This window comes from Panthera uncia, assembly GCF_023721935.1.
Source record: "Panthera uncia isolate 11264 chromosome B3 unlocalized genomic scaffold, Puncia_PCG_1.0 HiC_scaffold_1, whole genome shotgun sequence".
Taxonomy (NCBI): domain Eukaryota; kingdom Metazoa; phylum Chordata; class Mammalia; order Carnivora; family Felidae; genus Panthera; species Panthera uncia.
In genome coordinates this window covers 104,783,571-104,927,749 of record NW_026057582.1, presented here as the reverse complement: position 1 = coordinate 104,927,749, position 144,179 = coordinate 104,783,571, and the positions used below count along the sequence as shown (strand labels likewise).

The window sequence follows — 144,179 nt, the reverse complement described above, 5'->3', positions numbered from 1 at the left end:
CTCCAGGCTCCAAGCTGTTAACTTTACAGTCCCAGGCTTGACATTCTTCTGGTCTTCCATCTTCTCTCCATCTAGTCCTGAATGGCATGGAATGCTCTACTCCCAAGCTGACAGCAAGAAGAAATCAAACCTCATGATGTCTCTCTTTGAGCCTGGCCCAGAACCTCTCCCATGGCTAGGGAAAATGGCACAGTTGGGTCCTATTTCAGGTATAACCCAGATCAGATTTTACTTACCTTGACTTTGTTTTCTGTCTACTATTCTGAATGGCTCTGACTGTGTAGTCAGAGAGCTGTGTGATCTCCCTTAGGGGTGTGCTGTGGTCTCTGATGCTGGATATGTGCATGGAGAACCCCAACAGAATTTGATGTTTGAACTTTTAACTTTATGTCAAGGAAAACCAACATTTAGGTTGCTTTAAGTAAATGTAAATACTTTCGCTGCTTAGGGTAAAAAGATACTGTCTATAAACTTTTTTTTCTCCAGTGCACTATTTTCAAACCAGGTAACCTCAGTCATTCCTAGAGAATTTAATTCCCTTCCTTCTGGAAAGTGTTTTCCCTCACCTTTCCTAACATTACATTCTCCTGGTATTTTCTTGTCCTTTTGTCTTTTTCTCTTGCCTCATGATTTTCAGAATGCTGTTTGCCTTCTTCTCTTAGCTTATTATTCTCTCTTGGTTATTTCGTCAGCCATTACAGCTTCAGCTTCCCCTAGATCCATCACTCTGGTCCTACTCGATCTCTCCCTGGAACTTGCATATTGTATTTCCAGTTCCTAGTTGGACCTGTCCACCTAGATATTCTGCCTTAGTACTAAGCTCAGCATGTTTGTTACGGAAACCAGTGTCTCTCACCCTTTCCCTCACTAAACGATTACTTCTTCTGATTTCCTTGCCCCTACCGATGGAAGCCTAAGTACTTCTAGGTACCCAGGCTCCAACTGTAGAGTCATCCTTGACTTATTTGGGCCCATTTCAATTTCAGGTACATCTACCAAGCAACCTTTCAGGGGATAAAAGAGTTAGCAGGAGTTAGTTGCTCAAAGTCTAGTGGAAAGTGGAATAATAAACATAGACTGGTACAAGATCAGAGTTGGCTTAATGATCATCTCTGCCAGAGAACTCAGGAGAATCTTCACAGAGGAGGGACACCTTAGCTGGAGTTTGAAGAAAAAGATGTACTGAGCTGATGAAGGCAAAGGGGGCATCCTGGACAAATGGAACACCTATAGAAAAACAAATCTGGAACACAAAGGATGAGGGTAGCGGTGGGAGGGCCAGATGTTAGGTTAGAGCTTGGCAATGGCTGGAATAGGGCAGGCTTCATTTGAAGTGTGAAGAGCTAAAACTATTCTGCAGGTACCGGGAAGCCACTGAAGGAGGTGCATGTGAGAACAGTGGAGATACCAGTTGGGAGACTTTGTGTTCTGGGCAGTGGAGCCTCTGGAGTTGTGCAGTTTGGCTGAAATTAAGTGAGAGCTAATGAATTTACGTTTAGAAAGATAATACTGTGGCGTGTGGATTTGGAAAGGTAAGGGCATCCTGCAGTTCGAAGTCTACTGTGACATTCCTAAAGATGAGAGCCCAGAACAGGGCAGTGGCTGGGAATAGATAGGGTGGGGATCCATGCAAAAGATATTCAGGAGGTAGAATCAACAGTCTTTAGATATGGGAATAAAGGAAATGGAAGTGTCAAGAATGATCCCAGGTTTCTGAACTAGACTGCAGGGTGAAAGGTGATACTGTTGATTGAAAGAGAGAAAAGGATGCCTGGGTGGCTCAGTTGGTTGAATATACGACTCTTAATTTCAGCTCATGTCATAGTCTCATGGTTTGTGGGCTCAAGCCTCGTGTTGGACTCTGTGTTGACAGCACGGAGCCTGCTTGGGATCCTCTCTCCCTCCCTGCCACCTCAAAATAAATAAAACTTAAAAAAAAAATGAACAGAACAGAGGAGGAAGAGTAGGTTTGGGAAGACATCTTTTGTGCATTTCGAGTTTATGCCTATGAGATTTAAGTGGAGGTGCCTAGAGACAACTCCTGGAAGAGTTCTAGAGAGGGGGCAGAGTTGGATGTATAATTTTTAGTTATAAGCATATCACTGATAGTTAAAATGGTGAAAATGAGCATAAGCTTAGGTAGTGGTTTCACACATTTGATTTTTCGTATGCATTAAAAAAAAAACAAAACTTGTTTAAAAATTGTTTCCTGGGCCCCACTTAAAGATGGGGTAGGACTGATTCAGTAGGTCTGAATTCTGGCCTAAGAACTTACAATTTTAATATAACCCAAGTGATAACAGTCCAGGTGATCCATAACCACACTTTAAGAAGCCCTACCCTCAGGAAGCTGTGTAGTTAAGGCAAAAAAGGAGCCAAGGACCAAACCCCTAGGAAGGACTAACTGGTGGGGACAGTGGAAAGGGCGCTGGCTAGTAAAGGAAAATGAGAAGGAATAGGCAGAAGGAAAAGGAGAAAACAGTGATGTCACAGAAACCAAAACAATAGTCAAGAAGAAGGTACATTGTCTCATACACATGTAAGATACATGACCTACATACTCTGTCTTATACATATGTGCATGCATACATGCACATATATGCCTAGAAAAGAGTTTGACTAAATATACACCCTAGATGCTAGACCAAGAGTCAACAAGCTTTTTCAGTGAAGGGCAAGATAATAAATATTTTAGACTTTGCAGGTCATGTGCTCTCTGTTATAACTCCTATTAACTCTGCCATTATAGCACAGTACATAAATGAATGGGAATGACATATTCCAATAAAATTTTCTTCATGGACACCAAAATTTAAACTTCATACAATTTTTGTGTGTCATGAAATATTATTTTGATTTCCCCCAGCTATTTAAAAATATAAAAACCATTTGTAACTCAAAAAGAAGGCCATAGTTGGCCAGCTCTTGATCCAGGATGCAGGGGCTGGTGTTTTAAAGCTTACACAGGGAAAGAGAATATGACTTTGCTTCCAAATAAGATAAAACTGAAAACTCTGAGTAAAGCTAGGAATGTGGAACGTCTACTCCCTTAGTGAGAGGATGACAAGAACCCATTGTTTCTACCTGCTTTTCCAGATATTATAAAAATTAAAGTCTCCTGGGGTGCCTGGATGGCTCAGTCGAGTAGCTGACTCTTGGTTTTGGCTCAGGTTCATGGGTTTGAGCCCTGCATTGGGCTCTGCACTGGGCTCTGTGCTGACAGCGCAGAGCCTGCTTGGGATTTTCTCCCTCTCTCTCTGTCTCTCTCTCTCTCTCTCTCTGCTCTTCCTCCTCCAAGTAAATAAATAAATAAACAAATAAACTTAAAAAATTAAAAGTCTCATGAGTCATGCACCATGCAGATTGACACTCCCAATTCTGAAGTGGGGATCCCCAAAACCAAGCAATGCACTAACCCGTTTCTGAAGCAATGAAACCCATGGTTGCAACCTCCAGAGTTAATATAATGGCAACACAGGGCATAAAGACTTGTGCAGAAAAACCATCCTCGCTGAAGATGAGTTCCTGATTTAAAGAAAAGCCTTTAAATTATATGAGCATTATATCTCCTTTGAATGGAGACCAACAGGAAGATTAGGATTGCCACCTTGAGAACTTAATGTGAAAGAGGCCACAGAATGTTGTAAATGACTAAATAGAGTTTTAGGAAGGAATGGAAATGAAGAGGAAAGAATCATTTGACGTCGACAGGACATTTTTTGTGGCTTTGTTAAGAGTAGCTTCAGTCGTGGTTAGACAGGAGGCAAGTTGAGGAATGAGTGAGAGATGAGGAAACGAAGATGACAAGTTTGCCACAAGAGGAGAGAAGTAAGGCAGTAATTGGAGAGCACCGGGCGCAAGAAGCCATGTGTATGTGTTAGGGTGAAGAGATTGCTCACCTCCTGGTCTCTGTAGCATTCCTGAATTTATTCTACCTTTTTGTTTGCACTGCTCTTGCCTTGGTCTGGTTTTCTTTTACCTTTCATTTAGATCAAAGGTCGGCTAACCAATGCCTGCTGGCCACACTAGCCCACTGCTTGTTTTGTAAATAAAGTTCTACTCTAAAGGTTTATTACATGGTCACATGCATTAATTGATGTTTATCGAGGACTGCTTTCCTGCTTCAGTGGCAGAGTTGAGTGGTTACAACAGAGACCATATAACCCACAGACTCTAAAATATTTACTGCCTGCCTTTTTGCAGGAAAAGTTTGTCAACCCCTGACCTAGACTTGTGACATTCTCACGCAGATACTTGTCGATGATCTAAGATGTAGCATTTAAGTTCCTTTCTAATCTAGTTTCCAATCTAGTCGTGCTTGGTTTGTTACACATGTTCTTTATTCAAATTGAACTGCTTTTTACTTTGCCCCATATTCATTTTTTTCTCCCTCAGGGTCTGTTCTCTTCAAATGAAGATAACAAGAGCTAACATTTTGTTGAATTTAACTTTGTACCAGGCACTCTGCTAGACAATGAAGTGCGTAATCTCCTTTAATTCTCGTGACAGTCTTATGAGATTAGAATTGCCATTATGACAGCAAGTAATAATTGATAATAAAACTTACCTTAGTGGGTTGTTGAGAGAATTTATTGAGAGAATGTGCATAAAGCGACTGACACACAATAGATATATAAATGGTAGATCCTGCTGTTTTTATTGTTTTCTTTTCCTTTTTTTAAAGTATAATGTACACTGTTAGTTTCAGGTGTACAATATAATGATTCAACAATTACATTACTCACTGCTCATCATGATAAGTGTACTCTTAGTTCCCTTTATCTATTTCACCCATCCTCCCACCCATCTCCTATCTGGCAACCACCAGTTCTCTGTATTTAAGAGTCTGGGCTTTTTTGTTTTGCCTTTTTCTTTGTTAATTTGTTTCTGAAATTCCACACATGAGTGAAATCATATGGTGTTTGTCTTTCTCTGACTTATTTCACTTAGCATTATACCCTCTAGGTTCATCCATGTTGTTGCAGATGGCAAGATCTTTCTTTTTTATGGCTGAATAATAGTCCCTTGTGTGTGTGTATATATATATCACGTCTTCTTTATCCATTCATCTATCAAAGGACGTGAGTTGCTTCCATATCTTGGCTATTGTAAATAATGCTGCAAAAAACACAGGGGTACATATATCTTTTCAAATTAGCGTTTTCATTCTCTTTGGGTGAATACCGTAGTGGAATTGATGGATCATATGATAATTCTGTTTTTAGTTTTTTGAGGAACCTGCATACTGTTTTCCACAGTGGCTGCACTAATTTGTATTCCCACTAGCATTGCCCAAGGGTTTCTTTTTCTCCACATCCTAGCCAGCACTTGTTATTTTGTGTGTGTGTGTTAATTTTTTTTTTTTTTTATTGTAGACATTCTGACAGGTACAGAGTCAGCATATATAGCTGACTATATATATAGCATTGTGGTTCTTATTTGCGTTTCCCTGATGATTAGTGATATTGAGCATCTTTTCATGTGCCTGTTGGGCAGTTGTATGTCTTATTTGGAAAATTGTCTGTTCAAGTCCTCTGCCCATTTTTTAATTGGATTATTTGTTTTTCTGGTATTGCATTGTATAAGTTTTTTATATATTTTTAATATTAACCCCTTATCAGATATATCATTTGCAAATACCTTCTCTCATTCAGTAGGTTGCCTTTTTGTTTTGTTGATAGTTTCCTTTTCCATGCAAAAAGCTTTTTATTTTGGTGTACTCCCAATAGCTTAGTTTTGTTTTTGTTTACCTTGCCTGAGGAGACATACCTAGAAAAATATTTCTATGGCCTATGTCAAAGAAGTTGTTTTTATTTATTTATTTATTTATTTATTTATTTATAGTCACAGCAAGGCATGCAGAACAATACCATTGTTTATGCCTTTCCCTCCTACTTCTCATTCTGTTCCTAGAAACAACCACTAACAACTTATAATTTGGGGATGGGTTTTTTTTTTTTATATTTACATTTCTAATTAATATACATATATAATTATTTCTTAACTTTTTTTTTTTTTCATTTTAAATGTCATATTTTTGACTTTTTAAGGTTCACTACTTAGCTCTCTTATCAGCACCATCCCAACCCACCCCTCCAAGAAGCACATTTTCCCTTTCTGTATCCTTCCAGTGCGGTTATAGTGTTCTTGGTTGTTCCAGTGTGGTTATAGTGTTCTTGATTGTCCTTGTTAGACAATGTGTTAATTACACCTAAGCCATGTGGTGTATACCAAGTTACATTTTGTTTTGCAATTCCTTGTTCTCTGCCCCACTTTTTTTTTTTTTCTAGCAGGCAAAATAAATGTGCAGGTGACCCTTGAATAATATGGGGGTTATAGCTTTTAACTCCTCCAAAACTTAACTATTAAGAGCCTACTAATGACTAGAAGCGTTACTGATAACAAACAGTTAACACATATTTTGTATGTGTACTATATAATGTATTCTAGAGAAAAGAAAATGTTATTAAGAAAACCCTCAGGAAGAGAAAATACACTTACAGTACTTGTATTTATGGAAGAAATTCTGTGTGTAAGTGGACCCATTTCAACCCATGTTGTTCGGAGGTCAGCTGTATCCTAACATGAAAAGGAAGGCAATAATCAGAGAGATACTCCGATCTCTGAGGTTGCTCAGAGACTTCAGGAAATAACTGGGCAAGTAGGCTTTGGGGGCAGCCAGTGGCAGATGAGAGCAGTCCTCCCTCAGGGTTCTCATGGCCTTCCTCTCTACTTAGTTTTTCTTTGCTCCTTTTTTTGTGTACTTACTGCTAATTCCTACTTTCCTACCTTCCAGCTACATTCTTCCAGTATGTATTTTTGTCAGTTTTCTTTTTTATTCCCCTTAGTATAATTTCCCTTCCTCTTGTTTCATAAAGTGAATTGGTTGTTCTCGAGGCCTGTTGGAGAGCGGTCAGCCTTCCCATCTCTCCTCTGGCTCTCCTGTTTCATGACTCCTCCTGAGAAAAGGATACATGGGAAGTAGATGTTTGAAACCTTGCCTATTTGGCAATGTTCGTATTTCATCCCTTACACTCAATTGATGGTTTTGTTGGAGTTATGGGTTTGGAATCACTTTCCCTTAGAGTTTTGAAGCATAGCTCTATTTTTCCTTTCTGGCTTCTAGTGTTGCTGTTAAGAGTCTAGTGCCATGCTGTCAGGGCTTTGATGCTCTGTTTTCTCTGCACTCCTGGAGGTGCTTCTTTGTGTCCCTTGTGTTCTGGATTTTCAGAATGATGTCCTTAGTTGTTGGTCTCCTCATTCATAGTGCTGGGCATTCAGTGGGCCCTTCCATCTAGCAATTCATGTTCTTCAGTTCTGGAAACATGAATTATGTCTTTGATTTTCCCCTCTCCGTATTCTCTCTTCTCCCTTTCTAGAACATCTGTTTATGATTTTTGTGTACAATTTTCTTCCACCCATTTTTCCATTTTTTTCTAATTCCTGTAAGTTATCTTCAGTTTTACCTTGCAACTGTCTTTTTTTTTTTTTTTTTGGTTAATTCTGCTATCATATTTCTTATTTCTGAGAGTCTCCTGTTCTTTATTCATAAATGCAGTATTTTCTGTCTGCCAAGCCAGTTATCACATAAAGTCCCCAAACAATTAGAGGCAGTACAAGATAGACTTCAATCAGGTGTTGAAATGTTTGGTACTGATACTGGGCGCTATAGTAGAAAAGGGTCTAGAGAAAGTACCGTGTGCCAGGAAAACTTGGGACAGATCATGGAGAAGGTGGGATAGGATCAGGACCTAGAGTGTAAGTTTATGCGAGGAACAGTGGTGTTCAGTGGTAGAAAACCTGTTGCTTTTGCAGCCAGGCCCAGCTGGGTCACTGTGAAACCCGTGAAGGTCCAACCTGTCTAACCCTCAGTTTCCTCATCTTTAATGGGACTGATAATATCTACCCTGTAGGGTTGCTCTAAGGAGAGAAGGTCTATATGTAAAATGTTTGACACATAGTTGGAATTTAATAAATATTCTTTATTCTGTAAGTTCCTTGAATCCAGAAAAATATCTTCTCCGGTCACATTAGCAGGTGCTTGCTACATGGTGGGTCGACCATATAGCTCATGAGTGAATAAGTGAGTAAGGGAATAAATGAATGAGGAAAGGGGAGCACCCCAGGCAGAGGAAATAACAGAAATAGTGGCAGAGAAGTTGGAAATAAACATGTTACATGGAAAAAGACTGCTGGGACCTTGGCCTGGCTAAAAAAGTGTGTGTGTGTGTGTGTGTGTGTGTGTGTGTGTGTGTGTGTATGTATATGCGTATGTATATATATGTATATATGTGTGTATATATATATATACATACACATATATATATACATACATACATACACATACATACATATATACATACATACATACAAGTATTTACGGAAATAGGTCTGGAAAGCTGGACCAGTACTTCTGGAGGGGCTGGGAGGAGAAGGGACTGACAGGAGTTGTGGGGCCAGTATAAAACATTAAATTAATGACCAGATTGGGGTTAGAGAGCTTCTCACTCAGAGAAACTAGGCTAATTCCAGTTTCCAACATGAACATTTGGGCAAGGGAGTTAAACTCCCTGAACTTGGAGAAATGATCCCTGCTCTGTCTACCCCAGAAGGTGGTAATAATCAGCATAAAATGAGCCAGTAGATGTAAGTATGCTTTGTAAGTTTGTGGCAAAGTTTCATTGGCTCAGGAAGCAAATAGAAAAACAGAAATCCTTGTTTATTCACATGACTGAAAAACAACCTGGCTTTTAATCTTTGGAAACAAGAACTAATAAACTATGATGACCTGGGGTATGTTTCACCAAAAAATATTTTTTATGCTCTTTCTTTAATTTGGCTATATGTAATTTTCCTTTGGAATTTTCTCAGTGCCTAGACTAATGTCCAACCCACGAGCCATTAGATACTTGAGGATATTTAAATTTAATGAAGATAGTAAAATTTAAAATTCAGTTCCTCACTCTAGCCACAAGTCAAGTGTCCAATGGCCGTGTGGTCTAGTGACTGCCATTTGATCATTGTAGTAAATTCTGTTGGAGAGTGCTGGGCTTGACTATATAGAATTGTACTATGTATTTTTATATATTTTTTAAATACGTGCTTCAGTATTGTTGCATGTATTTGTAGTATTCTCTCTGAACTCAATTTATAAAGCAGGTAAGTGAAGCTTGTCTCTTTGAAAACATTAAGCTGTTTTGTTTTGTTTTTTTACCTACATGGGCCTCAGTTGATTGTTTATAGACTTCTACATCAGTGGCTTTCTATTGCACACAGATTCCCTAACCTGAGGGAAGTTAATAGATTTTCTTAATTAGGGAAGTAACAGGATGTAGAAGATTGAATGATTCAAAGAGCTTTTAGCCTAATTGGAAATGTAATTGTATGTTTTGCCAGATATCATTTTAACAATGTCTTTTTCTTTTAAGATGCTAAAGAAAACCCTTATGGTGAAGATGACAATAAGAGCCCATTCCCCCTGCAGCCCAAAAACAAACGCAGTTATGCCCAGAATGTGACTGTCTGGATCAAACCCAGTGGCCTACAGGTAATACTACCATTCGAGTTGCTTTCCACTGGGGACAGGAGGAGGGATTCTGGCAAGCAGGCAGACCTTTGATTTGATTTTCCTTTCCTTTGATACTTAGTAATTCATTTACTTCTAATGTTTGTCATTATTTCCAAAAAAGAATTGAGGTGGCCTACAGTAAAACACGTATGCAGCAAAATCACTTCTTAGAAAATTTAGAGCAGTAAAAAACCTAGAGGAAGAGGAGAGAGAATTGTGCCAGGAACCCAAGGCAAATGATAATTATATTTGAGCAATTTGGCTCTGAGCTTCCTGCTACCAAGGTCAAAAAAGCAACATGTAGGATTATGTGGTTTTTCTGGTCTGATAAAAGGAAGCATGTCGGTTCTAGAGAGATACATTTTCCTGGCATTGAATTTCAGTGTAAAATTTTTGACATAGTGAGGCATTGACATAATGGGTTTTTATCTTTAACAACAGTTTTGAGAAAGATATAAAAATCTCTATGGGGTTATTTCTTCTGTCCCCACAGTAGAACCCAAGCAATGGCATTACACTTTAATTCTACAAACACACTTTCTTGGGAAGCTAAGATGATATTGTCACAAGGTATGTTGCTTTCAGGCAATGTACTCAGTGATGCTTCTCCTTCCACTGACATATAGTCCTTTCTGCCTGTTTTTAAAAATCATTTTTGAACCTTTTTTCTCATTTGAGCACCATCTTCTTTTTCTTTGTTCCTCCAATGAATTCAACCTAAGCCAAATGAGAAGAGGCAGTTAGGCCACCTGACAAGGGAAATAGCTTTGGCTGATGGCACAGTTTATTTTAGCCCCCTCTCCGTGGAGACTGGACACGTCCTGTCGTGGCTAAGAGGGTAGGGGTTTTGTTGGAAAATCAGGTTCTCTCTTTCCTGCCATCCTTGACCCCAGCACTCCCCTGTCACAAGGATTGCTGATTTTTTTCTTAAATTACTTTTTATATTTTGTTTTGGTCTGGTTGTATATATTTTTTAAGTTTATTTATTTTGAGAGAGAGAGAGAGCAGGCAGAGGAGGGGCAGAGAGAAAGTGGGAGAGAGAGAATCCCAAGCAGGCTACACGCTGTCAGTGTAGAGCCCGATGTGGGGCTCATACTCATGAAACTGTGAGATCATGACCTGAGCCAAAACCACTTAACCTAACTGAGCCACCCAGGCACCCTTGGGTGAATTTTTTAATTGTGAAATACACATAACATAAAAGTTATCATTTAAGCCATTTTAAAGTAAACCATTCAGTGGCATTTAGTACAACCATAATGTTATACAACCATCATCACTGTGCAGCTCTAGAACATTTTCATCACCCCAAAAGGTAACCCTGTACCCATTAAGCAAGTCACTCTATATTCCTGACTTCCCCCAGCCCATGACAACCACTAATCTGCTTTTTGTCTCTATGGATTTGCCTAGTCTAGATATTTCATATAAATAGCCTCATATAATGTGTGGGTTTTTGTGTTTGGCTTCCTTCACTTAGCTTAATGTTTTCAGTGTTCATATATCTTGTAGCATGTATCAGTACTTCATTTCTTTTGATGATGGCTACATTTATCCATTCATTCAGTTGACAAACATTTGAATTGTTTGCACCTTTTGACTATTGTGAATAATGCTCCTGTGAATATTTGTCAGAATTTGTTTTCTTTTGTTGCTGTGCTGTTGTCATAACTAAGAAATCATTACCAATCTAAGGTCATGAGAGTTTACCCCTGTGTTTTCTTCCAAGAATTTTGTAGTTTTTCCTCTTACACTTAGGTCTCTGAAGCAGTTTGAGTTAATTTTTTTGTATATGGTGTGAAGCAAGGGTCCAGCTTCATTCTTCTACATGTGGATATCCAGTTGTCCTGGCACCATTTGTTGAAGAGACTATTATTCTTCTCCCCCAGGTCCTGGTACCCTGGCCAAAAAGCAGCTGGCCATAGATATATGAGTTTACTGGGTTTGTTTTTGTGAGACAAGTTCATTTCTGTCACCAAGGGGATTTATTATCAAACATTTTGAAGGAGGGAGGTGCTTTACTAATGTTGAACAGAATAGTGACATTAACTCACAAGAGATTCTCTGTTCCCATATTCATTTCTCTAAACATTTAGAGATATCCTTTTGTATTCTTACCCCTGTTACCACAGAATCCTTATGTTGAAATCTTTTTACCCTTGATAGACAGATGTACAGAAGATTTTAAGAAATGCAAGGAAACTACCTGAAAAAACACAGACATTCTATAAGGTAAGACTGTCAGAATTACAGTGGAAAAGAGTGGGCCCTGGGATGTGTGCCAAAAATAAATGGTTCACAGTAGTTATGAATGTGGGGTGGCAGAGTGAACATGGACAGGAATTAGAAATGTTTAGCTTATGCCTCAGTTTTTTCCTTGATAAAGTCAATAGAAATGATAGGTCCACTGCTGATCCAAAATCTAAGAAATGGATGTGTTTAAATGGCCTGGTTCTGTGCAGAAGGGCTCCTCCGTATTGGTGCTGCTGTGAATGGCTGAGGGAAGGAGTTGAAAGAACCTGTGGGTCAAAGCCCTTAACCCCTGTCACCACTCTCCTGTGAGTATCCAGCCAAAGCCCAGGCAGCCAGGATGACTTCCTGGGATGGTGATCTCCCAAAGCATTCTTACTGTACCAGAGAAGCTGCTCTCAGGAATGACTATTAACATTGCACTTTTATGAGTTGCAAAAGGACGGCCCTCTGGAATCCTGTCTAGCTGAATCCAGAACAGTTGGTGGAGGGGATAAAGTTACAAGGAGGGGAGTTGAGGGGGTAATTTAAGTACACTCCTTGTTTCTCCCCTGTCCATCTGGTGTTTGGCCAAAATTAAATTAAGTGGCAGTGTGAGGTATGCCGTGTTGTCACTTGTAGCCTAGCTACTAATATATTATGGTGCACATAACGTACCCCAGGCTAGCATCTCTTCCCGGAGAATATACGTGCTACTCTGTCTGGGTGTTATCTCATTACCTTCATGTCACTGGTGTCTTCAAACCTAATTGTGGCAAGGAAGAGCAACCTTAATCAGAGTTCAAACAGCTGCTCAGTCCACCATGCCCTCCCTCCCCATGAAGCTGAGCTCACACAGGCCCTTGATGACCACTATTTGACTATAGTCCCTTTCTCCCCTACACACGATTGTCGGCCGTCTATCCAGATGGCACACTTTACTTTCACCTTCTTCTGAACTTTTCACCCATTCACAGATGATAGTAGAGAGGTGGTCAGAAAGCCCACTTCTTTTCTGGTTTTATATAATCCCACATACCAGATGTGGAAGGGCCTCTTTTTGTTGGGCAAGAGTCAGCCCCTCCTGTGGGCAAGGACGAGGTCATCCTTCTTATTTTATAAATGAGACCACTGAGACCTGGAGAGGCTACACAGCTTGCCTAGATTGCACTGCTAAGTGGATTTAGAGGAACTTTGTATTTCTCTTGTTTCCATCCACTGCCCGGCCCTTCTTTTTATGGCAGTCTCTCAGGTCAGACTTCTTGAATCCTCCAGAGCCTCCTCTAAGCGTGTTGTTGTTCGGCCTGAGGCCCATCCAGAGAGGAGGCACCAGAGGGTTCAGAGCCCTCTGAGGTTTGAGGCATGCCTTTTCCATACCTGAGTAACAGGGGAAAGGTAATCCTCCTGAGAGTTACAAGTGAATGGTGTGTGACAAGGGTCTCTTCATGTTTGGTGTAAGCACTCAGTCTGCCAGCTTTCTGATTGCCTGTAGAGGACCTGGTTGTGTCATCACATTCTCTGGTTATTGGCATCTCTGTATGAGCATTTGTTCTCCTATAAAAATGCTCACTTAAGTTCGGAGATCAAGGAAAACTTATTCTAAGCTGAGCGTTTAGAAAGTACATGATAAGGAAAATGCATTTCAGGAACATTGGTTTTTTTGTTTTTGTTTTCTTTTTAATCTTGTTTCAGGAGCTAAACCGTTTACGAAAGGCCGCCCTGGCATTTGGTTTCCTGGACCTGCTTAAAGGGGTGGCTGACATGCTGGAAAGGGAGTGCACACTGCTGCCCGACACAGCGCACCCAGACGCTGCATTCCAGTTGACCCATGCTGCCCAGCAACTCAAGCTCGCCAGTACTGGCACCTCCGAGTATGCTGGGTATGAGCACAACATCACACCTTTGCACACAGACTTCTCCGGAAGCAGCACCGAAAGAATGTAAAGCCGACTTTGGGAGCCTTCCTTCTTTTGTCATTCCAGGTGAAAATGATTTAGGGTAAAAACTTTTTAGTTTGTTCACCTCTGCAGGAGCCACCCGAAGAACTCCGAGGCTGTCTCAGAAGCACCACTTGCTGGTTTCAGTGACTCTGCTAGAGTCTGAGGGAGGTTCCGAAGAGTGGCTGCCAGTTTGGGCTTTGACTTTAGCTTTTGGGGGCTGAGTCTTTAAGCCCAAAAAAACGCTGTTGCTCCCACAATGGGCACATCTCAGAAACTTAAAGGACTGTTGAGCACAGAGCTCTCTCCCACTTCCTCAGGAAATCTAACCAGCAAGGGCTCTCCAGCTTCCTGAAAGGCACCTTTTTCCTCTCCTCTCTCAACCATAAGGACACTTTCAGGCTCCTGTCCTTAGAATGAGTAGCCCAGACTGTCTGGGGCTTGCTAAATACAAGCCCAACACCTAATTAAGCTTCAGAACTTTCCTTAGAACTTGGGCAAAAACTTGGTGGCAACCCTTTGGTGCTTTTGGTATGTCTTGAGATACAGACTTTTAAGCGGCAACCGTAAATGTATAAAATGATTCCTGTTTCTTCAAGTTTTTTTTTTTTTTAATGAAAATAAAATACTTGATTTTCTATGAAATGGATTCACTGGGAAGCTAATGGGTCTTTGCCTTTTGGTCTGTCCTACCACCTGTGTATAATTTCGGCTTCCTAAGCGGCACAGGTTCATAAGTCCCCAGAGTTCCTTGGGTTCCATATGGACTTCCTTGTTTCTGACATTGGTTAGGTCTCTGCCTAAGCCAGGTTCCACCCGTGGATTCTGACGGATCACTGTGGTCAGTTACAGTACCTTTTCATTAGCTAGCTTCATGATATTAGGCAAGTCACATAACTTCACTAAGCTTTGTTTATGTCATCGATACTTTTCAAATTGTTCTGTGGACTTCCTAAGGTATTACTCCCTCCCTCGGGCTTTAACCCGAGCAACCATTTTAACATGCTATATAATGTTTTCCCTGAACAAAGGACTTATCATTAACAACTTGAAAACCTATCAGACTAAATGATCTTTAAACACAAGTTATTAGGATTTTGATTGTAAATGTTTAATAGAAATACACAATCTTTTGCTTTCTCAGACAGCAATAAAGGAGTTTTAACAATCACTAAGAATACAGGATTCTGCCACAAAGATGCAGCATATACTGCAAAGCTGATCTGTCCAAATAAACATAGAAAGTCAATTGAAAGAACAACGGAAGTTAACACAAACAAGTGTTGACAGAAGTTACAGACATGCAAAATACCCCTCAGTGCAGTGAACTTAATAAAAATCAGCCAGCCTATGCTAATCAGATGTTTTTAGGTCAAACCAAGTTTCCATATTGGACTCAGAGAAACAGCATAACTCACTGAGTCCCCCTTTCCCAAGAACAGTAGGAATGGCAGAACAGAAAGAGCTATCATGCTCTTAAATTCTTTAATACAAGCATTACTTCTAACATATTTTACTTGGTTAACTTGGAATGTATTAGAGGAAACAATGTTTTTGACAATGACCAAACTTTACAACGTCTGGATTTTCCTCAGTTCCTCTGTTGGTGGGTTTCCTGCCAGGAAGCTTTGTTGAGCTTCTCCAGCCAAAGTTCTCACTCTGTTTTTACCGTCTGACGGCAGACAGGTGAAACCAAAGAATAAAGCAGGTGTTTTTGAGGTCAGTTCTACCAGTCACTCTGACAGGTACACGAGTAAATGGACTCAGCCAGTGCGGAGGATGATAGCAAGGTTTTTTATGTATGTGCACAGCCTGAGGCCATTTTGTAGGTCTGTTTTGTCTGCTCCCAGGTTGCCACAGGCTGCACTGCCAGCCGCTGTCTTACTGCCAGTTTCACCCTCTGACACCCTGTAGCCATTTGGGTTTGGAACTCTTATAATCTCATTGTTTTCTAACTAATGTTTCATCTTTCTCTAGTGTTGAAAATAGTTCTGATTTAGCCAGGAATGAAGTAAGTGATCATGGTGTTCCAAGGTTCTGACCGGTTTCTCCCAAATCCTTCCATGCCTCTCCCGTGCACACACACAGGTAAGCATGTAGCAGGTGGTGTTAGAGGCCAAAAGATTCAGAGGTAATAGGTGTTCTCTAGCTCCACTCAGACTCAGAAATGTTTTATCAATGACTGAGTTGAACTTGATTTTCCAAAAATCAATGCCACCCCACTTAACAAGCAACTCCTTGGATACAGAATATATCCAAGGTCCTGCCTGAGTCACTTTCACAGCCCCCTGTAGAGGCAACAGTGTTTTTTTTCTTACAAGCAACAGCTGAAAAGAACAATTCCCAGCTATAAGAATGGCCAGTACCTGGTAGGGTTAGGGCACTGAAGAAATATCTCTGGCCCGTGTGAGAGTGACAGGACAAGGAGTGTGGGGGGGTAGGGCTGAGTCTTTTGCGGTCATTAATGGAACACACAAGAACAAACCTGTCCTCAGATACCAGGAACCCATGTCATGCAAGTACTACACTAAGTTCAGTAAATTCAGGAATGTTATGGGGGAAAAGGGAAGATAGCTTCACTGAGAATTTAATCATTTAACTTTAAAAAAACTTTTACATCAGTACAAGAAGGTAAAACTGTAAGAATTATAGATTAGGCTCAAACTGGCAAGGAATCCTCTCAATCTTTGTTTTCAGTGGACCTTTTTCTTTTTTTGTCCGTAGCGCCGCCTGCGCTGTTTATAAAGGTGACGAAAATTTATGTACAACCCTGAAAAAGAAAAGAAGCCAGTGAGAAAAGGGAATCTTGGTCTGTATTTATAACCAGAAGCTCTTGGGGCAAAGACAGTCTCTAGATGTCTGCCTATCCTATCCACCAGCACTGTGCTCACTGTAGGTGCTCAGAAATTACAGCTTTGAACCAAGTTATTATCAATGCACTGGAGACCCTTCATTTTTTCCCCAGAGGGTTTATAATTTAACTTCCCTCCCATATTCTAATATGAAAATTTTCAAACATGCTGCAAGATTAAAATACTGTACAGGGAACACCACCTAGGTTTAAACTTTAAGTTTTTATTATATTTGTCTGAGCACATGCCCACTCCCACCTCATCTTTGATGTATTTCACTGAAAGTAGCAGACATCAGTATACTTCACCCCGAAACATTCCATCAATTAGAGTTCAGTTTTCTTTTTTTCTTCCTTTTAAGGTAAGATTTACACAAAATTAAATATACAAACCTTAAGTATAAAAACAGCCCTATTTTTAGTTCAACTTTTAATATAATAATGTGTATTAAGCACTAGTCTAAAAGGTATGAAATGCTTTTCTAGGAAGTAAATTCGAAAACGCAGGATTTCAGAGTCAGAAAAAACTTTCCAATCCTACTTGACTACTAACTAGTTCTATGGCTTAGCCTCACCTCAGTTTCCTCGTTGTACAAGGTTAAAAACACCTATTTTACAGGATTACTAAGCATGTGTATTTGGAAAAGCACCTTGATCTATATGCAAATGTAACTGTAGTACTGCTTCTAAATTATGCAAATTTGAGATTTCATTCTGACAAATAAGAACCACATTATTCATTGCAAGCAAACTAAATAGGAGTATAAAACCTTGTAAATTAGAGTGTATAACAATATAACCTGAAGAAAAGCCACTAAAGTTAATGCACATTAAAATACTTCTACTCTTCTAACTTTTCTAGTAAAGTATTTTAAGGGTCTTTCCAATACTTCTTCCTCTTTTAACACTTTCAGTATCATGCCTCATGGAGCCTAGTTGCAGTAAACCAGATTTATTTATCCAGTAATAGGGATAAAGAATTTTTTTAATGAGTGCATCTTCCAAATTGAAGCTTACTCCCTTCAAGGGCTAAACATTTTAACATTTCTGCCTAGAAATCTTTCTAAAATAAATGATACCCTCTCTGAAATAGGAAAGGAGAAATTGCATAAAATTTAACCTTTGGCAAATGATCTACACCCATACTGTGCTTCTGCCACGTGCTGATACCTGGAGGCCCTCCTAAAGGGTATGTGATCAGTACTAACTGATCAAGACCACTGAGCTTTTGGGGTTCTCGGGTTTACTTTTTGTGGTCTTCCTCTCACTGTGGTAACCACCACGATGGTCCCCAGTGATCCTACCTTCTGGGATCTCATACCCTTGTGTATCCCCTCCTGTCCTCTACTAGGTTGGTCTGTGTAGCCAACAGAATATGGCAGAAGTGATGGTATGTCACTTCTGAGACAAATGAGTCAAATCAACATGGTGTATACCTTACTTAACTTTACGCAATGTTATATGTCAAATGTATTTCAATAAAAAATAGATAAAATTTAAAAACAAAAAAGAGTGTGGCTTCTGCCTCTCAGACCACTTGTTCTGGGGGAAAGCCATGCCACGAGCAGCCGCATGGAGATGTACTGTGGCAAGAAACTGAAGCCTCCTGTCTACAGCTACACGTGTGAGCTTGGAGCAGATCCTCCAGCCCCAGTCAAGTCTGCAGAAACTGCAGTCCCCACTGGGCTGACAAACTGACTGAACCCTCAGGAGGGACCCTGAGCCGCCCAGCTAGACTGCTTTCTGACCCTCAGAAACACTGTGAGATAACAAACGTTTGCTGTCTTAAGCAACTAAGTTTTGGGGTAATTTGTTACACAGCAATAGATAACTAACATAGTATCCGCTCTCATATCCTGTTGCTAGAAGAGCAGACAGCCATACTTATTTAGGGCCACCTTAAGCTTTTTGAGAACTAAAACAGAAATATATAGATTAAAATGCATTAGAACTTTATCTAAAGTAAACAGTCCTTACAGTTAGGAAGACTTTTAAATTTCTCATATTTTCAATAATTAGGTTTGCTTCTTTTAATTCTTAGTTTTTATGAATTAAGGCAAGAATTTATGATTTTATATAAAAGTAAATTAATATATAAGCAGGTTTTACATAAGGAACAGGGTGGGGGCTAAGGGAGCTTTCCTATTGTTAAGTAGAAGGCTTTATGACATCTCTTGGCTGCTCAGAAGCCTTTACTGCCTTCTTCCTTCCTTGCTGCCGGTGGTATTACCACCTCTGTGAACTCTAGATAAGGAATGTGTCAGTGAAATTATTAAAATGAGCTTCTTAAAAGAGTTTCTTACATTGTTTTAAACATGAAATATGGTGAACTCCCAATGACCAAGAAGATAACCCCTGGAGATTTGGAAGATACACGTAGCATATTCTTGTGGGTCCGTTTCATACAAGTAATGTTTTTCTAACTCTACACTACTCTTCTAGAAAGAAAATCCCTAATAAGGACTTGGAAAACTTTGAATCATTTAATTCTCTCTAAGAAGTGACTGGAAAAAGTCTATTACAGAGCCAATACTTACCTAAAAATAATATTATGAGATAAATCTGAAGAAAAAAGGAAAATCTAACTTTGATTTTCACTGGATATGGCAATGTGAAACTGAATCTTCCTGTTTCATTGAATACTGGAATGGACTGGATCACTGAGACAGCTGAGAGCAGAAATAACTTGTCAGAAACAAATGAGATACAGTCCCATCTAGCCTCCTTAATACAGAGGGCTCGTGCCTCTTCCATTCCCCACCCCCCTAGTTTTCACGTGATAACCCTCCACACTGACAAAAGGAAGATGAATGAAGAGAACAGTCATTTTGATAGCACTGAGATTCAGTCTTCTCTAAAATGGAGAGAAAAAGCCCTACTTGACCCACCCACTAGGTGTGTGGTGGATAAAATGAAGTTGTCGCTAAGAACCTGCTTTGGAAAATTTTAAATACCGTATAAATAGGAAGCATACAATACATGAACACCCAGCTTCCAAACTTTACAAAAACGAGCTACTTCCCTGAAACAGTCTGGGTACCATGAGTACTATGGAAGGAAGCCACGAGAAAGAAATTCTTAAAAAGTCTAACACCCATATATCAGACTAAGGCTGGCACAGGAAGAAAGAAAGTTTAGCTATCTTTTAGCTTAGCTATCTTTAGAACTAAGCTTATAAAACCCAGTGTTCTTGAAAGTACCTTCTGCCAAACATCCCAGAGGATACAAGGGTATCCACACAGTGTAGCGAAGCCATGTGAGCACCTTCCAATCCATGTCAATGCAGGAAAGCATGTAGAAGGGGTACCTATTGAAAATAAGGAATTCAGATGTGAAAAGCCACTTCAGGTCCTGAATGCAACCCTAGAACATCATTCAAGAAGAATCATTTCACAATTAGCCACACATGGCTTCTTCAGAACAGAATTCTAATCCTGGGCTCTCTACCCACTAACTCCCATCACACCCCTCCTCCAATTTTCAGTGGATGTGAACTCTGATGGCAGACTAAGTTTAGGTCCTAAGACAACCTTCTTTGGAATAGTTCAGTACATGGAGTGAATGCTCAGAAGCTCTTTGGCTTCATTCCTAGTTCTAAGTTCCAAGAGGTAAAGATGACAAACACTGTGACAATTTATCCCTGGATCAACGAATGTCATCAAAATTTCAGTATACAAAAGACCCCTAATCTAGAGTCAGACACTCTATTTAAAACACAAGGAGCACCTGGGTGGCTCAGCCAGTTAAGCAGCTGACTTCAACTTGGGTCATGATCTCATGGTTCGTGAGTTTGAGCCCCGCATCAGACTCTGTGCTGGCAGCTCAGAGTCTGGAGCCTGCTTCAGGTTCCGTGTCTCCCTCTCTCTCTGCCCCTCCCCAGCTTGCACTCTATCTCTCTCAAAAAATAAGCATTAAAAAAAATTTTTTTTGATAAGAGATAACACAAAAGAATTTTTAACAGAGTTAATATTAAGTACTTATAATCTCTTTCACGTTTGTATTAGCAGATTTAAGAGGATATACGGGATACTATGGGACCAGACCACTGTTAAGATAAATCTAGGATTGCTAACTACTTCTCCCTCTCAACTATTAAGTTTGAAAAATACTAGAGCTCAGGAGTCAATGTGCAAAATCCTTTCTCCACCTGACTGAAAAAGAAATGGAATATGTATGGTCTGGTAGATAAGAACACCTCTACTATTAATGGATATATTTTTTAAAGATATTTTTTTCTATGACAGTTGAGAATGGAAGAATCATAGAAGGCTGATTCAAATTTCAGTAATCTTGTAGTAAAAGATTTCTATCATTCCTTCTAGAAGGCTGGTATTCACTGTTTCCATCCAGCCTGACTACTCCTTCAACCCCATGTTTCTTCAGCTTTTTCAAAAATATTTCCATGTGGATGAGTCCTCTCTTTCCAACAAGACAGCAAGAAGGGTAACACAGGTCTTTCATTTCTCCAGATCTCTCCTCCCTCTGTTCTCCAGTGCCTACACTGGTATTATGATTGCTTTAAAAAAACAAAACAAAACTGTGTGTCTCCTTTGCAGAGCTCACAGATTCAGCTAGAACTCTCCACATAGGTGGAACCTTAATTTCAAACCAAATGAGACTCGGAATAAAAGAACTCCCTCCAGAAGAGAGCTGTTCCAGAGAAAGGAGAAGCATTCAAACAACCATGCTGGCATTTCTACCCACCTGAAGATTTCAACTGCGCTCCATGTATAAAACACAAAGAAAACCACAGCTTTGTTTTGCATTTCTTCCATGGTGCCAAAGATGATAAACAAAATGAAATTTCTTCCAAGAAGCTATTAAAAGAACCCAGAAGAGAGAAAAAAAGTTTAAAAATATATTCTACAAAAACTATATAAAAGTGTCACCCAAAACCAAGCCCCACTAAATTCAGGGTAAATAGGAAAAGACTGAGCTCAGCTAGTTTAATTCTCTGTTCCAGCTTTGGAACAAGTATCCAAATCAGTCTTTCTGACTGTGTGCATGTGCGTAAATACATATCATCACGAATAGTTCAAACACGGTTTAAAGACTACTGCCAAATGGACATCCGTGTCTGCGTAACCCAAGAACAAGAACATCAACATTGTGGGGGCTCCTGGGTGGCTCAGTCGGTTAGGCGGCCGACTTCACTTCAGGTCATGATCTTGCAGTCTGTGGGTTCGAGCCCCATGTCGGGCTCTGTGCTGGCAGCTCGGAGCCTGGAGCCTGCTTCCGATTCTGTGTCTCCCTCTCTCTCTGCCCCTCCCCTGCTTGCTCTCTGTCTCTTGTCAAATAATAAACATTAAAGAAAAAAAAATTTTTAGAACATCACCAGTGTGGCAGCCCCTCATAAGTAACTACTATCTTGTCTCTCTAGAGGTTTACTAGTTATGTACATATTTCTAAACAGTACACCGTTTCACTTTGCCTGTTTTTAAACCTTAAGAAACAGAATGTATTATTCTGTGACTTCTTACTCCATGTTTTGTTTCCGAGATTCGTCCGTGCTAGTGCGCATGGCACTGTCCGACTCCAGGAGGTTTTACTCACACTGCATTCTATGTGACTGGCACTCCCTGGGGCCATGCATTATGACAACAACTCAATCTGTCCCATCTTGCCCTAGAAATGCTATCCTCATTCTTATCACAGTAGTCCTTGATGTACAAAAAATATTATTCCATATTAGTGGGTCACTTTGTATCCTCTTTTATTTTTTAGACTGAACAAAACAGCCTCTCTCTGAGAACAGAAAACCTAGAAATAATAAGGCCACTGTATTAACACACTTTACCATGCAATGGATGCTCTCAGAATGCCGGAGCAGGTGTACCATAAAAGAATAGAAGTATAAAAACAGTACACCAGGGGTGCCTGGGTGGCTCTGTTGGTTAAGTGGTCAAGTTTGCTCAGGTCATGATCTCGAGGTTTGTGAGTTCGAGCCCTGTGTCAGGCTCTGTGCTGACAGCTCAGAGCCTGGAGCCTGCTTTGGATTCTGTGTCTCCCTCTCTCCCTGCCTCTCCCTCTCTCTTGCTTTGTCTCTCTCAAAAATGGATAAACAGGGGCGCCTGGGTGGCTCAGTCGGTTGAGCGTCCGACTTCAGCTCAGGTCACGATCTCACGGTTCGTGAGTTCGAGCCCCGCGTCAGGCTCTGGGCTGATGGCTCAGAGCCTGGAGCCTGCTTCCGATTCTGTGTCTCCCTCTCTCTCTGCCCCTCCCCCATTCATGCTCTGTCTCTCTCTGTCTCAAAAATAAACATTAAAAAAAAAAATTAAAAAAAAATGGATAAACAAACAAAAAAAAATTAAAAAAAAAACAGAAAAACAAACAACAGTACTCTGGAAAAGACTAACCAACCATCACCTGGTTCCCCCCGACTCCAGGTGGGGGGTATTTGATAGTATACAATCACATAGGTAATAGGGCAAAGAAATTAAAAGACCTTGATGTCCTATTCCTGATAGCAATCTTCCAAATGTTAGGAAATAACACAGATGTATGGTGAGGGGGAGAATCCCCACACAAATCAAAAATGTTACCTTCATATATGGAAGAAGGTCCAAAGTGAAAAGATCTCCTAGGATCACACTGCCTTCACCTACCCAAGATGGGAGGAGACTAAGCATGTCTCTACCTGAGAAGACTGTGGGTGAGGTCTTTCTGCTCCTGCTTGAAAGTCAAGTTTTGCTAGTTTTAAAGCCCTTTTTATCACTTTATAATTTCATGAAGATATTATAAACAAGCAAACAAAAAAAAAGAACACAGATCTGAAATGGCAAAAGTCTACTTTGGAAATTATCCCTGTGGCTTACAGTTTTCCTCTTTTTTCAGATAAAAACAATGCTATTGTGTAAAGAGATTTTTACTGAGACTTCTCAGCAAATTGTGGTGTACCTACTAAATTCTGAACTCTTTCATTCCCCACCCTAGAAGTCAATTACTCAATACCTGGATAAGACAAGGTATCACTGGTGACTTAATGACTCCAATTGCTGCATTGATAGTTTCCACAACTGACAGCATCTGGCAGAAATACATCATGTCGGCCAAGGTGTGGAACGTGTCATAGAAGGACTCTAAGGGACAAATATACATTAAGGGTAAATCAAATGGCAAATTCCAACAGAATTATTTCTCCAACTAGATACCTCCTTACAAGAAAGGAATTTAAGGAAAAGTAAAATAAACAGCCCCTCAGATTCGAGCTTAGTATCCAAACAAAGCTGGCGGGAAACAGGCCTGTGGAGTCATAAATAGTAAACTCTACTGGTTAGCAGAGAGTTAAAACACATAAACCCTGTATGTCCTCATTTTAAAAGGCAAGAAAAAAAGTATACCTATACTTCATTCAGTTATTATAAGCTGAAAAGTCTATGTATCAGGAACAGTGGCTAAGTCTTTTCAGATCCATTATCATTGAATTTAAAGCTAAAATTATGTCACATATATTGAATGCAATCTAGCCTCTTAAAAACCTCAAAAGTGTACAATCATAAACAAACGCAGATGTGTAAAAATACTAAATAAAATTAACTTTCAAAAACCTTATGTCTATTTCGTCCCTATAATTCTTATTCTAAGAATCTATCCTAACAAAAAAATCTAAAATGAAAAAACCAAAAGCTTTTTAGGAATAAGGCTGCTCTCTGAAACATTTCTAAGTGCATTAAAGTGCAAAGAGTCTAAATGCCTAAGCGTATGGAAAGTTTGAGTAAACTACAGTTTATCTACTTCATGGAATAGTATGTAATATTTAAAGTGACAGTTATTGCCTATATGACATCAGCCAGTGTGGTATCAGTTCTGAGTGGACCATAATATAAAATCCTTTACTTTTCATATTGATCCTCACTTGACCTCCTGCCTCCCCACATTCCTCTTTGCGTGCTACTCAACCAGGGTACTGCTGACAATTTGGGCAGGACAATTCTTTGGCCTTAGGAGTTTATTAGGATTTTTGGCTCCCTGCCTATCTTTTAAAAAACAAATTTTATGTTTGTTTGTTTGTTTATTTATTTAGAGACAGAGTGCGAGCAGGGGAGGGGCAGAAAGGGAGAGAGACACAGAATCCGAAGCAGCCTCCAGGCTCTGAGCTGTCAGCACAGAGCCCGATGCAAACCCACAAGCTGTGAGATCATGACGTGAGCCGAACTCAGAAGGTAAACTGACCGAGCCCCTCAGGCGCCCCATGGCTTCCTGCCTATTAAATACAAGTAACGCCTCCAAGGATCTGGCACAGGTAGGCCAGGTGCCAAACAAAGATGACCCTTGTAGGATCCTCGAAAGAATGTGGTTTAAATATTAGTTAAATAAAAGAGGCCCTTCCAAAAACTTAAACCATCTACTATTTTTGCAAAAATGATCCACTTTACAATCCTACTACAAAGTCAAATGTGAAATGAAGAATGGTATATACAGTGTTATTATGTAATTTTGCCAGAAAAATTCCACTAGTAATTTAGTTCAAAATTTGACTAATTCTTTTCTTTGAAGAATTAATGCAAAATTACAATGTGAATTTTGCTATATATAAGATAAAAATTTTATTCTAATTTTAAATCTCCCTGTTTCCAAGACAAAATCCCAATCAAATCACAGTGAAATCCGGGTGTCCATTTTAAGGGAATTCCCTTTAAGGTGGCATTTCTCCTGGACAAATCTTTGAAACATGAGAACCTCCCATGTTGAAATAGAAAGCTGTGACTTAAGATTTGGTATATATGGTGGGGGCGCCTGTATCAGACTTTGGCTCAGGTCATGATCTCACCATCTGTGGGTTCAAGCCCCGCATCAAGCTCTGTGCTGACAGTTTGGAGCCTGGAGCCTGCTTTGGATTGTGTGTCTCCCTCTCTCCACCCCACCCCCCACTCGTGCTCTGTCTCTCTCTCTCAAAAATAAATAAGCATTAAAAAAAATTAAAAAAAAAAAAGATTTGGCATATGGTGAACAAAAACTAGATCTTGTGGCTTTGCTCTGATTTTATAGGAAATTCATCCCTGTTTCAATTCAGGACTAGAAATCTGGCTTCTAAAATGATAGTTACAAAGAATACTAATAACATTAAAATGGTTATAATTTTTTATTTAAAAAAATTTTTAATGTTTTATTTTTGAGAGACAGAGAGCAAGCGGGGGAGGGGCAGAGAGAGAGGGAGACACAATCTGAAGCAGGCTCCAGGCTCTGAGCTGTCAGCACAGAGCCTGATGCAGAGCTTGAACCCACAGACGGTGAGATCATGACCTGAGCTGAAGTCAGACGCTTAACTAGCTGAGCCACCCAGGCGCCCCATTTATAATTTTATTTTTAAAACAAGACAGAAATTTGTGTACACAGTAGGACTATAACTTTTTAAAGTTTATTTATTTTGAGAGAGAGAGTGTGTGCACGTGGACACGCGTGAGTGGAGGAGGGGCAGAGAAAGGGAGAGAAAGAATCCCCAGCAGGCTCTGCACTGTCAGCAACGAGCCTGACACGGGACTTGATCCCACAAACTGGGAGATCATGACCTGAGCCACAATTAAGTGTTGGCAGCCCAACCAACGGACTGAGCCACCCAGGTGCCCTAAAATTTTTAACTGTAGGAGAACAACTAAAAGGAAATGTATGGATATATTAAAGAGATGGACAATGGCTTATTTACCTTCCTTTCTTTTCCCCCACACCTCCACCTGGTTTCCCTCACTTTCCAAATTTGCTTCAATCAGCACACTTACTTTGATGATTTGGAAAAAAAAAAATTGTTTTAAGTAGCAAAAGGCACTCATCTGTCAATGAGATACAGATTTAAATAGTGGTAGTATAATATAGTATATCTGCACAGTATACATGAAAATCCTTAAAAACAATTTGCCATTAATCCTGCAATTCCATATCAGGAATTGCTCCTAAGGAAATTTTGTGGGTTGGAAAAATATACATCAGGATGCCAAGAATCTGTTGCTGTCATAGATGGGATTATAGGAGAATGTCTTAAGTCTTTATTTTCTGATTTTTCTATAACACATTTTTATAGCTAGAAAAAAATTAATTTTACTAAGAAAAAAAAGTATTCCTTTGGGGTGCCTGGGTGGCTCAGTTAAGCATCTGACTTTGGTTCAGGTCACGATCTTGCCATTTGTGGGTTCGAGCCCCGTGTCGGGTTCTGTGCTGACAGCTGACAGCCTGGAGCCTGCTTAGGATTCTGTGTCTTCCTCTCTCTCTCTCTCACAAAAATGAATAAACATTTAAAAAAAAAAAAAAAAAAAAAAAGCACTCCTTAACAGGGAGCTAGATAAGCTCAAACAAAGGTTTCTACATAAGCCCAAGAATTTGCTTCTGTTTCCTTAGCATAAGAAGTTTGGGAAATACGTGCTTATGTGAAAAACCAAGTATATATGTGTGGTATTTGCTATTTCCCAACACCCTTTGTTCAAAAGGAGAAAAGTGTTAAGGGCAAATTGAGTGCCAGGCCCCAAGTCCTTACTACGTTTTTGAGGACTGATAAGGGAAGAATTAAACCAGCAGCTCCATTCCAGAAGGGGGTTAGGAAGGGGTTGAGCGCCAAAATAGAAATTACAAATCCAAGCAGCTTAAACACATGACCCAAATAACTTAGGAGCTTCTGGACTAGATCACTTGATGGCCAGCAGGCTTGCACGGGAACGTGGAGAATCCATCTAACTATGTTCAATTATTTATGTATTTGCATGTCCCTATTCATTCCGTGGACCTTGTGATAAACCCAGAGAAATAAAAACTACAGGTCTCAGACTTGCCTTCTTTTTTTTAAGTAACTCATCTGTAAACCTCTGATCACTTGGGGCTGTAAGACACTAGGCAGCTGGGAAGTTTTTCCTGCCACTGTGCTTTGCAGGATTCTAAGGTGTTGAGAAGGCTGGAAAAACAACATGCGCTTCTTTCAAATGACTCTTGAGCTAACTGCAGTTCACGTACTACCAACCTCAGATTGGAAAATTTAGGACTGAAAATTAAACAGACTCTAGGACTTTTTTTCCCTCTTTTAAAACAGAGTTTATATATTCCATTATACTTATATTTTTCCTCATTTTTATTTTATAAAATAAGGGAAAATGTCTAAATTATCCACATCCAAACCATCTGAAATGGTGCATTTCCTTCCGATCTTTTTGCATGTATTGGTTCAGTTGTTTCCGCTTTTTATGCAGATGTGATGAAGCTGGAAGAACAACTTTATATATTACTTTCTTAGCCTATCATATTTCTCCATGTCACTACAAACTCCTTGAATATTTTATATCTGCTTCTCATCATTCCACTAAGTATTCTAAAGTAATCCCTCGTTGGCGGACATCTAGGTAGTTTCTAACTTGTCATTAATAAAAGTAATGCCATAATGTATATCTTTTTGAAAAAGCTGTTTTTGTAGTTTCAATGATTTCTTCAGAACATATTCCCAGAAGTGAAATAACCAGGGTTAAGGATATGAACAGTTAAGGTTCCTGATGTGCTTTGCCGAATGATTTTCCAAGAAAGTCATATTTATGTACCCTCCCAGTAGCCACTACTGTGTATTTTAGCATATGTCCTCTTGAATTAGGTATCTTTTTTAACTTTGAAAAACTGATAAAAATCTTATTTTTATTTCCTTCATCATTATTGAGTTAAACATTTTCTGTACATTAAATATGGCTTTACTTCCTTTTATGAACTGCCTGCACATGACTTCTGTTTATTTATCTATTGGATGAAGTCACATTTTTGGATCAATCTGTAACATATTCCTTATAGGTAATCAACCCTTGCTGGTATTTGTTGCAATTTTCCACCAACCCTTCATCCCCATGCTACTAGCTTCAATAGGCTTTTAATCTTTAGTGTTGTTTTAGCTGGGGTATTTTTAGATACACAGGAATTTAGGTATTTTACTTAGTCAAATATATTGACCTTATTCTTCATGATTTCCGCTAACACTTTTAACCTTGGAAAGTACTAACCTTCCACATGAGACGGTTATAAACATTAACTTATATCTTCTGTTATGTTTTAAAATTTTGATACATGACTCAAATCCTTTGGGGGAATTTATTTTTGTATACAATGTAAGGAAAAGAGTCAAAGAGATTCCTTGCCTGCCTCATGTATCCAAACCTAACCAATTGTCCCTGGAAATATTATTAGAATTCCCATCCAGTAAAAAAGTATTGGGTAATATTTCCCTTTCCATTGATTCATTATTTTTTTTATAATATTTATATAGTTTATATATATGTGTGTGTGTGTACATATACATACATACATATATTATAATGTAAGAGCTATTTCTGGACCACCTAATCTGCTCTACTGATCATTCTATTTTTTTAATAATTGCTATGTTAATTATTCTCTTCTGTCAGGCAGAGAAAGTACTCTCCCATTATCCTTTCTTCCTCCAAATTTTATTACCTATTTATTGTTCATAGTATAATTTTAGATCACATTCTCAAAAACTTTCCATTGTCTTTACTTTTGCCAGAATTCTGTTAAACATATAAATTAATTCATCAAGAACTAACATCTTTATGATAGTCCTTTCATTCAATTTTGGAATAGGACTTGCATAACTTTGTCACTGAAATTACCACATAAGTCTATTTGGTTATAAATGAACTGTCATATAGTGAACAGAGAAAGGAATGCTAGCCCAAGATGTGCCTCCGGCCAGCTGTGTGAATGGGGACCATTTCTAAGCCTGTTGCTGCACATGTTAAGTACACACAATCTCCAGTCTACTTGTGCACACAATCTCCAGTCTGCCTGTTTCACAAGGTCAAGGGAAATAAGAGACATGAAAGTAGAATGGAGGGCATGTGTGCTACACAAACATGGGGGGTTATTATTAACACCAGAGGCAGGGTATTATTAGTACCTTTGGTGAGTAGTAGGTCAAACTACTGAAAACAGAAAACTAATGTTGAAATTTTGTGCTTGCCTTTTCCCAAAATAAAGAACCTCACAGTCATGTTGACAAAGATCCAGGAGAATCCCAAGAACTGCACAAGATTATACATGAACAGGTATCCTTTCTTCAAGCTTGTAAGAGCTGAAAAGCAAAACAAGACAATAAACTGTTACAAGCGGTAGGTGCAGCAGGAGGGAGTATGGGGGGCATACCTGGGTGACCTCTCCCCACTTTCCCACTGGGTGCCCTAAGCTCCCAAAAAGATATCTGGCCCAGATCTGTGCCAGCCTGGGCTCCTAGTCCCACAGAGAAATGGGTAAAATTATGAACATTGCACTCCAAGGTATGTTTTTAGCAGTCTTTCCCCTCATAGCCTTGAAGGGTAAGTACACAGACATAAGTCCAAGGAGAATAAAGACAAATTACTTCTGGCAAAGAATGACCACCTTAGAGGGCATTAAAGAAGGTAAATAAAGCTATACTCAGCTCCTGCTCTTACCATTTTTATATTATCTATAGTTTCTTCTACCTGGAATTTTTTTAAGGCCATGCAGGTCAAACTAGCTCAAAGAAATAGGAACACAATGAAAAAAAGAATTCTGACATTTGATCATATATTCATTCAACCAAGTATTAACTGAACACCTCCAACATGCAAGGTACTGAGGGGCACTACTGGGATTCAAAGATGTTAAGACTTGATGTTGCCCTCAAAGAACTTATAATCTGAAAGCTGTAATACAAAATAGAGAGTAATAGGTAATGTCTTGTGACAATTTCGAGGTGAGGAAATGACATTAGGCTGGGGAAGTCAGAATCAGGCAGTCTGCATAGATGAGACGATGCCTGCTCTGGGCTTTGGAAGATGGGTAGGGTGAGGATATAACCAAAGAAGGAAAATTACAGACTGAGATGCAGGAGGATAAGGAACATTAATTTTGTCTGCAGCCTAAGGCTCATGAAGACACAGCCAATTACAGAGTTAAGGAAGGAGTAAGGAGCTTAGAGTCATGGTTGAGTCAAAGGGGTAGGACACAGGAAATGGGACAGTTCTCAAGAGAAGAGCTATGGAGTTCAAATTTTCCTGCTACATATTTATTCCTAGGCTACAGATATTCTGCATATAACCCTTGGCTGATGCTCAAATAATCACACTAAATAGTGTGCTCAATTAAACGCAACCCAGTCCTGCGAAGCCAAAAGAGTCAGAGTTTTCGCAACATGTAACTACACTTTTCTCTTCAAAACTACAAAAATGTATTATACTTCCCCATCCTAAAGAATTCATTTCATCAGGGAGCACCTAGGTGGCTCAGTTGTTCACACCCCTCCATACCCCCATCTCTATCATTAGTTAACTGGTAACTCCCACGGCCGTGGGGGCAACTTACTTTCAGGGGAGCCTTGGCTTTCAATTCTTAGTTTATTTAGGCGTTCTTCTTCCTAGAATTTGGACAGATTTCCAAGAACACAGGTTAGGATTCCCAGATGCTTGCAAAAGTCCACATGCAGGATAAGTGATCTGACTCCCTCAAAGCCACTTCCTCCAATTGTGTTCATATTTCACTGGGGCAAACGGCCTAGCTAATGGTGCCAGAAAGCCTGACTCCTCCTACTAGGTAGTGCTAGCATCATAGAATGCCCTTCCAATGCTCACAGAATTAAACCAATCAGCTGGCTTCCAAACTACAAAGTGGATAGTCTTAGAATCATGGAGCTGGAAAAGACACCCAGAAGATGTGTCACGGTCGTAGGAACTAAACAGAATTTTAAGGCAGTAAATAGACAGCAGTTTTGGTTGTTGTTGTTGTTGTTTCTGAGACTTCCAGATTTTTAGTATAATTTTTCCAGAAGCTAAAATCATGTCACCAACATCAGTAAGAACCCACATCTGGTCGATATATAGATAGATACATACAGAAATATTTATAAATATAGGTAGGATTTGCATGCACGCATATAGTTAGTTGCTCATTCTGTTACCTAAGAGGGCCTAGAAGCAATATCTAGAGCCCAGATCTTGGTTTCCACTATTATCCTTCAATAAAAAGAACAGAGCTCCTTGAAGAATGGCTGACTCTAGGGCTGGAGCAGGGAATATACAAGATAAGCCTGGAGCAGCTTATAGCGCTAGAAATTAAGAATGTCAAAAAAAAAAAAAAAAAGCACCCCACAGTGATGGAGCTTTGTCAAAGGGACACAAGAGTCAACTGAAAAAGCTTCCAAAAGCCAAAGCTGGAACAACACAAACAACAAAAATAAATAATATAGTACTGGGTTATAACCCAAATATAAAATATTCATCAGCCCATACTGATATAAACAAATTATTGAATAAATAAATGGAAGAGGAGATAAATCTCCCGATAAATCTCCCATGTGGAAAAATTCCAAATAAAGTACGCAGACACTCTACCCTAAAGTTGGAAAGCATCACTCTTCACTCCTTTGGCATGGGCTATGCACAGTGACTTCCATCCAAAAAGTACACAGTAGGGGCGCGTGGGTGGCTCAGTCGGTTTAAGTGTCCGACACTGGCTCAGATCATGATCTCGCGGTCTGTGGGTTTGAGCCGGGCAGCTCAGAGCCTGGAGCCTCCTTCAGACTCTGTGTCTCCCTCTCTCTCTCTGCCCCTCCTCTGCTCACACTCTGTCTGTCTCTCTCAAAATAAAATAAACATTGAAAAATATTTTTTTAATTTAAACAAAAAGTACAAAGTAAAGAAAGGTGGGGGAGTAACATTACAGTGGAGAAATCTGACAAATGTTACCTCAGCCAGATGATCAAGATCAATATCAACAGTGATAAGTCATGCTGATAGTATGTGCCCTTGCTATGACACAGTAAGAATTAAACCTCTGTGGTCTCCCTCCCCCCAAACCCATCACCCCATCTAATCACAAGAAAAACATTCGACACACCCCAGATGAGAGACAAAATACAAAACACATGTCCAGTACTTCCATAAAACCATGTTTCCAGGTCTTTAACTGAATTTGTGTCTTTAACTCAATCTGTCTTTATTCTATCAGATAGATAAAGACACCTACCAAATAGGTATCTGAGGTAGCCCAAATAACTTGTGTTCTTTATGATTTGTCTAGATCTTTACTACGATCCAGGTCCTTACTGACCTTGGCTCTGAGCTCCATTTCCGCATCAGACTCGTCCAGCCAGCGATCAAAGTCGGGGGCCAAAAACAGTGGGCGCTTCTCCTGCTTGGTGAGTCTCTCCCACCAGTGACTCACTTTCTTCTGTACTGTAATGTTTACCTGCCTTTGGGTCAGTTTGTAAACCGGCTAGAAGAGAAAGTGAGAATGTGAGAGTGCCCTTGCCTTCCCATCCCTCACTCCTCCTGCGACAAGTGCACCAAGCCAGTGTAGCTACCCAGAGAAGCTCACAATATATGCTCACTCCCCTTCCTCCTCCGTTCCTACAAGCCGTGATGCAAGGAGAACATCTGGACCAAGGGCTGGGATAGCCAAGAACTGCTAAGAATGGCGCTCTGTTTCTTTGATTCCTCCAGCAAATGACTTCAGAGGAAATCAGGGTGAGAAAGGCATATAGTTCCAGTTTTCCTGGAGGAAACCAGGCGAACCTCCTGCCAGACCTGTATCATGCAAGGCATGACTTCCAATCACTCTCTCAGTGCATCCTCACTGTCCACATTTCTCTCCCATGAAGATGACTGAATTCAAGTGGTCAACACTCCCTGGCCTAGCGAGCCCTCGTTTTTTAGAAAGGTCTACTCAAGACTGGAACTTAGTGGATACTTAGTGGATAATGACAACTCTATCACAAGGACCAGCCTAGGGCATCTTCCCAACAAAACTCAAATTCTGAGAGGCTGTTCCAGTTCATTATTCCTCCACATAGCCTCTTCCTTCCTTACCTCCAAGGCAAGACCTATGACAGGTTCTCTATCCCTTACACTATTGCTGGCTATTAAAACAACCAAAACAACGGACCCCTCCTGCACAGAGAGGTCAATATGCCCAGGCCCCCAGAGATAAGAGAGTAATTCCAGAAACTTCAATACACCATCTGTGAGATTCTCTCTCTTCCTGTCAGAAAAACTTCCTCGAGTTCTGAGAGAAAGGGAACTTCAATTATACTTCCAGCATTCTTTCTGAAGGTCAGCTGCCTCCACCTTTTCGGATTTCTACTGCCCCTGTGACAAAGTCACATGAAAGTAAGCCCCTGGCGTGGGCTTTACCTAGCTTACGTAACTCTGCTCCCTGTGAGCGCCACACCCCTCTGTCTTCACTAAAAACCACAGAACATCAGAGCTGGAAAGGACCCTAAAGATTACTTAGTCCAATCATCCATTTAACACACACGAGGAAATTGTAACTCAAAGAAGTGAAGAGACTTGTTTGCACTGCTAATCACCTCAGGTTCTCTGACTTTCCTACTCCTTTGCAGCTAAAATCTGGGCTCAGTTCCCAATAAAAGAACCATATTCTCCTTTGGTTTTCATCTTATTTCCCCCCACAACCCTTGCCCTCCTATTTTACTAAACTACTAGTATTTATTTCCTAAAATGGAAAGGGAAGTGAGAAAAGAGAAAACATACCTCTGGTTTCACAGGGTCTAAGAACTCCAAGTGAAATTCATAGACATTGTCTCCTTTGGCACCATGTCCCTGAGCTAAAAAGAAAGAAATGTGGGTTACAATGTGAACAGGCAGAGCAAGGCCATCCAAAAGCTTGGTGCAGTTCTTTCAGAAGCATACAAATAGTAATGGGTCCTTCCAAAATGAGTAGGGGCTTGTGAGCAGAGCTACTCGACAGCTAGATAAGCCGAATCCCAGACAAAAGTTTAGTCTCCACATGTCCTTCTAATGATCAGTTCCAGAATATTTACTGAATCTTCCAATGTGGCCTTGATAATACCCAGTACAAATAAGAGGCAGGAAAAGCAATACAGAAAGCAAAGCCGAAGGTATCACAAAGATATAAATTTAACTTTCACATTTACTTTGGTGCTGAATTCAGAACAGAGAAATAGCAGGTGGGCGTATTCTCTTGACTGCAGTTAAGGAGAGTTGTGTGGAGAACACGGAAGTGCTGGACTGTCTCAGAGAAAGCTCTGAATCTAACATCTCCCTACCAACGACAGAAAAAGGAGACGCTCACTTCTCCTTTAGCACATCCCAAAAGGAATGAAAAAGAGAAATATAATTTCCTCGGCTCATTTCTAAGAGAGGATAAATGGATCTGGGATGAAAATCCCTGGGTTGCCCATTACACCATTCCTGTGCTTTGACATGGCTCCTTTCCCCAAATCAAGCAGGTGCCGTGCCTAGGTGCCAATGACTGCTAGACATCCCTTCCTCTCTAACTCTCTGACTCGTCTATCATTTGGTTCCCTCCTGGATTCTCATTCCTCATCTGGCCATATGTGGTACAACTTGCCTAATATCTGCTATATACAGGTGGCTACTGTTCTCTAGGACCATGAATTCCTTAAGGTTGAGCAGTCCATAATCTCCAACTGGCAAGATACACTTTCATCACTCAACTTCCTCTCCCAAATGTATAACACCCCAAAAATCTGAGCTGCTACAAGTGTTCTCATCTTGAAAAGCAGATACGAAAGCCAGGCTGTGCTTTCATGCAAATATACCAAGGTAGATGGAATCTCAAGTAAAGCAGAAACTCGTCAATATCCCATAACCCCAGTCTCTTAGTAATGGCATTCCAAAGAACCAGAACAAAGAGAGAGCAGGGAGAATCCCATCCCATTGGGTGACAATGAATCTGGACCTACCCTCTCAGGCTCAGCAGCATATCTGCTGACGAACTAAGGAGAAAGGAGACAGAGGCAAGTTCACAGAAACAAAGACTGTCAGAGCAGCAAAGGCTCGAGGTATCATCCAGAATGCCATGTTTCTTAAACTGGCCTTTGAGTGTACCATATCAGGGAGCTGCAAAATCTATTCAGAAAATTTCTATTTTTTGTTTTGATTATAATCTTTAAAAAAAAATCATAGTCTGGATCATCTAGATGGCTACATTATAATCAACTACTGACATACAAGTTTAGCGGCTGTGTTTGTGGCCATGTTCACAGCTGCAATAGAGCCAAGTATCACTTAAAGTGACCATATTTAATTCTTAACATGTTTTCTCAAACTGGGGCCTATGGCCTGGGAGGATCCTTAGGACATATTTTCAGATGTCCATAGGTCCTAAAGTTTGAGAAACACAGATTATAACCAAATACCTTCATTTTATAGGTCCACAGAAGGCAGTAAGTTGTCCAAGGTGATAGCGGGATTAGAACTAGAAGACAGATCTCCTGATTTCCAGCTCGGGATTCTTTCTTGCTCTATCTACTGCCTCTCCAAGAGAAAAGTGGGACTTTAAATAAGTTCTTTGACTTTTTCAATCATGTATTTCAAAATGATCTAGTTTACCCCAAGAGCAGCAGAGAGGTGAGCATCAATAGAAAGTGAATAAAACAAATAGACAAAAAGAAAAAGAAACCACCACCACGCCTCTGTAGCTGTGTAGAAAGCGGGGAGCATTTGCCCGGATACTGACCTTTGAAATGCAGCACATTTTCAGTGATGCTGATGGCAGGATTCTGTGAAAAGAGACCAAGGATGCAAGAAGGGCATTTTAATAAGAGAAAAATGAAATTAACACCGGGCTTACTTCCCTCCATCCTTCCCCCTTAGGGACTTGACCTCCTACCTACGCCTCCTCCAGAAAATACATCTAGTTGTTTATTCACAGCTCTGTACGGGATTTCTCCGTGCCTATCCGTACCCATCTGAGATTGCAGGCTTCTGCAAGAAGAACCCTAAACTGTTCTCACTGTGCAGAACTATCAGATACTGAGTCAGTTCGTTCTGCTAATGGCAAATGGCACAAGGTGCTATGTGAGGTGCTTCCAGGGAATACTCAGATCTCCAAGACTCAGTCCCTGAGCTGTGGAGGCACAGAATCTAGTGGAACAGATGAGTCATTTCCTGTGAGAAGATATCAAATAGTATCAAATAACATATGCTCAAAACCAAGAGAGTAGTAAAAAGCAGTGAGTATTATGGGCACTAATAAGAGAGCAAGCTCAAGAATCGAATGGCTGGGGCAAGTTTCACCAAAGGTGGGGCCTATAATGCAACATGAAGAGTCAATTAATTCCAACAAGTAGAGAGAAGGGCTGACAGTCACAGGGGATTGGTTCAAATTGAAATGTACAGTGCCCTCACCTCATGCTCCTCATGCTCTTAGCCCCCATCCAAACCAACACTAGAAGAGATTAAATTCTCCAAATTGTTCACTTATTCCCAGAAGTTGATACGTGCCTTTAACTTCATAACTTAAAGTGAAACTCTTTTATCAATGGATAAGAAACTACTCACCTCCTACCTCCCAGCTCAAAGTTAATAATCAGGGAGCAGCGTGTTTCCAGTGACATAACTAATTCATTTAATTTTTCCCCTGTAGGCTCAGTTCTCTGTGCTGAGAGCTCCATCATGCATTGAAGGAAACCGACAAGACAGAGAGAAGGTTGGAGAGGGGGTATACTCATGGGGAGTGGGAGCCTGCAGGGTCTATTCACAGCCAAGAGTGTTAAGAAAAGGGAAAGAACGAAGGCTGGGGTAGGTGGGGGCGAGCAACTGGGCCGAGCTTTATGTTAAGAACCTCCCTAGTGGGAGTACAGACTTCAGGCTGAGATGCTCACGGAAAGGAGCTAAAAATCTAGATGATCTTCTCTTTCACAGGAAGAGGCAGTTAGGAAACCTCAGTAAAAGAGGCTACACTTCCAGGGACATAGTCCCTCAGTAATGGAAACAGGGTTTTGATATAGCTGTTCTCATTAAATCTAAAGTTCTAGAATGTCTGGAGGTAAATTTCCTACTGAGGTCACTTCTTGCCCAAACTGGGTATGTTTCCTATACTCTAAATCACTTGGAAGGAAAAATGAATAAAATTGAATCAGCAGCCAAAAAACTACTAACAAACAAAAGTCCAGGACCAGATGGCTTCACAGGTAAACACCAAACATTTAAAGAAGAGTTAATACCTATCTTTCTGAAACTATTCCAAAAACTTGGAGAGGAGAAACGCTTCCAAACCTATTCTGTGAGGCCAGCATTACCATTATACCAAAACCAGAGAAAAGAGATTATACACACACACACACACACACACACACACACACACACAATTACAGACCAATATCTCTGATAAATACAGAAACAAAAATTTTCAACAAAATATTAGCAAACTTAAATCAACAGTACATTAAAAGGATCATACACCATGATTGAGATTGATTCCAGGGATGCAAAGATGTTTCCATATACTAAAATCAATCAACATGATACACCACATTAACAGAATGAAGGATAAAAGCCACATACATGATCATCTCAATAGATAAAAAAACCATCTGACAAAATCCAACATCCAATGATAAATACAATGATATAATTTATCATCATTTATGATTAAACTTCTCAACAAAGAGTGTACAGAGGGAATACACCTCAACATAAAAAAGGCCATATAAGACAAACTCATAGCTAATGTCATACTCAATGATGAAAAGCTGAAAGCTTTTCTCTAAGATCACAAAGACAAGGACACCCACTGTCCCCACTTTTATCTAACATAGTACTGGAAATCAGACTAAATAAATAAATAAATAAATGGCATCCAAATTGGTTAAAAAAAAGAAGTAAAACTGTCACTATTTGCAGATAACATGAAGCTAATAAATACAGAAAATTCTAAAGACTCCACCAAAAAAACTACTAGAATTAATAAATGAATTCCATCAAGTTGCAGGATACAAAATCAATATACAGAAATCTGCTGCATTTCTATACACTAATAATGGACTATCAGAAATGGAAATTAAGAAAACAACTTCATTTACACTTGCATCAGAAAGAATATAATACCTAGGAATAAATTTAACCAAGGAGGTAAAAGACCTGGATTCTGAAAACTGTAAGACACAGGTGAAAAAAATTGAAAGATGATGTAAATAAATGGAAAGATATTCCAGGCTCATAGATTGGAAGAATTAATATTATTAAAATGCCCATACTACCAATAACAGTCTACAGACTAAATTCAATCCCTATCAAAATACCAATGGCATTTTTCACAGAACTAGAATAAATAATCCTAAAATTTGTTCAGAGCCACAAAAAGACCCCAAATAGCCAAAGCAATTTTGAGAAAGAAGAAGAAAGCAGGAGGCATCATGCTGCCTGATTTCAAACTATACTACAAAGCTATAGTAACCAAACAGTAGAGTACTGGCACAAAGATAGACACAGATCAATGGAACAGAATAGAAAACCCAGAAATAAACCCAAGCTTCCATGGTCAATTAATCTATGGCAAAGGAGGCAAGAATATGCAATGAGAAAAGGACAGTCTCTTCAATCAATGGTGTCAGGAAAACTGGACAGCTACATGTAAAAGAATGAAACTGGACCACTTTCTTATACCGTATACAAAAATAAACTCAAAATGGATTGAAGATTTAAATGTAAGACCTGAAACAATAAAACTTCTAAAAGAACACATAGGCAGTAAATTCCTGGACATTCATCTTTGAAATACTTTTTACATCTGTCTTTTCAGGCAAGGACAGCAAAAGCAAAACCAAACAAATACATCACACCAGAAAGCTTTTGCACAGTGAAGGAAACCATTAACAAAACAAAAAGGCAACTTACTGAATGGGAGAAAACATTTGTAAGCGATATATCCCATAAGGGATTAATATCCAAAATATATCAAGAACTCATATACAACTCAACACAGAAACAAAATCCAATTTAAAAAAGGGGCCCAGGATATGAATAGACATTTTTCCAAAGAAGACATACAGATAGCCAACAGACACATGAAAAGATGCTAAACATTACTAATCATCAGGGAAATGCAAATCAAAAGTACAATGAGATTATCATGTCACACCTGTCAGAATGGCTATTATCCAAAAGAAAAAAAAAAAACATCTTGGTGAGGACGTGGAAAAAAGGGAGCCCTCATGTACTGTTGGTGAGAATGTAAATTGGTGCAGTCACTATGGAAAACAGTATGGAGTTTCCTCAAAAAATTAAAATAGAACTACCATACAATCCAGCGACTCTTCTTCTGGGTATTTATCAAAAAAAAAAAAAAAAAGAAAATACTTTGCTAAGATTTAAGAACCTTTTAAATGTTTGCTTATTTATTTATTTTGAGGGGGAACAGGGCAGAGAGAGAGAGAATCCCAAGCAGACTCTGCGCTGTCAGTGCAGAGCCCGATGCAGGGCTGATTCTACGAACCGTGAGATCATGACCTGAGCTAAAATCAAGAGTCAGACACTCAGCCAAGCCCCTGTCAACTACAATTTTTTAAAAAAAGAATATAAATTTCCTGCCAACCTCTACTTTGTTGCATCTCTCAAGCTTTGAATTATTATTTTCATTATCATTCAGTCTAACATATTTTCTAATATTCATTACTGTTTCTTTCTTGATACATGGGTTACTAAGAAGTATTTAATTTCCAAAATACATGAGATTTTCTAGTCATCTTATTATCAATTTCTACCTCAACTGCATTGTGGTCAGAGGATATTCTCTGTGTGATTTGAACCCTCTCAAATTTGTGGAGACTTGCATTAGGAAGCAGTATACAATCAAATCGTGTAAATGTTCTGAGTGTACTTGAATGTGTGTTCTAGAATTGTTAGACACAGGGTTCTACATATGTCTACTGGGTTTACTGGTAACTATTTACTCACATAATCTATATCTTTACTGAATTTTACCTTGTTATTCTATCAATTACTGAGAAATCACACTACTGTAAACGTCTATTTCTCCTTGTACTTCTGTTACTTTACATAATACTGAAGCCACGTTAGTTACCTACAATATGGTTTTGCCTTCCTGGTGAACTGAAACCTCTATCATTATGAACTGACCATTCAATCTCTAAAAATACATTTTGTCTAAAATTCTTATCTGATATCAGCATCGCTATACCACAGGGATCCGCATTTGCTTCTGCCAGGCACCTATGGGCTCTACCAATTGAGACCACTTTAAACTAAATTCATGACTTGAGGATTTTTAGATCTCCAAAACTGTACAGTGTATTTGAGCTACATAATCTTTTAAGAGCCAACTAATGATTTTAACTCTTCAAGGACCTTTTCCTCCACTTTACTCAGTGCTAATAAGACATCTGGGGAGGAGGGGATGGGATGGATTTACTTCTAGGTCATCGCTACCCTAAGAGTATAGTCCTCTGAAGTAGTTTGTGCAAAGAAGGGTTTCCTGTTACATATTGCATATTCGATGGGCTTTGGTCTTATTCTGTCCCCTGCACTCTGTCGGGCAAAGTTCAAGTGTACTCAGTTGAGCAAATGTTCTCAGGGCAAAGCAGTTTCTATATTCGGCTTTACCAGAATTCCCACTTTAATTTCTAACCTGTTCACTCTTTGATGATTTTAAGATTTTCAGATTTTCACTGAATATTTTTAGTTGTTTTTAGGATCTGCACAACCTAGCCCATCTTTCACTAGAGAAAAATTGTACTTTTACTTATGAAAAGAGGAGTGGTTAGGGAAAAGGGTAAAAGGTGACTCTGAAGTTAGATGGACCTGAGTTCAAATCCTAATTACACCACTTTTTATTTCTATCATTCACTTTCAAATCCATAGCAACTATTTTTTTTTAACTTTATTTAGAGAAGGAGCGCACGCGCGCGTGCGCACACACACGCACACACACACACACACACACACACACACACACACACGTGAGTGGGGGAGGGGCAGAGAGAGCGGGACACAGAGGATCTGAAGTGGGCTCCGCACTGACAACACAGAGTCCAACACGGGGCTCAAACTCGCGAACCTGAGATCATGACCTGAGCCAGTTCAAGACTCAGACGCTTAACCAACTGAGCCACCCAGGCACCCCAGCAGCCATCATTATTTTTAAAACAACAGTAACACCACTTTTTTCACAAAATTGTTGCAAGAATTGAACAGTAACATGCACAGTCTGGCAGCTAGTAAGCACTCATATTCCGGTTGCTTTTCTTCCTCTGACTAGAATGCCCTTCTAAGCTTCCTTATCTGTTGAATACTATTCATCTTTCAAAGTCCAGGCCAAATATTAATTCCTCTTCTCTCCTACTCACCTCCAACATTAATAGTTTCCTTACTACTTTGTCTTTATTGTCATTACAATAATTGTCACACTGTTCTGCAATTATTGTTTATTGGTGCATGGGCCCCTCTAGACTTGAGCTCCATGATGGCAGGGGCTATCTCTTATTCATCTCTGAATTCCTACTATCTCAACAACTAGTGAACTGAAGTTAAATCAATGCATCCCATTTTCATAATTTCTGACAGAGCTACAGAGTTCAGGGAACTATCTGCTACCTAAGCCTTTAGACATTTAGATCTCATTTAAACCATTCGTATTTCATTTTGCACGTGTGTGATTAATATATGCACAAAAAAGTTACATAGCAACCATGGGGCTGCTATCTTTAAAAGGGACTGTTTCCAAAATCAGCCCTTGGCTGGCATCTGGGAACCTGGCTTTCCTCCATCACCTAACAGTTGGTTCACTGTGCCTAGATTGTGCTTACAATGTGATTAATGGTGAACACCAACTTTCCTTCTGGGAGTCTACAATTTTGGTACATGGATGCTGCATCTGTAAGGGGCTTCCATGGACAGAAACATTACATAAAAGTCACTGCATTTTTCACTGCTGGGAAAAAGAGCAACTCAAGTATACAACCTCACAGGAAAGAGGAGGATGAGGAGCCCTGTGCGTGGATTTCTCCACGCTCCACTGTGTTTTTATCCTTTGCTGATCATATACCCTTTCACTGTCATAAACCTTAGCCAGGAGTACAACCATATGCTGAATCCCATGAGTCCTTCTAAGTGAATTAGCAAACATAGAGGTGGGTGTTGGGCATCCGTGCCAAAAAGCGTCTCAACCCAGTGTTTTATTTTGGAAATTTTTAAGTTCACTTTAAAAAGTGAGGGAAAAAAAAAAGAGTGTAATGAATACTCATATGCCATTCATCAATTGCTTGTATTTAATCACACTTGCGTTTTCTACTACATGATTTTTCTGAATCATCTCACAATGAGTTGCAGACATCGTGACGCTTCGCCCCTAAACATTTGAGCACGCTTCTTCTAAAAAGGACGATGTTCTCCTACATACTTACCACAATTTTCTCACACTGAAGAACAAAAATTCTGTATCATCTAACAACCAGTTTATATTCAAACAACTGTCTGAATAAAAACGTTTACTTGTTTCAGTTCTCAACTGTAACGCAAAACTTGGAGGCTTGAAGCGAAACTATGCAGGTTGACTGGGCTCAGATGGACGGCTGGCTCCCCGGGATGCTGGCTAGGCCTATATATAGTATATTGGGCTGAACATCCACTCACATGGCTCAGAGTTGATGTTGCTTGTCATCTGGGAGTTCAGCTAGGGCTGCTGACCAGAGTACCTGTGTGTGTGACCTCTCTCTGTGATCTGGGTTTCTTACAGTGGGGCTGCTGAGTTCTGGGAAGGAATGTCTCAATAGCAAGTGTTCTAAGAGAGAGAAAGCATAAGCTGGCAGTTCTCTTAAAAAAAAGTTAGGTCTAGAACTCACTGCAGCATCACTCTGCAGCATTCTACTAGTTAAGCTGCCACAGGACCTGTCCAGATTCAAAGGAAGAGAAAATAGAGTCCACTTCTCAACTGAGCTCTTGATATGGGTGCCTTTAAACCACTACTACATGTATACTTTTTAAAAAAAAACAATCCAGAATCCAATCAAGGATCATAAATCCCATTTGACTGTTTAATGTCTATCTTAACCTAATACAGACTTCTACTTTTATTATGTTTAATCCGTGCCAGTTGTCTTAGAAAATATATCATGTCCTGGATTTGTCTGTACATTCCTTCATATTAACCATTTTTGACAAGAATACTTCATAAGTGATATAGGCACTTCTTTTTTTTTCTTTTCTTTTTTTTTTTTTTTTGATATGGATACTTCTTAAGGTATCATAAGAAGAAGCCAATACTGTCATATGGGTGATACTAAGTTTGATCATTTGATTAAGAGACGGGGACTGCCAGAACCCTCTACTGTAAAGGTACTTTTTCTTTTGCAATTAGTAAGTAATCTAACTGTCATCTCCTATTCTCTAACTCTTTCCTCCAGCTGTCACCCACTGTTAATCCTTGCCTGATTTGGAGGCTCCACAACGATTTTCTAATTCAATCATTCCTTCATTTTTTTTTTTTAAGCTGGCATTCTTGTGTAAGGAAGAGCTTTTTTCCCCTTTCTCTCTCCCTTCCCTCTTTTATTTTAAATTGAAATTTTTATTGAGATCATTGTAAATCTACATGCAGTTATAAGAAATAACACTGAGAGATCCTTTGTACTCTTTGCCCAGCTTCTCCCAATGATATTTTACATAATTATACATTGTACACATATTGTACATAACATACATAATTATACGTATTGTATAATATCACAATCAGGATATTGATATTGATACAATCCACTCAACTTCTTCATAGTTTCCCTGTTTAACTTGTATTCATTTGTGTGTATGTGTGTGAGTTCTATACAACTTCACTACAAGTATAGGTTCTTCTATCCATCACAGTCAAGATACTGAACAGTTACAGATCCCTGGTGCTTAACCACGCCTACCTCCTGTCCCCTTCCCCCGCCTCCCCCATAGCTCCACCTTCATTTCTTTTTGACTATCACTATGAACTGGTGGGTCTTCTTTTTTACTCCTCTCTACCAAAATCCACTACTATTCTTATTCTTTTTGATGTTCAAATTATCACAAATTTGGCCAGTGGAAATCTCTTCAAACTGGCTGCTATGTTATTCTGACTTGACCTTGTAGCCTTTGAGGATGTACTTTTCTCTAGCACAGACTTATAATACTCTGCCATTTCTTCAAGGAGCCTTAGTGCATTTAGTGGGAAATGGTAATTCAGGAAACAGGATCTGGCACATTGAGGTATACTCCATGCTCATTTTTAGTGTCTAGCTAGGAATTTTTAAAATCACATTGTCATATTTAAATTTCCAATTCAAATTTACTATTATAGAGCTTCTCATCTTCTGTCACTCAACATTTTTATCTTTTTACTTACAGTGAAAATCTTGGTTCCTAATAGCATTAACCTATTTACTTATTTGTGTGATCCTCAAAAAGTTTCTGAATTATATATCTATTTTTACTTACAATAAACCTACTGAGTAAAGTATAACATTTTTTTGCAGTTCTTTTTGTTCTCAGAATGTATTCTACTGAAGAACCAGAGTACTGTGTTCAATTGTTACTTACATTAACTTACTCATCTGGATGGCTATGGTATCCACTTGAAATATAGTTAGGTCCTTTTGATTCTACTTTTGAATTTCAAGATTTGCCACTGTATTCTTTTTTATTGAGTTCTATTTTTGAATACGTAAAATACTCACATTGTCCAAAAGTCAAACTTTGTAGAAATGTATCTTCAGAAGTCCTGTCTTAAAGCTATCTCCCTCTACCACATTCCCACTCACCACCTATAGGTAACCATTTCAGTAGTTTCCGGTGAATCTTTCCTTTATACGTATGCGTACACGTCTTCCAAAAAATAAGTAAATACACCCAGATATTCTTGTATCCCTTTCATTCTACATTAAAGGTAGCATATAATATACATTCTCACATACCTGCTTTTTTCACCTAACCCAATCCTCACCAGTTCATAGAGACCTCACTTGTTCTTTTTACAGCTGCATTATATTCAATTGGGTAAACATAACAGTACATATCCCCGTCAATCTCCCTTTTTGGAATCCAAATTCTACTTACACTTTAAAACGCGGGGCGCCTGGGTGGCTCAGTCGGTTAAGCGTCCGACTTCAGCTCAGGTCATGATCTCACAGTCGTGGGCTGGAGCCCCAATCTGGCTCTGTACTGACAGCTCACAGCCTGGAGACTGCTTCTGATTCTGTGTTTCCCTTTCTCTCTGCCTCTCCCCTGCTTGTGCGCTCTCTAAAAACAACGCAGCTCAAGGCCCACATCTTTTAGAAAGAAAGCCTTCCTCTTATCTCTGAACTCCAAAATGCTGCACCACTGATTTCTCCGCCCATCCCTTCCCCCCTCCCAGAAAAAACTTCTTTAAAGGTTATCTATAATCATTACTTCTTCCTCACCATAAACTTACTCTTAAATCTACTCGGATCTAGCCTCCATCCCTGCCATTCCACTGAAACTGTTATTATCAAGATCAATAACCTCCATGCTGGGAAATCCAATAGACATGTTCAACCTGTGAGCATCACTGGACACAGCTGAATACACCCCACAGAAACACCCCTATCCCCTGGCATCTAGAATATCACAGTACACTGGGTTTTATGCCTCACAGGCTACTCCTTCTCTATCTTTTGCTGTTCTTTCTCCTCTGCTCAACTTCTAAATGGCTGAGTAGCTCAGGACTCAACGCTGGGCTGCTTCCTATCTCCACCAGTTTTTTTGTTTTTAATTTTTTTTAACGTTTATTTATTTTTGAGAGAAAGAGAGACAGAGTATGAGCAAGGGAGGGGCAGAGAGAGAGGGAGGCACAGAATCCGGAGCAGGCTCCAGGCTCCTAGCTGTCAGCACAGAGCCCAACATGGGGCTCAAACTCACGAACTGCGAGATCATGACCTGAACCAAAGTCAGACACTTAACTGACTGAGCCACCCAGCTGACCCTCTTCCAGTTTTTAATGTCTATCAGTTTTCTGTCATAAACTGGCATCGGGCCAAATTACACCCACAATATTTTATATGGCCTGCAGAAATTATTTTTCTTTTATTTATGTATTAATTTTTCATCTGAATTCACCAGCAAGTACTTCCCACCCAGGGATTCTGCAGGAGCTGTTCCCTCTCTCTGTGACATTCAGTCCTCATCATTTTGCATGGCTTCTTCACATTTAGGTCTCTGCTCACATGACACTTTCTCAGACAGCTTCGCTGACAACCCAGTCTGAGGCGGTTCACATGATACTTTCTCCTATTTGTCTTGTTTGGCTTTCTCCGTAACATTCACTATTAGCTCAAACTATTCGATGAACTTGTTTACTTCTATTATCACTCTTCCACCACCACCAGTGTCAGCACATAAACTTCATAAGAGGAGGGACCTCCGTCTGCCTTGGCTCATGCCCAAGTCCCAGAATCTGAGTCTAGAAGACTCCCAAGCACACAGTAGGCATTTACATACATTTGCTCAATAACTTCAGTGTAAAACTATGACTTTTTTTCATTAAAAAAAATCTGGATTTCCAGCTTCTCTTCCACAAATTAGAGAATTAGATGCCAACCTCAGATCTGCATTCTTGCACAACAGTAGCTCCCTCTGTAAGATGAACCCTATTCTCTCCAACTGACCACACTCCCCACCCAGCTCACTTCACATTTACTGGCACTCACTATATGCCACATATCGTTTAAAAAAATTTTTTAAGTTTATTATTTATTTTGAGAGAGAGAAAGAACACATACGAGCAGGGGAGGGGCAGAGAGAAGGGGAGCGAGAGAGAATCTCAAGCAGGCTTCGTACTGTCAGTGCGGAGCTGGACTCGGGGCTCAAACCCTCGAACCGTGAGGTCATGACCTGAGCCGAAACCAAGAGTCCGACACTTAACCAACTGAGCCAACCCAGGTGCCCCTGCCAGGTATCATTTAAAGTGTTTCACATTACTAGCTCACACGCAGAAACAGGTAAAATAGGTACTATTACAACGATTTTACAAATGGGAAACTAAGGCTTACAGAGGCTTTGTAACTTGCCCAGGATAACGAGATCAGCAAGTGGCAAAACCGAGATTCAAATCAAGGGAAAAAGAGACACCCAGGCTCCTAATCGCTACGCGGTATTTTGGGCATTTGAGTTGGTAACCTCTGATCTACAGTCTCTACCTGGGTGAGCTCATCCTGTCTCAGGAATTTAAATACTACAACTTATTAGCTGACAACTCCAAATTCTGTTATATTTCAGCAATTCTGAAGTGCACATTTTTTTCACATTTAAAATCTCTAAAATCAGGATATATACTACCATAGATAGTGGCACCTTACAAGTGCTCTCGTAAAGTGGCAGCCATGACGTGGTTGTCACTGCCTGAACCTGTGAATTTGGCTATTGTCCCAGATGGCATGGCGACACGGGTGTAACTCAGTTTTTCAGTCAACAAACCACTTGCAGGCCATCTGAGGAAGGAGTAGGAGTCCTGATTCTATTCTGGAAATGTTCTGTTGACATCTTCTGGTAACATCAAGAAGTGCCCGCATCAAAACTTATAAATAGGTTCTGATGACTTGAAAAAAAACAATGCTCATGTAGAGCACTCTCTCAGAAATGCTGCATTTCTGGTCCTCTTAATGGCACAGAGGATGATACCATGTGGAAAGCAGGGACAGTGACATCTCTGAGCTGAAGGTGATTCAGAAGAGTGAGTCCTAAAATATGAAGATGGTTTAGAAATAATTTCACTAATTTATTTTGCTTAAACTTACATGTACAGAAGAGTGAACTATATATATAATGATATTTAGGACTTTTAAAACTGTTTTTAAAAAAAGAAAATAAGCAGCCCTGACAGCTGAAACTGATCTGACATTCACAGCTAGATCTCAAAATTATTACAAGCTGTTCTAAAGCTCACAGCAAAGCCATTTTTGCTCTCCTACACAAATAGTCTCAAATAAAACCAGCTGACCTCAGGTTTCTCTGAGACCATGATAAAATGACACAAAGTAAGGTCAACTCATAATTTTGTCTAAGAACAGGTCACTATGCCATCCACAAGGTATCCAATCATAGAAATGTCCCCATTTTCTACAGCATCCAATCTAAAATGAATCCCTACTTCCTTAGACCCTTTCCCAAACATCCAACCAAAGCCCAAATCCTATTATCACTTATTTCTAACACCTCCTTACTGAGATACCCCAAGAGTCCCCAATACGTGTTCTCCCTCATTGAAACAAGCAATAAAGCCACTTGTTAAAACAAGGTGTTTCTGGTGGTCTTTGACAGAGGGGGACTTGTATAAAAATGTCCCATTGCTGAACAATCTCACCAACAACCGATAATGTTAGACTTTTCATCTCTCCCAATCTAAGAAATATCGGTTTACTAACAAACACTATCCCTTCAATTTACGTGTCCCTGATTATAACTAAGATCAAGCATCTTCTCAGGTATACTGGCCATTCTTGTTTCCTTTTACTCTGAATTGCTTATATTTTCTGCCCCCTTTTTAATGGGTAATATGTCTTTTCCTAATTGATCTGTAGTGGTTCTTTATATATTTCCGACGTTAATCGTTTGTCGGTGATATGTGCTGTAGATATCTTCTTCAGGTTTGTCTTAAATTTGTTAATCTTTAGGGTTTATGCTTTGTGTGTCTTATTTAACACATTCTTCTCTGGTCCAATACGGTAAAGACAGTCTCCTATATTTTCTTTTAGTAGTTTTGCTTTGCATTCAGGTCATTAACCCACCTGGAATTAACTTTTGTGTATGACATAAGGCAAGATCTTATTTTATCTTTTTGCTATCTGTGTTTTGTTGTTGTTGTTGCCATTGCTGTTGTTGTTTGGGGGTTTCTTATTTTTTATTTTGGAGAGAGAGAGTGTGTGCAAACAGGGGAGAGGGGCAGAGGGAGAGAGGGAATCTTAAACAGGCTCCTGACCTGAGCCAAAATCAAGAGTCAGATGCTGAACAGACTGAGCCACCCAGGGGCCCCTCATTTTGTTATCTGGATTACCAATCATCCCCAAATAATTTCCCGAATTGTTCATCCTTTCCCCTATTAATACGCAAAGCCACCTCTGTCGTACAATACGTATGATACCATATACGGATAACTCTGCTAATAGACTCTACCTTGTTCTACTGCTCTTTGGTTTCTCTCATCTAAGGTTTAACATCACAATATAATCCCTTTCATTTGAATAGCAAACTAGAATTTACAAAGCACTTTCAAATCCATGATCCAATTCAAACTTCAAAAAAATCCTATGAATGAGGGGTATTCAAAATTTGTGTGAAGAACCTGAGACACATAAGGGTTAAGTGAATTATCCATGGCCTCTAGACGGTAGGTAGAAGAGCAAGAACCCAACCTCATGTCTTCAGTTACCACTCTTTCTAACAGACTGTCTAACAACTAAGGACAACAACAGTATCTGCCAAACAGCTCCCGAACAGAGGTATGCACTTTGTTCCCATATAACTTTAAAACAAACAAAAACCTTGATAAATGAACAAATGCTCTAACAACTATAGTTGCCGTGGCTGGCACAAACCTGTATGTTATGCTTATCTTGAAAGTAAACTCTGTTGTGAAAAGGACTCTGCCCTAGCCCCCTGGACTCCAGCTGGCATCTTTGCTACTGCTTACCTCAGACTCAGACAATGCTGCAGTTGAAGCCTTTACTGTATACTATTCCTCCTCACATCAGTAGTGGTTTCTCCGCAGCCACTAACCCTGTACCTCCAAAGACAGAATGGAGACGTGAAAACTGGACAGTTCTTTGTGTCTCAGAAAGGGAGGGGAGGGGAGCTGCTGCCCCCAATTGGAATTCAACACGAAAACTCACTAACCTAGAAGCTGTGAAACATGCCAGAAAGCAGGGAGCAACAGAGAGCTGTCCAAAAACCCAGCACCTAGCTTAATGAGATAAGAGTAGTAGGCAGGCTGCAAATGGTTTTCACTGAATAAGTGCATTGCTTCACTCGGACCCTGAACCACAGGTCCACAGCCCTGCACTGGGCAGTTAAGTGAGAAATTAAAAAGAAAAGAGCAGCCCCTGACATTCAGAGGGTGGCCTGTCACAGCTTGGCCACATTATTCTCCTATTAGGCATAATGGCACAGAATACCAACCTCGGACAAGGTTATTATGAAACGTTAATGAAATAAGACAAAGGTCATTTCATAATTTTGGGTAAGCACAGACAAAAACATGGCCACTACGCTACCCACAAAATACCAGACACCCTTTCTCTCTTGGCCAAAATGAGTGACTGCTACTTCTCTACCAATTATTTTTATTCTTTTGCTAGTCTCTCCTCCCAACAGATAAGATGTATGCAGATAACCAACCACAGAATTGTCCCTGTTTTCTGACAGCATCCAAATCCTACAATCAGTTCCAACCCCCTTAATGAGACACCATTGTCCCCCATGGGCTATACTCTCCTTGCTGGAATGAATAATAAACCCAACCTGTTCAACTAGAGGTGTTTCTCTGGCAGTCTTTGGCTGTCATGCATTGACACGGTACAAGTCAGAAAACCCAAAAGTTTATGCCTTTCTCTTTCTGGAAAGTTCTTCCAATCTCAGTTTGAAAAGAACACTTCATCTCATTTCTGAAGGTCATGTCTAACTAAACAAAAGAGAGGTAACAAATTCCTTTAACACCAGGTTAAAGGAGACCTGGTTCATAGTCAACTCTAATTCTACCAATAAACATACCCATACACAAAACTTTTTGTTTGTATAAGATAATATGCTTCTTCTAGACAGTATGCCCTTGGAAGGCTGAGACTATCTGACTCATCTTTATAAATCTCTAGTACCCCACACAAGGTAGAGGATTTCTTTTACGAACGGTACTAACATGTTGCTTTTGGAGGAAAAATGTATTCTTTCCCAAACATAAAAGGATTCTCTATCCAAAAGAAACTTCCATTTTCTTCCTCCACCTTTACATTTCCTTATCTATAACACATTTCAAATGTAAACTTTTCGTGTTTCTAAACATACCAAGTGTGATGAACATGTGTTCATACTTCTTAACTAAGAGGTTGAGATCTCTTAAGACAAACATAAGTATGATGCATTCTTTCATTTGTCCAACTAATTTCTATTTCTTTCCACCACCACCCCCCTATGCCCTTAAAACACCTTTAGTGTTTGCAGCTTCAAAAGTATTCCAGAATAGTACATCCTTATTACATGATAACATCTAGAGAGGACAGGGCCTGAGTTTAACTGGTCTACATAATGCTTGACTAAATACTTTTTAACAAGAGACTGTCATAACTAACACACATTCCACACTCATTGAGTGAGAACCCTCTCCAAATGGGGACTTTGATTCCCATCAACAAAGATTTTGTTTGTTTCCTTCTTTATTACAACACCATGAAGAGCACAGAACATTTACTCATCTTCTGACGCAAAAATATAATTCAGTCTGGTTTAATACATTAAATGACACACCATGCAATGTCACATCCTATTTAAAGGCATTCTGGCCGGTATTGTCTTTATCTTTCAACGGGAAAACAGGTTTAAATTCCAGAAACAGATTCAATTCAACAAATTCAAATCTACACTGAAAGAGCACCTACGCGCACTTCACAAGACAATATGCCAGGCAGGCAGAGGGACAGAAGCACAAACGCCTGACTCAGAGGCAGTGAGCTGAGTGGAGTGAAGGAGGTTACAAATTGCCATAGATATCAGGGAGAAGTAGGGAGTAAGGATGACTGGAGAAAGAACATTCCAGACTGAAAACTCCAGTTTCTCAAAGACTGGAATCCTGGATGCTCTGGACAGAGGCAGGGGCTACACAGGTCCTGGGATCTCCACCATTTAGGAGGCAACAACTTGTTCATGGAGGAGGCTAAGGAAATCAAACATAAATGTTCGATGTAACTTAATTTTTAAGTTCTCTATGCAACTCCTCAAACCTGAGCTCATAGCCTTCAGAATGGGGGGGGAGGATCACTTTCTCAGGGTCCCCCGGATTTTAAAATTAAAATTAACAAGAATGATTTCCATCACTGAACGGTTGGAAGGTGGGTGTGGCCCCTCTGGGGCAGCGGCGGGCCGTGTGAATGTCGGACAGGCCCAGCTGGACCTCTCAGGCGAACGCCAGGCGTCCTAGCAAGCCACGGTCACTCTGAACCCCTGGCCCAACGAGCTCATCCCACGTCTCCAAGGGCCTTGGCGAACTCGAACCCCGGCGGCCAGGCCTCCAGGGCCGGGCTCGGGCTCCATCAGGCCTCAAACTGCGAACAAAGAGAAGGCCCGGGCAGCCTCTGAGACCCGCGCAGGACTCACGCAGCACCCGAAGGTACCTGCAGCCTTCAGGGGGTCGCGCCCCAGGCCCGTGGTGTGCGGGTGCGCCTCGACCAGGGCCAGTCCCTGCCCGGGCCTGGACGCCGAAAGTGCACCGCGTCGCCGAACCCGTTGGTGCACTGCAGGCTCTCCAGCGCGCACTGGGACAAAGAGAGTGGCGAGGGTCGGCGGGTCCCGGGAGCTGCGACCCCGCGTTCGTCCCGCCGCCCGCAGCGGCCTTTACCTGTACGTCACTCAGCTCCACGCGCAGATACAGCTCGCGGTGTCGCTGAGCCCAGTAGACGTGAGGCGTCAGCACCTGATTCTCCATGGCCACACCGCACGGGGCGCGGGGAGACGGATCGCTGCGCCTCGCTGCCTCGGAGAGTGAGAGACTGGTGCCGGTCGAACGCAGGCCACAAACCCCTGCGCTCTTGAGCGCCGGCAGCCGCCAACCTCGAGACACCCCACGCTCGCAGGCTGCGCCTGCGCAATGACGGGGGAGGGGGACGGTGGCGCGAGCTCTAGACCTTGGCGCGAGCAGGGCGGGGGCGGCACGGGGCGCAGAAGTGGGAAGGGGCGGGCCCAGCACGAGTGACGCCAGAGCTTGATACAGCGGTTTGGGGAGTTGGGAGTCAGCAGGTGCATGCAAGGCCCTTTCCCCTCTTCTCCGGGACGATGTTTTAAGATAGGCTTAAAAATGAAAAGTCCCGGAGACTCATAAAGAACTAATCAGCGTGAGAAAGGGATTGGGACTGATGTATCTGGAAGATCGCCCCGTTCTATCACCTATTTATTTCAACGTTTACTGAGAGCCTATTAATTGCGCTGGGCTTCGAAGCTAAACACTGGAACTAAAGCAGTAAGACACAGTCCCTGCTGTCTCGAAATCCTGTAATTACAGACACAATAAGAATGATGATATTATAGGGGAAGGAGTATGGGAAGAGGGTGGAAAGGTGTTCTAAGAGGGAAGAGTAAATGTAAAGGCCCGAAATTTTCAGCGCAGTCTCATAGAACTTTATGCGGTGATAGAAATGGTTCCATTCTGCGCTGTTCGATTTTGGTAGCCACCAGCCACATGAGACTTTGAGTACTTGAAATGTGGCTTGTGAGACTGAGAAATTGAATTTTCTATTTTATTTACTTCTAATTAATTTATTTTTTAATATGTATTCAGTTTTGAGAGACACAGTGTGAATGGGGGAGGGGCAGAGAGAGAGGGAGATACAGAATCTGAAGCAGGCTCCAGGCTCTGAGTTGTCAGCACAGCGCCCACAGACCGGGAGATGATGCCCTGAGCTGAAGTCGGAAGCTTAACTGACTGAGCCACTCGCGCCCCAACGTCTAATTAATTTAAACAGCGACATAATAGTGGCTATCCTATTGGCCAGAGCAGGAGACTTTTCTCTCTTAAAGTAAGGGACCCAGACTAGATACAGCACTAATTTATGTCTAATTTAAGCTATCTTGTCTGTATCCACTTTCATCCCTAAGTCTGCTGCAGTGAAGAGTTTAATAGGAAGCAACATTACTATGAAAACCAGAAGTCTAGGACAAAAATGAGACTTATAATTCAGTTCTGTTGGCACCTATTTATTTAGCAAAGTGCTGAGCACAGGGATCCAGAGATGAAGAGCTCTGAGACAGGCTCGGGGCGCCTGGGTGGCTCAGTCAGTTGAGCTTCCGAGTTGGGCTCCGGACATGATCTCACAGTTCGTGAGTTCCAGCCACTTGTCAGGCTCTGTGCTGACAGCTCAGAGCCTGGGGCCTGCTTCAGATTCTGTGTCTCCCTCTCTCTGCCCCTTCCCTGCTAATGCTCTGTCTCTCTCTGTCTCTCAAAAATGAATAAACGTTAAAAAAAAATTTAAAAAAAAGAAATGAGACAGGCTCTTGGGAAACAATTCAGGGGTGGATCACATAAAATACAGAGGGTTTTACATATGGTGAATGTGCTGAACTTACAAAGGCAGGAAGGTGGGAAATGAGGGTTTTGGAAACCAATGGGTGGACATTTGAGAGTGAATCCTTAAAAGCTGGACAGTGAAATGTGAGAAGGAAATTTGATAGAGAAAGAAGCAGAGGTAGGATAGCGGAAGCATAGAGCCAGAGTCCAAAGGTGAAGAGCTATGGAAGGTTCTGTGTACTGGGGGTTAAGGACATAGAGAATAGAGGTCACCCTGGATCTGGAAAGGCAGATGGGAAATGAAATAGGAAAGTCTTTGCTTCAATCAGGTGTTTGTACTATGCCCCACAGACACAGGGGGGTCAGAGAAGTTTGTTAAACTGGAGCCAAATCAAATATGTGCTTGGCAGGTCCACCTGTCAGTGAGGAGGAACTGGTAATAGACAAACCTGTTGGAGGTGAAGTAATCTGCTGGGTATGGGGGATGGTGAAAGCAATAAACTTGATAGTCTTGAATTTTAAAAATGCTTTTGAAATGGTAAACGTGTTTTTATTGCATGGCCTTTAATACAATGCAGATCCAATATAGGGCACTTTTTTTTTTTAATGTTCATTTATTTTTGAGAGAGAGAGAGAGAGAGCAAGTATGAGCGGGGGAGGTGTAGAGAGGGGTGACAGAGGATCTGAAGTGCGCTCCACACTGACAGTAGAGAGCCCGATGCAGGGGTTCAAACTCATGAACTGTGAGATCATGACCCGAGCTGAAGTCAGACACGCAACTGACTAAGCCACTCAGGTGCCCCCATTTATAGGGCATTAAAAAAAATCGAGGCATACAGGAAATGAGCAAATTTTAAATGTTTAGCTTAAGCTGAATATTTACTTACATTTATATCTGTGTAATTAATTACCACCTAGATCAAGATCTGGAACATTTCCAGCATCCCAGAGGTTCTTTCATATCAATACACCTTTGCCTCCCATCTCTCCCCCCACCCCCAAATTTCTATGCTGACCTCTCTCACCATAGAGTAGCTTTTGTCAGTTCTTGAATTTCATATAAATGGAATGGTTTTTGTTGGTATCTGCAGTATTGCATTTCATTGTATGAATATACCACAAATTATCCATTCTCTTGATGAAGGACATTTGCATTGTTTCCAGTTTTTAGCTATTATAAATAAATAATGGGATGCAATCAACATTTATGTAATTATCTTTTAGTGTATAAATGTGCTTAATTCTCTTGGATAAATACATAGGAGTAGAAATGCAAGGTCATAGAGTAGGTGTATGTTGAGCTTTAGTAGATAAGCAGTTTGGGGGTTTTTTGGTTCCTGGTTTTGTTTTGTTTTGTTTTGTTTTTCGTATAGTTGACACAGGAGATAAGCAGTTTTACAAAGTGTTCTGATCAATTTACATACTACAAGTAATTCTTGAAAGTTCTAGTTGCCTTATATCCTTGGTATTTTCAGTCTTTCTAATTTTAGCCATTCTGGTAGGTGTGTAATAAAAAATAAAATCATTTCAATCCAGCATTCTTGAAACCTGAGGCTTATCAACTGACCTCCATCCAAGATGAGAGCTATTGATAAGCAAGAAGAATGAATCTGGACATTTTGCTTCAGGTCCTCCTTAAGAAAGATAGAAAGGAAGAGGGCCTATGCAGCCTGGTTCAACTGAACACCAGTAATGTACTGGAAACTTCTCTGGGCCTGAGTTTCCATATCCATCAAATGAGAGTGTTAGACTCCATCCTCTCTGATGATCTTACTGGCTATTTCTAAATTTTCCTGCAAGGAGGCCAGCTCTTGTGGACTCCTCTCTCCAGGGGAAATCCATGAAGAAAAAAATTGAAATGGAGAGGGTACTGAGTAGCATCAGGGTAAACTATAAAACAAAAAGATAGCAGAGGGTATAAAAAGGCAGACCCAAGCAGCACCGCCAAGCTTAAGTAAGTAGGGCTAAGGGTTTTATGATAATACTAGTCAAATAAAAATGCAAATTAAGTACTTTCTGTGTGTCCTGCCTTCTAGATGTAGCCTTCCTAGCCCCAGGGCCAGGGCCATCTCTCCCTTCTCAGGCCACAGGAAGCATTTGCTGAGTGCTTGCTACCGATGAAGCATGTATTCAGTGCTTAAGGCTGTTTTCTGGCTTTGGACAAAGGATCATGCACATTCTCCTTATTCACCTTTTTTACAAAATCTTCTGTTCGTGGAAGAAGTTTTAGAAAATGAAGTGTAGAATTTGGCTGTTTTGTGCCTCACCCAGAATCACCCAGCTAGATATCCTTTTTTTTTTTTTTTTTTTTAATGTTTATTTATTTTTGAGAGGGGGGAGGCGGGGCAGAGAGGAAGGCCGAGGATCCGAAGGGTGCAGGGCTGGAACTCACAAACCGTGAGATCATGACCTGAGCAGAAGTCAGTCGCTGAACTGACTCAGCCACCCAGGTGCTCCTAGACATCCTTAACCAAAATCATGTTTGTCTATCTAGACAGCACAAAGCTGAAAGTGGGGCTGGAGACTCACTGGGTCAATCCAGGCACACACTGGGGCATCGTATGAACCCAGTTAGTAGATCTGTAACCTCCTAGCTATTCCAGGAGGGTGGGCCTTGCAGCCAATCATTGACAGAAGAAAAAGAAAAAAGAAAAAGAAAGAAGGCCCTTCCCCTTAATCCAGAGTTCAGAAAAAGGTACAGAATGACCCCACCTCAGGCTCAACCTTACTTGGGTATGGAGAGTGGCCTTTCCACCCTCTTCAGTTTGATCTGCCTGATAAGTCCTGGTTCTCTGAACCGCATACATGGTTGCAGGTGCAGACAGTTGGTACGCTACCGTTTGTATTAAAAATAGTGGAATAGTGGGAGGAATAATGACCTTTCTATCTATCTATCTATCTATCTATCTATCTATAGTATTTGTTTTTATATCAAGGAAACTGGGTGAGTTGGAGGAGCAGGATAGGAGAATCTTTTTTTACTATAGACCTTTCCATTTGTCAAATTTGGGGTCATGTGAGAGTATTACCTACTCAAAAACTTAAATATGGAAAAGAAAATCAGCAGGAAAGGCCCTTTTTTGTTATTGCAGCTTGGTCTGTGTTAGTCCCCAGAAGGTACAAAATATGGGGGAAGTGGAAAAATAAACTTTAGCCCACCATATCCTGCAATCAACTGTTATTAGGGTGTTCATTATATGCTTATAATCTGTTTCCTCAACTAGATTATAAATCTCTCTAGAATACAGACTGCCTCCTTTTGGTACCCTATAGCATGTAGCACAATGTGTTTCAGAAAATAGATGCTTAAAATACATTTGTGGACAATAATGCCCAGTGCTAGAAAAGTTTTAGTGAAATTGGCACACCCATGCTGACTGTAGCTAAGAGCAATATACAATCGTGGATCATTTTGGAAAACAGTTGTGCAATATGTAGCAAATTCCCCTCTGGGGCCTTTGTTCTAAAAATAACTTCAAGAAAGGAAGAAGTATATATGAAGATGTTCATGGTGTTACAGGGTGAAACACTGGAAATTACACAAGGAGAATGACCAATGAAGAAACAATACAGCAGCGCAAAATGGTGAATTAGAAACTAATAATATTTGCGGCGCCTGGGTGGTTCAGACGGTTAAGCGTCTGATTTCATCTCGGGTCATGATCTCATGGTTTGTGAGTTTGAGCCCCGCATCAGGCTCTGTGCCCACAGCTCAGAGCCTGAAGCCTGCTTCGAGTTCTGTGTCTCCGTCTCTCTCTGCCCCTCCGCCACTCACACTCTGTCTTTCTCTCTCAAAAATAAACAAACATTGGGTCTGAGGATCCGCCGCTGGATCCGCGGACGGTTTAGTGAGCCCTTTAGTGCCCCTGCCGAGACTCACGTGGCGGTCATGTCCCGCTACCTGCGCGCCCCCCGCCCCAACACGTCTCTTCCTAAGGAACGTGGCCGGCGATACCAGGTCCGAAGATTTACGACAAGAATGTGGTCCTTATGTTCCTATAGTTGATGTGTATGTTCCACTCGATTTCTATACCCGTCGTCCAAGAGGATTTGCTTATGTTCAATTTGAGGATGTACGTGATGCCGAAGACGCTTTGCATAATTTGGACGGAAAATGGATTTGTGGACGCCAAGTTGAAATACGGTTTGCACAGGGGGATCGGAAGACTCCAAATCAAATGAAAGCCAAGGAAGGGAGGAATGTGTACAGTTCTTCACGCTATGATGAGTATGACAGATACAGACGTTCTAGAAGCCGAAGTTATGAAAGAAGAAGATCAAGAAGCCGGTCCTTTGATTACAACTATAGAAGATCTTATAGTCCTAGAAACAGTAGACCGGCTGGAAGACCACGGTGCAGCAGAAGCCATTCCGACAATGATCGATTCAAACACCGAAATCGATCTTTTTCAAGATCTAAATCCAATTCAAGATCACGGTCCAAGTCCCAGCCCAAGAAAGAAATGAAGGCTAAATCACGTTGTAGGTCTGCATCTCACACCAAAACTAGAGGCACCTCTAAAACAGATTCCAGGGGCGCCTGGGTGGCTCAGTCGGTTAAGCGGCCGATTTCAGCTCAGGTCACGATCTCGCGGTCCGTGAGTTCGAGCCCCGCGTCGGGCTCTGTGCTGACAGCTCAGAGCCTGGAGCCTGTTTCAGATTCTGTGTCTCCCTCTCTCTCTGCCCCTCCCCTGTTCATGCTCTGTCTCTCTCTGTCCCAAAAATAAATTTAAAAAAAAATAAATTAAAAAAAAAATAAAACAGATTCCAAAACACATTATAAGTCTGGCTCAAGATATGAAAAGGAATCAAGGAAAAAAGAACCACCTAGATCCAAATCTCAGTCAAGATCACAATCTAGGTCTAGGTCAAAATCTAGATCAAGGTCTTGGACTAGGCCTAAGTCCAGTGGCCTCTGATAGTATAAACCTTGATATTTTTAGGCATGTATCATTCATCTACTCATAGTTTGGTTTACTTAAATTATCAGGAATACAATGTTGCAATGACGCTTAAAAAAAACACTTGTCAGTTTTCCCTGTACCAGGCAAATGGTTATAATTAAAATGATATGCTGTTGAGAAGCCACTCTTAAGAGTCCAGTTTGTTTAATGTTATGGGCAGCTACCAATCTGTGGTTTCTCTGTATATTTTTGTAAAGATTCTCATCTTTTTATGCTTGAAGTATTGGTGAAAAGATGTTGGTCGACCATAATTTGCAACATTGTCTTATTAAAAATAAACTTTCATATCCATATTTGCTAGAACTGTTAACCTAGAAATGTAGCTTGCTAATAAGATAGAATGATACAAAAGTGAGTTGTAGCCACAGTACAACACTGACTGGTCAGACACATTTAGGTTCAGGGTGGACCTTTTTGTCTTGTTGAGATGTTTAGGCCCGTGATAATACTAGTTAATTTATGATAGCGTGGAATAGTTCTTTTGTTAACCCCACTGTCTTGGGGAATGATGCCAACTGGGTTAAGTAGGATTTGGGGGACGATTGAGTGTTTTGACCGAAACATGGAGCCTTCGCTGCTTTTTCCTGTTTTCTATGAAGAGTTGGAACATATAAACACGGGAAGAACGCAAACCTTAAAATTTGAGCAGGTCAATGATGGCAGAAATAATTTCAAGGGGAAAAAAAATGCTCTCATGTAGTTACTCTAAACTTTAAGGAGCATTGTTGGTCGTATCACTTACTTTTCTAACTGCTGTTAAAAAAAGCAGCGAGTAAATTGTTTCAGAGTAGGTTTTGTTTATGCATATGCATAGTGTAAAACTGAATTTTGATGCTTCTAGTACTCGGCCTGTGCGTTTGTATCAAAATTTGCCTGCTACTTTATGAAGGAGGCTTGTTCTTCACACTTCAGTTTATTTCATGTGAGGCAAGTTGGAGGAGAACACTCCCACTCTAGGTGATTCTGTGGTGCCATGAAATTTAAACTATTTTGGAAAAAGAATTTTCAGTAGGAGTCTCATCTCTTGAGTTTGATTATCAATGTAGTACCTGGCAGTACCTGACTAAAACAAAACAAAACAACAATAAAAACCCCAATACCCTAACCACTTATAATTTGTAGCATTTTTCTGAGAGATCTTTTGGGGACAATAAAAGGGACATGTCCAATCTCATTTCAGAATAAAATTTCATCTTTAAAATTTTAGATTGCTTGCTTGCAGGTATAAGTAAATATTGTGGGGAAACGATTCCTTTTAGAGGATTACTTTTTTTGATTTTGGTTTTAGTAATATAGGCCTTGCCTGTAAAGAACAAAAGATGGTTTTTAAATACTGTTTGTGGAATGTGTTTAAAGGATTGATTCTAGAACCTTTGTATATTTGATAGTATTTCTAACTTTCATTTCTTTACTGTTTGCAGTTAATGTTCGTGTTCTGCTATGCAATCATTTATATGCACGTTTCTTTAATTTTTTAGATTTTCCTGGGTGTATAGTTTAAACAACAAAAAGTCTATTTAAAACTGTAGCAGTAGTTTGCAGTTCTAGCAAAGAGGAAAGTTGTGGGGTTAAACTTTGTATTTTCTTTCTTATAGAAGCTTCTAAAAAGGTATTTTTATATGTTCTTTTTAACAAATATTGTGTACAACCTTTAAAACATCAATGTTTGGATCAAAACAAGACCCAGCTTATTTTCTGCTTGCTGTAAATTAAGCAAACATGCTATAATAAAAACAAAATGAAGGAAAAAAAATAAAAAAATAAACAAACATTCAAAAAAATTAAAAAAAAGAAACTAGTAACATTGAAAATGTTTATGATAAAAAAATACAAAAATTCCAACCACAGGGGCACCTGCCTGGCTCAGTCAGAAGAGCATGTGATTCTTGATCTTGGGGTCAGGAGTTAGAGCCCCATTTTGGGTGGAGAGATTACTTAAATGAAAATAAGAAAACGTAAAAAAAAAATTCAATTACAACTTTACATAGTGCTATAATACAAGGAAATATCTTGTGTTTTTGTTTTCCTTCTTTATAACCCTTGATCCTTCCCAATTTAGGGGGCTAGGATGTGGCAACCATGGCTCTTGGAGAATTGTAATCATGGAAACGGAGAATAGAGACATCAGATTCTTCTCTTTTAAACCTGGCTGCACATGTAAAACAAAATATTTGGAATAATATGCAGACTAAATAAAAAATTTCCAGGCAGACTAGGGGGAAGAAAGTCAAAAGAGAAGTAAGGGACTCTGCTCAATGACATTTACATAAATGATACAACCTGACTTTGGAGTTCAGTAAACCCCAGGAGGATTTTTTTTTTTAAAGGGGCAGGGGGAACTAAGGGAGTACCCTTGAGAAGGAGCCTCAGTCTTGCCCTCACCTCCCCTTAAGAGCTTATCCAGAGCTGAGGGAATCCCCCCTCAACACCCATGACAGGTTTAGGGATCTAGGGAAAGAAAAGACCTGTGCTCTTGCCCAAGCATTAGTGCAAGGCTCTAGAGCAGCAGTTACCTAGTGGAGATAAAGGTTAAAGATTGGCAAGAGGGCCACAGGCTTCCTGAATATGGGTTAAGGTGCAGGAACAAATGTGAGAAGGGCCAGCAAGTGGAACACAGTGTGGATTCATGACTAGAGACTGACAGATAACAGCTATCTCACTGAGTACTTCATGATGGGGGGAAGGTCATACCTGAGGATTAGCTGGTATATTCGTATCCTAGGGCAGCCATAACAAAATACCACAAAATCACATGGCTTAAAACAACAGAAGTTTAGGGGTCGGTTAAGTGTATGACTCTTGATTTCAGCTCAGGTCATGATCTCACGTTCATGAGATCAAGCCCCACACTGGGCTCCACATTGGCTATACTGAGCCTGCTTGGGATTCTGTCTCTCTTTCTCTGTCCCTCCCTCACTCCACATACACACACACTCTCTCTCAAAAATAAACTAACTAACCAACTAAAATAAAAAATAAATAATAAATAAATAAATAAATAAATAAATAAATAAAAGCTTATTCTCTTACAGTTCTGGAGGTTAGAATTCCAAAGTCAAGATGCTGGAAGGACCATGCTCCCCCTGAAGGCTCTAGGCAAGAATCCAACCTGGCGGTTGCTGGCAATCCTTGATGCCCTATGGCCTGTGGCAGCATTGCTCCAATCTTCACCTTTGCTGCCAAATGATCTGTGAGTATATCTGTTCTTATTTCCTCATATGGCCTTCTTTTTGTTTGTTTGTTTATTGTTTTGTTTTTTATTTAAAATTTTTTTTCTAAGTGTTTACTTATTTTGAAGGAGAGAGAGAGACAGAGTACAAGCAGGGGAGGAGCAGAGAGAGAGAGAGACACAGAATCCGAAGAAGTCTCCAGGCTCCAAGCTGTCAGCACAGAGCCCGATGCAGGGCTTGAACTCACGAACTATGAAATTGTGACCTAAGCCAAAGTCGGATGCTTAACCAACTGAGCCACCCTGGCACCCCTCCTCATATGGACTTCTTATAAGGACACCAGTCAACAAATTTGAGACCCACTCTACTCTAACATGATCTTAACTAATAACATCTACAAAGACCCTATTTCCAGATAAGGTCACATTATGAGGTTCTGGATGAACATAGATTTGAGGAGGACACTATTCAAACCAGTACAGCTGGGATGAAGGTCTAGAGAAGGCATTGGCCGTCACACCCTTCACCAGAAAGCGTCCTGAATTGAATGACTGGGTTTGCCTAGAGTTAATCAAGATTACACTTTTTAGGGGCGCCTGGGTGGCTCAGTCGGTTGGGCGTCCGACTTTGGCTCAGGTCACGATCTCGCGGTCCGTGAGTTCAAGCCCCGCGTCGGGCTCTGGGCTGATGGCTCAGAGCCTGGGGCCTGCTTCCGATTCTGTGTCTCCCTCTCTCTCTCTGACCCTCCCCCGTTCATGCTCTGTCTCTCTCTGTCTCAAAAATAAATAAACGTTAAAAAAAATTAAAAAAAAAAAAGATTACACTTTTTACTATTAAAGGAAATGGGTCATATAAATATAGGTTGGGTCAAATTATGGAAAAACTAAGGGAATTAAATGCAGTACAAATCTGTAAGTGGCTTGAAAATATTGCTCCTGCTACATATGTAAAATGCGTATATAAAACAAGAAAGTTATGATAGGGTAGTGGGAAGATTGGTGGATCTTTCTGTAATGAATGTCAGAATGTTGTGTTCAAATTGACGCTTGTGAATTGTGACAAATGATGCTTATTGTCGCATGGATAGTGCTACCCGGCGAGGCTTTGGGCATGCCCCTCTGGGAAAGGTTTTTGTTGTTATCTTTATCATCATCACCACCATTCATAAATAGAATTAATAAACGGAATGCTTAATGTGCACCACGTGTTGTTAAGCACTTTAAATGCATTATATATTTCATTTATTCATTTCAGTGATGTTACTGAAGACATTTTACAGATGAGAGAAATGAAACTTAGAAAAGCCTGGGAGTAAGGAGTATCTCCTTCGTAAGGAGAGGAGCCAGGTTGTGATCCCAGGTATGTCTGATTCTGGGAGTGCACGCTTTTACCTGTGAATACCAGAGGAAAAGTACCACTGCCTGAAGATCATGGAGTGTTAGACACAGAAGGACTCTTAGGCTGGTCTCTGAGAAGGCCCAGTGTGGAAAACTCTCAGGATCTCTAAAACATAAGGCTAGACCCAGACAAGGACTTGACTGCCTCAGACGGGCATGGCTCCAGGAGGCAGCCCAGATTTCCCTAGGAAGCGTTCTCACTTGGCCTTGCCATCCCAGCTTTCACTCACACCTACTGCCCCCTGCCCATTATGCCAGAACCTGACTTTTTAAATGCAAGGATGAATTTGTATCAACGCCGCCATGTTAACACAGACTACTTACTCAGATGTTGTGTGCTAGACAACTTGCCTTTTCCTGATGAGTTCCTAGAGTGCTGGATGGTGACAAGCTGGCTAGGCTTTGTCAACCACGTACACAAGGTTGGCAAGACCCCGGCCTGACTGAGTTAGCCAGTAGAGATACAACGGGCCACTTCAGATTCGGATAGTTTAATACTTACCTACACAACAAAAGGAAGAACGCATTAAGGTGCCAGCTGCCAGTGGTCCTTGTCCCACAAATCAAAATGGAGAATACTCAAACAGAAGGGGTAAGATGACTGCAGGGTAAGTTGTGGCATACCCAGCTGCTGAGAAGCCAATTCTAGACTGCAGCTAAGTGGTTCTCATATTCTGCAGCAATATTCTGAGTGGGTGGGGCAGAGAGCCCACATCTCAACAGAACCTGGGAAATGAGAAGCTGCCAGGGGAGATTGGCTTGAGATCCTTATAAGCCTCCCATCCTCTCCTGTTCTGGGAAGATCACAAAGCATTCTGCTAAGACTCAGATAAGCTTTGATTCAAAGACTGCCCGTGAGGCCTGTGTGAGGCAACATGTGAGGTTGCCAGGGTGCAGGGTGGAGATGTTCCCTTACAGCTTCCTCTGGTTTGAGGCTTGTTAAGCTTGCCATAGAGAAAGTGAGATTGAAAACCAAGAAATCTGAATTCAAGCCTAGATCAATCCATAATTAGTCAAATGACTTAAGCAGGTACTTAACCTCTCCAGAGCTTGCTTTTTAAAATCCATAAAATTATATATTGTTTTGTTTGCTTGCTTTTGGGGAGGTCTTTTTCCTCTTCTTAGAGTGTAAACCACACAAAGGGATCTTGTCTACTTTATTCACTATTGTAGCCCCAGTGCTTAGAACAGTGACAGGCACATGGCAGCGATTCAACAAACACTTGGTTGAATGAAATGAACTGCAAGATATTTCATTGTGTTTTGTTAGTATGTGCATGTGCATTCAAAGCCTTAAAACCTACTTTCAGGTCATTTGCAGAAAATTCACAGAGGAGTCCCAGTGAAAATGCCTGTACCTTTCTGTTAGGGGAGCTCAACTGAAAAAAAAGCCCGAGGGAAGACTCATTTAAAGTGAAAGTGAGTAATTACAATGAAGAATGGAATCTTGGCACCCAAATGGATCTTTTATTAGTGCTATTATAATAAATCCTAATGATCCACACCTCTGACACATGGTCCCTTGAGTAATAGAAGAGAGGGGAGGCCAGCTTTTCCACTGTTTTGTTATACACCTTCCACTTTCCCAGTCATCTCCCCAGCCTCCCTTTTTCTCTTTCTTTTTCTCAGCCAATGCATGGTGTGAAATAGGAAGAGACTACAGGTTAACAGACCTGCCTCTGGTTGTGATTACAGCAAGTTGGTCACCTCCCTGCCGGAGCCAGTTTCTTCCTCTGTAAGTGTTATTGTGACACATACGGTTTTCCTTAATTACAACTACATAATGTGTTCTATCTCTCCTACAGATCAAGAAACCATGGCTCAAAGAGATCGACTGACCTGCTAAAGATCACTAATTAGTACCAGAGCCAAGCTTTCTGACTCCAAGTTCAGGTTTCTCTCCACCACAACAGTGGGCCGCTCAGAAGTTCCCTAAGGCCTTGGTCCCTCCCCTCTGTCATCTTCAAGAAGGGGCAGGGATTTTTACTGGCTTGCTCCCTGCTCTGATCTCAGCGTCTACAAACTCTGCCTGGTACATAGCAGGCACTCAATATATACTTGTTGAATGAAAAAAAAAAAAAAAAGATGAGCAGACACGCGCCACAATGCGTCCTGCGACTTCAAGCAAGTCGCCACCCGTTTCTGGATTTCATCTCTGTCCCCCACCGCAGCGGTGTCCGTTCCGCGCCGCGTTCGTTCCTCCGGCCACTAGACTGCACTGTGGCAAGGGACCCCACCCAGCAGGGAGCGGCGCCCTTCTTGGCCCCGCCGAGCCTTCGCTGGTCGGAGGGCGGGTCGCGACGAACCGGAAGTTCCGAGGCGCCAGCGCCGCCGCCGCCGCTGCCGCTGCCGCCTTTAAGTGCCGCGTTCGCCGCCTGGGTTGCCACCGGCGCCGTCGCCGAGGAAGCCGCTGCAGCCGGGTCGGGAGTGGAGGCGGCGCGGCATGAAGCGGCGCAGGCCCGCTCAGTAGCACGCGTCGGGACGCTCCGGGCGGGGCCGGGGGGGGAAGGTGCAGTATCCGCCCCCTCTCCTTCCCCTTCGCCCGCGAGGCCTGGGCCCCAGCCCGGCTGGCCCGCTCCGCCTTACGGAGGAACCGCCCGACGCGCTCTCCCGGTTAGCCCGCTGTGCGGTTTATCCGGCGCGCCGCTCTGCGCGGATCCGAGCGGGTGGCGGGGCCCCGCTTGCCGGAAGAGGAAGCCGAGGCTCTGAGATTCCGAGTCCACCAACGTTCACTGGGCGCCCCCTGAGCGCTGGGTGCTGGCCTCCCGGCTTCCACGTCCGTTATCCTAATTGAGCCTCGCTGGGGTTGGGAGCCGGGTAATGCCCGGGCTTACGGATGAGGAAACAGAAGCTCGCAGAGGCGAAGGGATCTGCCTAAAGTTCGACTGTGGCGGATCGGATTCGGACTGAGATTTTTCTGGTTTCCCAGCCGGTGTTCCTTCCTTTTTCCTGTCCCACTCTAGGTCGATTCCCTCCCTGCTTCACTGGCCCCCGCTCATTCTCTTTCACCCACCAGGGGCAGGATATATACATTCCTTTCCCGCTCCCCCACCTCTCCCTCTCACACGCTCTTCTCCTAAGACTTCTAAGACTTGGCATTCCCTCCCCTCCCCCCCCCCCCCCCCCCACCCCCCCGCGCCCCCCCCCCCCCCCCCCCCCCCCCCTCTTCCCCCAACCCCCAAAAACGTTGTTTCTCCCCCCCCCCCCCCCCCCCCCCCGCATTCTCCTCAACATTCTCTGCTACACCTATCCTCTTCTTCCCCATTCACACCTTTCAAGATCTTTGCCCAGTCTGTGATAATCAACCTCTCCACTAGCTCTGGACCCAGAAAAGTGAAATGGCTAGGCTCAAGTGACGCGTGGGGTGTTCAACTGGACGACTGGTTGACTCTTGGATTGAAAATTAAGAATGACGTTTTAGTGGGTCCAAATTCAGGAGTCCGGAAGCCGTTCTCTAACCCAACATGCTCTTCTCTGAGTGAGGGGCTTAGTGCATGGGAACATGTCTTGACATCTTAGTCCATCGTTCGTATGCTAGCATAGCTTCACCCTTTTCCCTCCATTGCCACTGACCTTTTCTCACTGCATCTCCCCTTCACCTACTTGGTGAGCCCAGAATTAAAACTGATAACAAAGTAACAAGTGTCATCACAGCTCCTCCTTTCTTTTTCCTTTTACTAAGCGAAAACTTCAACAAGCTTAATGCTTCCTTTTAGGGAAAAGTTACCTAATTCAACTGTTTTCAGACTATAGGTGGAAAGGAAAGGAGCAAAAGTGGAGTGCACTTTAAATGGATAGCACATTCTTCATCTTATGAAAAAAATTATTAAATGCAAGTTAGTTCCCTTTCCATGAAAATGGCCTGTTTTATAATTTTTACTGGTTATTCTACGGAGTCTGTCTCCACCCAGCTCAGTGTGTATTATAATGTAAAAAAAGCAGGAACAGGAACAAGCACAGAGAAATAAATTTTATTAATCATCTGTCATTTTTGAGGATTTACAGTAGCCACTGAGTAACCTCACATTTGTATGCCTTTTATACTTTTGAAGGTCTTCCATAATTTGCCTTTTAATGTATATATACATGTCAGGATTTAGACTGTGTTTGGATATCCTTTTGAGTAAATTAGGCTGTACATTTCTGAGATTTTAAAAAAATTGTAATTATAATAATCTAAAATGTAGATAGAAAATAATTCAGGCATTATATATTACACCAAGAAGGTTATTTCTGTATCAGTTTTAAGTACTATTTGAGATTTGAGATTTAATCTTTTTGGCCACATATGCTCCGTTTTAATAATGATCAACAACAGCCTTGTATCTTATTTCATTATCCTGGTGAGCAGGATTGGATGGTGAGAAAAGGAAAGACTCCTGTGAGAAGAGAGCAAGATGAGCAGAGGGATCTATGCTTGAAGTTGAGTCACTTGAAAAAGATCTCTTTGAATGTGGAAGAGATCTGAGCAGATGAAAATACAATCAGGTAGGCATGAGGGAAGGTCCTTAAGTGAAGAGGTAGGGGGGCAGTGAAATATATGCACTGTGCTGAAAATGTATGCTGACTCTTCTAATTTTTGAAGTTAGAATCTTAGGAATGTATTTGAATATAAGATGTTATGGAAACCTGGAACTTAAGTCATTTAGTTACACACTTGTGTATATTACTAAAATTATATAGTATTAGATGTATCCTGGAAAATGCAGGATGTACATTTACTATAAGCACATAGAGTAGTAGAATGTCATTTGAACTGTGAAGTTTGTGTGTGTGTGTGTAGACAGAGACAGAAATAGTCCAGAGACCTAGTACAACTTAGGAATAGCAGGTAATTTGCTATTAATAAGTGCGCGCTAACACAACTTTTACATAGGAGAGATGTCAAGTTAATGGTGACTCAGGAAGCTGGGCACTAAGCCTTGGGAAGTCTGCCCGCTGAACTTCCCTCTTCTGTTCCCTAGCCTTATTCTTGTGAGCAATGGTTTGAAGGTGAAGTTCCAAATTTAACAAATGGGGAGTTGAAAAAAATGAGCACGGTTTGTGTAGCTTCTCTCACTTGTCCTTCACTCTGTTAGGAATCGAACTAGATCCACTTACGTATTTGATAGAAAGTAGGCCTCCCATTGGCTTTTAGGTGGGGAGTCACCACTGTCATAAACTGCTCCTTACTATCTGTGTGCTAAGTAGCAGTTGAGCTAAATGACTTTTCTCTACCGAACTCTTTGGATTTTGGTCATTGGAGGTAAATGTCCTGTCCTAGTAGCATTGCAAGTTGGATACTTGATAAAACTCTTGAGTGGGTTTTTTGTCCACTTGTGCTACTGTTACATTGAAAATGGTAATACGTTTCGCTGTAGCATGAAAAAAGACACACTGTTCTGGCCACACACTGTTCTGCCATAAAGCTTGCCTAGTGTAGTAATTCATAACCCACACCTGCTAACTAATTACTTTTTCTCTGTGGTTGGTAGTTACCACGAACTCTTGTTAACCTGGGAAGCTGAGCTTTAAAAAAGACATCGTATTAAATATACAATCATGTACTGATTGTTGCTCTAGGAGTAGTTAATAATTATGTGAAATCCGTTACATAAATGCAATCTATTTATCTCCCAAATCAAAAAGAGCAGGTTGCTCCAGAATTTTTATGTTGCTTCTTTTTGGTAGTTTCATGAATAATGCGTGGCAGAACATCACACAATGGCTTATGGTAACACTTCTTGATATTTTCTCTGATACTTTGCTTGTGTTACATTTAAGTGTTGAAATAAAGGAAAATACATCCTCTTCTGAATTTGTAAAATGAAAAGAAACACCATTAGTAGATGCAATGTTAATATTGTTTTGGGGTTGAACTGGTAAATTGGGTTCCCACTTCAAATATCGATAGTACAAAAGTTAAATGCTTTTTGCATAAACTATTTCAACTAATTAAAGCCGCTTGAAAATAGTATCTTTTTCCTCTCTGAGAGTAAAAGTTGTATAATCTATAATCATAGTTACATAAATTCCTTATAGTCACCAAAAGTGATGGTAAGATAGCGATGTCTAGGCAAGAGCAGAAGGCAAAGAAAAATGTACCAGCCAGTTAAGTCTTTTGTTGTTTGGAGTTCTATTTAAAAGGATACAGTATTTATATTTTCATGGGTAAGTGCCCTATTACATTACATTGTATTATTACAAGTACATTGTTGACAGCAATTTTATCACTGTTCTAATTGGTCATAGTTATTTCTGTTAACTGAAGAAGTTCATGTTTATCAAATGTGTTACTTTTTTAAGTGCAAAAACACTTAGCTCCCTTAGCACATTTAGCTTCACTATTGACATGCTCTTGGATGGAACATAGCAGCCAACTGGCATATGGCCTGTTTCCTTCCAGTGTGGGAAAGAAAAAAGGAATTTTGGCAAGAGATATGTAAGGACAGCCTTTTATAAAAGGTCCTAAAGCGATTTATAGTCATAGTGAAATAGACATGACCTCAATTTTTAAAAAAAAATCTCATTTTTAAACTGAACCGAGAAGAGGGAGCTATTACTTTTACTAGCTTTCATTGCAAATGTGCTGAAGACCATCTTTTTCTTGCCTTTTTTCTGGGGGAGGTGGGGGAGCACTATCAAACTGTCATTCCGATTAATATAAAAGAAGGCAGGCCTGTGAACAACTAACTTCACGTGCCTTATTTTTCTAGGAAAATGCAACATGGCAGCAGCAATGGAAACAGAACAGCTGGGTGTTGAGATCTTTGAAACTGCAGAGTGTGAGGAGAATATTGAATCACAGGATCGTCCTAAATTGGAGCCCTTTTATGTTGAGCGATATTCCTGGAGTCAGCTTAAAAAGCTGCTTGCTGATACCAGAAAATATCATGGCTATATGATGGCTAAGGCACCACATGATTTTATGTTTGTGAAGAGGAATGATCCAGATGGGCCTCATTCAGACAGGATCTATTACCTCGGTGAGTATGAAGTCATAGTTTCTAGGGGAAATTCTTTCTTGATTCAAACTTACAAGCTAGATACAATTGGTGAACAAATAAATGAATCAGTAATGTTCCATTCAAGGGAAAAAAACGATTGGAAGAACTTCAGTTTTGGTGCTGTTGTCGTTTCGGTTTGTCCCATTATTTTCACTTGCAGGTATGAAACCACGAGTTGATTGTGGCCTGCCTTTCAGAATCAAAGTTAAAGATGCCAGAAATTACTTCTTCCTAAAGCTAGTTCAAACTGCCTTTCCTTGGGAATGGTCAGATTAGGAACACAAGCAGTAAAACCGCTCTCATCAGTTGCTACTTTCATTTTTTTTAAACCAAGACTGGATTTGGGGTCTTTTTTTCTGAGCCTGTTCACTCCAGATTTAAGATCCATCTAAATTAAATATATTATGCCACTGACTTACTTTTTTGTTTATTAACCTTTTAAAAATAAATTTATTCCTCTCCTTCAAGGTTATTTCATTCATATACATGCATATATTTTTAGAGCTATTCTCTGGATTAGTGCACATCAGTAATTATAGATGCATTTTTTTTTTAACAACTCCAGAGTATTCCATTATATAATTGTGCCATATTTACTTAACCATGCCCCTAATGGCATTTAGGTTTTTCTCTTATACTGTTAGAAAAGATGATGCGATGAATATTTTCTGTGTTAGATCAATTTGTACATTTGTGAATTTTATTATGTATAGGACTGATTCCAGAGAGTGGGAATGTTGGGACAAGAGTTGCATGTATTCTGAATTTTGGTTGATATTGTCAAATTACCCTTCCTTAGAGGGTTTATATTCCTATCAGCATTGTCTCAGAGTATCTGTTTCTACACACCTGTACCAGTAGTGGGTAATCAGATTTTTTTATCTTTTCTAGTCTGATTAGTGAACAGCCATTTCATTGTAGTTTTATAAATTACTATTTTTTTAAGTTGAAGTATAATTGACATATATATTAGTTTCAGGTGTATGGCATAAAGATTGGATATTTATATACAATATAAAAGGATCACAAAAATAAATGATCTAGATATTTTATAATAATGTCTAGATTTTAACTAGATATGTTTCACCTTACAGAGTTAACAAAAAATTTTTTCAATGATTTTTTTTATGATAACTTTTTTTTTTTAGTTTATTTATTTATTTTGAGAGAGACAGAGTACCAGTAAGGGAGGGGCAGAGAGGGAGAGAGAGAATCCCAAGCAGAGCTCAAACTCATGAAGCTGAGATCATGACCTGAGCCCAAACCAAGAGTCAGACACTTAACCAAGTGAGCCACCCAGGTGCCCCACTTACCTACTTTTAAGATCTGTTCTCCTACCAACTTTAAAATATGCAATACAGTATTATGAATTATAGTCACCACTCTGTACCTTATATCCCTGTATCTCATTATAGTTTTAATTCCAGTTATAAATGAGGTTGAGCATCTTTTTACATATTTAAGAGACCTTTATATACCCTTTTCTGTGACTGATTTATTTATAACATTTGTCTGTTTTTTGTTGGGCTGTGGGTGTTTCTTATTAAAACATTTTTTTTTTTTTTTTTTTTTTTTTGTATAATGAGGGAATTAAACCATTGTAGTATTTTCCTCTGAGGTTTAATTTGTCTTAATTTGTCTTTTGCCTTTAGTGCCTTTTGCCACATAGAAATTTGTGATTTTTTTTTTTTTTTTTTTTTTTTTTTTTGATAGTTAAATTTGTATTCTCTGTAGGCTTTGGCATCGTATCTACAAAGGCTCTCCCTGGGGCGCCTGAGTGGCTCAGTCAGTTAAGCTTCCAACTTCGGCTCAGGTCATGATCTCACAGTTTGTGGGTTCAAGCCCCATGTCAGGCTGTGTGCTGACAGCTCAAAGCTTGGAGCCTGCTTCGGGTTCTGTGTCTCTCTCTCTCTCTGCCCTTCCCCACTTGTGCGTGCGCTCTCTCTCTCTTTCAAAAATAAATAAACATAAAAAGAAAAAATTAGGCTCTCCCAACTCCAGGATTATGTCATTTAAAATCTGTATATATTTTGGACTTTCTGTTTTGTTCCATTGCTCCCTCAGATCGAGTGCAGCATAGTATTACTATTATTGTTATCATAGCTCTATATGTTTTCCTATTTGGTAGCACTAGTCACCTTTCATCACTCTCTTTCATATTTGTTTTGGCTATTTTTGTTTGCTTGTTTTTCTATGAACACTTAAAAATAGCCTACATAGCTTTTTTTTCCTAATGCTGTTTAAACTCTTTTAGGATTGATGTTACATTTATAGGTGAAGTTAGGGAAAATTGACAGTCTTCAAAATTTTGAGCTCTTCAAGAAAGTTGTATGCCTTTTCATTTGTTCAAGTCTTTTATATTCATCTGAATTTAAAATATTTTTTTATATACATCCATTGTTCTAAAAGTTTTAATATACTTTGAACACCCACAAGTGTATTCTAGTGTGTCATCAGGAGAGAAACAATGGGAAAAGTTTGTTTTGTGCTTATATGGAACTGGTGTGTGTGTACCTAGAATGCCTTGAAAGTTTTTATTGGTCACATATGAAGCCAGGGGAGACATGGAACAAGGCACAGTTTCAAGAGGTTCAGCTGAAATGATTATGGGGAATGGTTCTCATTTGAAAATAGATGAGAACCAAGTTTTTTATATTTGAGGGCTGAAGACTCAAATCTTTTTTTTTTTTAATGTTTATTTTTGAGAGAGAGACAGCATGAGTGGGGGAGGGGCAGAGAGAGAGGGAAACATAAATCTGAAGCAGGCTCCAGCCTCTGAGCTGTCAGCACAGAGCCTGATGCAGGGCTTGAACTCAGAGACCACGAGATCATGACCTGAGCCGAAGTCGGACGCTTAACTGGCTGAGCCGCCCAGGCGCCCCAGGGCTGAAGACTCTTAGAAGCAGAAGGCTTAAGGAGGATATGATCACATTTTATAAAATTATGAATGGTATAGATAGGTGACTGCCATTCTGATAATTCTTTAACAAAGTAACTCTAGAATTACAGAATACATTTAAGACAGAGTCAAGTTCTAAAGTGAATGTCAGTTGATATCTTTTTATTCCAAAAGGCAGTACAAATTAAGAAAGCTTAAGAACAGTTTAGGAAAATAAAGAAATAAAGGAAGACATGGATATTTGGGAGTTCATCCCCAGCCTTTGCAGGGGTTAGCATGGAAGTTACCATGCCCTTCCATAGACTACCTCCTCTGCCATTATCACAAACACTAGGCTAAGGGGACGTCTGGATCGCTTGGTCGGTTAAGTGTCCTACTTCGGCTCAGGTCGTGATCTCACGGCTCTGCTTGTCGGTTCAAGCCTGGTGTTGGGCTCTGTGCTGACAGCTCAGAGCCTGAAGCCTGCCTCAAGTTCTGTGTCTCCTCTCTTTGTCCCTCCCCTGCTCATGCTCTGTGTCTGTCTTACATAAATAAACATTAAAAAAATAAATAAATAAAACAACACTAGGCTGAGGATCTGTTCTAGCTGAGAGTTCCTTGGTCTTCTTGTTGTGCTTTATTTTCTTCTTACTTCACTCTCCCCTAGATTTTTTGGAAATGATACCATTCTAGCACATTTTATGGTAGAAGGGATTTGTTTTTACTTTGAACTTTCTTTGGTTCACATCTTCATAATCATAATGTGTTTCTATTACTTCTCTTTTGTATGTAGCTCATTCCACACTGCTGTGATATTCCCATTCAGTTACTGCATGATTTCACAGAATAGACCTGACTTCTACTTAGTATAGACCTCTTTACTTCATCCTTCCCCAATAAAGAACAAAGAGATTTTTAGCAAATCAAATAGCAGATTTTTGTTTTGTTTTAATGAGTATACTTAGATCTGAAATGTATTACATTTCAGTAATGTAAATGTATTACTGACTATGGTTATAGGATATTTATAATAGGAAAAAGTAGTATTCAGTTAGATCTATGTATACTTATAAATAAGTATTTTTTAGGGGCACCTGGGTAGCTCAGTTGGTTAATTAAGTGTCTGACTTCGGTTCAGGTCATGATCTCATGGCTCTTTGTGCATGCACTCTCTCTCTCTCTCTCAAAAATAAATCAACATGAAAAAAAATTTTTATTCAGAGCATTAGCGGGGAAAAGGCAGGGAGAGAGGGAGACACAGAACCCAAAGAAGGATTCAGGCTCCAGGTTCCATGCTGTCAGCACAGAGCCCAACATGGGGCTCAAACCCACGAACTGCGAGATCATGACCTGAGCTGAAATCGGAAACTTAAATTAACCGACTGAACCATCCAGGCAACCCCTGGCCCCTAATTTTTTTTTAATAAGTATTTTTATTTTTTTGTTTAGTTTTTTAATGTTTTATTTATTTTTGAGAGAGAGACAGAGCGTGAGCGAGAGAAGGGGCCGAGAGAGAGACAGACACAGAATCCAAAGCAGCTCTAGGCTCTGAGCTGTCAGCACAGAGCCAGACGTAGGGCTTGAACTCATGGACCATGAGATCGTGACCTGAGCTGAAGTCAGACGCCTAACCACCTGAGCCACCCAGGCGCCCCAATAAGTATTTTTATTTTTTTAAGTTTATTTATTTATTTTGAGAGAGAGAGGGGGAGAGAGAGAATACCAAGCAGGCTCTGCACTGCCAGCACTGAGCCCTCCGTGGGGCTTGATCTCACAAACCGTGAGATCATGACCTGGGCTGAAATCAAGAGTTGGATGCTCAACTAGCTGAGCCACACAGGCGCCCCTAAATAGGAATTTTAAATGATTCAGGCGAAAAAGAAACTTAGTAACCTGAAGTTGCCACAAAGCTCCGTGCTTTTGCATTTCATGAATCTACTGCCAACTTGTAAGAGGACTTAACAATTTTCAAAAAACTAAAAAGATATTTGTCCTTAACATCGTCTTACACACTTTCACGTTTGTTTTGAGAGGGTCCAGGATCTGAATATTGAAATGAAACTTGAGCATTCTTCTGTGAAGCCTGGGTTTTCCTGAAGAAAATTCCCGTGGCAAATGGCATGTGCATCTCCTACCTGTTAACCTTCTCAGAGAGTGCAAAACTTCGCATTATGTGGAAGGCTTTATGTACTTACTGCTACGATTGCAGTAGACTGCTTCTTCTGGAAATGATTTTTAAATGATTATTTTCTCTTATAGCTATGTCTGGTGAGAACAGAGAAAATACACTGTTTTATTCTGAAATTCCCAAAACCATCAACAGAGCAGCAGTCTTAATGCTCTCTTGGAAGCCTCTTTTGGATCTTTTTCAGGTAGGATTAAACATTGCTATTCCTGTGATTTGGTGTACATTTTCAGATGCCTTTATTAAGAGGCAGAAATTCAAGTGGGGTTTTATATTTGAAGTAGATGTGAATCAAAAAGAATGAAAACATGTTTATATTTTTGAATGTATGACTGTTAAATTCCATTTAATTCTCAACATCTGAAACTAAGGGATGTTACAATTCAGGTTTTAAAACTACTTTCTCCCTGTTAAACCACCTTTCCCTTCTATAAACTTGTTAGTTATATAGTTCTCACATTTTGGGGGAGGAGTTATTCATATAAAGGCAGTAATGTATAGTTCCAGAAAGCTTTTTGTTTAAATTTTTAAATTGAATCTTTAGTTTTACTGCTTAGTAACAGTGCTAACGTAAGGACGCGAAGTTCAGTTTTTATTTCTAAATAGTATAATTCAATTTATGTAGAATCAAAAGCTTAGGGGTTGTTAGGGGGGTTTTTTTGTTTGTTTTCCTCAATATTTATCTTTAGACAAAAAGCAAATAGTTGAAAACATCCCAGGAACAAGATGATAGTTTGGGTGTGATCGTTTGCCCTTTTGGTTCTCATTTATTATTTTACATTGAATATTTCCTTATTAAATAGCATTTTGGGTTAAATGAACTAAATGTGATATTATTCTTAGGAATTAAAAAAAATAATTTCTATGATAACTAATCATTTTGACTGCAAATATATCATTGTTGTTTTTTACATAGACTTCATGACTTTTCTTTAAAACAGAAAAATTCCTTTTTTTAGGAACCAAAATAATGGTAGTTTTCTAATGAAACAGTTTGCAAATTAACAAATCAAACTTTTATTTTAAACTTTTATTGTGGAAAATTTCAAACTAGTAAAATTGTGTGTAATTATCAAGAATTATCAAATCTTGGCCATTTACATTTTATTGCAGCCCTACCAGTCTCCCCTTGCAATCCCTACCCCCACTTCTTGGATTATTTTGAAGCAGAGCCAGATATGTTGTTTCACTCGTAAATAAGTCAGTGTGTGTCTAAAAGATACAAATTCTTTTTAGAAATTACCACACCATCATTATCATAACTTTAAAAACTGCTGATCTTTTTTTCATATGAAATATTCAATTGGTGTTCAAATTTCCCTGATATTTAAATAAAATTTCTCTTTTTTTACACTTGATTTGTTCAAATCAAGATCTAAGTAAGGTTCACGTGTCATAATTGATTAATAGGTCTCTTTTAATCTATTGGTTTTCCCTCTATCCTTTTTTTCCTCATTGTACTTTATCCATTGAAGAAAGAAGGTTTTGCTGATTGCTTATCTGTGGTGCTGTTTGATATGTTTTTTGGCCCCCTGTATTTTCTGTAAATATGAATAGGTAGTTAGATCTAGAAACTTGATCAGACCCAGGTGTGCTTTTTTTTGAAAGCAGGGTCTCGAAAAGATATTTGTACACCCGTGTTCATAGCAGCATTATTCACAATAGCCAAAAGGTGGAAACAACCCAAGTGTCCAGGGACAGATGGATGGATAAACAAAATGTGGTATATACATACAATGGAATATTATTCAGCCTTAAAAAAGAAGGAAATTCTGACATGCTACAGCATCGATGAACCATGAAGACGTTATAATAAGTGAAATAAGCCAGTCACAAAAGGACAAATACTATATGATTCCACTTATATGAGGTACCTAAAGCAGTCTAATTCATGGAGACAGAAAGTAGAAGGTGGTTGCCAGGGGCTGGGGGAAGGGAAAAATGGGGACTTGTTGTTTAACGGGTATAGAATTTCAGTGTTGCAAAATGAAAAATTCAGAGATGGGTTATACAGCAATGTGAGTATACTTAACACTACTGAACTAAACACTTAAAATAGCTAAGATGGCAAATTTACCACAATTTAGAAAAAAAGAATACTTCTTAGATAAGGTTTGCTTCCATCAGGAGGCATATAGAATTTTTTTCTCTTCTTGTGATGATAGCACCCTTTGGATCGTTGCCAAAATCCATTAATTTATGAGGAGTAAAAAAATGGTGGTATTTTATCATTCCTTCTTCATTTATTAACTGAAATACTTCTATAAAAAGAAATTGCTATTCAAAAACTCAAAAAACAATGGAAAAGCAGAATAAATTTTGATTCTTTCCCCTTATTTATCATTGTTCAAATAATTTGTTTCCTGTAGTCCTTCATAGGTGATCACTTAGGTTTTTCAGAGGAATGTTTTTTTGGTGTGTGTGTGTGTGTGTGTGTGTGTGTGTGTGTATCCTCATAAACTTGTAGAGTAAACCTATTTGATGTTTTTTGATCCACTGACAGTTATTATTCTTACTGTGCAAATTGTCTTATTTTTGGCTGGTGACAGCCCCTTCAACTTGACGTGTCAAATCCTTTTGGCATGATACTTGCTGCTATAATGAAGATTTTCCACCTTACACATTGCCTATTGCGTGCTTGGAGTCCATCATTTCTGCAAGGAGCTCTAGTTCCTTTAGAGGAAATTGGTATTAGGAGACTACGATGTGGGTACTAGGAATGCTCATTATTATTGGGTTTGTCATCGTTTCTAGGGTTTTTATTGAACAAACTAGGGAATATATACATTCTGTGTGTGTGTGTGTGTGTGTGTGTGTGTGTGTGTGTGTGTGTTTGAAATGTAGGTATCAATATGTATCCAAATCAAGTCAGATAAACCACAATGTCAGACTGATGTAACTAATTGGAATTTTACATACAGAATTTTTCTTTAACCTCATTTATTTTACATATGAATCTCCTTTCTCTGATGCTAAATAACAGTTTAAATAACATATTACTCATTTGCTTTACTCCATATTACACACACAAGTTTCAAGATAATAAAGGAATCAACACTATGATTACTTATAACAGTAACTTGGAATTGTTCTTCTCTGTGTGGTTATGTTACCACTTCTATCCAGTTAGGTGCATTTGCTTCATTTTGTTTTCAAGTGTTAGGAATTCCTTTTTAAAAATTTTTTAATCTTTATTTTAGAGAGAGAGAGACAGACAGAACTCAAGTGGGGGAGGGGCAAAGAGAGACGGAGATACAGAATCTGAAGCAGGCTGTAGGCTCTGAGCTGTCAGCACAGAGCCCAACGCAGGACTTGAATCCACAAACTATGAAATCATGACCTGAGCCAAAGTTGGACGCTTAATCTACTGAGCCACTCAATTGACCCAGGAATTCCTTTAATTTTTAATTGAATTCTGTTGTATAAAATAGTTACAGGATTCCAAATTCAAATCCACAGAACAATGTATTCAGAGAAGCTCCCTGTCTCCTCCAATCTGTTGCCCTCCCTCTCCTTCTAGATAACGGTTTTGTTTCTAAATAGCTTATCCCTTTTAAACAATGTGAGTATATAGACATTCATATCCCCCCCTTAGAGAAATAGTAACATCCAATATACATTTTTCCACCTTGCAATTTTCAAGTAACAGTGTATCCTTCAGATCACTCCACAGGGATACATACGTACATCATTTTTATTTCTTTTTACGTATGTTGTGTTGTGCAGACTAATCATAGTCAACCAGTTCCCCATTGGTGGACATTTCAATTATTTCCAGTTCTATTATAAATAGTATCACAGTGGAATGGCTTGGGCATACACCTCTTTATAATTTTGCCAGTATGTCTTTAAGCTAGATTCTTAGAAATAAAATCACTGGACCAAAAGGTGTATTCTTTTGTAAATTTTCTAGATAGTACCAAATTTCCCTCCATAGGAACTGTGCCGTTCGAATTCCCACTAGCAAGATTTGTAAGTGTGCCTGTTTTCCCGTAGTTCTCCAACACAATAAATATATGGTTGTACATTTGGATTTTTGCCAGTCTGCTAGATGGAAATAGTGTCCCAGTATAGTTTAATTTGCATTTCTGTTACAGGCAAAATCGATCATCTTTTTATACAGTTTAAGGCTACTTGCATTTCTTTCTCTGTAAATTGTTTATTATATTTCTAACCCACTTTTCTGTGGGGTGATCGGTCTTTTTCTTCATTCTTAGAAGTCTTTAACCTACTTAAAGAGGATATTAACCTTTTGCCTGTGGTACAGTTGGCAAATATTTTCCCCAAGTTGTCATTTGTAATTTTACTCTCTTTATGGTAGGGTGCGCTGGGGTGTGTGTGTGTGTGTGTGTGTGTGTGTGTGTGTGTGTGTTTTGGTCATGTGACAGATTTTTATATAATAAAATATATCAGTCTTTTCTGTATTTCTTTTGGATTTTATTGCTTCTAGAATTTGTGTCTTCTGTCACAGTTAGAACGGTTTTTTCCACACTCAAATTATAAAAGAATTCAATCATGTTTTCATCTGGTACTTACATGATTTCATTTTTTAAAGCTTTATTGAGGCGTAATTGACATGTAATACACTGCAAATATTAAAGTATACAATTGATAGATTTGGGCATATGTATGTACCTGTGAAACCATTACCTCAGTCATTACCCCCAAAAGTTTCCTTGTACCCTTCGGTAATCTTCCTACCCATCTATCCCCAGGCAGCTATGGTACCAGTCATGTACAGTCTTTGATAAGTTTTATCTCTTAAATATTTCAGAGATTTTTTTATTCTACTGTAAATGGTATTTTCTAATTTCAGTTTCTGGTTGTTCATTGATAATATTTAGAAATACAATTGATTTTGTGTATTGATCTTGTCTTGTAACCTTGCTTAAACCCTTTTATTGGTTCCATTCGTTTTTTGTAGCTTCCACTGGATTTTTCTGTATAAACAGTCATATTGCCTGCAGACACTGGCAGTTTTACTTCTTGCTTTCCAATATGATTTCTTTCGGTTTCTTTTTCTTGGCTTATTGTGCTGGCTAACTCCTCCAGTGCCAAGTTGAATAGAAATGGTGAAAGCAGATGTTCTTGTGTTCCTAATCTTAGGGGAGGAGTCATTCGGTCCTTTGTCAGTAAGCCTATTAGCTGTAGGTTTTTCATAAATGCCCTTTGGTAGCTGGAGAAGTACTCTTATATTTCTAGGTTGCTTAGAATTTTTATCAAGGACAGTTACTGAATTTTGTTAAGTGTTTTATTCTGTGTTTGTTGAAAAGATCATAAGGCTTTCTTTTTTATTTGTTAATATGGTAAAGCATCATTTGATTATTGAATGTTAAATCAACAATCACTTGGTTATGATTTATTATCCTTTTTAAGTATTGTTGATTTAATTTGCTATAATTTTCTTGAGATTGTTTTATATGTTCATGAGGGATGTTGGTCTGTCAGGTTATTTCCTTGTAATTAAAAATTTTTTTTTAATCTTTATTTTTGAAAGAGAGAGACAGAGTGTGAATAGGGCAGAGGTAGAGAGAGAGGGAAACACAGAATCCGAAACAAGCTCCAGGTTCTGAGCTGTCAGCACAGAGTCTGATGCGGGGCTTGAACTCACAAGCTGTGAGATCATGACCTGAGCCAAAGTTGGATGCTTAACTGACTGAGCCATCCAGGTGTCCCCCTTGTAAATTTTTTAAGTGTTTATTTATTTATTTTGAGAGAGAGAGACAGTGCATGTGGGGAGGGGCAGAGAGAGAGAGAGAGAGAAAGAGAGAGAGAGAGTGGGAGAGAATCCCAAGTAGGCTCCACACTCAGCACAATGTAAGCCTGACGTGGGGCTGAAATCAAGAGTCATACACTTAACCTGAGCCACCTAGACGCCCCTTTTCTTGTAATTTCTATGTATGATTTTGGTAATGGTGTTATGCTGGCCAAGAATAAGTTGGAAGTCATTTCCTCCTTTTTAATTTGCTAGAAGAATTTGTTTGGTAGAATTCACCAGTAAAGCCATCTGGACCTGCAGCTTTCTTTGTGGAAAAGTTTTTAACTGCAAATTCAATTTCTTTATTAGATGTAGTGCTATTCAAGTTATCTATTTCTTTTTGACTGAACTTTGGTTGTTTGTGTTTTTTAAGGAATGTTTCTATTTCACCTGTGTTACTGAATGTTTTGACATAAGTTTCATAATATTCCCTAATCTTTTTAATGTCTGCAGAATCTGTGGTGATGTTCCTCTCTCATTCTTGATATTCTGTGTAATTTGTGTCTTCTCTCTTTTTTTTTTTTTTCTAATTAATCTAAGGGTTTATCAGTTTGGTTTCATTAATTTTTCTGTCATTTTCTATTTTCTGTTTCATTGTTTTATCCCCTGATCTTCATTATTTCCTTTATTTCTGCTTACTTTGAATTTCATTTGTCTTCTAGTTTCATAAGGTAGTGGCTGATGTTACTAGTTTGAGACCTTTCTTTTTTTCACTAAATAGGCATTTAGTGTTACACATTTCCCTGTAAGTGCCATCGTAGCTGCATCCCATATATTTTGATATGTTGTGTTGCCATTTTCATTTAGTTCAAAATACTTCCTATTTTCCCTTTACCCCATGAGTTATTGAGGTGTGTACTGTTTAGTTTCCAAGTATTTGTGTATTCTCCAGAGATTTGCTTTCGAATCTAATTCTGTGGTATTCAGAGAACATAATTTGTATGACTCGAATCTTTTCTAGTTTTTGAGTCTTGTCTTATGACTCAAATATGATCTATCTTGGTGAACGTTCTGTGTTTACTTGAGAAAAATATGTGTTCTGCTATTACTGCATTTATAAACGACTTGGATCAATTAGTTTATTGTATTGCTCACATCTCCTATGTCCTTACTGATTTTCTGTTTGCTTTATCAGTTATTGAGAGAGAATGTTGAAACTTCCATTTCATGATTGTAGGTTTAACTATTTCTCCTTGCAGCTTTATTAGTTGTTGCTTTATATATGTCGAAGCTATGTTGTTAGGTACATAAGTGGATAGGATGGTTATGTCTTCCTGATTAATTGGCTCATTTATTGTTACAAGATGACACTCTCTGTTTCTAGCAACATGTTTTACTCTGAAATTTAATAGTAATATAGCCACTCTAGCTTTCTTCTAACTAGTGTTAGCACAGAATGTGCTTTTCCATTTTTTAATTTTTTTTTTACCAGCTTTATTGAGATATAATCCACATACCATATTCACTCATTCAAGTATAGAATTCACTGGGTTTTAGTATATTTACAGAGCTGTACAGCTATCCTCCCAATCTAATTTTGGAATATTTTGTCATCCCAAACGGAAACCGATCAGCAGTTACTCCCCATCCTCCTAGCTGCTCACCTGCAGACCTGGGCAACTATTCATCTATTTTGAGTCTCTATAGATTTGCCTATCCTGGACATTTCATATCAATGGAATCGTACAATATGTGGGTCTTTGTGACTGGTTTCTTTCACTCAGCACAGTATTTTCTGGATTCATTCACATCGTAGCAGATAACAATATTTGTGTGGCTGAATAATGTTTAATTTCATGGCTGTACCACATTTTATTTATCAGCTTATGGATATCTGTGTCATTTTAGCTTTTGGGCTTTTATGACTAATTCTGCTTTTACCATATATGAGATTTTTTGTAGACTTATGTTTTCAGTTCTCTTGGGTATATATATCTAGGAGTAGAATTGCTGGGTCATGTGGTAACTGTCTAAAATTTGTACAATTTTTTTTTTTTTGACCTGAGCTGAAGTCGGTCGCTTAACCAACTGAGCCACCCAGGCGCCCCTAACTGTCTAAACTTTTAAGGAAGTATTAAATTGCTTTTCCATAGCAGCCGCACCATTTTACATTCCCACCAGTAACGTATGAGGCTTCTAATTTCCTACATCCTCACTAACACTTGCTATTATCTGTCATTTTGGTTATAGCCATCCTAGTGAGTGTGAAGAGGTATCTCAGTCATTTGATTTGCATTTCCCTAATGATCAGTGATGTTGAGCAGTTTTTCATGTCTTTATTGGCCATCTGTATATCTTCTTTGAAGAAATCTCTGTGCAGGTTGTTTGCCCATTTTAAATTGGGTTTTTCTAATTTTGAGTTGTAAGAGGTTTTTTTATATATTCTGGATACAAGGTACTTATCAGATATTTGATTTACACACATTTTCTCCCATTCTGTGAGTTGCCTTTTTGCTTTATTTCTTGAATTGCAGTAGTCATTAATTAGTATGAGACCAGTCATCATTACCTTTGGCAAGAGTTTAGTACTATAATCATTAATTTAGATCTGTATATTTAAACACAATAGCTTTGGTCTCTCCTTTATGGAAGATAAGACATTTTTGAGACTTCCTTTTTCTTCTATTCATCATTTACCTTAATCTGAAGTTCTTACATCTTCATTACAAAAAAAATTGCACTGAAATACGTGTAATATAAAATTTACCATTTTAACCATTTTTAAGTGTACATTAGTGCACATAAGTGGTATTAAGTACATTCACATTGTTGTATATCCATCACCATCATCCATCCATAAAACCTTTTCATCTTGCAAAACCGTAACTCAGTACAAATGAAATAATAACTTCCCATTACCTTTCCACCTAGCCACTGGCAACCACCATTCTACCTTCTGTTCCTGGGAGTATAATTACTCTAGGTGTCTCATATAAATAGAATCACACCGTGTTTGTACCTGACCTATTTTACTTAGCATAATGTACTTAAAGTTTATCCATTTTGTAGTCTGTATCAGAATATCCTTTTTAAAGACGAATAATATTCCACTGTGTATGTATGTATGTACACACACACACACACACACACACACACCCCCCTCGTGTTATTTATCCACTCATCATTAATAGTCACTTGGGTTGCTTCCACCTTTTCACCATCGTAAATAATGCTGCTATGAACATGGGTGTGCAAATATGCTTTCGTGTTCCTTTTTTAATTCTTTTAGGTATGTACTGAGAAATGGAATTGCTGGATCATATAACTCTGTTTTGTTTTGTTTTGTTTTGTTTTTGAGAGATTGCTGTAATATTTTCCATAGCTACTACGCCATTTTACATTCCCACTAATAGTGTATGAGAGTCCCAATTTCTCCACATCTTCACCAATACTTATTATTTTCTGGCTTTTTATAGTAGTCATCTTAATGAGTATGAAGTGGTATCTCATTGTGGTTTTGATTTGCATTTCTCTAATGATTAGTGATATTGAGCATCTTTTCATGTGCTTATTGGCTATTTGTCTATTTTTGCAGAAATGTCTATTCAAATTCCTAGCCCATTTTTTAATGCAGGTTGTTTGGGGGTTTTTGTGGTTTATTTTCTTGATAGTGTTGTATTGTTTGAATAGTCACCACCAAAAGGATATGTCCAAATCCTAAAGGTGTCTGTGAATGTGACCTTGTTTAGAAATAGGGTCTTTCCAGATGTAATTAAAGATCTCAAGATGAGATAATCCTGGGTATAGGGTGGGCCCTAAATACAGTAACTGGTATTCTTATATGACAAAGGAGAGGGAAATTTGAGACAGACACAAAGGGTAAAGACCATCTGAAGACATAGAAAAAGATTAGAATTATGTTGCCATGAGCCAGGGAACCCTGGAGCCACCAGAAGCTGGGAGAGGCAAGGAAGTATTCTCCCCTAGAGCCTTTGGAGGCAGCCTGACCCTGCTGAAATCTTAATTTTGGGCTTCTGTCCTCCAGAACTGTGAGATAATAAATTTCTGTTGTTTTCAGTCACTAAATTTGTGGTAATTTGTTAAAGCAGCCCTAGGAAACTAATAGACATTCTTTGATGCACACAGTTAAGTTTTGATAAAGTACAGTCGTGCTTTTTTTTTTCCTTTGATTCCTTGTGCTTCCGATGTCGTATCTAAAATACTGTTGCTTAATCTAGGGTCACACAGTTTTGTCTCTTATATATGAGTTTTATAGTTTTAGCTCTTACATTTAGATCTTTGATTCATTTTGAGTTAACTTTTTGTATGTGGTGTGAGATAGGGGTCCAAATTAATTCTCTTACATGTGGAATCCAGTTGCCCTACCATTTCGTATGGAAATCTATTCTTTTCCTCATGGAATGGTCTTAGCACCCTTGTTGATTAGCACCTTAGCACCTTTGTTGAAATTCAATTGACCATAAATGTATAGGCTTATTTCTGGGCTCTCAGTTCAATTCCAGTGGCCTGTAAATCTGTTTGTATGCCAGCACCATACTGGCTTGATTAATGTAGCTTTGTACTATTGAAATTTGAAAACGTGAGTCCTCCAGTGTTGCTTTTTTTCAAAATTGCTTTGAAATTCCATATCAATACTATTAAGATCAGCTCATCTATATCTGGAAAAAAGGCAGATATGATAGGCAGTCTTTGAATCTCTAGATTAATTTGGGGTATATTGCCATCTTTATAATCTTAAGTTTTCCAGTCATGGATATGGGATATCTTTCCATTTATTTAGATGTTTATTTTACTTAAATAGTGTTCTACGCTTGTACTTCTTCAGTTAAAATTATTCCTAAGTATTTTATTCTTTTTGAGGATATTTTAGATGAAGTTATTTTTTTATTTAATTTTTTAATGTTTATTTATTTTTGAGAGAGAGACAGAGGGTGAGTGGGGGAAGTGCAGAGAGAGAGAGAGAGAGAGAGAGGGAGACACAGAATCTGAAGCAGGCGTCAGGCTCTGAGCTGTCAGCACAGAGCCCAACACGGGGCTCGAACTCACAGACTGTGAGTTCATGACCCGAGCCAAAGTCTGAGGCTTAACCCACTGAGCCACCCAGGCACCCCTTTGATGAAGTCATTTTCTTAATTTCATGTTCATACTGTTCATTACTAGTGTACAGAAATGCAGCTGATATTTGTGTATCAATCTTGTGTTCTGTAGCTTCGCTGACGTCATTTATTAGCTCTAATACTTTTTGTAGGTTGTTTTAGGGTTTTTCACATATAACATCATGTCATCTCTAAATAGAGATGTTTTTCTTCTTCCTTTCTAACCTTAGCTAGAACCTCTAGTACCTGTTAAATAGTGGTGATAAAAGCAGACATCATTTCTTTTTCCTGATCTTGAGGAGAAAACTTGCGGTTTTTCCCTTTGAGACTGATTTAGCTATGGATTTTTTATAGATGCCCTTTATCAGATTGAAAAATTTCCCTTCTATTCCTAATTTGTTGAACACTTTTATCATGAAATGGTGTTAGCTTTTGTCAAATGATTTTTCTGTGTCTGTTGAGAAGATCACTTTTTCCCTTGTTATTGTATTAATATCATTGATTGGTTTTTATACGTTGAACCAAGCTTACATTCCTGGGATAAATCCCACCTGGTCATATATAATTCTTTTAATATCCTGCTATATTCAGTTTGCCAGTATTTTATTGAGGATTTTTGCATCTATAGTCCTAGGGCATGTTAGTCTGTAGTTTTATTTATTTATTTTTTGTGTGATGTCTTGGTCTGGTTTTGATGTCAGGGTAATACTCACTTCATTAAATGAGTTGGAAAGTGTTTCGTCCCAAGAGTTTGAGAAGGATGGGTATTCATTCTTTCTGTAGAACTCATCAGTAAAGCCATCTAGTCCTGGGCTTTTTGTCGGTAGTTTTTTGAATCCTGACCTAATCTGTACTCATTAGAGGTCTATTTAGATTTTCTGTTTCTTCTTTTCTTTTTTTTTTTTTTTTTTTGGTTCTAATTATTTCTCTTATTTTTATTTTTTTATTTTATTTTTTATTTTTTTTAATTTACATCCAAATTAGTTAGCGTATAGTACAACAATGATTTCAGGAGTCGATTCTTTAGTGTCCCTTACCCATTTAGCCCATCCCCCCTCCCACAGCCCCTCCATCAACTCTCAGTTTGTTCTCCATATTTATGAGTCTCTTCTGTTTTGTCCCCCTCCCTGTTTTTATATTACTTTTGTTTCCCTTCCCTTATGTTCATCTGTTTTGTCTCTTAAAAGTCCTCATGTGAGTGAAGTCATATGATTTTTGTCTTTCTCTGACTAATTTCACTTAGCATGATACCCTCCAGTTCCATTCACAAAGTTGGCAAATGGCAAGATTTCATTCTTTTTGATTGCCGAGTAATATTCCATTATATATATATACCATATCTTCTTTATCCGTTCATCGACATCAGTGGACATTTGGGCTCTTTCCATACTTTGGCTATTGTGGATAGTGCTGCTATAAACATGGGGGTGCATGTGTCCCTTCGAAACAGCACACCTGTATCCCTTGGATAAATGCCTAGTAGTGCAATTGCTGGGTTGTAGGGTAGTTCTATTTTTAGTTTTTTGAGGAACCTCCATACTGTTTTCCAGAGTGGCTGCACCAGCTTACGTTCCCAGATTTTCTGTTTCTTCTTGAGTCACTTTTGATGCTTTGTGTTTCTAGGAGTTCAGTCATTTCACCTACATTATTGAATTTGTTGGCATAGAATTGTTTATATTGTTTCCTCATAATCTTTTTTTTTAATCTCTTTAAGATCATTCGAAATGACCTTTCTTCATTTTAGCTAAATTTGATCTTTTCAAATAACCAACTTTTGGTTCGTTAGGCTTTGTTGTTTTTCTATTCTGTATTTTATTTCCAGTTTATTTTAGAATATTTTCTCACTTCTGCTTGCTTTGGATTTAGTTTGCTCTTTCTTTCTGGTGTCTTGAGGTAGAAGATAGGTTATTGATTTCAGATCTCTCTCTCTCTCTCTTTTAAGATTTTATTGTTAAGTAACTCTTTACCCAACATGGGGCTTGAACCTACAACCCTGAGATCAAGAGTTGCATGCTCTACTGAGCCAGTAGATGCCCCGATCTCTCTCTCTTTTTTTAAGTTTAATTTTTTTAATGTTTATTTATTTATTTAGAGAGAGTGGGCACATGTGTATGTGAGCAGGGGAGCGGCAGAGAGAGGGAAAGAGAGAGCAAGCAGGCTCCACGATGTCCGCACAGAGTCCAGTGGGGGGCTTGATCCCCCAAAACATGAGATCATGACCTGGGCCAAAATCAAGAGCCATCCAGGTGCCCCAGATCTCTTTTTTAATGCAGATGCTTAGAGTTACAAATTTCCCTCTCAGCACTGCTTTTGCTGCATGCTTTAAGTTTTGATACAGTGTTTTCATTTATCTCAAAGTATTTTCTGATTTCCTTTGTGATTTCTTCTTTGATCCATTGACTAACCCTTCTTGTGCCAACATCTGTAAACTGTCAGAGCAGTTAGCTGTGACAACTGTAATGCTCACCTCATTTGGTTCCCATTTCTCAGAGATCACTGTCCTTTGTTGTCTAATGTCCAGTGTCTTAAAAACATTATTTCATATATTTTGTTCAGTTTTTCAGTTGTTTCAGGTGGGAGGATAAGCCTAGCCCCTGTTACTCCATCTTGGCTAAAAGTGGAAGTTGGTTTCCATTGGTTTCCATCTCCAGTGACATTCAGGGAGAATAGGAAGGGAGAAATTAAAATATGATCATATTCTCAGAATTGCTCTAGGCTTCAATGGAAACAGTTTAACAGAGATTTAAAACAAAGAGATCAGAATTAATAAAACTATATGTTCATTGAATTTGCTGTTTTTTTCTTTTAGAGTCTAACACATACAGGTACGAATGTATATATATGTAATTAAATATTCACTAAAAAGTGATACAAAGAATACAAAAAACTAGATGGGTTTTTAGCAAGATTCCCAGGGTGTTTCATTTTTAACCTCACCTAACCTTGTTTTAGATTTGCAAGTACACACATGTATTTGCCATCCTTGAGCAATGTTTACTCTCATTGTGCTAGCTTAGTTTTGGAGTGATGCATTCCTGCCAATAAACTCAATCTAGATTCCTTTTTAGGGTATCACTCCTTGATAGCAGAAACCACGTCTTCTTTCCTTATTTATCATAATCAAATAAAGTATAAAGAGCTCTTAGGGAAAATGTGGATGTAATTTTTTTGTTAGCACTTACTAAATTTGTTTTCTTTATATTCCTTTTTAAATTTTATACCTCTATCAAATAATATTTCTAGCTTAGGAAATTATTATCATTATCAATCATTAGTTACAAACGGTCTTTGAGAGGGATTTTAACAGATCCTGCAGGTAGGAAAACGAAATGACACAGATTCTGGTCTTAAGTTGTTTGTTTGTTTGTTTTAACTATTTCTGGTCAGAAATACTGAAAAAAAAAAAGTGAAAAACAGTACCATGGCCAAATAAGTAAAAGAGGTAGTAACTCTTATATCAGTTTCACAGAAGAAATCCCTGTACACCATAGTGGATCAGGAAAATTTCCTTGCCAAGGTTAAATTAGAGCTAAGGTTTTGGGATAATGGTAAAACTTGGATGAAAGAAAAATAGCCTTTCAAAGGAGGACAGTGGAACAAGGGCCAGGAGGCAGAACCTCATATGTTGGGTTTTATGTCAGTGATGTGACAAGCCTAATCTAGGATTTTATTAGAAGAGTATTAATAGATGTGTTGGAAAAGTATTAATGACAGCTGATACTTGAGAACTCTATGCCAATCATTGTATTAAACACTTGATATGTTTTATCTAAATTAATCTTCACAAAGCCGAAGTAGATGATAACAAAACTATTTTAAAAGTGAGGAAAATTACTTTTGAAGAAATTAAGCCACTTCCCAAAGTCAGACTTCTATTGAGGGTCAAAGCCTAGATTCAAACCGCTTGGTTTCACAGTCTGTGCTCTTAACTACGTGCATCACTGCTCAGTTAGGTTGTAGAAGATCTAGAATGCCAAGCCAGGGTGATAAGACAATTCTTGTTCTCTAATGTATGCAGTTATCATCTAGAGATCCTTTACCAGGAAATCTTTCCACAGACTTCTTGGAATTAGTTTGCTTAAAGTTGCTGACACATTTTAGACCCCCTCAACATGTACACTCAATAGTATGGGAGATACTAGGATTTCAGTGGAAAGTTTTTGCTAAAAGCAAAAAGCAAGCTTTCAGAAGACCAAATAGGTGACTTCTCTTTCCTTTTGCATTAGGCAACACTGGACTATGGAATGTATTCTCGAGAAGAAGAACTATTAAGAGAAAGAAAACGCATTGGAACCGTTGGAATTGCTTCTTATGATTATCACCAAGGAAGTGGAACATTTCTCTTTCAAGCTGGTAGTGGAATTTATCATGTAAAAGATGGAGGGCCACAAGGATTTACTGTAAGTTGGTGTTACTACTTGTTAAATCTGTTAAATCCTAAAGGCTGTTTGCATCCAAATCAGGAAGGTAATTAAACCAAAAAATTATATTTACCCACCAAGTGAAAAATTTAATAGTAAAGAAAACAAGATAAATGGGCATTAGTTTCCGGTGGTAAGAGTTAATCCTTTTTTTTTTTTTTTTTAATTTTTTTTTTCAACGTTTTTTATTTATTTTTGGGACAGAGAGAGACAGAGCATGAACGGGGGAGGGGCAGAGAGAGAGGGAGACACAGAATCGGAAACAGGCTCCAGGCTCCGAGCCATCAGCCCAGAGCCTGACGCGGGGCTCGAACTCACAGACCGCGAGATCGTGACCTGGCTGAAGTCGGACACTTAACCGACTGCGCCACCCAGGCGCCCCTAGAGTTAATCCTTTTTACACTGACATTAATATGCAATTTTTTAAAAGCTAAAGACACTTGCTCTATAGGAAGATATGGTAAAGGGCATCAATGCCCATTTTCTGAGTAAATGCTGAGGGGGATCTTGGAAGATAATGTTATCACAAGACAATCTATTTTTGGTTCCCCTAAAAGCTTAATTCATCTTTTTTTTTTTTTTTTTAAGTTCTGTTTATTTATTTTGAGAGAGAGACAGCACAAGCAAGGGAGGGGCAGAGAGGAGGAGAGGAGAGACAGAATCCTAAGCAGGCTCTGCATCATCAGCACAGAGCCCGATGCGGGGCTTGAACTCCTGAATCATGAGATCATAACCGGAGCCGACCTGACTGCGCCACCCAGGCACCCCAGCTTAATCCATCTTAATAAATGGTTTTTAAATGTTTGGTTTTAGCCCAGACAATTTTTTACATGGTATTAGACCTTTTGTTAAAATTGTATGATTCTGGCTTTTGTTGTATCTTTTTGAGCAAACTGTTTTATATTGGTAAAATTAATTTGAAATATTTAATAAATATTCAATAAATAAGTGCTTAATAAAAGTATTTAACAAACAATAATTACTCCATTAAACAGGTGTGGACAACAAAATTTATGAAGTGCTCTTATATTGTCTTTACTGTCCTATTACCCTTAGCTTTCTAATTTATAGGAAAAAAAAAAAAAAAAAGAGTCCGTCCTTTTAAGGAATGCAAAAGTGTATTTTTCTTTTTTATTAATTTTTTTTAATGTTTATTTTTGAGAGAGAGAGAGACAGACAGACAGAGCGTGAGCATAGGAGGGGTAGAGAGAGAGGGAAACACAGAATCTGAAGCAGGCTCCGGGCTCTGAGCTGTCAGCACAGAGCCTGACACGGGGCTCAAGCTCACGAGCTGTGAGATCATGACCTGAGCCGAAGTCAGCTGCCAAACCAACTGAGCCACCCAGGCGCCCCAAAAGTGTATTTTTCTGAGGAGCAATTAACATAGTTGACATTTTACTTGGAATTATTTTTCATTGAAGGGTGTTGGCAAATGAGTATGTATGTATCAACCTGATACTTTCCTAAAAATGTTTTTTTCTTTTATAGCAACAACCCTTACGGCCAAATTTAGTAGAGACTAGTTGTCCCAACATTCGTATGGATCCTAAATTATGCCCGGCTGATCCAGACTGGATTGCTTTTATACACAGCAATGATATTTGGATATCCAACATTGTAACCAGAGAAGAAAGAAGGCTCACCTATGTGCACAATGGTAACACATAGTTCTGCAAATCTGCTTTTCTGAAAAATATTTTTAAAATTTTGCTCTTGCTTACTTTATGAAATGGAGGCACGGTGGCTGGCCTTCATATTTTAAATTCAGATCTTTAAAATTAATAAAAAAAGTACAGAGGATACATAGTACTTACCACATGCAAAATGCTACCTTGTTTGAATGTTCATTTTCATAAAGCACAACAGTAATGCCTCTGACATGATTGTTCCTTTAGCTTAATAAGACTGCCAGAATTACCCCAAAACGGTTCTCATTAAAATCAAATTTCAATTTAAAAAATTAATCTTGTTTTTGGGAAACAAAGACCTAATATGCACCAAAAATTTATCTCCCCCTTTTGGAGAGGCTACTTAGTTATTTTGTTATAATAGGAAAAACAACACTTGGTAGAACTGTATTATGGAAATACTTAATTTTCATTAAGTGATTATAGTAATACTAAGCACTACTGAAAGCACAGTTGTGCTTTGTTTTCCTCTAAAGATGTGAATGTTTTCCTCTAAAGCTTTCATACAAATGAAATATGGGAAATAGTATATTGCTTTTTCTTTGAACACATGAAACAACTTAAAGTTAGTAAGTTTCATAGTGAAACATTTGTTCAGGGGTGCCGGGGTGGCTCAGTCTGTTGAGTGTCCGACTTCAGCTCAGGTCATGATCTCATGGTTCTTGAGTTCAAGCCCCACATCAGGCTCGCTGCTGTCAGCCGGTCAGCACAGAGCCCACTTTGGATCCTCTGTCCCCCTCTCTTTGCCCCTCCCTCCACCAAATAAATAAAACATTAAAAAAAATTTTTTTTTAACATTTATTCATTTTTGAGAGATGGAGAGAGATAGAGCATGAGTGGGGGAGGGGCAGAGAGAGAGGGAGACACAGAATCTGAAGCAGGCTACAGGCTCTGAGCTGTCAGCACAGAGCCAGAAGCAGGGCTCAAACTCACGAACCTTGAGAACGTGACCTGAGCTGAAGTCAGACACCTAACCAACTGAGCCACCCAGGAGCCCCAATAAATAAAACATTAAAAAAAAATAATAAATAAAATTTTAAAAATTCATTTGTTCAACTCTTACTGAATCTAATGTTCACAAATCTGATTTATTGGGCATCTTTTTTTTTTTTTTTTAATGTTTATTTATTTATTTTGAGAGAGTGAGCAGGCGAGGGGCAGAAGGAGAGAAAGACACAGAATCCCAGGCAGGCTCTGCACTGTCAGTGTGGAGCCTGACATGGGACTGAACCATGAGATCACGACCTGAGCTGAAATCAAGTTGGATGCTTAACTGAGCCACCCAGGCGTCCCTGGGCATCTTTCTTAATAAATTATTTTAGAATACAATAGTGTATTGACAACAAATATTTTTTTCATTATTAGGATAATCAGTGTTATAGAAGAAGGCTTTTCCTGAACAATTTACATTGGTAGAAAGAACACTGAATTAGAAGTCAAGAAACCTGTTCTAACTATTCAGTCAAGAAAAATACATTAAGTTCCTGTGTGCCAGGTAATGCGGCAGGAACTAAGAATACAGAGTTGAGTAAGACATAACCCAGGCCCTCAAGGAAACTACATGAATAATAAAACAGTGATAAGCAAACATAGGGTGTTATAAGAGCATCAGTGAGGGTAGTGTTCAGGAAGGGCTTCCCAGAAGAGACGACACCTAACTGGCACCTAAACTCATCTTAGATACGAGTACACATTAGCCTGTACACTCCAGGCGAGGGGACCACATGAGAAAGGTCTTGATGCAGAAAGTGATGTTTGTGAGGAGTTAAAGCAATCTGATGGTTCCTAAAGTGTAAGGTATGAGTCAAGAAGAAGGGAAAAGTAAGGCTGGCAGATCAAAAGAGCCAAGACAGGGGTAACCTGTATGTCATGTAAATCAACAGGGTCTCTAGAATGATATGGGGTCCACGGAAACATTTTTATCAGTTGGGTGGTATGGGCAGAGTCATATGATAGATAAATTGTTTTGGATACTTTGTGAAAGTTATATTTGACTATATTTGACTAGTTATATATAGGACTAGAGACAGGAACACCAAAAGTTGACTGTTGAAATGATCTAGGTTTAATGATCTAAAACTAGAACATCAGTTAAAAGGGGATGGAGTAGGGAAGTTTTTAAGTGAAAAGTACATGTTTTGGTGTTTAATGGGTCTCCATTTGGAGTCCGGGAATCAGAACAGCTGCTAGTGGCAGTGGAAGGATTAGGTCGGTGATTCGTAAATCTGGGTTGGAAATCCTAGCCATTTGTTCATGCTTTCAACAGACCTTGAACACTCACTACATACTAATTATTGTACTTGAGTCTGGGATTACAAAGTTCTGACAGTAACTGATAGAATTAAGGCATTTTTAAGTCTATTTTTTCTTCTGTAGAATTGTTTTTCACACAGGATTATGGTGAGGATTGACAGAATGTAAAGTAGAAAGCACCGGAGCCCTGTGTGATGCTATAGTATTGTTTCTATTATTTTTCCTTTCTGTGCACGTAGGTATGTGATATGTCTGTCATTTTCAAGATTAGTGTACTGGTTAAAGATGTAGTCTAGAACCAGAGAGCTGAGTTTGAGTTCCATATCTACCAGTTTTTAGTTCTGTGACCTTGAGTAAGTTATTTAACCTCTCGGTTTCCATATCTAAAAAGGCAGGTCATTATAGTGCTGTTACGAGGTTTTAATGAGTTAATGTTTGTGAAGTGTTTAGGATGGTGTCTGATACATGGTAAGTGCAGTGTGTTAGTTTAAATAGAAAAGTAAATACAAAGTGTCTTCACTCTTACTCCTCTTATTCACAATAAGTTTCCAAGTGAAAGTCTGCTTGTAGGTGAGTTTAGTCAATGAGCAAGTGCATGTGTTTATTTTCTGCCTGGTATGATAAAGGAATGTAAAAGTAATACAGTACCAGCCTCTACTATCAAATGATGTATCAGATGAACAAAGCGATAGCTTTTATTCATTTAATAAATAACTCTTAATAATTGAGGTCTGTAGTCAGTGAAAGGGAGATAAAAATGAGTGGTACCTGTTCTCACATCCAAAGGAGAACAAAATATAAAACAGTAGCGTGGATACACCTTTGGGGTAGTTTAAAGATCCAGGAAAACTGAACACTGGTTTTGGCTATATCATTCACTCCAAAATTCAAAAAACTCTTAAAAACTGAGCTTACTTTTTACTGGCTTGGTGCTAAAACTCATTTGGTGGCAAAATCTGACCTGAACTGACCTGAGGATATTTATAATCTTAATCCTACTTAGTGTGTCTATTCATAAGTTTGCTGTAGGAATATTGGTGTATTCAGTTACAGGGTATTTGATTCCCCTGCTGGAGATGTTACATGATTTTATGATAGATATATATAATATATATGAAAAATCACCCAAATTCTGAGTTCCAAACACTTCTGGGCTCAAATTTTTGGGTAGCGTGTTATGGGTTCATTTTGCATATTTGTTTCAGACAATATATAGAAAATACAGATAAGCAAAAATAATACATTGAAACTGGTATATAATATTGAAATCACTATGAGGTATTACCATACACTCATTAGACTGGCTAAAGTGAAAAAGATTAATTCTGAACACAAATACTAGAAAGGAACCTTCATCCGTTGCTAGTAAGAATATAAAATAATACAAATACTTTGGAAAACTGTGGCAGTTTCTTATGAACACTTACCATACTATCCAGGCATTCCACTCCTGGGTCCTGATTCAAGAGAAATGAAAGCATACACCCACAAAGATCCCTATACAAGAAAGATTAACATCTTTACTCATAGTTGCCAATAACTAGAAGTAGCCCAGATACGCATTAACAGGTGAATGGATAAAGGAACTGTGATATACTATGGGATACTACCCAGCAATTAACAGAAGTGAATTATTGATATGTGTAACAACGTTGATGAATTTCAAAAAGCAGACAAAGTATGAGTTCACTTATGTGATATTTTAGAATATGCAGAACTAACCTATGATGATAGAAATCAGATCATTGGTTGCTTCTGGGGTGATAATGGGCATTGACTGAGAAGAGACATGAAAATACATTCTAGGTGTTGGAAATATTCTGTCTTGATGAGGTGTGGTTACACAAGTATATACATTTATCACAAATAGTATACCTAAGATGTTGTAAATTATAAAGCAATTTAAAAAATGCTTGTCCATAGTCTGTCTCATTACTTGGAGAGAACCACATTTTGATTTATATCCACAACATTTTTTTTTAATTTTATTTTATTTTTTTAGAGAGCGCAGGCTGGGGAGAGGGACAGATGGGGAGAGAAAGAGAGAATCTCAAGCAGGGTCAAGCAGGCTCTACGCCCAGTGCAGAGACTGACAAGGGGCTCTATCCTGCCACCCTGGGATCATGACCTGAGCCGAAATCAAGAGTCAAATGTTCAACTACCCGGAAACAAGCATTTTAAAATCTTGGGGATAGGGTGCCTGGGTGGCTCAGTTGGTTTAAGCATCCGACTTCGGCTCTGGTCATGATCTCATGGTTCATGAGTTTGTACCCTGCGTCAGGCTCTGTGCTGACAGCTCAGAGCCTGAAGCCTGCTTCAGATTCTGTGTCTTCCTCTCTCTCTCTGCCCCTCCCCTGCTCATGCTTTGTCGCTCTCTGTCTCAAAAATGAATGAACATTTAAAAAAATTAAGAAATAAAGTGTTGGGGAGTGCCTGGGTGGCTCAGTCGGCTCAGTCCAACTCTTGATTTCAACTCAGGTCATGGGATCAAGCCCTGTGCTGGGCTCCACACTGAGCATGGAGTCTGCTTGAGGTTCTTTCTCTCTCTCTCTCTCTCTCTCTCTCTCTCTCTCTCTCTCTCAAATAAATAAAAATAAAATATATGTTTAACATTTTTTAAATGAAATTATAGTGTACATGCCATTTAGTAATATGGCTTTTTAAAATTCAATTACATTGTAAACATTTCTCCATGTCATGAAATCTTTAAAAATTATGGCTTCATGGTTTGGGGAGGTTTTATTTATTTATTTATTGAACCAGTGGGGGAGGGGCAGAGAGAGAGGGAGACAAAGGATCCAAAGCAGGCTCTATGCTGATAGCAAAGAGTCCAATGTGGGGCTCAAACTCACGGACTACAAGATCATGACCTGAGCCAAAGTTGCATGCTTACCCAACTGAGCCACCCAGGCACCCCATTGGGGGGTTTAGTTTTAAAGCAGGAGTTCCCTTCAAATTATATGCTGGAAACTATTTGCTGGAAAGTGTAAAACAGATGTAAGCTGAGATGTTCTGGTTGAATGGAAGAAGGGGAGGAAGAGTGATGAATTACCTGATCTGTAAGAGCCATTCTAGGTCTAAAGTTGGACTTTTCTGTGTAGAAGATACAAATCACTGTGACACTCTACATGTATTCTTGTTTCCTATGACCCCAGCTAAATGGGGAAATAACCAACATTTATGTTCTGGCTCAGGCTTTGTTCTAAGTGCTTTATGTGAATTAACTCATTTAATTCTAACAACCCCATTTACAAATGGGACACTGTGGTGGAATGAGGTTGGGTGATTTATCCAAGGTCAGTCAGTTAGTAAATGATGGAGCTCAGATTTAAATCCAGTCCATTTAGTTCCAGAGTTCACCACTGTACTACAGCTGCATTTCACAATAAACTAAATCATTGTGCTTAGTATCTATGAAAAGAGAATTTCCTGTGGTGATTTTGCCTTTTATGTTTGTCTAGAGCTAGCCAACATGGAAGAAGATCCCAGATCAGCTGGAGTTGCTACCTTTGTTCTTCAAGAAGAATTTGATAGGTACTCTGGCTACTGGTGGTGTCCAGAAGCTGAAACAAGTAAGGGAGTTCAAAATATTATAAATCAAAGTATTATGAGATTTAACTCCCAGTTAGTTAAGTGCATAGATTCTAAGTCCTAAATAGTAGCTTATGAAGTCTTGAAAATTGGATCCTACCAGTAGTTATTTAAAATATACAGGCTATATCCCACCATAATGAATTCTAATAAAAATAATTCCATTGCAGTTCAGTGCCTCAGGTCCTTCAACTCTTTACCACTTTTTCTTCTAGAAGCTGATCTTGCTGGCAACATTGGTGGAAAAATAAAAAATACTACACCTGAATGCATTGTTATAAAAATGTAGGATTGACTAGAGAGTCTGCATGAGCATATGACTAAATTAGTGTATGAATGGATCAGAAAAAAGGACACAAATTCCTCCGTTTTCTGGGTGAATTCACAAGTGTTTTCTGCCCGAGAAGCAGATCTCGTGAAGCAGTGGCTTTCAGATTTTTTTGTCCATGATCCACTTAGAAATTTGCTTTACATTCTAGCCTAACAATTCATATATGTATTATATACAAAAACTGAAAACAAATTTCATGGAGCAATATTTATCCTTATGTGAAAGGCACTCTAATATTGTATTTTTTTTGTTCATTATACATTTTAAATGCTGGTTATTACCCATTAATACATTTCATGACCTAGTAATTATTTGCAGCTAGCTTTTGTTTTTTTTTTTTTAAGTAAGCTTTACACCCAAAGTGGGGCTTGAATTCACGACCCCAAGATCAAGAGTCTCATGCTGCACTGAAGGAGCATCCTAGCAGCTCGTATTTTAAACACTTCTCTAAGGGACTATTAAAAATACTTATTTTTAAGCCATGTCTTAGATTTGGACATTTAATTTTAATATGTAAAATGTTTGCCATAATTGCCATAATTGTGTTTGTTAGAACAAGATTTTACATGAGTTAGAGTAACTATTAAGAGAAAACTGGACTCTTTAAGTTGCATCTATTTTATCAAAGGAAATGTTATAATTAAGTAATTCACTTTTCAACAAGGAATGCATTTTAAGGTACGCAGGGACTGAAGACCTTCACAAATGTGTTTCTGCTGGGTTTTTTTTTTTTTTTAAATTTTTTAATTTTTTAAAGTAGGCTCCACCCCCAGCATGGAACCCAGCATGGAGCCCAACTTGGGACTTGAACTCACGACCCTGAGATCAAGACCTGAGCAGAGATCAAGAATAGGATGCTTAACCGAACCACCGAGGCACCCCTCTGCTGTTTAAATATGTATATGTACAGGGGTGCCTGGCTGGCAGTCTGGGTGCCAGTCTGTAGAGCATGTGACTCTTGATCTCAGGGTCATGAGTTCAAGCCCCATGTTGGGCATGAAGCCTATCTAAAATTAAAAAAATATATATATATGTACATAAGTATCTTCAGGTTTTGCCTTCCAAAAGGAGTAACCCTTAACCAGCAAAAGTGATTTAACAATAATTCACCTTCTTAGTACAAAGGCTAGTGACAGTTTCATACACAAAATGCAGTATATTTTATACATAAATTATTTCTCACTATGGGAAATATACTACTAGAGGAAATGGTCAGTTATGATTACTCTATGGAACAGTTCTTCTAAATTTACAATATTTAAATTCCTTTTAAGCTCCCAGTGGCAGCAAAATTCTTAGAATTTTGTATGAAGAAAATGATGAATCTGAGGTGGAAATTATTCATGTTACATCCCCTATGTTGGAAACAAGGAGGGCAGATTCATTCCGTTATCCTAAAACAGGTACTATATTCCATTGGCATTTATATTCACTCATTTCTGCTTTCCAAACAAGATTCTTTCTGCAGTCATCCAAAGGTATGGTCAACATTGATCATTTACAGACTTAGTAAAAGTGGGTTGTTCATTAAGTGTCACAGAAGAAAAATTAAAAAAATTTTTTAAGTTTATTTATTTATTTTGAGGGAAAGCGTGCACACTGAAGAGCACAGAGAGGGGACAGAGAGAGAATCTCCATACTATAACAGTGTGGAGCGCAGTGCAGGGCTCGGACTCAAGAAACATGAGATCATGACTTGGGCCACAATCAAGAGTTGGCCACCTAACCAACTGAGCCACCCAGGTGCCCCTGAAGTAGATTTTTTAATTACAGGCTGATCTTTTTTTAATTTATTTTCAAAGGTTGGGAAGTGCACAAAGCTGGTTGGTTACTTCAAGGAATGAATAAAAAGGTGTCTTTGCTAGGAAATAAAGATTTTTAAGGGATTATGTTCTTAATAAATCAGTAATTTTTTCCCATTTTGCTGTTTATAGCAATTTTTTAAAGTTTATTTATTTATTTTGAGAGAGAGAGTGCAGGGGAGAGGCGAGAGTGCAGGGGGAGAGAATCCCAAGCAGGCTCCACGCAGTCAGTACAGAGCCCAACGCAGGGCTCTGTCCCACCAACCATGAGATCATGACCTGAGCCAAAACCAAGAGTCGATGCTCAACCAACTGAGCCACCCAGGCAACCCCGTTTATAGTATTTAATTACAAAATGATACAGCATTTCCTTCCTTTATTTCGTACCTACTCTTGATGTTTTTAACCCCTTTTTTTTTTTTTATATACCAATGGTGAAAATTATGAATTTGAGATGGAGTTCTGAGATTCTTATACAATAAAGTCCTGACTCTACCAAGTTCCCAACTTAAAGAAAGTGTAAAGGGGATTGATCTGGCAAAATTTGTTTGAATAATTTTGGATCTGCATTACTGTTCATTTCTATCTCTTTCTAAAGGCACAGCAAATCCAAAAGTCACCTTTAAGATGTCAGAAATAATGATTGATGCTGAAGGAAGGGTAAGTATAAAATGTGGAGTTGACTTTTTGTGTCCTTTGACTAGTCAGTCTAGTAGATATCTTAGATTCACTCTTTAATTTTTTGGACTTGTTTAACTTGCTGAGACATTTGTGGACCATCAGTTTCAGGTTGACCTAATTTTCTGCTTTGAAAACTTTTTGCTGGTTCTCAAGATAGGAATATGGGGATATGCACATTTACCACTCTTTCAAAAGTTTTTCCTCTTTGCCATTGTTAATGCCAGATCAATATTTTTAAAATAGCAGTATTTACTAGTGATTTACCTTGTGTGTTGGATAGATGTCCCACATGTCTCTCGTACTGGGGCTTTCCATTTGGATAGTCAAATTCTTATAAGCTGAATGCCCAGAGGATTACTTAAAAAAGTCTTCTCTGCTAGACTTTGTTTTAATAGCTTTATTGAGATATAATTCAAGTGTGATTCAGTTCACTCATTTAAAGTTTAAAATGGCTTTTAGTGTATTCACAGAATTGTGCAACATTTTCATCACCCCAAAAAGAAACCCCACATCCCTTAATCATCACCTTCCAACCTTCCCACGTCCCTTAACCCTGGGTAACCACTAGTATATCTACTTTCTGTCTGTAGATTTGCCTATTCTGGACACTTCATATAAATGGAATCATATAGTATCTGGTCTGGTTTCTTTTGCTTAGCATTTTGTCTTCAAGCTCCATCTATATTGCACCATGTATCAGCACTTTCTTGCTTTTTTTTCTTTAAGTTTTTATGTATGTATGTATGCATGCAATCTCTACACTCAACATGGAGCTCAGACTCAGAACCCTGACGTCGAGAGTTGCACACTCTTCCAGTTGAGCCAGCCACATGCCCCAACACTTTATCTACTCATCAGTTATGGACATTTAGGCTGTTTCCACCTTTTGACTGTTGGGAATAATGCTACCATGAATGTGTGTGTATGTTTTTCACTTCTCTTGGTTAGATACCTAGAAACAGAATTGTTCAGTCACACGATAGCTATATGTTTAACCTTTGAGGAACTGCAAGACTATTTGCCCCAAGTGGTTGCACTATTTTACATTCCCATTGTGTGAGGTTTCCAATCTCTCCACATCCTCATCAACACTTTTATTCGTCTTATTGATTATAGCCATCCTAGTAAGTTTGAAATTGTACTCACTGTTATTTTGACTTAAATTTTCCTGATGGCTAATGATGTTGAGCATCTTTTCATGTGCCTATTGGCCATTTGTGTATCTTCATTGGAGAACTATCTATTCAGATCCTTTGCCCTTTTTTAAAAAACTTACTTTTTGTGTTGGCTAGATTTTTAAAGGAAAAAATTTGCTTACCAAGGGCCATTTCATTAATACATTACACAAATCCTATTTTAGGCTCAAATATAGGAAATTAGGAACTATTATTTTTCTTTGATACTAGACTCTAAAGTGATTAAAACTTGTTGTTACCACTTATTAGCAAGGGCTCTGTCAGTGTAAACTCCTGGGAAAAGACTTTTAGACTGTGCTAATTCTCGTTCTTAGAACTTTGTTAGACATAAAGAGTACACTAGTGTAGGTAACCCACAACTTACCGCTAGTTTTTTTGTATCCCTCATGCCTATTTAAATACCTAAGTCTGAAAAAGTGTCATGCTGTTAAAGATAATGATTTAAGGGGCGCCTGGGTGGCTCAGTTGGTTAAGAGTCCGACTTCGGCTCACGTCACGATCTCACAGTTTGTGAGTTCGACCCCCGCGTTAGGCTCTGTGCTTACAGCTCAGAGCCTGGAGCCTGCTTCAGATTCTGGGTCTCCCTCTCTCTCTGCCCCTCCCCGACTCATGCTCTGTTTCTGTCTGTCTCTCTCTCAAGAATAAATAAGCATTAAAAAAAAAAAGATAATGATTTAAGTAGACTAGTAAACTGGTTATTGATCTATGTCTTCTGTAACTAGAATCCTTTTTTTTCTTTTTTAAAAGATTATCGATGTCATAGATAAGGAACTGATTCAGCCTTTTGAGATTCTGTTTGAAGGAGTTGAATATATTGCCAGAGCTGGATGGACTCCAGAGGGAAAATAGTGCGTATGTTAAATTGTCACTTCTTTACGAATAATTTAGAATCCAGAACTTTAGAGATTGCCCCTCAATTGGAGATGCCTTCACATGTAAATTTGCAGAGTAGTTATTTCTGCACAGAGAATTTTTCCTGAGCTAAGTGGCCTTGTGGATTTTTTATTCCTATAAGCATAGGGGCACTGCATTTCAATTCTCTCTTTTACATAGCCACTCGTGGTTTCAGTGTTTTTTTGTGGTTAAATTGTATGACTTTAGGGCTCACATGTAAGGGTGTGTTCTTTTTTTTTTTTTTTTTTTTTAATTTAAGCAAAAATTTTTGTAGAGTTTCATGTGAAGATGGTTGCATATAGTTCCTAATGTAGACAACAGGAGTTTCACAAGGCTGGCAATTGGTGACACTAAAGGGAGAAAACAATTTCACAGGCTAGTTGTGGTTTTAGGAGTTTAAAGAAAACCAGTTTAAAAAAAAGCTTTATTCAAGCTTAACTTTAAAAAATAAATATAGAGTAAGCTAATACTTCTAATTGGCCATTTGTAGGTGATAATTTAATATCTTTTAAAGCAATTCTTTAATGTGATTACAGACATAACTGATGGGTACCAGGGGAGAGAGTAAGGGAATATTCATTTTCTGAGAGCCTGCTTTATTTTTGGTGCTTTTTTGTTTTGTTTGTTTAAATAGTGCTTGGTCCATTCTACTAGATCGCTCCCAAACTCGCCTACAGATAGTGTTGATCTCACCTGAATTATTTATCCCAGTAGAAGATGATGCCATGGAAAGACAGAGACTCATCGAGTCGGTGCCTGACTCTGTGACGCCACTGATTATCTATGAAGAAACAACAGACATCTGGATAAATGTATGTTTTCTGTACTTGGTTAAATATTTTCTCAGAATGCTAAAGCAAGTGAAGTTTTATAGCAAACTATCAAAATGAATTTTTTAAATTCAAGTAACCATGAATGTTATGTGCTAAGTTTGAACATTTCAAATTGGAATGATGGTTCCAGAGTGGAATGGCTTATAGATAGAAAGTAGATGTCATTGAAATGACATCTCCTTGGCTACAAATTTCCCCTTTTCCTGGACACATGAAGTATTGAAAACAGCCTCATGAGTGCTTCTCAGGAGGACCTCAGTAGAGGTCTGGAAAAGACTTTCTCTTTTAAGTTGGCAGACTATATTAAAATTTACCAATTTTCCAATTTAGTGGAAAAAATTTAAACAAGATACAAAAATTAATAAAGCCAGATCACTCCCTGGATGAATACAGGCTTCATATGATTCACCCTTCAACTGTTAAAATATTTCTCTTTGGAAAAGAAAAGTAGTAAGATTTTGAATTAGAGTAAGTAATAAGGGGCCCCTGGCTGGCTCAGTTGGTGGAGCATGTGACTTTTGATCTCCTGGTTATGAGTTCAATCCCCATGTTGGGTATAGCGATTACATGAACAAATAAAATCTTTAAAATAAAAAAAAGAATAATAAGATTCTATAAGATTTGTATAATTAAACCATCATGCCGAGTTTCAAAGGATTACAGAGATGGTGAGTAAGAAAAGCTTTTGGTCGTATTTTTCTTTTTTCACCTTTTGGAAACATTTATTTCTCAATGGAGGAAGTCTATGTCTAAAGTGAGATAAATCTGAAGGGCCCAGGCAAAATCTATATCATAAATATACATTACCCCCAGCACTGACAGTTGCTTATATTTCAGAATGTATTTATCAATTCTTCTTTCTCTAACTTAATTGAATTGTTTGTGCAGTATTTTCATTAATGTGTGTAGTAAATTCAGCTATTCATTTTACAGATCCATGACATCTTTCATGTTTTTCCCCAAAGTCATGAAGATGAAATTGAATTTATTTTTGCCTCTGAATGCAAAACAGGTTTTCGTCATTTATACAAAATTACATCCATTTTAAAGGAGAGCAAATATAAACGATCCAGTGGTGGGCTGCCTGCCCCAAGTAAGAAATCCTTTTTTATTTAAAATATATATATATATATATATATATATATATATATATATATATATGTGTGTGTGTGTTGGTAGAAGGTGGGAGGGGCAAGGTAATGTAATGTCTCTTTTGTATACTTTGTAAGCATCGGTACTTGCTTCATCAAATTTTATACATAAGTGTGGCACCTGGGTGGCTCAGTCAGCTGAGGGACCGACTTTGGTTCAGGTCACGATCTCACGGTTCGTGGGTTCAAGCCCTATATCGGGCTTTGCGCTGACAGCACAGAGTCCGCTTCAGATTTTCTCTCTCTCTCTCTCTCTCTCTCTCTCTCTCTCTCTCTCTCTGCCCCTCCCCTGCTCACGTGCCCTCTCTCAAAAATAACATGAAAAATAACTTAATACAGAAGTTAAACTAAAATATAAATACGTGCACGTGTGAAAACACAGAACAAAGTTCTTGATGGATATGTATATTAATAGTGGGTAATCTCTGGGAATGGAATTACTTACTTTTGCTTTTTACTTTTGCTTTGACTGTAATTTTTTTTGTTTAAAGTAAGCCCATGTCATATTTAGATGTTAAAAAGCTACTGTTAAAATGTTATTTGGTTATTAGATATTTTTATATACTAGTTTGTTCTTGGTTTGTTTTTTACATACTAGTTTTTTTTCCTTTTTTTTTTTTAATATTTATTTTTGAGAGAGAGAAAGAGTAAGTGGAGAGGGAGACAGAGAATCCAAAGTGGGCTCTGCACTGACAGCAGAGAGCCTGATGCAGGGACCAAACTCAAGAACTCAACAACTGTGAGATCATGACCTGAGCCAAAGTTGGACGTTTAACCAACTAAGCCACCCAGGCGCCCTGCCGCCATACTCATTTTTTTAAATACTGTCTGCATCTACACTGAAGTCAATATGGTTGTAGCTCTTCACATTGATACAATTATATTGCCCAAAGTGAAACTAAACATTGTGTCAGCTGAAGTAATTTCTCTTTAAAAAGTGATGGTTTTGGGTGTCGAAGTCCAACTTTGACTCAGGTCATTATCTCATTGTTCGTGGGTTCCCCATATCAGGCTTCGTGCTGACAGCTCAGAGCCTGGAACCTGCTTTGGATTCTGTGTCTCCTACTCTCTCTGCCCCTCCCCCCGCTCGTGCTCTGTCTCTCTCTCCCTCTCTCAAAAATAAATAAACAGTAAAAAAAAATTTTTTAATAAAAGTGATGGTTTGGGGTGCCTTGGTGGCTCACTTGGTTAAGCACCCAACTTCCAATTTTGACTCAGGTCATGAAGTCCTGGTTCATGGGATTGAGCCTCACACCCCGCTGCCAGCCTGCTTTGGATTCTCTCTCCGCCCCTCCCCCACTCACATTCTTTCTCAAAATAAATAAATAAAAAGCTATGGTTTTCCTTCTGGGGAATGTAATACAGAATGGATATGTAAGCCTAGAAAAAGTGAGATGGTTTATCTAATAGTTTTCCCACTTATTTGTTTTAATGGAGTTATAATTTTCTACTTTAATAATAGAGTTTGTTTTGGAATAGTAGGCACTTTATGGTAATGTTATATGCTTAACTGCCCTTTGTAACTTAATTGACTCAACATAGCCATTTTTTAAAATTGTGGCAAAATGTGCATAACAGAAGCTACCATTTTAACCATTTAAGTGTACTGTTTAGTGGCATTAAGTATATTCATATTGTCACGCAACCATAACTACCATCTGCCTCCAGAACTTTTTGCATCTTCCAAAGCTGAAACTGCCTAACAAGTAATACCCAGTTCAGCTCATTGCTCCCTCCCCTCAGCCCCTGGCAACTACCTTCTGTCTCTATGATTTTAACTGCTCTAGATACTTCATATAAGTGGAATCATACCGTATTAGCCCTTTCATGTCTGACTTATCTCACATCGCATAATGTCCTCATCCATGTCATAGCATATGTGAGAATGCCCTTCCTTTTTAAGGCTGAATAAATTCAGTGGTGTGTATAGACCACATTGTGTTAATTAACATAGTATTTGGGGGACAGTAGTAAAAAGGTGGTAACTTAAAATTTCTTAGTCCGATTGAAGAGTGTCAGAACCATTACCTCAGTTAACATTCATCTCAGAAGCTTAGCTTCTTTGTTCCCTTTTCAGTGTCTTTCTAGGTCCCTCAGTTTATCTACCTCTTCTTTCTCTTCCCTTACTTTTTTCTTAGTTTTTCTTGCCCCATTGTTCCTTTTTCTTGATACCCTTTTTATTTTCCTCCTCCCTCCTCTTTCTAAAGTGGCTATAATGTGAAATAATTAGTATTTGTTAAATATGTTAAGTACTATTTATTTTCTGGTCATAAAGTTTAAAGTACTAAGTTGAATTTTTGCATCTAAGGAAAAAATAAATCAACTTTTTTAACTATAGTGGGACCCTAGTTAAGACCCCGTACTATCTCACCTTCTCATCCTTTCCCCAGCTGTCTCTCCCCATAGTGCTGCTAGGCAAACAGGAATGGTTTTCCATTTTTGAACCTCCTCCTTAGGCCACTGAGAGAGTCTTCTCTATCTGGAGAGAATCTTGTAAAGACAATGGGGCATGTTGGCATTTACTGTGTTTATACCTAGTTTACTTTTTAGCAGATGAAGAACAATTCTATTAAAATTTTTCTTCCGTGGCTTTTTAAGGGTTTTGTTGCGTTTCTGGAAGAAATGCCTTGTTAACCCATTAGACTTCCTTGTCTGATCAAAGGTCTAGGAATACAAATCCTTTTGAATTCTTTTCTGGCTTTGTAATCAGAATCTGTTTTGTTGTTTTCACTTGATTTACGTGGATCCTTCCACTATTATTGCAGAGTATTGTGAAAACTCATAATTTGGGGTTTTTTTAACTGTAGACTTTTTTTAAAATTAAGGTGAGGGGCGCCTGGTGGCTCAATCAGTTGAGTGTCTGGCTCTTGATTTCGGCTAAGGTCAGGATCTTACGGTTCGTGAGTTCTGGCCCCACGTCAGGTGCTGTGCTGACAGCATGGAGCCTGCTTGGGATTCTCTCACTCTCTCTCTTTGAAAATAAATAAATAAATTTTAAGGTGAAGTTCACAGAACATTAAATTAGCCATTTTTTAAAAATTTTATCTTAAGGTTTATACGTTTATTTTGAGAGAGCGAGTGAGTGCACAACTTGGTGGGGGTGGGGGACAGAGAGAGAGGGAAACCAAGATCCCAAGCAGGCTCCGCTCTATCAGCACAGAGCCCGATACAGGGCCTGAACTCGTGAACCCTGAGCTCCTGACCTGAGCCAAATCAAGAGGTGGACACTTAATCAACTGAGCTACCCAGGCACCCCTGAACCATTTTAAAATAAACCATTTTAAAATAAACATTTTAAACAAACATTTTAAATTAAACAGTGGTGGAGCGCCTGGCTGGCTCAGTCAGTAGAGCATGTGACACTTGCTATCAGAGTTGTGAGTTCAAGCCCCAGGTTGGGTGTAGAGATTACATGTATGTATGTATGCATGTAGGTAGGTATGTGTGTATGTATTTATTTTTAATGTTTATTTATTTATTCTGAGAGAGTGCAAGCGGTGGAGGGGCAGAGAGAGAGGGAGACAGAGAACCCAAAGCAGGCTCCAAGCTCTGAGCTGTCAGCGCAGAGCCCAACGCAGGGCTTGAACCCACAAACTGTGAGACCATGACCTGAGCCAAAGTCAGATGCTTAATCACTGAGCCACCCAGGCACCCTTAGAGATTACTTTAAAAATAAAAATTAAAATATTAAGAAGTAAAGGAAAATGAACAGTACGTTCAGTGTTGTGCATTCACCACCTCTGTTGAGTTTCAAAACATTTTATTACCCCAGACATAACTTGAATTTTTTAATGTACGTTTTTGGAAAGAAGAGTTTTAGAATAGTGTTCTTTATTCTGTAAGTCATTTGCTTATAGTCTGATAGAGTGCTGACTTGTAATTATGTTTCTCTTTAGGTGATTTCAAGTGTCCTGTCAAAGAGGAAATAGCAATTACCAGTGGTGAATGGGAAGTTCTTGGCCGGCATGGATCTAATGTATGTTCTCTTATTCAACTGATATGTTTGGTCAACATCTGCTGTGTTTATGCGGTACCGAAAAGCAGTAGTGCAACTTCATATGACCCCGATGTTTTGAAACTATTAAATTAGGGACTTAAAGGACTCAAGTTGTTAGAAGGGAAAAATCTTCGGTTAAGTTCTAAATCTCCCCCGTTTTATAGCTCTGGTATCAGATGTGTACTGGTTACTTAAGGTCAGTGTTTTCAAATATAATGTTGCTACTTAACAAGGAAGGGGCTGGGCCATACTTTCTGAGTCTGCAAAAGTGAGTTGGGATATTGTTTGAAAATTATGTTTGTGTCTCTTATAGACTGCTCATGTCATTTCTACATTAAAAATTGCATTTATTACTTCTGAGGTAGTGATTCTCTTTTACTTACCTGTTTATCTCACAAATGTAAAATTTTATCCACTACCTGCCAAGAGTGATGGACCTATGTACAGAGTGTAGACCGATAGGGAAAAGGGGGAAAATGTTTCTTCTGTTTCCTCTGTTTCCTCTCAGTGTGCGGTTTTCTGTATCATTTCGGTGAATTCTCATTCTTTTGCCTTTCACAGTGTTTTGTGTTTGTTTCAACTTTCAGTTAGGTGGTCAGTTTCATGAGATCTCTAAGAACTTCATCCTTTATAGGTGTGATACATAGTTGATACATGCTACCAGGATTTAGTGAAGGCTTATGATTCCCTCAAATTGATTTGGAGATTTATTGAAGGATTATGTATACTGGTATACTGGCTACTCTAGAAGTCACTCATAGTCCCCAATGTGATGAAGGAGAAAAAGTGAAGATCCACATCTCAGATTTGGTTTTCTTGGTAAAAATTTTAGAATATCATAGGCAACTGTTAAAGTTTGATTTCCACTGATAAGAAGTTCTGATAACAAAAAATTACACTGATGTAAACTTCCTGCTTTGTAATTGTTGGATAATACTTAAGGAAACCCCAGAATTGTATTTATGTAAATCTGAACCTCATTTGGGCAACCTAAACATCTTCCTGTTACTTGCCGTTATGTGTATCAGTTTTCTTCTTTATGTCATGCTTACTTATGTAATGTGTTTGTGTCTCTCTTTCTTACCCTTCTGTATTCCCCTCTATCCCTGTTTTATTTTTTTAAGTTACCTCTTCATTCTCTGCTTTTGCCAGTGACCTTGTTCTCACCCAAAGATTTTTTTTATTATTATTTTTTTAATGTTTATTCACTTTCTGAGAGAGAGACAGAGCATGAGCCAGGGAGGGGCAGAGAGAGGGAGATGGAGACACAGAATCTGAAGCAGGCCACAGATTCTGAGCTATCAGCACAGAGCCCAGTGCAGGGCCCAAACCGTGAGATCAGGACGTGAGCCAAAGTTGGATGCTTAACCAACTGAGTCACCCAGGTGCCCCTCCCACCCAAAGATATTTAATGGCAGTAATTGGCTAATGCTTTGAGACTTTTAAGCCCATGTACTCATTATTGAGGTGGTACTCAAAGTATGGTCCTTGGACCAACTGCCCAGCCTCAGTATCTCCTGGGAACATTTTAGAAACGTAAATTCTCAGGCCCACCATAGACCTTCTGAATCAGAAATAATGGGGGAGGGGTGCCTGGGTGGCTCAGTCAATTGGGTGTCCGACTTCAGCTCAGGTCATGATCTCACGGTTCGTGAGTCTGGGCCCTGCGTTGGGCTCCGTGCTGGAAACTCAGAGCCTGGATCCTGCTTTGGATTCTGTGTCTCCTTCTCTCTCTGCCCCTCCCCCGTGCGCGCGCTCTCTCTCTCTCTCTCTCTCTCTCTCTCTCAAAAATAATTAAACATTTAAAAAAGAAAAGAAATAATGGTGATGGGATCCAGCCCTCTGCTTAACAAGCCCCTCAAAGTGATTCTGATACTTTTCTTGAATAAGGTAGTTACATGAAACAAAGAAAAATACCATTATAATCCGGGGTGAGAAATTAACCAGTTATTTCTTCAGTTTTGAAAGGCCTGACCCCCAGCTGCTAGGTCCAGAGCAGAACCTGTCCTAACCTTTTGCACAGATCAATGCATACCTGTGAAGCTTCATGAATGTTTGTTCTGGCATTTCCTATCACTTGTATCCTTTCTGTATATCTCATATGGGCTTACTTAATCTCAACTGTGTTTCTGTTCCTGTGTATGCTAAAATATATTTGATAATGAAGAAGCTTCCTGGAGAAAATGTGGCATTTGAAAATACTTGCTTTTGTAAATGTATCCATGTTTTCTTTGCTGTGTTAAAAAATTTGAATTTCGTTGAACACTGAGTAGGTTGGTAGATTTTTTTAAAGAGACAATAAAAGCCCTTTATTTAAACACTTACTGTAATTTGGGAAGAATATGAAGTGAATTCAGCTGTGAGTGCACTTAGTTTTTTGAATTCTGAATAAAGACTTAAAAAGATCTTACCTACATTTATTTACAAAGTATACCAGTATTGAAACTGAGTTCACTTATTTCCCAACCCAATAGATAAAATACTTCTGCAAGTTTATACAAAAGGCCAAAAAAGCACTGCCTAAGTTAATACTGCACTGAGAAAAATACAGGATGTTACAGTTAGAGTCTTTTAAGTACGTATGAATGGTTGGCCTAACCTGCAATGTAGGAATTTTTTTTCCCTATAAGGTATGTTTTATTGAAATAACTCCTGTATTTTAAGAAAAGCACACATTTTTACCATATAGGAAATTCTAATAATAGCATGCAATTCAAGTGTCCTTTTTCTTTCCGGGAAAGATATATTCTTAGGTATAAGTCATAAGCAAAACCAACTCAGGTTTATTAACATTTGTGGCAAAATTTTTTAAGAGGCACAAGTCAAAGGGTGACTCAAATGATTGGAAATTGTTTGTTGAATTACTGGCCCTTGCCAAGGTCCTGCTAGCACTGGTTTTTCTGTTGTTGTTTTTTTGGCAGATCCAGGTTGATGAAGTCAGGAAACTGGTGTATTTTGAAGGCACCAAGGACTCTCCTTTAGAACATCACCTGTATGTGGTCAGTTATGTAAATCCTGGAGAGGTGACAAGGCTGACTGACCGTGGCTATTCCCACTCTTGCTGCATCAGCCAGGTATTAAGTCCCTGTTGGAAAAGGGTTTCCTATCAATTAAAAAACTCTCTGCTCATATAATACTCCATTTGAGTAATGTGAAAATCAGTGAAATTGGCCTGCAGAAGTCTGACTCTCTGAAGAAAAACTTTAAAAAGTCAGGTTTTAACTTTAGCATCATATATGGACATAAATGATCAGACTCTTAACCATACTCCTGCTCTGGCACCATGAGGGAAAAAGTAATTGTTTTTCCTTTCTCTAGCATTGTGACTTCTTTATAAGTAAGTATAGTAACCAGAAGAATCCACACTGTGTGTCCCTTTACAAGCTATCAAGTCCTGAAGATGACCCAACTTGCAAAACAAAGGAATTTTGGGCCACCATTTTGGATTCAGCAGGTACTCATTTCCCTGAACCTGATTTTAAGTAGGATTAGTACATAAGTGCACTAAACCTGTCTCATATGTCCACATTTTTCATCTCTTACCACCACTTATCCCTGAGCTGCTGAGTTCCTGATTGATCCCACCCTTCCTATTCTATCAACCACCAAATAAGATGCATTAACCTCCCACTCAGGCAGGAGCAGGTCTGGAAGGCCTTTTTGAAGATTGTGTTTTGTTTGTTTTGTTTTGTTTTTGTTTTGTTTTAAGTTCAGTAATGTCTGCACTCAATGTAGGGCTCGAACTCACAACCCTGAGATCAGAAGTCGGACACTCTTCCAGTTGAGCCAGCCAGGTGCCCCCTGGAAGACCTTTTTTTGTTGTTTGTTGTTTGTTTGTTTTAACGTTTATTTTTGAGAGAGAGCATGAGTGGGAGAGGAGCAGAGAGAGGCGGGGTGGGGGGGTGGACAGAGGATCCAAAGCAGGCTCTGCACTGACAGCACAGAGCCCGATGCAGGGCTCAAACTCATGAACCATGAGATCGTGACCTGAGCCAAAGTCAGATGGATGCTCAATGGCCTGAACCACCCAGGCACCCCTGGAAGGCCTTTTTGAAAATAAGAATAAAATAGTCACAATATCAGCTTGAAAACTATTTGTTCACATGTTTGGATGATTTCCCAGATAAACAAATAACCAAGTGGCAGCTTTCTTTCTTTTAAAGCATTTGCAATGGCCATCTTAATAAAAGATAGAACGCTTGTTCTATGTAAGAGTGAAGAACACAGAATTAACTATTTTTTAAATGCTTGATTTCTTAAAAAAAAAAAAAAAAGGACTAATTTTGCATATCTTTAGTCTACTTTCTCCCCAAGTTCTTTTTCCTGTTAAGTATTTTCACTCATGAATATGTGCTAAGGGATTAAGAACTTAATGCAAAACCACAGGGTATGTTCTGTTGTCCACAAGTAGGATTTGTAATATGGTGACGATCTCTGCTTAGGTTGTAACATCATCCAATATACACTCTTAGGGTAGATCTCTATAGCTTTGGTAAACCAAAGACTGATTGTGACTTTCTTTTTTTCTGGGTCCTGGTTAGGTTTATTCTCTAATGATCAGAAACAGATGTTCATTGAGCACCTGCTATGAGCAAGTTAAATTGACTGAGTTAAATTTGTGCTTCCAATTTTTAATCAGATATATGGCTTAACCATCATTAAGTTACACTGAACCAAGCACTAAGTATTTGTATAGTGCTGCATCTAAATACCTCCTAGGCTCCATGGACTAGTCAGAATACATTGTATCTGCTTTTGAAATAGGTAATGTGATATGTTCAGTAGATTTTCTTTTTTAAAAATAAATGTTTTTGCTTAATTTCTTGCTGACCACCTGAAAGGGAGATAGTCAGTTATTTGTGTGTAGAGTTGTGGGTTATGGTTTCTTTTCCTTGCTCGCAGATTTTAGAGCTCCCGTAAGAACTCGCTTTACATGCTCATTTTTGTTATCTCCTCATAGGTCCTCTGCCTGACTATACCCCTCCAGAAATTTTTTCTTTTGAAAGTACTACTGGATTTACATTGTATGGGATGCTGTACAAACCTCATGATCTACAACCTGGAAAGAAATACCCCACTGTGCTGTTCATATATGGTGGTCCTCAGGTGGGCCTGTTTATTTATTTTAATTTTTTTATTTTGACTCCAGTATTGTTAACATACAGTGTTATATTAGTTTCAGGTGTACAGTATAATGAATCAACAATTCACATCACCCAGCCCTCATCACAGGTACACTCCTTAATCCCCTGATATCACCTATTTCACTCATCCCTCCACCCACCTCTCAGGTGGGCATATTTATATGCATACGTGTGTGTGTGTGTGTGTGTGTGTGTGTACACACATATTTTTTGGGGGGGGGTGATTTGTATTTTAAATGTCTCGTCAATTGTTTAAGTTAAGATGTGAACATTGTTGGGCCTCTGCTGTTATCGACTCTGGCTTATGTTCTAATTCCTGTTTAGAAGTTGGATTTTGTTACATGGCTAATGTGTAAATAAGTGTCAATTTCTTAATTTACAGTAGGACTGTAACAGTCATTGGAGAATGAAATATTCATGTCAGTAGGTATATATGTTGTCTTTTATGTAGAGAAGAATCTTGTTTGGGAAATGAAATTAAATAGTTAACTGTCTTGGTAAGTAAAAAGAATCTTAATAGATATTTGCAGAAGCCTTGGTAGCCTAATGAGTTACCTCTCTCCATTCTAAGTCTATATCTCTCAAGCAGACTAGAATATTTTTATCATCTAGTTAAGGCAACTGTTACACTTCTATTCAACACTATAAGAGTTTACACTGTGATATTCCTTTTTCTGGATGAAATATTAGCATGTAAATATTAAGTAAATTCTGTTGACTATCAGAGTAAATAAAGTATTTGGGGTAGGTGCATTGGTTAATTGGCACTTTTTAAAAATGTCTATTGACTATCTTAAACTGGGCCCTTGAAGAAATTAGAATATAATTACACTGTTTTTATAGTGCAGCTCTTGACACAGTAAATATCCTTTATAATTATACCTAGTTGTCCAGTATTTGGAAATGTATTTAGATGCTAAGATATCCAAAAATTGGAGTGCCTGGCTGGTTCAGTTGGTAGAGCATGTGACTCTTGATCTCAGGGTCTTGAGTTCAAGCCCCACATTGGGTGTAAAGCTTTATTATTTTTTTTAAGTTTATTTGTTTTGAGAAAAAGAGAGCAGGGGAGGGGCAGAGAGAGAAGGAGAAAGAGAGAATCCCAAGTGGACTCCACACTGTCACTGTGGGGCCCAACAGGGGGCTGAAACTCACAAACCATAAGATCATGACCTGAGCCAAAATCAAGAGTTGGACACTTAACCAGCTGCACTTAACCAGCTGAGCTGCCCAGGCTCCCCAGAGCTAAAGAAAGAAAGAAAGAGAGAGAGAGACAGAGAGAGACAGAGACAGAGAGAGAGAGAGAGAGAGAGAGAGGGAGAGGGAGGGAGAGAGAAAGAAAGAAAGAGAGAGAGAGAGAGAGAAAGAAAGAAAGAACGAGAGAGAGAGAGAAAGAAAGAGGGAGGGAGAGAGAGAGAAAGGAAGAAACAGAGAGGGAGGAAGGGGAAGGAAGAAAGAGAGAGAAAGAAAAGAAAGAAAAGGACATCCAAAAAATAAAAGCAAAATAACTACATAAGCCACAAAATCTCAGCAATGACGATCATATATCAAGTTAAATCACTTTGCCATCGTTAAGATTTTTTTCAAACATGATTCACATTTGTATTATACTCATCTACACATAAATCATAAACATTTAAATTAGCCTTCCATTAAAAACATGAAGCTGAATCTTTGTAAACTTTAAAAAAAGGCTTAAAACAAAGAAATTCAAGAGAGAAATTACAGGATACTCTCAGAAGCTTTACATGTTTTTGTTACGTTATTTTGATATTAAGGCTGAGTAAGAAGGATGTTTCTCCTTTCCAGTGAAGAAGTGATATATGAGGTATGTGACAAACACACTATAAAAACTAACTGCTTGTGTAGATTTTTAAGACAAAAGGAATCCTTATATTATTCCTCATTACTAATTATGTTTAAAAAGTCTAACCCACATAGAAGGAAATTCAGCACCACTAGTCATTAGGGAAATGAAAATCCAAATCACAATGAAATACTACTTCACACTCATTAGGATAGTTATTATGAAAAAAAAAGAAAAAAGGAAAATAACAAATGTTGCTGAGGACGTGGAGAAATTGGAACTCATGCATTGCTGATGGGAATGTAAAGTGGTGCAGCTGCTGTGGCAAATAATATGGCAGTTCTTTAAACATAATGTTAAGTCTGATGCAGCACTTCCATTTCTGGGTGTATACCCAGAGGAATTGAAAGCAGAGACTTGGACAGATACTTGCGCACCAGCGTTCATTGCAGCATTATTCCCAGTAGCCAAAAGCTGAAGCGCCCCAAGTGTCCTTTGACATATGAATGGGTAAACAAAACGTGGTATATAATGGGACATTGTGCAGCCTTAAAAAGGAGGAGATTCTAGGGGCGCCTGGGTGGCTCAGTCGGTTAAGCGTCCGACTTCAGCTCAGGGCACGATCTCGCGGTCCGTGAGTTCGAGCCCCGCGTCGGGCTCTGGGCTGATGGCTCGGAGCCTGGAGCCTGCTTCCGACTCTGTGTCTCCCTGTCTCTCTGCCCCTCCCCCGTTCATGCTCTGTCTCTCTCTGTCTCAAAAATAAACATTTAAAAAAATTTAAAAAAAAAAAAGGAGGAGATTCTAACACATGGTACAGCATGGGTGAACCTTGAGGACATTATGCTAAGTGAAATAAGCCAGACACAAAAGGACAAATATTGTATTACTCCACTTGTATGAGGTACCTAGAAGAAGCAAATTCATGGAGACAGAAAGTAGATAGAGGTTGCCAGGAACTGGGGAAGGGATAGGAAGTTATTTAATAAGATACGGAGTTTCGGGGCGCCTGGGTGGCGCAGTCGGTTAAGCGTCCGACTTCAGCCAGGTCACGATCTCGCGGTCCGTGAGTTCGAGCCCCGCGTCGGGCTCTGGGCTGATGGCTCGGAGCCTGGAGCCTGTTTCCGACTCTGTGTCTCCCTCTCTCTCTGCCCCTCCCCCGTTCATGCTCTGTCTCTCTCTGTCCCAAAAATAAATAAAAAACGTTGAAAAAAAAATTTAAAAAAAAATAAGATACGGAGTTTCTCTTTGAGGTGATGAAAAGGTTCTGGAAATGGATAGTGGTGATGGTTGCACAGCAGGGTGAATACTTAATGCCATTGAATTGTACACTTCAAATGGTCAAAATGGTAAATTTTATGTATATTTTACCATAATAAAAAATCTTAGCCAATGCAGTTAAAATAAAATTGTTTAATTGTTTAGAGTACTTTATGAGTACAACTATACTTACACTTACAGAAAGTTTCTTCTCAGAATACTCTGTTCAGTTTGCAAGATTTCCCCAAGAGACTTTGCATGATAGAATGCCTCTGGCCCTTCAACGCACTGGGATTATCCATCCTCTTGTTGACTCCATTTGGGTTAATTATGAAGATATTCCTTAATACAAGAGCAGATCTTTTTTTAATTATTATTTCTAAGTTTACTTATTTATTTTGAGAAAGACAGAGACAGCACAAGTTGGGGGGGGGGGGGGGGGGGCGGGCAGAGAGAGAAGGAGAGAGGGAGAAGCCCAAGCAGGCCCAGCACTGCCAGCATAGAGCCTAACATGGGGCTCAAACTCACAAAACTGAGATCAAGACCTGTGCAGAAACCAAGAGTTGGGCACTTAACCAACTAAGCCACCCAGGCACCCCAAGGCCACATCTTTTTTAATAGCACAGAAAGCCTTGTGAACTTTGATTAAATCTTGTAAGCAATCCAAACTGTGTTCTTTCTCCGAGTATATTCAGTGCAAAGTGGGAATCTGTTGATTGGCAACAGTATCGCAGTTTGTAACATGAAGTGGATTACTTTGTCACTAAATGCAACAATGCCTACAGTTGGACAAAAGTGAAATCCAAGAAAAGCAACAAATATTTCCAGTTAAAGTCATCCAGGCTTAGTTCTTTAAACTCTTCATTGATAACAGCTGTATGTTTTAAATGTTCATTTAACAAATCCTTGTGATGTTTCCTATGTGCCACATTCTGTAAATAGAAGTGCCCAACAGAGCGACCTAAGTGATAGCAGGACACAGGTTTTGAAGAGTGGATACTGAAGAAGAACTTTGAATCCTCAGTGCCAGAGGTCATTACGTTTAAGTTCCTTCTTCCAGAAGTAGCAGGGCTCTGGCTACAAAGGCAGAAACACTGGCTCTCAAGGGAAATTCATATCAGGCAATTGAGGCCATTTTTTTTGCATGACAACAGGCAAAGAAATGAACTGAAGTAGTTTTCTTTACATAGTTATTTTGTGTTTTATGTCTAGTACTTTTTTCCGCTCCCTTCCTTTTTGCCCCTTCTCCCAAGATAGAAAGGAAAAACATTAACTATACTGGAATTCAAGTTTTTAAAAAATAATTTTTTTTTTTAAAGAAAGGGAAAACATCATTCTCCTGTCTGTATTTTTTATTCATTCATTCAGCAAATAGTTATTGGAGTTCCTAGTGTGTCCCAGGTACTATTTTAGGCAGCGAGGATACCATAGCGAACAAGTCTGACTAAGGTCCCCACCCTCATGGAGCTAAATAAGGAAAGTAATAAATGAGTAGACATATAAAGGATATAACTTCATATAATGGAAGTGCTCTTTGGAGGGTGGCTCAGTCGCTTGAGCGTCCGACTCTTGATTTCATCTCAGGTCATGATCAAAGGGTTGTAGGATCAAGCCCCACTTTGGGCTCTGTGCTGAGCATGGAGCCTGCTTGAGATATTCATTCTCTCTCTCTCTCTCTCTCTCCCTCCCTCCCTCCCTCCCTCCCTCTCTCCCTCCCTCCCTCTCCCCCCCCATCTACCCCTCTCTGCCAGTCACACCCTCTCCCTCTCTAAAATAAGTAATTAAAATAAAACAAATTTAAAAAATTTTTTTAAATAGTAATTGTTGGGAAAGACGATGGCAAAGTGACTAAAATGGAAGTCCTGATAGGAAGTTCAGAGAATGTCTCTGAGGGTACATAAGATGAGAAGGAATGACCATGTTAAAGATCTGAAGGAAGAGTATTCCAGACAGAGGGAACAGTAAATGTCAAGGTCCTGGGGATTAGAGTCAACTTGATATGGTTGATAATAGGGTTAGAGTCTAGTAAGTAGGGATTTGGTATGAGATGAGGTCAGAGAAATAGCCAAAGGTCAGATAATATAAGATTTCAAAGGCAATGGTAAGGACCTTAGAATAAGATCTAAACTCTTTACTGTTTCAGGGAGCTAAGCTATAGTCTTACCAAATTTACATTTAAAAATCATCCCTCTGCTACCAAGTGAGTGGACTGTAGGAGAGCAAGAGTAGAAACAGGAAGACCAGTTTGGCCGTTGTTACAGTGGTTACAGTGGCACTGAATATGCAGAAGTTCAAAACGAGAAGAATCTCTAGACACACAGCACACGCACACCAGTCTAGCCCAGTAAATGCTCAGTATATAGTTATTGTGTGAAGATGTGTTGATTATTTTTTAACTTGTGGCTGACTTGGTTTTCCCATTGGTTTCAGCCAGAAAAAAACTTCTTTCATTTTTGCCAGAACCATTTTTGTCGTAGTTTAATGTGTGGTCTTAGTGTCCACCAAACACTGAACTTCTTTCAGTTTCTTTCCTCTAATTAAAGTCCTCTTTTCACTAGTTTATTTCTGTTGAGGCACTAAATTACATTTAATTTCTCAGTCATTTTGAGGTGTAGGTTCTAGGGTGATAAAGCGATTTAAGAATTATCCTACTTTTTGCACTGATTTGTGTCACAGGAGAAAGGAAGCTGAGCTGGTCACAGTGTTTCATTAAAATACTGAATTTTTCCACTGCTAGTCAGGGACAGTCCCAGAAGAGAGAGATAGGGAGGAAAAAATGATCCTTGTCTCTGTCATCTGAATGGCATAGTTCTTTAGGGTAGCGGTGATGATTTTATCAAATTTTTTATGGGATAGGTTAAATCTCTTGTCTTGTATGTAATGAATATCAAGTTAATTTAAAAACAAGTCAGGGAGGGGGGAAATGGGGAGTTCCTAATCAACAAGCATAAAGTCTCAAGTATGCAAGACGAATAAGTTCTAGAGATTTCTATCCTACTGTCCTACAATTAATGATGCTATATTGTACATTTAAATTTTTGTTAAGAGGGCACACCTTGTGATAAGTGTTCTTGCCACAAGAAAATAAAATTTCGTTCTAAAAGCAAAATAATACAAAAAATTCAAGCTTTCTACTTTTCACAGCATCCTGTCACTTAATGCTTTTTTTATATTACCATATAATAAATTTCACTGAAATTGTATTTCTTCCTCAGGTGCAGTTGGTGAATAATCGATTTAAAGGAGTCAAGTATTTCCGCTTGAATACCCTAGCCTCTCTGGGTTATGTGGTTGTAGTGATAGACAACAGGGGATCCTGTCACCGAGGGCTTAAATTTGAAGGCGCCTTTAAATATAAAATGGTGTGTGAGCATACAAACATTTTTCTTTTTTAAGACATTTATATTTTTTTGGTTCATTGTTTGGTGTGAAGTCCCAGAGAGAGAGAGAGAGAGAGAGAGAGAGAGAGAGAGAGAGAGAGAGAGTGTGTGTGTGTGTGTGTGTGTGTGTGTGTGTGTGTGACAGAGAGAGAGAGAGGGAGGGAGAGCGAGAGTGTTCAGGGGTGGGAGGGATGATGCAACTTGATATTCACTAGGCTAGTTCACATCCACCTGTATGTAACTTCGGGGAGCTGAGATAGAACCACTTTTACACAGAAGTACCTTCTCTTTCTATTTGGTATGTCCAGCTTAGCCAGAAGGCAGCACCATTTAGTTTTCAGCATCCTGTCCCCTATTGAGAGGAATAATTGAGATTTGTTCTGTCCTCTGTGAAGAGAGAAATCAACTGATTAGTGCCTTCCTTGTGACAAGCCTCTTTCTCTCTACAGGAAGCTTTAAATGCTACCTTTTAGAGATGCCCCATGTCCTTTCTGCTGCTTTGGGAAATGATGAGAATCCGATGTTCCTTTTACACAGTAAGGCAGTTACTGTGTTTGCCAGTGTATTGGACATGCTGAGTAAGACATGGGATTTTCTCCCACAGCCAGTTCTTTGACCTTATGTTGTATTCTCATGTAAGTTTTTTTGTTTTTATTTTTGTTTTTGGCTCAGTGAAGTGAGATTGTGTGCACTGGCAGGCCTAGTAATACAGACAGGGTGGTGGTGGTAGGAATTAGGACTTAATAGGACTTTGAAGAAATAGTGTATGTTCAATTCCTAGAAATCGATAACGGGGAAATAGGAGGAAAGACCTCAAGAGTGATTCCTTCTGCTTTAGTGCATTAAGTTTTAAAAAGAAGTAAAATTAGTCAACCACTTAAGGGGGCTAATTTTTTGTCTTTGGGTATAGGAAGGCTTGTTACAAGGAAGATGCTGACCTCTTAGCAGACAACAGAACAAATGGAAAGGGGAGATACCCATATACCAGGAACAGTTTGGGTCTTAGTAGGAAAGAACTTTATGACTAAGGGGTTACAAAACTCTGGACTGGCTAGCAATGGAAGCTATAGGCCCCTCTCTCTAAATAGAGTTAAAAATTTTTTTTTCGGCCAACAGAATGTCAATTGATAATGAATTCTTTAAAAACTACAGGTATTTTTTAGTAAAACCCATTTATCAGTTTTAAAAGCACTCTTACAAGGAGACTTCTATTCGTCAGTGAGTGAAATGTTCTCCCTTTTTTGACAGGGTCAAATAGAAATTGACGATCAGGTGGAAGGACTCCAATATCTAGCTTCTCAATATGATTTCATTGACTTAGATCGTGTGGGCATCCATGGCTGGTCCTATGGAGGATACCTCTCCCTGATGGCATTAATGCAGAGGTCGGATATCTTTAGGGTATGTGACTTCCTATTGTACTTCTTTTTGTAGTAAGGGTAGAATTTTCTATAAATTGAGGATCTGAGAAAATGCCTATTTTTTGAAGGCTTACAGGGTTGGCAATATTATGGAATGTTAGAGTTTGTGTATCTGCAGTCATGCGAGATAATAGATGATCTTGTCAACTTGTGATAGCCATGTGAGATATATATTTACTTGTCTGTCTGTATCTAGAACAAAAAACACATGTCAACTTGATAACCAGTTATTGGCTATTTATAGACATGCAGAGATTATGGGAGATAGCCATGATTAGTAAAACACACACAATGTGGATTATAATTACTTATTTAATTACTGGACCGAAAGCTCTGAGGGCTGGGATTGTGTGCACATCACTGTATCTATCCTCAGTAGCCAAGCATACTGCTTGGCACATAGTAGGTCCTAAATAAATCTTTATTGAATGACTACTGTATTAAATGTGTAAACGTTGGTTACAATTTTATAAACAACTTCTTTGAAAAATACGCCAGAAGGAAATAAAGATGCTAAAAGTTGTTAAGAGAATGGCAATTGTGAAGTGTTTTTCTTTCTTAATATTTGAATAACATGATTTTATCTTACACTGAAAATAATTTTTAAGAATTAAAATAATAGAGTTTTTGTTCTTGCATGTATATTCACATAAGCTTTATAATAACCACAAAATGAACTCTGAAAACTGTCATAATTTTCCCAGGCTTGCAGCTGTCAAAATAATTAGAATATTTAAATGTAAAACTGTTTGTGGGGACCTTAAAATGAGGGAAGTATTTAGTGCTTAAATATATTTGATTCATAATTTTTGTTAAAAATTCTGTACTCCCAGTAGAGGCTGAAAAAAAAAAAAGAAGAAAGAAAGAAATGACTGCTTTTTTGATATAAAAGCTGACACTCGTCACACTTTTTTTCCCCAGTAGCAGGAATGAGTTTACACTGAGGCATTCATATGTTCTAGTTCAGTCTCCCTGTTCAACAAAGTGTCCCGTGTATATATTTCAACTAGCCCAGGTTAGGGGTTTGGTATGTGGCATGCCTGTGGAACTTGAAGCTAACTGACTCACAAAGTATCAAATTCTTGACCTTGGCACTCCACTTTGATTTTCTGAGTTGCCTAACTCAGAAATGTATGCCCCAGTTGGGCATGTGGGGCAAAAGCCTAAGGATAATTTTAGCCTTTAAATTTGTAGTTAAACATTCTCATTGCTAGCCATTCTTTTCTGGACCACACTTGATTGTCATTGTTGTCTTATGTAGGTTGCTATTGCTGGGGCCCCAGTCACTCTGTGGATCTTCTATGATACAGGCTACACGGAACGTTACATGGGCCACCCTGACCAGAATGAACAGGGCTATTACTTAGGATCTGTGGCCATGCAAGCAGAAAAGTTTCCCTCTGAGTAAGTTCAAGCTTTAAAGTTAAGATTATAAATTTAAAACTGTAGTGTCAAAATTTGTCTTTAATAATAATGAAAACTACAAATACTGCAAAACCAAGACTAATATTCTAAAGAATACTCGAGTGGCATAGCTCTTTCTCAGAGCTGAGTTACAGGCCAGTTCATACACTTAGGTTTTTTTATAAGTTATATTTGAAGCAATGAGGGTGCTGAAAGAAGTTTAATAAGTACGTAACTGTTTCAAGGTGGAAAATACTCTGTTTCTGCTTAAATATATTTTATGGATGATGTTTATGATTTTTCTTTCCCTATGGACAGGCTGTAATTATTATATTGATATATGCTAATATCTTCATAAGAAATTGAACACATGATATTTAAAATTTTTTTAATCTTTCGTTACATGTAGTGTCTGGTTAATATATTATAAATTTATTGAAAATGTTGAATTCTTATTCTAACATTTATAGTAGAAGTTAACTTTATTAACACTGATTATATTATACAGTTTATGTTTTCATATAATTATGTTACATAACTGTATATAGTTGTATATATTACATAACTATAATGTTTACTAATAGGTAATTGTGATTAAAGGAGGTAAGTGGTTTTTTTCCCCAAATACTCTATTTTGCCTAATCCTCTGATATTTCCATTTCTCCAGACCAAATCGTTTACTACTTTTACATGGGTTCTTGGATGAGAATGTCCATTTTGCACACACCAGTATATTACTGAGTTTTTTAGTGAGGGCTGGAAAGCCCTATGATTTACAGGTGAGTTCTTCATCTTCTGATGGAATTAAGTAGTGATTAATGATTGATTACTTTGAAATATAGTAAACTATGGAGTAAGGCTAGATTTTCAGCTGTGGCCACTCTCTGCTTAAGAGATATAAAGTCATAGACACAGATAGCAGTGCCTCCAGTTGCATAAAAATTAAGATTCTGTGGAAGTTGGACTAAAAACTGGCCTATTAGAATATATGACTGGTGTATCTGTATCTGCTTTCAGTTTGTAATCACGGAAAAGATGACAGGAGTCCATTCAGTGTCCTTTGCTTTTCTTCTTCCCCTTGGAAGGGTGAGGAAGTGCTACTTGATATCATTGGTTTTTAAAGATCTTTTAATTTTATGTTATATTGACATTGGAACAGAAAGCAGCAAAGTAACCACCTCTGTTGCTCCTTACTCAAAAAAAGGGGGTTTTAAAACTTGTTCCTTCTTTCTTCCTCCTTTGTACTTCTTTCACAGATGATGTGCTCCTAAGAAATGAAAAATATTGTTTTTCCCTTTTTAAAAAAGAATTTTTTTCAATGTTTATTATTTTTGAGAGACAGAGACAGAGCACGAGTTGGGGAGGGGCACAGAGAGAGGGAGACACAGACTCGGAAGCGGGCTCCGGGCTCTGAGCGGTCAGTACGGAGCCCTAGGTGGGGCTTGAACCCCTGAACCGTGAGATCATGATCGGAGCCAAAGTCAGATGCTTAACCAACTGAGCCATGCAGGTGCCCCTACTTTGTCCATTTTTATGTCTCAGTTGACATTTATGTAAGTAAACTGCGAGATATTTGTCTATAGCAGCAGTTTTCAAGCATTTTGGTCTCAGGATCTTTTACATACCAAAGAACTTTCATTTATGTGGGTTGTATCTGTCACCATTTTCATATAAGATATTAAAACTAAGAAAAATGCTGTTTTTTTTAAATTTACTTGTTTACTTAAGTAATCTCTGTCTGCATCCAACATGGGGCTTGAACTCATGACCCCAAGATCAAGAGCCTCATGCTTTTCCAACTGAGGCAGGCAGCCCCAAAACTAAAACAAATTTTAAATATATTTTTAAATAACAATAATAAACTATTATATGTTAACACAAATCACAGTTTTTGTGGGAGAGAAAAACTATTTTCCAAAACAAACAAAAAATTACTTAGAAAAGTAGCATTGTTTTTACATTTTTGTAAAATCCCTTTAATGTCTGGCTTAAGAAAGACACCCAGATTCTCCTTTCTGCTCATATGCAACACATGCAACCCGTTGGGAATTGTTGTTTTGGCTAAAGTAGAGAGTAGTTTCCCATTATGTGCAGTTTTACTTTATAAGGTTTCAGCTAACCCGTAGTCAGCTGCGATCAATCCAGAAGCAGACGATCCTCTTGATCTGACATAGCGTCAGAAGGTCAATAGCGGCCTAACGCTCTATCACAATGCCTGCATCATTCACCTCACTTCATCTCATCACATAAACATTTATCATCTCACATTATAAGAAGAAGACTGAGCATAGTACAAGATACTTTGAGAGAGAGACCACATTCACATAACTTTTATTACAGTATGTTGCTATGATTGTTTCCTTATTAGCTATTGTTTATCTCTCACTGTGCCCAACTTATAAATTAAACTTTATCATATGTATGTATAGATGGAGGGGAACAGTACATACAGGGTTTGGTACTACCTGCAGTTTCAGGAATCCAGAGTTGGTCTTGGAATGTGCCCCCTGCAGATAAGGGGGGGACTACCGTGTGCAGAAACTACAGCCTCCCAGAATATGTAGTTAAGAAAGGGGAGGAATATTTTAGCCTTTTCGGATAATTGTGGATATTCTTCTTTGATACTACACCAAAACTGGACAAATCTTGGTTTCTTAAAGGTTAGTTTTAGTGGGGAATCTGAAGCCATCCATATCTATAAATGTTTCATACTCTGTTACGTTAAAATTTGTTGGATCTTATATTTGAAATGGATCTTTTGTACATGCATTGGGCATCTGGAAAATACTGGTTCACTGTGTGACGTCAGTCTTCTAAATGTTGACTCCTTTCATTATAGAATATTTTTAAGGTCACATATATTAATATTACCTCTGATCTCACCAGAAATGTTTGTAAGTTTGGGGGAGGCTCATGATACAAGTTCTCCAAAATTCTTTTTTTTTTTTAATGTTTATTTTTGAGACAGAGAGAGACACAGCATGAGCAGGGGAGGGGCAGCGAGAGAGGGAGACACAGAATCTGAAACAGGCTCCAGGCTCTGAGCTGTCAGCACAGAGCCCGACGCGGGGCTCGAACCCACAAACTGCGAGATCGTGACCTGAGCTGAGGTCGGACGCTTAGCCGACTGAGCCACCCAGGCGCTCCACAAGTTTTCCGAAATTCTGATTTCCACTCAAAAGCTCAAAGTTTATCATTGGTAGCAGTGTTGTCCTTGAGGTGACCAGCTCACTTCATTCATTTTTGAGCAGGTGTTTGCCAGACACCCCGGTCTGAGTCACCATGGTTGTCAGTCATTGTTCCAAACTGAAAATGGAGCTCCGTTTACGAAGTGGCATCTCAGCCTGCAGCTGGGCCTGTGGTGCTTCTCCTTGAGACGTCCTGGAGCAGACTTGCTTTCTGCACTCTTTTCGCTTTATCACCACAGAATATTTAAAAAGACAACTATTCAAGGGTTGCAGTTTCATAAAATTCTAATTTTTACTGCTACCTAAGTGAAATTGATATTTTTGTTTTTACTACAAGTTCAGTACAATTTATTGTCACTGCCTTGATTCATACTAAGGCATTGACACTTTTTACCCATCATTGCTTTTGCATTATCGGTGCAAATGCCAATACAATGAATAAAGGTAAATTGTTCTGAAAGTGGTTTTGACCTTATGTATCCCCTGAAAGGGTTTCTGAGGACCCCAGAAGTCTGTAGATCACACTTGGAGAACCACTGATCTATAGAGAGGTTGTGTGTGTGTGTGTGTGTGTGTGTGTGTGTTTAAGTTTATTTATTTTGAGAGAGAAAGAATGTGAGCCGGGGGGCGGGCGGGGAGGGGGGTGGCGCAAAGATAATGGGAGAGGGAGAATCCCAAGCAAGCTTCATACTGTCAGCTCACCGCCTGATGCGGGGCTCGAAGTGCTGAGCTGAAATCAAGAGTTGGTCCCTGAACCAGTTGAGCCACCCAGGCACCCCTACAATTTCCTATATACCATTAGGCTTACAGAAGGATTTATCTATAGACCATTGGGGTACCTGGTGGCTCAGTTAGTTGAGTGTCTGAGTCTTGATCTCTGCTCAGGTCATAATGGTGGTCATGGGTTCCAGTTCTGTATCAGGCTCGCGCTGAGCGTGGAGCCTGCTTAAGATTCTCTGCCTCTCTGCCCCACTCGAACACTCTCTCTCTCTCTCTCTCTCAGATAAAATGTTTTTTCAAAGGGGGAGGGGCCTCTAGATAGGATATATGTGTGTATTATCTGAGGCTGTGCTCCATATTATTAATCCTGTTGAAACTCTCTGGAAAGCTTTGGAAGGAGGTGTATGATTAAATTCTTACTTTTTGTATTTTGATTTTTTTGTTGTTGTTTAAGATCTATCCTCAGGAGAGACACAGCATAAGAGTCCCTGAATCTGGAGAACATTACGAACTGCATCTTTTGCACTACCTTCAAGAAAACCTTGGATCGCGTATTGCTGCTCTGAAAGTGATATAATTTTGACCTGTGTAGAACTCTGGTATACACTGGCTGTTTAACCAAACAAGGAGGTTTAATCAGTAGAAAACACGGAATTGATCGACACATTTTGGTACCTGCCATGTAACATCTACTCCGGAAAGCATAATCGGTGCCGTGCAGGCGTCTACAGCTTGTGGATAGTAATCTAATACCTTAACCATACACACACAAAATTGAATGACACGTATTTCTAAAGGACCCAGCAATACCATGAGAATTACTGAAGGAAATAAGACATTAGCACCATATATCCATACTACCTTATTTTCACTTCTAATAGCATTATAAACCTCATGGACTTAATTAGTGTATTTTTACAGTATACTTCTGAGTTTGTTAAAATATGATGATATTAGTGATTGGTTTGGTTCAATTCCAGAATCTCTGACTAGTTACAGATTTGATAGCACTTAAATGTAATTGAATAGCTTATGCTTCATTGCTTGGGGTGTATCCAGCATGTTATGAACTAATCACTATTAAACCTATGACTTAACCAGTCATTAATGATTTTTCAAGGATAACTTAGTGGCCTCCTAAAGACACTTATTTTGTTTCATTCAAGCTCTGACCAATTTTAGCCAATTTCAACTGTATCTAGTATAAATAGTTCTCTCTGATGATATGACAGAGTGGGCTTTTCCTTTCATACAAAGGCAAGTAACTGTACATGTAGCATGGTTTAATTAGTCTTACAATATTGATAATTACAGGCGGAAAAATTTTAAATGGTTAGAGCTTAAATATTTGCAGGCAATTTCTTCTCCTTTAAGAAAAGGAAAAAGTACACCTCATCTTCAGAAAATTTAGTGGTGCCAGTTTCCATTGGGTATTTCCTTATTGAAAGGTTTCAGAATTTTAGGTGATGGAAGGGAATTGTGGTAGGGTTGGGGATACTAGGGTGTGTAAAATGACAGGGAGAGGAGAAGGGTCTGCTTAACAACTAAGTAGAAGTATAATTTGACCAAAAATACTCATGAAAAAGTTTTGGGGGGGGTGAAATTGAAACTCCTAGAATGTTAGTTACAGAAACCAGAATTAAGAAATCACTCTCTTACCAGCACAGTTACAGACCGATGTTATTCAGGGAGAAAAAGTTACTTAGTTACTTTTCTAATTCTAAGTTTTTGTTATTTTCCTCTTAATTTTGGAAACTTTACAAATTTAAACTTTCTCTATCCTTTTTAAATTATTTGAGCGTAATTTAGGTATTGTGAGCTTAAAGAGGTTTCCAGACAACTTCTTTACCACAAACTGATCCCCAGCCAGCCATGGCTCTCTTTTTCAGTGTTCAAAGCCTCTAAGCAGCTTCTTGAATGGCCATGACATTTCCTGGTTTAGCCCTAGCACTTGACTGTTAAGGGAGCTCATAGGCTTTTCAGGTGCTGATTGGAATCTGTCATCTTAGAGTCTTGGGGTGTTAGATGGGTCACACTGCCAGCGGCAAAGAAGATACCTATGAGTTTGACCCTTTTTATCACAAGCCTCAGTGTTTGGAAAGTTGTTACCAGTACTTTTAAACAATGCTCCAAAAAAGTTGCTGTTTTTCTTTCTCACCACTACAGAGTAGATTTCTCCCATAGAGAGCACAGCCTCCATCAGGAAGGATGATGACTGTGCGTCAGAGGTGAATTCATCACTGAGGGCCGAGTGGGAGGTGGGGGAGGTCCAGAAATGGCAAGGTGACCTGGTGGCTCTGTCCTTGGGAAGGGGATTGGGTTTTGCTCTTTGTGTATTTATACTGTATCATAGGTACCACACTTTTCCTTATTGTCTGTGTATGTATTGATTTCTTTGTTTATGTTTTCCCATGCCAAGGTCTGTTTATATTTTTTTCAATGTTAAATTAAATTGATTTGGGTAATTTTTCTTCCCAAGAAAGTATTTTCCCCCTTGATTTAAGTATATATCTGACTATCGAAGTGGTTTTTGTTTGTGAACTGGTTGGCCCCCAGGGATCTATCCTTATATAATATGCAGAGTAGAAATGGTATACAGTGGCTTTTAGACATCTACTCATTTGAAACCTCTTGCCCGTTAAAGCTATTTGTTCAAAACGGCGTCTCTCATTTTACCAAAACAAACCTAAAAGAACCTCATGTGCTCTTGAATTCACCAGTGTTTTCCTTTTGCATCTTCCTTCTCCTTTCCTCATATCACAAGGAATGCCTCTGTTATAATCCCCACTTCATTAAATGCCATTCTCCTTGTGTAAGGGGGAAAAATACAGGGCTGAATTCACTTGCAGAAAGACAGTTTGAGTTTTATTTTAAAAACTGATGAGGAAAACATCCTAGTCCATCCAAGCAATCAGTAGAAATCTCACTGAAACTATTTGTACCCTGTCAATGGGGAACATTGTAAAAGGCAAGAGTATATAAAAGTAGCAACAGTTTTGGTTAAGAACCAAAAAGCAGTAGGTTAAGTATCAAATGGGGCGGCTTTTGCAGGCTTGATAAGTAGGTGCACTTGAGCAACCATCGGTAGGGGTGGTGGCTTACGTGTTGAGCGCGAGGACTCAATCTAAGAATCTTCTGGGACGCTTAGAAAAAGAAATGCAGTCCTGAACCTTACGCTTAGAACTTTAAATTTGGTTGATTTGGGTGGAGACTAGGAATCTGCATTTCTCACCGCCTTTCCTAGGTGATTCAAAGTTGTTTGTGGGCTACTTTCACAGACTCTTCTGTAGAGAATGGAATTGGATTAAGAGTATAATAGGTGATTTTTACACTGGACTGATTTACAAAAACCTAAAGCAATAGTCAAGTACAGCTGCTCGTCTGTGATCATGACTGGGCCCTTCTCACTCTGAAAGCAGCAGAAAGGTATCGCTAACTATGTCTCCTCTTTGTCTGGAGATTTCGTTTTGGAATGAAGGTTCTTCCCTCAATGCCGTTCCTGGCTCATTTCCAAAGCCTCATACTAGAGGATGGAGTCACAAGGCATGCATTACTTTGTAAAGGAATGAGATACAGATATTGATGCTTCCTTTTTTTACTACTTGTTTTATTCCTTACAGAAGGTGTAGCCCACCTGTCTGTAACATAATTCTCTCTTTAGGTGGAATGATTCCTATAAGATCTCCCATTATTATAGAAGCCTAAATTTTTAAGCTGTTGCATCTTTGATATAATCTGATGTTCTCATCTGTTGGAGGAGGAACCGACATAGAGAGAGAAGAGAAAATATACCCATTGCCACGCGGCCAGTTACTGCTCAGCTGGTACTAGACTCCATCTGGATGCCCTGACTCACGGTAGTTAAATGATAGATAGAAAAGGCAAATTTTTAAAGAAGTATTTATTAATATATTCCTATGAAACATTTTAAAGATAACATAAAATGGTTAATTTTTCCATTCTGAAGTAAATGCTAAGCATGCTTATTACTGAAGCAGTACTTCTAATTAGTATATGACATTCTGAAGTTAATTAAAACTGTTAGACTAAATGTGTCTTCCTAGTAGTGAGGGATTTGGGAATTGGGGTGTAGAATAGAGTGCTTGCTTAAGCCTGAGAGCCTAACTTAGAGCTAGTTGAAGTAAGAAAAGAGACATGGCCATATCTAACTAAGATTTTGAGGTGAGTGTCCGCTTCCAGCAGACATAAAGGAATAAAGAAACTTGCCTGACTCCCACTTTCCCAACTCTCCCCAGCCTCACCTATCCGTCTTGCAGCCTAAAATACGGAAACATTAGTGCAAGGTGCCGGTTCCTGCTTTTCTTATTTCGTCAAGAGACGGTTCTAGGTAATCGTTTCAGAAGTCCCTCACAGAGAGAAAAAGGAATATTTGTATGTTTGCTTCTGGATAACCCAAATACAAATTTATGTTGTATTCAGCACAATTGGAGTTCAGGTCTTTAATTTTAGAATATAAAGTGCCTGCTGTTTTAAGCATTGACTTGTATAAAAAGAATTGCATGTCTCACTCCAGTAAGTTTATGGGTTTTCTCATTTTCAGCTACATGGCTTTTAATCATGTAAAGTGAAACATTAGTTTTGTTGCATTTTATTACAGGTTCTTTGTTGCAATAAAGATGCTGCTAAATTACTTGATGTAAATGTTCCTTCCCCCCCCCCATTCCCTATTTGTACAATCTTGCCTTGATTAGTGGCAAATGTGGAGTGATTAATACACGTGTCCAAGGTCATGTGCTTGCAATGGAGAAAGGAAGACTGCAAGGTGATTACATGGGGTTTCTAGTACAAACCCTAGCCAAAAATGCATCCAAACCCACACGGAGGTGTGCCGAGAACTGCTCTGTGCCTGCCAGTGGTGCCCAGCGACCAGCACTTTCTACTGCAGGGGTAGGGTAGGTGGTGCCTGGAGCCAGTGCCCTTCCTGAACAGCTGGGATTTTCTTAGGGATGCCACTTGGAGTTGATGGTGGTCTCTGCATGCTCCCTGGAAAATTTCTCGGGAGTTCAGTGTAATACTTTCTTCAGAGCTTTCTTTGACGATTCTCAGGTCTGTTGAAACTACTGGAGAAAAGATGAACTCCTCTGAAATTAGTAAATTTGGGGTTTGTCTGATAATCCTTCCAGAACAGACGCTTAACCTGGATTCTCTAATCCTCTGAGGTGGTATGCAAAGTATTGCATGAATGAGTGGAAGTGCATTCTGGGGAGAAAGGCTTTGGCTTTATCACATTCCCAAAGGGAGGGTGATCCCCACCCCAAAAGAACCACTGCTGTGTTATATATTAGGTTCATAAACTTTTAATTTTTTAAAATTTCCTATGTTTTAAAAATGTTTATTTTTGAGAGAGAGAGAGTAGGCGAGTTGGGGAGGGACAGAGAGAATCCGAAGCAGGCTCCAGGCTCTGAGCTGTCAGCACAGAGCCCCATGTGGGGCTCAAACCCGTGAACCGTGAGATCATGTCCTGAGCCGAAGTTGGACACTTAACTGACTGAGCCACCCAGTCGCCCCTTTATTATTTTTTTTAATGCCCCCTTTGTTTATTTTCTTAAGTAAACTGTACCCCCAACGTGAGGGTCGAAGTCATGACCCCAAGATCAAGAGTTGTGTGCTCTACCAACTGAGCCAGCCAGGCACCCCGGGGTCTTAAGCTTTTAATTTGTATACAAAAATTATTAGAAATAAAGATGATCTTTAAGCAGAGTAATGCTACAGACCGTGCTTCCTAACCTTTTTACCTCGTCACAGACACACACACACACACACACAGGTATTTGTATGATCCTGAGGTAAACTGGGATACACCGGGTTAACTAACCTGTTGAGGCTGCTTGCAGCAGGAAGTAACCAGCCAGGCCCACCAAGGCTCTAAAGCATACATATAATCCCATTTATGGCACGCTTTTATAGACTACCTTGGTCTCTCTCTTTTTTTTCCTGAGTTTATTTTTTTCGTAATCTCCACCCAAATTGGGCCTTGAACTCCCAACCCTGAGATCAAGAGTCATGCTCTTTTGTCTCAGCCAGCCAGGCACCCCTACCTTGGTCTATTTAGCCTGGATCTATTGCCAATAAAAATCAGCTTTCTAGGAGTGTCTGGGTGCTTGGATGGCTCAGTTGTTGACTCTTGATTTCGGCTCAGGTCATGATCTCAGGGTTTGTGGGTTCAAGCCCTGCATTGGGCATGGAGCTTGCTTGGGATTCTCTCTGTCCCTCCCTTGCTTGCTGGTTCTCTCTCTCTCTCTCTCTCTCTCTCTCTCTCTCTCTCATAAATAAATAAATACATACATACATACATAAACAAACAAACAAACAAACTTTTAAAAAGTCAGCTTTCTGGGGGCACCTGGGTGGCTCAGTCAGTTGAGGGTCCAACTTCAGCTCAGGTCATGGTATCCCAGTTCGTGGGTTCAAGCCCCACGTGGAGCTCTGTGCTGACAGCTCAGTGCTTGGAGCCTGCTTCCAATTCTGTTTCCCTCTCTCTTTGTCCCTTCCCTGCTCACACCCTGTCTCTCTCTGCCTCTCAAAAATAAACATAAAAATTTTTTTTTTCCAAATCAGCTTTGTTGGGTGCCTGGCTGGCTCAGTTGGTAGAGCATGTGACTCCTGATCTCGGGGTTGTTAGTTCGAGCCCCATTTGAGTGTAGAGATTACTTAAAATATTTTTTAAAAATTAAAATAAAAAAAAAAATCTGCTTTCAACCTGGCCATAAGCATCCTGCAGATACTGTGTTGGAAGTGCAGACCTCCCAGTGGCTGTAGGGCTTCAGGGCTCCAGAGTCCTATCCGGGCAAGTGCTATGGCCCTGAAGCCTTTGGACTTCCCTTTGGCCTAACCTCACCCACTCAGTGATTATGGGGAAACAATGATTGATCCCATGGTGCTTTCGAGGGAAACAGAATTGAAACAACTGCAGTATGAGAATCTCATGGTTGTAATTTTATTTTGGGCTTGGAGTGGTTTGAGGAATTACCAGGATTTAAATGTTTATCGGCCTAGCTCTGCCCACAGCTCTGGTGCCCTGGCCTTGCCACTCTGGAAGAGGTTGAGGTCCCGTTGAAATGGCTTAGGTGGGATTCAGCTCTGGCTCAGCTGAGTTGTTGAGTCTGCTGTGTGTGCTCCTTACTGAAAGATGCTTTCTCTAAATTGGCTCCCAAACTTGAGTCCTTGAAATAAAGAGTTTGGGGAAACAATTAACCAGTCCCAGAACTCCCTACACACACACTCCGCCCCTTCCCCTTCACCCCACCCCCACCCCACCCTGGCAGTCCTCACTGGAAAAGCATCCCGCAGAAGTGGCATAGATTAGTTTAACATTCCATTCACAGGTGAGAATTCTCTGCAGGAAGGTCCTCTGGCCAGGTAGGTTCTGGAAAGCACATTGCTCTTCTGTAGAAGGAACTCTCCATGTTGGCTGGGTCTCTGGGGGTGTACGTGGTCATCGTTGCATCCCTAAGCATGCATGTAAATGCTACTGCATGTGATGCAGTTGGGAGCTTTGGGATGTGTGGCCCTGCCAGTTAATTGCGTTGTCTCCACTGTCCCTTCCTCCTCATTCCTATTGCTGCCCTTGCTACCTCAGTCGAGGACCTGTAAGGTCATGGTGAGTAACTGTAGCAGCTCTCTAGCCTGAGTTGGAGGAGAAGATTAGGAATTCCAAGTGACTTCAAAGAAGCTGCTCTCAGCTTTCATTCAGCGAATATTTAGTAACGATCAAGTGCCAGGCCTTTGATGGGCCAGGAGAAAACAAAGATAGAAGAGGGACAGCCCTTGTCCTCCAGGTTCTCAGGACCAACTCACCCCACCCCCCACCCCCACCAACCCCCCTCACTAGCACACCCAGCAGGACACTTGCCACTTTCGTAAATGTACTTTATATTCTCACCTTCCTGCTCCAGGCCCTAATCCAATCCAAGGCCCCGTGTCACCTGACCTTTCCTCACTTTCCCCCACCTGGGCTCTTTGGTCCCCACAAGCCTCCTGAGGGGTTCCTCTTCCAGTTAGTAGAACATATACTTTGAAGTCAGGCCCAGGTTCTTCTAGGCACCCTACAGAGCTTATGGGAATGTCCCCACCCAAAGATAAGTGGGTTGGCAAAATGATACCTGCATTGGCTTTGGAGCCTGGCTTCAACCTTTGCTACTTGCTAGCTTTGTGGGCTTGGGCACGTTTACATAACATCCTGACCCTCAGTTTCCTAAAGTAGGAAATCGGAATAAACAGAACCCTCCTCAACAGATGGTTGTGAGGATTAACTCTGTTTGCTGTGAAGAACTTGGTGCCTGGCATATGCAACAGAAGTGCCCAATAAGGTCATCTCCGATTTAGCACTTAATTTTACACCGTACTTTGTCCACTCATTCTGTTTCTCCAGTTAGATTACACACGCTGAGAGTACGCACTGTATTGCATTTGGCAAATTCTGGACCGGCTTATTAGAAACTTTAAACAATTTTCAAATGAATATTTTGATGGTGCTTCTTAGGTTCCCAAGTACCTATCTACCAATTCACTAATAGGGCTGCCAAAAAACAGCCCAAATTCTCCCTAAGTTAAGTTTTTAGGACCCTTTCTTTGTTTTGAATCATTTTTAAAAAAATGTTTATTGATTTATTTATTTTGAGGGGGGTAGGGACAGAGAGAGAGGGAGAGAGAGAATCCCAAGCAGGCTCTGTGATGTCAGCACAGAGCCCGACACGGGGCTGGAACTCATGAACTGTGAGATCATGACCTGAGCCTAAATCAAGAGTCAGACGTGAGTGAGCCACCCAGGTGCCCCAGGACCTTTTCTTTGAAATGTCACTGGAATTTTTATTCTCTGTCCCCCATCGGAGGAGTTGTGCCTCTTAGCCCTGGTGGCTATCACAATTGCCTGGGGAGTTTTAACAATGTTGATGTCTTAGTCCCTCCTATGATCAATTACATCAACATGGAGGGCAGTGAGGAGACCTGCCATCTTTTAATTTTTCTCATAAGCTCTCTAGGTAATCCTAATATGCAACCAAAGTAAAGCACCTTTGAGGTAGAGCATTGGAAGATTGTGATCATGGAATGTTAGCACCAGAACAGATTCTTAGGAAACATCTCATCTACTGCTGACTTTGCAGATGAGAAGCTGACACCCAGAGCCAGGAAGTGATTATACTTCACCATCCCAGCGGCTCAGAGTCCATACTTGAGCCCAGATCTTCTAGCATTGTCTTCGTTCACTGTTCTCCCAAACCAGGGCTCAACAGAGGAATTTGCCAAACTGAGAAGGCTGAGGGGGCCGCCCGAATGGCCCTGACAGAAGTGGAGGGAGTAGAGGAGACCCCAGGTTTCCAGGCCCTCCAGCCATTACTTAATCCAGAGCAGTTGAGCTGTTTACTTACCTGTGACTGGGGAAATGTATGCTGCAGCTTAAAAGAAGAGGTACAAAATTAGAGACCCCTCCCATCATTTTACATATGGGGAACCCGAGTCCCAGAGAAGATTGCAAAGCTGTACAAGCTGTCAAGTGGCAGAGCTGACAACAGTCAGGCTGATTAGACTCCCTGATCTACAAGCAAGTAAGGTGACTCCTTCAAAGGCACAAAACCAGTTGGTAGCTGAACAGAGAACTGGAATGCGGTCTCTAGGACTCCTACTAAATTTCCTAAAATCTAAGATATTACCATCTGTAAGATCCCGATATCAGAAATATAAAAATGTGAATAGGAATGTATTTTAAATCAAGGAAATATGGTGTTTGCCTGAAATCTGAGCTCCTTCAGGGACTGAGCTCATGCTGAGAAAGCATGTCCTGGGTGGATCTTGGATATAAATCTCCTTGAACTTGCCCAGAGAAAGAAGGAGGAGCATGGGAAAGACTAGAGAATTTGGAACCTGATAGACTTGGGGTCAAGTCCAACAGTCCTGATTTTGAGTAAACCCTTTGCTTCTCTAATCTTGGGCAAAGTGAGGTTCTAATACCTCCTTCACAGAGTCGTAGTGAGGCCAAAGTGCCGAACGCGGATCTGGCATGCGACTGGGACCTGGAGGTGGTTGATGAAGCTAATGCTGGCACTCCTGCCATTGGTCTAACCCCACTCCTCCAAAGAGTGCAAGGCTGCGAGTGGGAGCAGTCCACTCTCCAGGACCTGAATTGTCCGGCCCGAGCTCTGGGGAGGAGGTAGATGCTGGGTGGGGAGAGGAACATGACTCAGCCCCAGGGATCTTGGGAGAACAGCAATTTCTGGGATGTGATCAAGGAGGGTGGGTACAGAAGTCTGCCATGAGGGTGAGTAGACTCTGCCTGGGGCTCAGACATTTCCCACCTGCCTGACCCAAGGGCTGATTTTCCAATATTGCACATGGTTAGGATGAAGTTATCATTAACTGTAAGGCCCTTGCAGGAATAACATGTTTTGCCTATGAGCAGAGAACACATTGCCTTCTGAGCACCAACTGCTACCATTTGTAATTTGTAAGAGCACTTACAGAATATTTCCTCATGACAGTGTCTTGTTCCATTTGATCTCCACAATGAGTTAGGAGACATCAGTTAGATATTAGTATTATTCCCCACTGTGGCTGCCTCACCCTACTCCCCAGAGAAAGAAATTAGAGCTCAGTGAGGTTGTATGTCTTTCCCAAGGTCATGGTGCAGAAGTGGAATGCTAATTCTGGCTCTACTCATCCATTAGCAAGCAACATGAATTGAACAGCTGCCATGGGCATGGCTCATGCTGAGGGATCCAGGGATCTGAGGATGTTCAGAGGAGCCAGACAATGTTCTCTACTCTCAAAAGATTTCAATCCAGGCGTGGAGATGGACTGTAAACAAAAAAGGGTAAGCGCAAAGAGAAATATATCGAGTGCTGTGGGAGCTCCACGGAGGCACACACAGCAGGACAGCAGTTAGGAGTGAGGGCTTTGACCTGTCCTGACTCCCGCTGAATCACCTCCGGCTGTGTGATCTTGAGCAAGTTTCTTAAACTCTCTGTGCTTCAGCTTCCTCTTTTAGAACATAGGACTGATGATGGTACTACTTGATGGAGCTGCTATAACTCTGCTATGAGAAAACGCATGCCAACCTGCTAGTATCTGGTACACAGCACTCAACAAACACAAACTATTAATTTTTCTGGGCAACGAAGAAAAAGGTGGTCAGGGAAGGCTGCACAAAGGAGGTAGCATTTGGATTAAGTTTTATTTATTTTTTAAAGTTTATTTATTTATTTTCAGAGAGAGAGAGAGAGACAGTGCACCGGGGAGAGGGGCAGAGAGGGAGAGAGAGTCCCAAGCAGGCTCCATGTTCAGTGCACAGAGCCTGACACAAGGGCTCGATCCCGTGATCCCAGGATCATGACCTGAGCCAAAATCGAGAGTCAGATGCTGAAACAACTGAGCCACCCAGGTGCCCCTGGATTACGTTTTAAGGATAACTTTCCCCAAGTGGGAGGAAGTCATTCCAAGCAAAGAAAATACTTTACTCACAGGCACAAAGGGATAAAGCAGGGGCTGGGAGAGATAGCTGGCTCACTGGGAGCCGGGAGCGGGCATGTGGGGGCAATGAAAGGAACAGACTCTAAGGCTAGGGGTGGGCCATGAAGAGCCTTGAGTAACAAGTACTCAGGGGGCTCTGCCTCTGCCCTTAGCTTTCCTGCTTGCTGCACTTCAACAGGCTGTCTATTTGACAGACCACAGGAGAGGGCGGGTCTTTGGGTAGACATGCTTTGATGGGGAAAGTGAGGAGGAAAAAGGCCACTGGGTAGGACAAGCCTGTGGGGAGGGCCCTGACCCTCAGAGGCTGTGGGTGGACACAGTCTCCAGTAGTAGGGGGTACAGCTTCCAAAGAGGAGTAGATGGGTGCCTGGCTGGCTCAGTCGGTTAAGCCTCCAACTTCGGCTCAGGTCATGATCGGGCACTTGGTGGGTTCAAGCTCCAAGTCAGCCTTTGAGCTGACAGCTCAGAGCCTGGAACCTGCTTCAGAATCTCTGTCTCCCTGGGGCGCCTGGGTGGCGCAGTCGGTTAAGCGTCCGACTTCAGCCAGGTCACGATCTCGCGGTCCGTGAGTTCGAGCCCCGCGTCAGGCTCTGGGCTGATGGCTCGGAGCCTGGAGCCTGTTTCCGATTCTGTGTCTCCCTCTCTCTCTGCCCCTCCCCTGTTCATGCTCTGTCTCTCTCTGTCCCAAAAATAAATAAAAAACGTTGAAAAAAAAATTAAAAAAAAAAAGAATCTCTGTCTCCCTCTCTCTTTCTCTGCCCCTCCCCTGTTTGTGCACTCTCTCTCTCTCTCAAAAATGAATAAACATTAATAAAAAAAACAAAAGCGGGATGGGGGAGGTGGACAAGGTGACCTGTATCACCTACCTCTCAGTTCTGATGAAGGCACTGTGCCCATCCTGCCAAGGTCAGTGTGTCCAGCTACAACAGGGCATCCAGAACGCCTGGGAGAGAGCAAGTCTTAGCCCATTACGCCAGATGTGCAGGGGTCCTCCTAAAGGGGTACCGGAAAGGAGCCATCCGAATCTCAGACTCGCCGGGGCGGGCTGACCTTGCACAGTGGAGCAGTGGCTGCAGACAGGAACTAGCTGCCGGGCGCAGCAGGGCAGTGATGGGAATGGGGCAATGGATCAGTGTCTGCCTGGAGAGCTGAGGGGGAAGGCAGGTTCTGACTGAACCATACAGACATTTGTGTCACTTTTTCTTTCTTTTTTTTTTTAGGTTTACTTTTATCCCAATTTCATAGGCACGTGGCTTTACAGAGTCAAGTTCTAAAACAAATCTCTAAATAAAATGTATATAATGTCACTGGTTATTTTCAGTTTTCATACATTATTTAGTGGCATTCCACGATGAAAGCTTAGAATTTACCTGTTTTCCTTCCCATTTTCACCAAACACACACATTTCCCATCCCCCTCATCTTTTCAATATAATTCTTTTTTATTATTATTATTTTCCATTTTTTGTTCATTTATATTTGAGAAAGAGAGAGAGAGAGAGAGAGAGAGAGAGAGAGAGAGAATGTGTGAGTGAGGGAGGGGCAGAGAGAGACAGAGACAAAATCCAAAGCAGGCTCCAGGCTCCAAGCTGTCAGCACAGAGCTTTCACGGGGCTGAACCCACAAACCGTGAGATCATGACCTGAGCTGAAGTTGGCCGCTTAACCAACTGAGTCACTCAAGCGCCCCAGTTCTTTTTTTTTTTTTAATGTTTATTTATTTATTTTGAGAGCGAGAGAGCACGTGCGCACACATGTGCATGAGCCGGGGAGGCGCAGAGAGAGAAGGAGAGAGAAAATCCCAAGCAGGCTCTACTCTGTCAGCACAGAGCCTGATGCAGGGCTTGATCTCACCAATCGTGAGATCGTGACCTGAGCTAAAATCAAGAGTGGAATGCTTAACCGACTGAGCCACCCGGGTGCCCCTCAATATAGTTTTATTGCAATTTCACTTAAACCAGTATCAGTGCTTATGTTATTGTAACTACGTAAATGTGTTCAGACATGAGTCATGTAATAAACTTTGAGTCATTTTCATTCATGCAGAACTTGGTTTTACCTTGTTAATTGTGATCTCTGTTTAAATATATGTATTTATTACTAATTCAATCCCGAACTTGTCGACCTTTCCATTGATTTTTCTGTTTTGTTTAATTGCTCGTATTTTCAGTGTGTTTCTGCAATATATTTTCACTGCCAATATACAACATTTCAGCTATTTAATGAGTTAAACAGATTTTGATTGGCTAGTCTGAGAACACAGCCTTCATTTGTGGCGTCGATTCTTTAAGGAAATGTGTTCTGATTTCCAGGCAATTGTTTTATAAAGGTACTGTGGGCATGACCACCTGTATAATGCCAGTTTCTGCCCTCAGGGAGCTTCCAGTGTCATCTGGGACACAAGACTGAGACAAACTGATTTACACAATTAATTTACATAATTAAACTTCATTTGCATAATGAAATCCCTGTCCGAGGCAGAAATAATCCAGTGCCTATTGAGTGATACAGACGAATGGGTAAGAAAGATCTAGATGATCTATCTTGAAGGAACTGGCACTTGAGTTTTTAAGGGACTGTATATATATATTTTTAGTTTTGTTAATGTTTGTTTATTTTTGAGAGACAGAGTTATATTTTGAGAGACAGAGTGTGAGCGGGGGAGGGGCAGAGAGAGAGGGAGACACAGAATCCAAAGCAGGCTCCAGGCTCTGAGCTGTCAGCACAAAGCCCGACGCGGGGCTCGAACCCACGAACCTCGAGATCATGACCTGAGCCGAAGTCGGACATTCAACCAACTGAGCCACCCAGGCGCCCCAGGAACTGTATATATTTTTTCCATCGTGATGAAATATACACAACAAAATTTACCACGTAGCCATTTTTCAGTGGCCACCGCAGTGGCACTAAGTACGTCCGCACTGTTGTGCGACCATCACCACTGTTTATCTCTAGAACTTCTTCCTCATCATCCCAAACTGAAGATTATATTTTTCTCTCCTAAGTTACATTTAATATTTCTGATGGCAAAAATAAAATGTGTTCAGTGCCGACAACTTGTTTAAAACATAGAAAAGCACCAAGACGAAAATAAAAATATCCTATAATTCTATAAATCGGTTAGCGATTTTGTGGTGAGGGGTGGAAAGGCATCTTAGGTGGAGGGGCGAGACATCCCATGGGCTCAGAGGGTTTGAGCAGAGATGTAGTACGGGAGATAGTTTTGAATATGAAGGGTGAAGATATTGTAAACATATTTAACTTTTGCATCTTCCTTTAAAGGGGCTGAATGGGGGAGGGAGGCAGTGAGTGGTTCTAACAGTGAACCCAAGCCAGTAAGATTCCCGCAGCTGTTCTGGTTATCCAGGACTATATAACAAGCCACCCCAAACTTAGTGGCATAAAACAACAACCATTTGTTATTATTACTATCTCTCACGGTGCTGGGGATTGACTGGTCTCAGGGTCTCCTATGTGGTCGTAGTCAGATAGGGGCTGGGGCTGGACACGGGGAAGGTTTCCTCACTTACCCGTTTGGCTCCTTGGGTGCAAGAGCTGAGGCTACCGTAGCGTCCCTTTGTCCGTGTTGTCTTCCCACGTGGTCTCTCCAACATGGCAGCCTCAAGTGGCCAGACTTCTGACAGGGTAGCTCAGGGCTCCCTGACGCATGTGCCTGAGAGTAAAGCCAGGTGGGACTTGAGTCTTCTTTTATGACTAACCTCAGAAGCCAAGCAGTATCACCTCCATCACATCCTATCCTTTAGAGCTGAGGGCCTAAGGCCGGCCTGTGTTCAAAGGGAGGGCAAGTAGACGGTACTCCTCGAGAAGTGCCAGAGAACTTCTACATATTTTTTTTAATTTTTTTTAACGTTTATTTACTTTTGAGACAGAGAGAGACAGAGCATGAACGGGGGAGGGTCAGAGAGAGGGAGACACAGTATCTGAAACAGGCTCCAGGCTCTGAGCGGTCAGCACAGAGCCCGATGTGGGGCTCGAACTCACGAACCGTGAGATCATGACCTAAACTGACCGAGCCACTCAGGCACCCCGACGAGTAACTTTATCATTCACTTTTAAAACATTAATTGGGGGGCGCCTGGGTGGCTCAGTTGGTTAAGCGGCCGACTTCGGCTCAGGTCATGATCTCACAGTCCGTGGGTTCGAGCCCCGCGTCGGGCTCTGTGCTAACAGCTCAGAGCCGGGGGCCTGTTTCAGATTCTGTGTCTCCTTCTCTCTGACCCTCCCCCGTTCATGCTCTGTCTCTCTCTGTCTCAAAAATAAATAAACGTTAAAAAAAAATTAAAAAAAAAAACATTAATTGGGATCTTACTATATGCTGTGCACTGTGCTAGATGCCAGGAAAAAGTGAGCAAGATACGTGTGGTTACTGCCGCAAGGAGCTTACTGTCTTGCAGGTCAGCCAGACAGTTGAATAAAGAATGTTACAATAAGGTGGGTTAGATGCTCTGCTGGAAGTGCCAGCTCACAAAATAGTTTCCCCAGTTCTGATCTCTCTGCTCAGATGAAAATGGCATTGCTGGTGATTTGATATTTTCACCTGGATGCCATGTAGGCACCTCCCCCTCAGCATGT

General features: G+C 39.7%; 4 protein-coding genes across 6 annotated transcripts in view; 3 read left to right on the top strand and 1 right to left on the bottom strand.

Annotated features, from left to right (window-relative positions):
• The window catches only part of INTS14 (integrator complex subunit 14), a 35,932-nt gene extending 15,751 nt beyond the window's left edge, over nucleotides 1-20,181 (top strand). For both annotated transcript variants that reach the window (XM_049613767.1, XM_049613766.1), the window contains 4 exons: nucleotides 76-209; nucleotides 9,429-9,547; nucleotides 11,735-11,800; nucleotides 13,490-20,181. In XM_049613767.1, coding sequence (XP_049469724.1) covers nucleotides 76-209; nucleotides 9,429-9,547; nucleotides 11,735-11,800; nucleotides 13,490-13,741 — 571 coding nt within the window. In that variant the 3' untranslated portion in view covers nucleotides 13,742-20,181. The remainder of the gene's footprint in view (nucleotides 1-75; nucleotides 210-9,428; nucleotides 9,548-11,734; nucleotides 11,801-13,489) is intronic.
• On the bottom strand, nucleotides 15,938-53,127 carry HACD3 (3-hydroxyacyl-CoA dehydratase 3). The gene is made up of 11 exons (XM_049613768.1): nucleotides 52,892-53,127; nucleotides 36,038-36,080; nucleotides 34,066-34,139; nucleotides 32,624-32,788; nucleotides 30,881-30,932; nucleotides 29,520-29,630; nucleotides 23,537-23,664; nucleotides 21,290-21,402; nucleotides 19,786-19,892; nucleotides 19,123-19,254; nucleotides 15,938-16,504 (listed from the first exon to the last, which is right to left on the bottom strand). The coding sequence occupies exons 1-11, from the start codon at nucleotides 52,976-52,978 to the stop codon at nucleotides 16,428-16,430; spliced, it is 1,089 nt and encodes a 362-aa protein (XP_049469725.1). The 5' UTR covers nucleotides 52,979-53,127; the 3' UTR covers nucleotides 15,938-16,427.
• Nucleotides 53,128-58,442: 5,315 nt separating this feature from the next.
• On the top strand, nucleotides 58,443-59,637 carry LOC125910072 (serine/arginine-rich splicing factor 10-like). The gene is given in 3 exon segments (XM_049613765.1): nucleotides 58,443-58,472; nucleotides 58,474-59,089; nucleotides 59,318-59,637. Coding segments are annotated over 3 exon segments (801 nt in total). The 3' UTR covers nucleotides 59,473-59,637.
• Nucleotides 59,638-67,280: 7,643 nt separating this feature from the next.
• On the top strand, nucleotides 67,281-132,755 carry DPP8 (dipeptidyl peptidase 8). Of its 2 annotated transcripts, XM_049613763.1 has the most exons (20): nucleotides 67,281-68,572; nucleotides 70,780-71,049; nucleotides 76,208-76,320; nucleotides 91,175-91,348; nucleotides 92,858-93,026; nucleotides 98,772-98,882; nucleotides 100,507-100,635; nucleotides 101,633-101,694; nucleotides 103,659-103,759; nucleotides 104,440-104,617; nucleotides 105,572-105,731; nucleotides 109,686-109,765; nucleotides 112,708-112,860; nucleotides 113,105-113,240; nucleotides 114,747-114,892; nucleotides 121,207-121,353; nucleotides 122,620-122,772; nucleotides 124,054-124,196; nucleotides 124,864-124,975; nucleotides 128,559-132,755. In XM_049613763.1, the coding sequence occupies exons 1-20, from the start codon at nucleotides 68,536-68,538 to the stop codon at nucleotides 128,679-128,681; spliced, it is 2,697 nt and encodes an 898-aa protein (XP_049469720.1). In that variant the 5' UTR covers nucleotides 67,281-68,535; the 3' UTR covers nucleotides 128,682-132,755. The 2 variants fall into 2 exon arrangements, with proteins under 2 accessions (XP_049469720.1, XP_049469721.1); XM_049613764.1 differs by lacking the exons at nucleotides 122,620-122,772; nucleotides 124,054-124,196; nucleotides 124,864-124,975; nucleotides 128,559-132,755 and adding an exon at nucleotides 121,821-121,982.
• The last annotated feature ends 11,424 nt before the right edge of the window (nucleotides 132,756-144,179 follow it).

Coding starts and splice junctions, on each gene's coding strand:
- HACD3 (XM_049613768.1), bottom strand. CDS start 52,978: ATGGAGAATCAGGTGCTGACGCCTCACGTCTACTGGGCTCAGCGACAC. Junction 30,933..32,623: donor AAATGGAGCTCAGAGCCAAG/GTCAGTAAGGAC, acceptor TCCAAATTCTAG/GAAGAAGAACGCCTAAATAA. Junction 29,631..30,880: donor AAGCCAAGGCTCCCCTGAAA/GTAAGTTGCCCC, acceptor TTTGCTTTTCAG/CTCTTACAAGCTTGAAGAAA.
- DPP8 (XM_049613763.1), top strand. CDS start 68,536: ATGTGGAAGAGATCTGAGCAGATGAAAATACAATCAG. Junction 91,349..92,857: donor GAGGGCCACAAGGATTTACT/GTAAGTTGGTGT, acceptor TTTCTTTTATAG/CAACAACCCTTACGGCCAAA. Junction 122,773..124,053: donor AGAGGTCGGATATCTTTAGG/GTATGTGACTTC, acceptor TGTCTTATGTAG/GTTGCTATTGCTGGGGCCCC.